Genomic DNA, 103,345 nt, shown 5'->3' on the forward strand with positions numbered 1-103,345 from the left:
AATGAATACAGCAGATATACAGTAAGTGCTGAGAAAAAAAATAAAAAAATATCCAATACGTTTACAGTGCACAGTTTATTGAGGGATGCTGAAGAGTGGTAAAAGTGGGAGGAACTCCACTTTAAGATAACCCCTGCCCATTGACTGACTCCTAATCTGTCCTTGCTTTGCCCTTGTCTTATCTAATGCCACCAAGTGCCCGGCCACCCAGCGGCAGAAGAAGAAGAGAGAAGTGCAGCAATTCTAGACTTAGGGTGTAATCAATTGATCCCTAACAATGAGCCAAGGTAACTACACCTGGCAAGTAAATTTAGGAGCAACCCTGCCTAAACATCAGGGTTCTACACATAAAAAGTTGCAATGACCACCATTTTATTCCCTAGGGTGTCTGCTAAAACAATATATATAATGTTTGGGGGTTCCAAGTAATTTTCGAGCAAAAAAATGATGATTTTTACATGTAGGATAGAAGTGTCAGAATTGGACTGGGTGGCAAGAAGTTAATTACCATAAGTAATATACAAATAATTATTATATATTATTTTTAAGGTTATTTACTATATTTTCTAAATCTGTACTCAAGCAGGTGGCTTAACGGACAAATTACTGAAGTTTAAAGTTATAACTTCAAACCAGTAATTTCACAGTAAATAGATAAATAATAATTTATTGTCTTATAACATATAGCATAATAATATATGATTTAGCTTGTACCTTTTCAAGTGATTGTAAAGGATCGTTTTTTTTAAAATAATAAACATGTCATACTTACCTCCACTGTGCAGCTCGTTTTGTACAGAATGGCCCCGAACCTCGTCTTCTGGGGTCCCCCGGCGGCTCTCGCGGCTCCTCCCCGCAACAGATAACCCCCTAGGAGAAGTGCTATCCCGAGGGGGTTACCTTGCTGCGCGCTCCCAAGTCGAGCATTTGCGTCCACAGACATGATTACCGGACTTGGCCCCGCCCCCCGGTGCCTGCATCATTGGATTTGATTGACAGCAGCGGGAGCCAATGGCTGCGCTGCTATCAATCTATCCAATCAGGACACAAGACACCAGCTAGAGCTGGTGTGCTCGTCCCCAGGGGGAAAAAGACCGGGTTCAGGTAAGTAAAACGGGCTCTGGGGGCTGCAGCATGAGAAGGTTTTTCACCTTAATGCATAGAATGCATTAAGGTGAAAAACCATGAGGGTTTACAATCCCTTTCAGCAGTAGCAGAGTCTCATTCTCCCTCTTAACTGTGTGAAAAAAACATGGGATTGTGGGTAAATCTTTTACACATAGACACATGTTTTTTCCTTCTAGTTAAGAGGGCTGGGCTAGAAGGGAGTATTTGTCTTTTAGACACACCCCCTTCTATGACACTGTAGTGAGAGGCGTGCCTCCACTGCAGCATTTTTATTGGACAGCTTGGGCCAATGGTACTTTATTGGTCGAAGACTCCAAGCTGTCCATTGAGCTCAGTGCCTCTGACAAGAAGTGAGGAGAGGCACTGTGAGCTCATCCTCTGTCTAGGATAGGAGGTCCACAAGGAATGAAAGACAAACTGTGAGTGGTGCTGGTGAAGGGAGTGTGTCAGGGGAAGGAGCCACCTGTTGTTAGGGCAAGTATTACAGAAGTGAGAAGAGGAAAAAAGGGTTTTAGTAATCAAGGGATCCACCCTTCAAAGCAGACCTCAGCAGTACTGATACACTGGCATCCCCTCTTCAGATGGGGTGATAGCAGTACTAATACACAGGCATTCACTCTTCTGATTGGGTGATAGTGGTACTGATACACTGGGATCCACTCTCCCAATAGGGCAATAGTGGTACCTATACACTTGGATCCACTGTTATAATAGAGAATAGTAGTACCTATACACTGGATCCACTGTTATAATAGAGCAATAGTGGTACCTATACACTGGATCCACTCTCCCGATAGGACGATAGTGGTACTAATACACTGGGATCCATTCTCCCGATTGGTCGGTACAAATACACAGGGATCCCTTCTCTGGATTTAGTGATAGCAGTACTCCATCAGATGGATGCTGTGAACACGTTGGCCTCATACTCTGAGCTGGTGGGAAGCCAGGGGTGGTTATTGGGAAGAGCAGCCAGGTGCAGGAGACGAGGAGTAAATCAGTACCAAATTCAGGGTGTTTATGATCCCGGCCCCACCCACTACAGATAACACACCAATTAGAGAAGGTTATATTTATTTCAAAAATAGAAACTCCAAATCTAACAAACACAGAGCTCCACCCTTACAAAGCTGTGGCTGCTACACTGCACTCACCGGAACTGGGGGAGTCTCCAGACTCTTTGCACTCCCCTCATAGGAACCCAAGGAGTCCCCAGACTCCATACTTTTTGCACCCCTCACAGGCGCGATACTGTGGAAAGGGGGCGGGAGGAGAGGCCTCCAGACAGAATCCTGGTCACCCAGTTTACTTTCTGCTGCTTTATTTCTAGGCTAACTCTCCATTATGAAGAGAGTGCTCCCTCTCTGTGATGTGTACAAATAGAGCTGTGCTGCATGTAGAGAAAGTGCCTCCTGTGTGATGTATGGAGAGAGCATGCCCTCTCAGCAATATTTGGAAAAGAACGCCCCCTTTGTGGTGTGTGGAGAGCGCGCGCCCTCTCTGCAATATTTGGAAAGCATGCCCCCCCTCTGCAGTGTTTGGAAAGATCCTCCTCTGTGTGGTGTGTGGAAAGAGCGCCCCCTCTCTCTGCAATACTTGGGAGTACCCCCTGTGTGGTGTGTGGAGAGAGTCCCCTTATGTGGTGTGTGGAGAGAGCCCCTTCTCTGCAATGATTTGAAACAGCAGCCCCCGTGCGGGGTCCTGGAGAGAGCGCCCCCTCTCTGTGATGTGAGAAGAGAGCGCCCTCTCTCTGCAGTGTGAAGACTTGCCTCTTTCCTTCCTCAGAGCAGCTGCAATATTTTGGTTGGCACTCTCCCCAGAGGAAAGGTAAGTCTGTGGTTTGGTCCAATAATCTGCACCTTTCTATATATTGATTGTGCCTCACATCGGCCCTGATGTTAATGTGGACCCCACAGGAGAATCTCCTACACAGAACAATGTATGAGAGCTCTAGTGGGACAGTATGGACTCTGTACATTGGTCCTAGTGCTATGATAGACACAGTGGAATGTTCCATAAATATAGACATCCACCTCTACCTGAATTTCTACATTACATTGTGGGTGGAGTCTGTAGTGAAATCTAGTTTTCAGGTCCCCCGTGAAGTTGTGATGATCCTCTGCAGATGAGATTGTGGTAATATTGCTCAGATGAAAGTTGAAGCCTCGAAGATTTATGGTGAGGCTCATGAGGCACTGCATCATTCATCTTCTACCTATTTCATTATTTCTTCCCATCCTCCTCCTCCTCCTCAGGGGCCGTCATTTCCACAGACAGTATCTGCTCATCCCCTCGTGAGGAGGGGCTAACCCTGATAAAGACTGTGTTGTCTGTAGACTCTGCCACGATTTCCGTCGGGTCATCATCTTCGGGTTTAATAGTGGGCACTGGAGATCTTCGGTGCACCGGGGACCCGGGGGGCAGGGGACTTGTTCTGGAGGGCTGGAAAGATAAATACACAAGGCAGCACGTCAGCAGATTATACAATTTCTCCATCATCCTGACTCAGGACACAAAGATCTAAAGTGCAGTCTACGAACAATCTTCCAGGACAGGGAATGAATTCTGGTGTCAGAAAAACTTCTTCCACCGATCCCAAGATATTCCCAATCTACTCATCTCTGCTCATACAACCTGTAACAGCCAATCAGCAGCAATCATGTGATTTTGTTCAGATGTTCAAGATTCGGCAATTATATAACAATTCAGAGATTTCCATATAAGAAGTTTGTAGACTTTGGAGGCTGCTCTTTATCCATCAACTTGTAAGCAGCACCAGAGGAGAGGGGCAGGGCATTGACACCAACTTTTCGGCAGGGAACCAGTAGTGATCAGGACTGATGGTTGGCTGAACCGAGGACCTCTCAGACAGGAGATCACCCCAAACATCAGCTGTCATTGCTGTAGCAAAAGGACTGTCCCTCTTACCTCCACAGTTGTCTTTACTTTAAGTCGACGCTTCAGTTTAGAAAATCCCTTGAAGCCCATTTTTTCGGTGGCAGCAACAGCCGCCTTCAGCAGTTTGGGAGTCTCAGGTCTGGGCGGAATTATGTGCTGGAATCCCTTCTGTGCTGGACCCTCATCTCCTTTTGGTTTGCCGGTGTTTTTCAGCATTTTCCTGCAATGGAGAAAAATCAGAGAGGACTGACTGGGGTTCTGATGGAGAATATAATTCTTGTATGGGGCACTGACAATGAATGTTTATCTGTATACAATGTACTGGACATACACACAAAGATTTGATGACATTCCAATCACTGACACGGCAGACCATCTTCCCATCACAGCAGATTACTCCCATATCTCCACAGTGTGGAGATATGGGAGTAATCTGCTCCACAGAGAAAGAAACAAAACAGCCCAAGAGTTCTTCCTTCACATATAACTCATACATGATGAATATCAGCTATACTGACCTTGGCCAAATCAGGAAGTTTCAGACCAGCTATCGAGGTCAAAAAGAAATACTTCACCTGAAATTCTATACCTCCTCCAAGTCCATTGAAGCACCTAAAAAAGGGCATGCTGGGATATGCACCTTCCCTTTACTATATATAGTGCAGAAAAGGGTGCAATCCATATTAGGGCTCTTATTATAAAATAGCCCCAATTCATACCACCGCAAAGCCTTACTGACTAAGAATGTCTGCCCACACTGCAACAACCCATCAACTACCCTGCCCAACCAAGAAACTATTAGCAACCCATCCATATAACACAGAAAAGAGAAACAGGCGCCTCTAGGTTAGAACTGTAACATTTTAATATAATACAGGTGCATTTCTCTTTTCTTTGCATTATCTGGAGTCTGCTCTCAACTTCCCCAACAAAGGCTTGCCCTGGTTTCTGGACTGTTACACTATATACTTACTTGATGGACTCATGTATTAATATACATATACTATCTGGCAGTGCCACTATCCCAACTTTTCTCATCCATATAACACTGCCAAGGACCCAACAGTAACCCTTTTATCCAACACTCACAACAACCCATCAGCACCTCATCCATCTAACAATCCAAGCAACCCATCAGAACCCCATCCATGTAACCCCATTCATCTGTGTTGATGGGGAATCAAGTGATTTTCTTTCCTGCAACCAAATTCGCATCATCTATGGACGGTCTAACACTACCAAGAACTTATCAGCACCTGCATCCATCCAACACTTCCAATAACCCATCAACACCCAGTCCACCAACTCTCACAAGAACTCATCAGCACCCCATTCATCTAACAATCCCAACAACCCAACAGCATCCTGTCTAGCCAACAACCCATCAATGTCCTGTCTCCCCAGCACTATCAACAACTCATCGGCACCTTGTTTACCCAACACTCCATCAGCACTACATCCATCTAATGCACTCAACAGCCCACCAGCAGCCTCACCCACTCAACAACACATCAAAACCTCATCCACCCAACACCCCTAACAACCCATCAGCACTCCATCCTCCCAACAACCCATCAGCACTCCATCCTCCCAGCAACCCATCAGTACCCTGTCAGCCCAACATTACCAAAACCCATCGGCACTCCATCCACCCAAGACTCCCAACAGCCTGTCAACCGTCTGTCTACCCAACAACTCACAACGCTCTGACTAAATCTTACGTTAGGGAAACAAGTTCAAAACGAAATGTGACTGAATGGAAGAATAAAATAAACACCCAGCAAAATGAGATATAAGCCCTCACTCAGCCATGACTTCTGACAACAGTCTTTCTCCTCTCACCATACCCATGAGTGAGAACATGGCTGACTCTACTGTAGAGTAAGGCCCCTTTCACACATGCGGATCCGTGTTAATTTGACCCGTGAACATCCGCTTGCTCAGTGGGGATCGCTCCGTTGATCCCCGCTGAGCTGGCGGATGACAGGGCGGTCCCCGCATACTGTGCAGGGACTGCCCTGTCAGATCTCCGCTCTCCCCCATGGGGGATCGGATGAACACGGACCGTCTGTCCTTGTTCATCCGATCCGCTCTACAGACGGATAGAAAAATAGGATTTTCCTCCGTCTGCAGAATCGGACAATAGCGGGGACGGATGATATCTGGTGTCAGCGGATGTTCATCCCATAGGGATGCATGAATGTCCGTATTTCATCCGAAAACAGATGGATGAAATACGGACATACGGTCCACACATGTGAAAGGGGCCTAATGCCTCTCCGCCTGGCCACCATCATAGTGAGAGTAGCAATAAATTGGGGTTAATTTACTAAAGGCATATAGACTGTGCACTGCAAGTGCAGTTCCTCCAGAGCTTAGTAAATGAGGTAAAGCTTCACTTTACAAAAAATTCCCATTTACATGCAGGGGAAAAAAAACAGCATGTTTTCTTGCATTGATTGCATGATTGGATGATGGAAGTCAGCAGAACTTCTGGTCATTTACTAAGTTCTGGAGCAACTGCTCTTGCAGATTGCAACTGCACTTTGCAACGTGCACAGTCTATTTGCCTTTAGTAACTCAGCCCCATTGTTTTTAGGAACACAATATCTGCAGTAAGAACTATCTTGGCTCCCCACAGCCACCATTCTGGAATATGGATATTGACTTGGTAGCTTATCTAGCAACACAGGCAGTAGAAATTTTTGGACATCTGCGATTACCCTTACTCACTTTGCTTTCCTGCGTAGAACCTTCTGTGATTCAGGGTAATGGGTCAGGATTTCACTTAGATCCTTCTTATCCAGGATAAAAAGGTTTGTGAAGCCGTGCGCCACCACATTGGCAGTACGTCGGTTTCCTCCGCCCACAGCCAGCAGACTATAAAGAGAGAAAATAATCAGCAAACCTTACTTCCTCACAGTGCTGGGACAAGGTTATCTAGAGCCCAGGGCGGCCATGCCAAATTGCACCCCCTCCTCTCATTCCCCATATGCCCTCATCATAAATCCCCTCCTTCGAAAAAAAATCCTCCTCCTAGTACAAATCCTCTACCCCTCAAATTTCCCCTCTAAGCACAAATCCTCTCCCCTCCATTCCAAATCCCCCCCTCCCAGCACAAATTCTCCCCAATCCCCCACCCTAGCCGGAATCCCCCCCCCCCCAAATTTTCCCTCCTAGCACAAATACCCCCTATTATCCCTGCTAGCACAAATACACCCCCCCCCCAAAAAAAATTCCCTCCTAGCACAAATCCCCTTATCCCCGCCGTATTACCCCCAAAATTCCCCTCCTAATACAAATCTTCTTCCCCCAGCCCCCCTCCCAACACAAATTCCCTTCACATCACCACTCCTAGCACACCTCCCCAAATTTCCTTTTCTCAAACAATTCATATCCCCTGCCACCCCCCAAATTCCCCCTCCCAACACAAATCAACCCCCCAACCGCCTTGTGGTGGCCCCCCCCCACCTTACATAATACCACAGTGCCAGGGGCAGCGGTCCCTTCTGCCCACCCCTTGTCCCAGCCCTGCTTCCTCATCCAATAGAGATCACAGAGCCTGATAAGGCAATGGACCAGCTCAGCAAGCTCAGGTGTTTCTAACCAGGACAGGAGATACGGGACCTGAGGTCAGTCCTCTATAGAAGACGAAAACAGATATGGGAGAGCAAGAAGAGGTCATTCCCCTATACAGAAGGAGAATGTATATGGGAGTTCAGGAAGAGGTCAGTCCTCTATAGAGGAGGGCATTACCTATAAGAGTATAGGAAAATGTCAGCTCTCTATACAGGAGGACAACAGATATGGAAGTATAGGAAGAGGTCAGTCCTCTATATAGAAGGACAATGGATAAAAGGAATATATTAGGTGGTTAGTCGCCTACATGAAGAACGCAGCTAATACTGGGAGCTGTCACATCACAGTAAAATATCTCTGGATTTTCAGTGAGAAAGATGAAGGTGTCTGTCTAGTTCACCTGATTTCTCCAAAGACAGATCCTGCTTTTAGACTGACTAGCACAGTCTGTCCCTCCGGCCCTCCAAGGACCTGGACCTGTCCAGCTTTGATGATGTACATTTCTCTCCCGATCTCCCCCTGAAAGAAATATTTCATGGCCAAACATGAGCAAGTGTATGCCGCCTCACCTGTATCACCTTCACCTGTATCACTTTCTCCTTTGTTACCACCACATGCATCACTATCACCTGTGCCACCTCCACCTGCATAACTGCCACCTCTGTCACCTCCACCTGTGTCACTGCCACCTCTACCTGCTTTGATGATGTACATTTCTCTCCGGAACTCCCTCTGCAAGAAATATTTAATAGCCAGACATGAGTGGATGTATAACATCTGTATCATTTTCACCTGCGTCACTGCCACCTGCGTCCCCTTCACTTGTGCCATCACCACCTGGGTCATTGCCACCTGTGTAGCCTTCACCTGTATCATTGTAGCCCCCACCTGAGTCATTTGCAGGTGTGTCATCACCACCTGAGTCACCACTGCTTGTGTCACTGCCACCTGTGTCACCGCCACCTGAGCCACTAGCACCTGTGTCCCCTCCACCTGTGTCAACTCCACTTGTGTCATTGCCACCTGAGTCACTGGCACCTAAGTCACCTCCACTTGTGTCACCGCCACCTATTGCCATTAGCACCTGTGTCACCGCCACTTGTGTCACCACCACTTGAGTCACCACCACTTGATTCACTGCCACCTTTGTCAACTCCACATGTGTCATTGCCACCTGAGTCACTTGCACATGTGTCACCTTCACTTGTGTCACCGCCACCTGAGCCACTAGCACCTGTGTCACCTCCACCTGTGTCAACTCCACTTGTGTCATTGCCACCTGAGTCACTGGCACCTGTGTCACCGCAACCTGAGCCACTTGCATGTGTCACCTCCACTTGTGTCACCGCCACCTGAGTTACTGCCACCTTTGTCAACTCCACTTCACTATCGCCACTTGAGTCACTGCCACCTGTGTCACCTCCACTTGTGTCACTGCAACCTGAGTCCCTTCCACTTGTGTCATCGCCACCGGAGTCACTGCCACCTGTGGTACCTCTACTTGTGCCACCACCACCTGAGTCACTACCACCTGTGTTACCTTCACAAGTGTCACTGCAACCTGAGTCACCTCCACCCATATCACTACCTCCTACATCACTTCCATTTGTGTCACATTCCCCTGTGTCACCTCCACTTGTGTCATTGGCACAGTTTATGACCGCATTCACACAGACCGCTGTTCTGACTCATTCCTATCACTGAAGTCAATATATATGTATACGTGACTTGGAATGAGAGATTCTGAGAAGCTTCATTCATCACCTTCTGCTCTCACCTGAACCCCATACAACCCCCCCCCCCCCCCTGTACATCACCTTCTTACAGACATAATCCCCAGGCAGGTAAACTACAGAGCGCAGCCTCTTCAGCATGTCATATATCAGCTGCCGGTCACAACCCTGCAGAGGGGGGTTGAAAGGGGAAAAATTAAAGGGGGGGAAAAGGGGTAGAATAACAAAGGGGTGAGAATTGACGAAAGAGGAAAGAAAGGAGGTGATGAAGAGGGGTTGAGAAGGACAGAGGTAAAGTGAGAAAAGAACTGAAATTAGTATGCACTGTACCAGTACCATTCATTATTCCTAATGGTATTGGGGTCCCCCAGGCTCTCCCATTACTACCGGGATCCACCCAGGCTCTCCCAGTATTACAAGGATCTCCCCAGTCTCTCCCAGCACTACAAGGACCCCCTAGGCTCTCACAGCAGTACAAGGATCCCCCCAGGCTATCCCAGTATAACAAGGATCCCCCCCCCAGTCTCTCCCAGTAACCCCCAGGATCTCTCAGTACAACCAGGAACCCTCTAGGCTCTCCCAGGCTCTCTCATGCAACCAGGAACCTCCCAGGCTTTCCCAATACAACCAGGAACCCACCAGACTCTCCCAGTACAACAGGAAATCCCCAATACCCATAGGTCCTCCTAGTATTACAAGGATTCCCCTAGGTTCTTCTGGCACTACAAGGATCTCCCCAGGTTCTTCTGCTCTATAAGGATCCCCTTTGACATTCCTGATACAAAGATTTCCCCAGGCTCTCCTGACACTAAAATAATCCCCCCAGGCTCTTCTGGTACAACAAGGATCCCCCAGACTCTCCCGCTCTGAAAGTATCTCTGTAGGCTCTCCCAGTACTACAAGGATCCCCTCAGACTCTCCTGGTACTACAAATAACCCTTTATGGAAATGAAATGTGACATTTACCTGGAAGAGCGCCACCTTGCTGACAATGTTGTAATTCACATCAATAGCCAAATCCAGCCGCATCTTGTCTGGAAGCTGCACCATCAGTTCTGATTCATCTGACAGACACAGAATGACAATGTCAGAGATGGGTGATAAATCTTCTATAATCACTTCCCTTTTTTTTTACTTTCTTTTACTTCTCCCAGATTTCCCATCTGTGGAAATCCTCATTGTCACCTGGGAATCTGTCTTTAGGCTTCCTTTCAATATTCGGACAGATTTTACTATAACTTTACTATAATAATATATGTAAGGCCTGAGACCCCCATTCTTATATTCACCACCAAGCAGAACACCTGTGTGATTAGGCTGTGACTGAAGCTGCCCCTCCCTGACATGTGTCCATTCTGGAGTGGAGGATCATGGGAAATGTAGTTAAAGATAATGAGAACAAAGCCAGGAATGGGGCTCTTACCCAGCATGCCTTGTGACTGCCAGGTGTACTCGTACCACATCTTGACACGGTTCTGTACATTGCGCGGGATCTTGTAGCAGTTCATGTATTTGATGGTGCTGTCCATACAACTGCGGTAATATGTCTGACCAGCTGTAGCAGCTCCTACCACGTCCCTCATCTGTGACAGGAAGAGACACAATTACAAAATGACCAACTACAGATAGCTCACCAATACTTTCATCAGTGTCACTCACCCCCCCCCCCCCACTCTTCTCATTCTCTCTCATTTTACATTTGGTCTTGATGGAGGAGTAGAGTACACACATGACCAATCATGCCAGAGAAGTAGAGCGCATACCTTACCAATCATGATGGAGGAGTCGAGTACACACATGGCTAATCATGCCAAAGGAGTACACACCTGACCAATCCTGACCGAAGAGTAGGGTACACACCTGACCAGTCACAACGGAAGAAGTAGAGTACACACCTGACCAATCATGATAGAGAAGTAGAGTACAGATCTGACCAAGCATGATGGAGAAGTAGAGAACACACCTGACCAACCATGACCAAGGATCAGAGAATACAACTGGCCAATCATGGCAGAGGAGTAACCTGACCAATCACGACGGAAGAGTAGAGTACACGCCTGACCAATTATGACCAAGGAGTAGAGTACACACCTAACCAATGATGATGGAGGAGTAGAAAACACCTGACCAATCATGATGGAGGAGTAGAGTACACACCTGATCAAATATGACAGAGAAGTAGAGTACAGACCTGACCAAACATGACGTAGAAGTAGAGTACACACCTGACCAACCATGATCAAGGAGCAGAGAATACACCTGGCCAATCATGGCGTAGGAGTAACCTGACCATCATGACATAGGAGTAGTGTACACACCTGACCAATCATCACGGAGAAGGCGAACACTCCCATGAAGTAGTTCAGTAGCTGGAACCAAAGCTCGAAGAGAGTTTGTGGGTCAGGGAGCCCCCCGATGGTGATGAGGGTCTTCACAGCCCAGTAATAGCAGCGGATGTAGCTGAAGGAGAAGACAGAAACATCACTGGAGTCATGAGGACAGTTTAATGGAAACACAAAGAAATGGAACCTCAGAGGCAGGGCCAGATGTGTCCCCTTTTAGCTGTGTCTTTAACAGACTCTGGGGGAACAATTGGCTTCAGCCACTGAATACACCCTACACCTGCTTGTATGTATGTAGGTGGAGCCCTGCATGCACAGTGTTACACTGTTCCTCTAGCATCCCCCAGTCTATGACGTCCCCTTGCCTCTCCCAAAGCTTGAGTATAGGAAATAAGCGTATAATGTATAATATTTCTCCATAGTGATTGGCTGAGAAGATATGGAATGTGTCCACATGACTAAAAGAAATGTACAGAGTTCCACCAGCAGTAATAAAAGAGCAACTCCACCCAAAAGTGGAATCAGGACACAGACATTCTGGTAATGATTGGAGGTATATGAAGAACCTACTTGGGTTAGTGATAATAGTAACTCATCCTGTCCTGACATAGTAGTGGCATCCCTTCCATTAGAACCAGCATAGTCTGAACTGCTACGCCACAAAACAGAGTACATTGTGGGTGAAGATGTTCTTTATGACATGAACTCATAACCTCAGGCTCTTTAGATTTGTGTGCCTGGTGACATCTGTGACCAGTATAAGGTAACAGTTATGGCGGGCCTCTGCTCTCACCTGTTCCCCTCGCCATCATACACCCACTTGGTGGAGCGGAGCCCCTCGTAGTCGGAGGCCCAGTAATAGAAGCAGGCATTCATATGCAGGCAGTACAGGAGGTAAGCTGTTGTACGGATCACTCTGCAACAAGAAGGACAATCACTGAGCTTGGCAAACACAACTAAAGGAACAACCAGAGAATTCACAACCTCCCAGCAACAGTGCATTGGGTACTGTGTATACTGGGTGTACTCCATGTATAGCATATATGCTATGTATACTGCGTGTACCCCATGTATTGTATATACTAGGTGTACCCTATGTATTGTGTATATTATGTATACTGGGTGTACCCCGTGTAGTGTATATACTTTCTACACCAGGTGTACTCCTCACACCCCCCCTCACATTTTTGTAAATATTTTATTATATCTTTTCATGTGACAAGAAATGACACTTTGCTACAATGTAAAGTAGTGAGTGTACAGCTTGTATAACAGTGTAAATTTGCTGTTCCCTCAAAATAACTCACCGCACTCACTAAACCGCAACAAAAGTGAGTACACCCCTAAGTGAAAATGTCAAAATTGGGCCCAAAGTGTCAATATTTTGTGTGGCCACCATTATTTTCCAGCACTGCCTTAACCCTCTTGGGCATGCAGTTCACCAGAGCTTCACAGGTTGCCACTGTAGTCCTCCTCCGCTCCTCCATGATGACATCACGGAGCTGGTGGATGTTAGAGACCTTGCGCTCCTCCACCTTCCGTTTGAGGATGCCCCATAGATGCTCAATAGGGTTTAGAACTAGAGACATGCTTGGCCAGTCCATCACCTTTACCCTCAGCTTCTTTAGCAAGACAGTGGTCATCTTGGAGGTGTGTTTGGGGTCGTTATCATGTTGGAATCAGGGGCGTAACTACCACCATAGTGACCCATGCGGGCGCTATGGGGCCCGCAGCCCAGTGGGGCCCAGTGAGGATAAGAGCACCGCCGGCACAGTCTCCCAGCCAGGGGAAGAGAGAGGAAAGGAAGAGGCGAGCTGTCCGTATCAGCAGAGAGCAGAATTGCCCGATGTAAGAGCTTTCATTAGAACTTCCAGTGTTCCCGGGGCTCACGTTACATAGCTCCACCTTTTGGCCCGGTGCCTTTGATAGACAGAACGCGGATCCAATGCGGGACATGTGATGTCATCAAAGGCGTCGGGCCAAGAGGTGGGGCTATGTGACGATGAGCCCCGGGAAGATGGGAAATTCAAATGAAAGCTATTGCAGCGGGCAAACCCGCTCTCTGCTGACCCGGGTGGCTTGCCTCTTCCTCTGCATAGGTGGGGCTGTATGGGGCACAGGCAGACCAGGCTGTATTGGGCACAGGTCACGCTGTATGGGGCACAGGTCACGCTGTATGGGGCACAGGTCACGCTGTATGTGGCACAGGTCACGCTGCATTGACACTAGGGCAGCTGTGGGGGGGGGGGCTGTTTGCAGGGGGGCCCCATACAACATTTTGCTATGGGGCCCTGCTATTTCTAGTTACGCCCCTGGTTGGAATACTAAAAAGAAAAAAACGCGCTAGATCTAAATTGATAATAATGTTTAAAAAAGGAAAAAATGAAAAGTCCAAAGAGCAGCAGCTTATTGTGAGAGACACAAAAACAGAATAGAAAAGAGAAGCTGCGCTGTGTGAAGGTTCAATCCAACAATGGCTTGTAGGTATCAATATATGGATGAGTGACAGTTCAAAAGGATCTAAACAAACACCCAAGTGAGCCCGATCCACAAATATGTGCCACCACCTTATAAAAAACTTGCTTACCAGATGGCAAGCAAAACCAAGCAGACGGCTATAGCTCAGCCAAGGCCTTTACTTGTTTGGAAAGATCGTCTGGACAGGTATGGATATGGATTGGTTGCCTATATACTCCAAACGCCCCGATGCCGTGGAACTCTGATGGATCTCGGTATCTCAGCGGGGTATAAGGGAAAAGACCAACCATAGCATAATATTGCTTCAACATGTTTAATAAAAAACAGTAATGCACTTACATATAAAACAAAAGTAAAATCGCGCTAGTACAAACAGAGCCGGCCGGCTGCAAATCAAATCCCGTCCTCCTAGTGAAAGTGTGGTGACGTCAGCACGCATCCTCCTCCAGACGCGTTTCATCATAAGTTGATGTTGTCAATGGGGAACGGGTGCGTGCTGAACCACCACCTTATATATATACACACCAGACCTTGTTCTGAGTCCCATAGGTAGAGTCAAAAACCGCAATCTTAGATGTGGGCAACCCATCCATTACAATAACTGATGTGTTGGAAAAAACGTGTATAGACAAACGAAACAATATATTAAACCGTGCATGACCCCAATGTGATATATTAGATGAATAGAAATTGTGAAATTAAATAGACATTCAAAATAAATGTGAAAATATAAATAAGAATGAGCCATGGGAATTAAATTTATGTGGCTTTATGATATCAACCAAACAAAATAATTTATAATAATGTAAAGAGGAATGACTGAAGATTCCCAATAGCAAATGTTGGAATACTCCCCTGCGGCCCAGCTTCTGAAGGGAGGGGATCTCATCAGACCACAGGACATGGTTCCAGTAATCTATGTCCTTAGTCTGCTTGTCTTCAGCAAACTATTTTCGGGCTTTCTTGTGCATCATCTTTAGAAGAGGCTTCCTTCTGGGACGACAGCCATGTAGACCAATTTGATGCAGTTTGCAGCGTATGGTCTGAGCACTGACAGGCTGACACACCACCCCTTCAACTTCTGCAGCTGGCAGCACTCATACACCTATTTCCCAAAGACAAGCTCTGGATATGACACTGAGGACATGCACTCAACTTCTTTGGTCGACCATGGCAAGGCCTGTTCTGAGTGGAACCTGTCCTGTTAAACCGCTGTATGGTCTTGGCCACAGTGCTGCAGCTCAATTTCAGGGTCTTGGCAATCTTCTTATAGCCTAGGCCATCTTTATGTAGAGCAACAATTCTTTTTTTTAGATCCTCAGAGAGTTCTTTGCCATGAAGTGCCATGTTTAACTTCCAGTAACCAGTATGAGAGAGTGAGAGCGATAACACCAAATTTTACACACCTGCTCCCTATTCACACCTGAGGCCTTGTAACACTAATGAGTCACATGACACTGGGGAGGGAAAATGGCTAATTGGGTCCTATTTGGAAATTTTCACTTAGGGGTGTACTCACTTTTTCTGCCAGTGGTTTAGAAATTAATGGCTGTGTGTTGAGTTATTTTGAGCGGACAGAAAATTTACACTGTTAGGCCCCTTTCACACATGCGGATCCGTTATACGGATTCCGCTTGCTCAGCAGTGATCAATCCATTGATCCCCGCTGAGCTGGTGGATGACAGGCCCGTCTCCACTCACTGTGCAGAGACGGACCTGTCAGATCTCCACTCTTCTCTATGGGGAGATTGGATTAAAACGGACCGCCTGTATGTTTCCATCCGATCCGCCAGACGAATGAAAAATAGGACCACCATCCGTCTGGATTTAGCGGAGCGGATCGGATGGGATGTCAGCGGACATGTCACCGCTGACATCTGTCGCTCCATAGAGATTCATGGAGCGTCCGATCAGGTCCGCCTGAAAAAACTGACAGGCGGACCTGAACGGTCCGCATGTGTGAAAGTGGCCTTACACAAGCTGTACACTCACTACTTTACATTGTAGCAAAGTGTCATTTCTTCAGTGTTGTCACATGAAAAGATATAATAAAATATTTACAAAAATGTGAGGTACTGTGTGTGTGTATATATATACACACACAGTAAATATATATATATATATATATATATATATATATATATATATATATATATATATATATATATATATATATTTATTATCTTCTGCATACTGTGTATATATTATATTGCATATACTGTGTAATATGTACTGTATGTATTGTATATATTGTGTATCAGGGGTGCTCAAACCATGGTTCGCAGAGCCCTCTAACGTGGCCAGCAACCTCAAACCAGGGAAGCGCATGCCCAGTGTTGACAACACATTGATCACAATCTGGGCTTGCCGACCCGCCATCTCAGAGCATCAGAGTGCAATGAGCCGGCTCTGGCAGCAGAGGGAGCAGGAGCAGCATAAGTCGATGCTTCTTCTGTAGCATCGGCTCCTGTCCCAGACGGAGTGATACCAAGTGCACTCCGCCTCTAAGGCTTCATGTACACGGGACGTTTTTACAACCTCTCCTGAATGATTTAACTTGACAGATAGTAACCCACGTTTAAAGCGTCCATTTTGCTGCATTTACATGCCGCGTTTAGTGGCGTTTTGCCGTGTTTTAAAGTGAAGCGTTTAAAAAAAAAAAAAAAACGCTTTTAGACGCAATTTTTTAAAAAATAGCCAAAAAGTACCGCGTTTAGCCGCGTTTGCTGCTTGAAATGCCTGTAAGCTCAGCTTCTGAACGCATTTTTTTGCGTTCCAAAAAATGCGTCTAAACTTAACAGCCTAAAAACGACTGTAAACGACCATGTGTACAGTACTGATAAGATAACATAGAGGAGAGTTCAGGGGCAGTTGAAAAAAAACTCCCAACTGCTCCTAAACGTCCGTTTACCAGCAGCAGTGTACATGAGGCCTAATTCTTTCTAGCAGCTTGGAGCAGTGGCTGCAAAAGGAAAAAAAGGTTGGTGTATTAAACAACACATACACTGGGTATACTAGCTTTTGGAATGGGCATATTAGTACCTACAAAAGGGTTACCAATTATTAGGCTTCTTTGACACTGATTCGCGGGTGCAGTGCCGTGCACCTATGACTTTCCATGGTTGTGGTTAGCTGCACTGAGCCATAGACTTCGGTTTCCCCCAAAAATAAGCCTGGGTCTTATATTAATTTTTTCAACAAAAGACCCAGTAGGGCTTATTTTCAGGGTAGGGCTTGTCATGGGCTGTCTTTTCTCCCCATCTTTCTCCCTGCCTGTCAGAAATGACCAGTGGCCAGTGGAACAGAGTTAAAAGTGCCTGTAAAATCATAAAATGCACTGCATTACAGCCCTATACAATGTAAAGTGTGCACCGTACCTTCCTACAGCGCCTTCTTCGGCGCTTCTGTGACCCGCCTGATCGGTCTTCCATGCTCCGAGCACTGCAGAGGGAGGGGGGCCCGAGATCCCCCGCTGAAAGCTGGCAGAAGAGGAGAAGAGCAGCGGGGGATCAGCTGAGCGGCGCCGCAATGAAGGTATTCATCCCCGGAAAAAAAACAGTCTAGACCACACAACACAACCCTTCCAAACTAGGGCTTATTTTCGGGGGCTTATATTGCAGCCCTCCCTGAAAATCACAGTAGGGCTTATTTTTGGGGTAGGTCTCATTTTCGGAGAAACACGGTATGTCCAGCGGGTTCCTCCTGAATGCAGGAGTTTTGGTGCGCTTTCAGAAAATGCATCACATCCGCAAAATGCAATAGAGGTCTACGGCAAAGCAAAACCCACAGGTGCAGGTAAACCACAGCACATATGTGTGAAAGCAGCCTTATAGGGTGCGTTTGGAGGGGGGGGAATCAGTAAAACCCCATACTTCATTGTGGCCCGTGACTGGTTACCAAATCACCAAAGTGTTTGTAAGGCTTGTTCTTTCCTATAAAAATAATACACATATTATACTTACCTGCTCTGTGTAGTGGATTTGCACAGAGCAGCCCGGATCTTCCTCTTCTCGGGTCTCTCTTCTGTGATCCTGGCCCTTCCCTCCTGTTCAGTGCCCCCACAACAAGCAGCTTGCTATGGGGGCACCCGAGCCGAGTCACAGCTCCCTGTGTCCATTCAGACACGGAGCCCCGACCCGCCCCTACCCCCTCTCTCCCCTGACTGGCTAGCTGACTTTGACAGCAGTGGGAGCCAATGGCGCAGCTGCTGTGTCTTAGCCAATCAGGAAGGAGAATCTCGGAAGGCTGAGACACTCGTGGACAGAGAGGGAGCTCAGGTAAGTGTTAGGAGGGCTGAGGGACGCTGCTTTACTGATGCATTAAGATAAAAATCCTTCTGCCTTTACAACCCCTTTAAGTGGCCCTCACTCTTCAAAATGTTGAGCACCCCTGGTGTATATATTGTGTATACTCCTGTGCATCTTTTGGGTTTTTCAGGTGATTCGGGTATATTTGCTGGAATATTGTTCTTCAGGTCAGAGAAGAAAGAGGAACATGAAGGAAATACTCATCTGGTTCTGCACTGAGTGCAAAGTAGAAGTACCTGTAGATATAGGCTTTGCTGAGGATAGCTTCCAGTCTGTTGTTGAATTCAAAGAAGGCCATATACTATAAGGAGACAAGGTGGGAGGAGATGGTGTCAGTGACAGATCATATATCGGGTGACAGCACAAGGGCCCCTTGTGTCCTCACCTTAAGTATACGGGGAAAGCGGAGAATGGACTTCACTCCAACCTTGAAGTAGAGAAGATCCAGAGGGAGGAGAGAGATGACGTCCATCTGCCGGGACCAAGAAATCAATGTCACCACACATTATCACTGGATCCATAATGAACCAACTGTCCTAATTGGGCCCCCAGAGGGCCCCAAAATGTACCATAAATCTGGGGGTCCATAGTGCATCAAATGTCCTGGGAGGGATTCAGGGTTTGCCAACATGTACCAGATATCTGGGTTGTCCATACCAAACCAACTGTCCGACAGGGACTCAGGGGGGCCCAACATGTATTAGATATCTGGGGGGGGGGGGGGGGCTGTTGCTTCCATACTGTCCCGGATGATTTTGGAGGGGCCCCAACCTGTACATACACCCCTCCGATTTTTGTAAATATTTTATTATATCTTTTCATGTGACAACACTGAAGAAATGACACTTTGCTACAATGTAAGGTAGTGAGTGTACAGCTTGTATAACAGTGTAAATTTGCTGTCCCCTCAAAATAACTCAACACACAGCCATTAATGTCTAAACCGCTGGCAACAAAAGTGAGTACACTCCTAAGTGAAAATGTCCAAATTGGGCCCAATTAGCCATTTTCCCTCCCCGGTGTCATATGACTTGTTAGTGTTACAAGGTCTCAGGTGTGAACGGGGAGCAGGTGTGTTAACTTTGGTGTTATCGCTCTCACTCTCTCATACTGGTCACTGGAAGTTCAACATGGCACCTCATGGCACAGAACTCTTTGAGGATCTGAAAAAAAAAATTGTTGCTCTACATAAAGATGGCCTAGGCTATAAGAAGATTGCCAAGACCCTGAAACTGAGTTTCAGCACGGTGGCATACAGCGGTTTGGCAGGACAGGTTCCACTCAGAACAGGCCTCGCCATGGTCGACCAAAGCAGTTGAGTGCACGTGCTCAGCGTCATATCCAGAGGTTGCTTTGGGGAAATAGACGTATGAGTGCTGCTCCTGCCTTCGGAGACTGGGCCGCAGGGCAGTATTCCAACATGATAATGACCCCAAACACACCTCCAAGATGACCGCTGCCTTGCTAAAGAAGCTGAGGGTAAAGGTGATGGACTGGCCAAGCATGTCTCCAGACCTAAGCCCTGTTGAGCATCTGTGGGGCATCCTTAAATGGAAGTCGGAGGAGCGTAAGGTCTCTAACATCCACCAGCTCCATGATGTTGTCATGGAGGAGTGGAAGGGGACTCCAGTGTGTCACAGATCAGCTGCGGAGCTGATCTGTGTCTCACCTTTACTGCTCTAGGCCAGCTGGCATCTGTTGTTTCACTAGCTTGTGTTGAGCTCTGCTGCACTCTGCAGCTATGGGTGTCGCCGGCTTCACCTGTTGCTTAATATATGATTCCTTCCTGCTACTTCCTGTCCAGCCCCTCGTGTGCTTCTCTATTTAAATCCCTCTCAGACCAGTTCTGGTTGCTTGAGCAACATTTGTTTCTGAGCTCCCTTCGTGTAACCTGCCTTAACCTGACCTCTCGTGAACTGATCTCTTGTGTACCGACTCGGCTTGTTCTGATTACTTTGTCTGCAGCCCGCCCTAACCTTGGCTCGCTAACTGGCTCTCCTTTGCTTCATCCATCCATCCTTGTCTGACAGTGTCTTCTGGTACCTCCCTAGCGAGCAGGCTGAACCCGGGGGTCGTGACCTGGGGTCAGCACGCAACTAAGCCCAAACCCTCATGATGGGGGTCCCTGGCAGAATACCGGCTGGCCCTTAGACTCCACACCCTGGGGGATCCCGTGTCACCTGCTCACCTGTGGGCTCACTGTAAGTAGTACTGTGACACAGTGGCAACCTGTGAAGCTCTGGTGAACTCCATGCCCTAGATAGTTAAGACAGTGCTGGAAAATAATGGTGGCCACACAAAATATTGACACTTTGGGCCTAATTTGGACATTTTCATCTAGGGGTTTACTCACTTTTTTTGCCAGCGGTTTAGACATTAATGGCTGTGTGTTGAGTTATTTTGAGGGGACAGCAAATTTACACTGTTATACAAGCTGTACACTCACTACTTTACATTGTAGCAAAATGTCATATCTTCAGTGTTGTCAGATGAAAAGATAGAAGAAAATATTTACAAAAATGTGAGGGGTATACTCACTTTTATGAGAGACTGTAGATATATACAAGTGTATTGGGAAAGGCTGCCGTAAACAGATGGGAAGCCAGCCGGTCACTCCAAAAAATGACACACCCCACTCAAAATTTAATCCAAAAGGTATGTAGGTGTATAAGTGAAGGATCCAGAAAACCTCCCTTCTGCACAGCAACCTGAACCATTTGCCCCCCCCAGGAGGAACCTTGACTCTCTCAATGACCTGTACCAAACCCAAGCTAATATCACCTTCATGCTGATTGTTGAAATGACGGGCTGTATTAGTAGATTTATTATTTTTAATATCGAAAATGCGTTCTCGAATGCGGTCCTGTAACCTCCTGGTTGTACACCCCACTTATTGCATTAGGCAGTCCTTACAAGAGATAACATAAATTACAAATGTATTGTTGCAGTTAAAAACACAGGGAGGAATTACCTTGAATCGTTCAGTCTTGATATAATATTCCCGCATTTCCTTCTTATCGGTCTGGAATTAGAAGAAAGTTTGATGAGGACATAAATTATTGATTTATAAAAAACTAAGAGCCCAAGAGTGTCCTTCATGGGAGGGGCCCTGAGGACTTCCACCTCCCCCCACCGGATGCTCCACCAGAGGGTCATCACAATCTTGTCTGGCTGAAAACCTAATAAGAGCCCTGATATACTCAATTCTGGAAGTCCATCTCAGACAGTGGCAGCCAACTGGGGCCTTCGCCTTACACAGAGCCCACCCTCAGGGAGCCAGGAACAGCCAGACTAGATGTTATAAAGGATTGTAAAGTTATCACACACATCAAAATGTCTATGGTGGATGATATCTGTGACTGAGTGTTGTCTGTACGATGTGAGGATTGTACAATGGGACTGTGAGATAAATTACGAACGCAGAACTTACAATGATGTCGCCGCCACGCACGAACTGCAGGCGGGCCTGGAACACAACAATGTCCAGCAGGTAGATGAGATCGCAAAGATAATCCATTAAGAGCCAGTAGTGGATGTTGGTCGGCGTCTGGTAGGGAAAGGCCCAACGTACTGGGATAAGCCAACAATTCCAATTCCATGCCATCACCACGAAGAAGAGCCACAGGACATACATAAGATCTGCAGGGGTGGTAGAGACAGGTGAGTGGAGCACAGCCAATCACACAAGACCTGAGAGCTGGGAGGTGTTCACTAATTGACCCACACAATTAGGTGGCCACATGGGGAAAAGAAAGGTCCCACAGAGTGGGAGGGGCCTGCTCTGTTTCATTTGATAATCAACGAGGCTTCCAGTACCACCCCTCTCTTGCTGATCAGCAATGCACCCAGTGCCTTGTGCTTGCCCCTTTATTTACCAGCAAGCAGGGTTTCCAGTGCCTCATGTCTCCATCTAGTTACTAGTCATTTGGGCTACCAGTGCCTCATCCCTCCTCCCTCCTCCCTCATTTGCTAATAAGCAAGGCTCCCAGTACCTTGCACCTCCTTCTACTTCTACTACTCATTGGGGCTGCCAATGCCTTATGCCTCCTCTTTACTTACTAGTCAATGGATCAATACTGGACGGGAATCTGTATTTGTGAAGTTGGGTCCACCATGGTCGGGTCTTAAGTTTGCAGCAGAGCATCTCACAATAGTGTTCTTCCACAGCGGGGGCTGCGCCTTCTGGTTTCTTCTCCTCATGTGGGGGAGGGGGTGGGGGAGGTGGTGGTGCAGCTTTTTTAGATGGAGCTGAAATTATCGACATAAAGCAAATCATTATACATTATCGTATTATATTATGATTGTGTACATCATCGTTGTATATCACAATTCTTTTACACTGAGCAGACTTTTCAATGTTCAGCATGCTGTGCTTCCTATACAGAGAGCTCAGCAATACCCATGCAATGGGATCACTGATATCACTAAGGCCAGCCATACACAGTTTGAATCTCGGCCGGTTCAGCAGGAACCGGCTGAGGTTCAAACCGTTAATGGGCAGGCTGATGTACCAAGTTGATCGATTGATCAACTTCAGTACAACCAGACTGCCGGATTCTCTGGCGATTATCACTGTCTTCTCCCAGCGAGGATGGCCGGGAGCAGACAATGGCACGGCAGGAGGGATTCCTGCAACATCACTGTCTGTGTTGATGGGGGAATCAAGCAAATTTCTTTTCTTTAACCCATTGTATGGCCAGCATAAGTACAGTCAGGTCCATAAATATTGGGACATCGGCAATTCTAATCTTTTTGGCTCTATACACCACCACAATGGATTTGAAATGAAACGAACAAGATGTGCTTTAACTGCAGACTTTCAGCTTTAATTTGAGGGTATTTACATCCAAATCAGGTGAACGGTGTAGGAATTACAATAGTTTGTATATGTGCCTCCCACTTTTTTAAGGGACCAAAAGTAATGGGACAGATTAACAATCATCCATCAAACTTTCACTTTTTAATACTTGGTTGCAAATCCTTTGCAGTCAATTACAGCCTGAAGTCTGGAAGGCATAGACATCACCAGACGCTGGGTTTCATCCCTGGTGATGCTCTGCCAGGCCTCTACTGTAACTGTCTTCAGTTCCTGCTTGTTCTTGGGGCATTTTTCCTTCAGTTTTGTCTTCAGCAAGTGAAATGCATGCTCAGTCGGATTCAGGTCAGCAGGTGATTGACTTGGCCATTGCATAACATTCCACTTCTTTCCCTTAAAAACTCTTTGGTTGCTTTCGCAGTATGCTTTGGGCCATTGTCCATCTGCACTGTTAAGCACCGTCCAATGAGTTCTGAAGCATTTTGCTGAATATGAGCAGATAATATTGCCCGGAACACTTCAGAATTCATCCTGCTGCTTTTGTCAGCAGTCACATCATCAATAAATACAAGAGAACCAGTTCCATTGGCAGCCATACATGTCCACGCCATGACACTACCACCACCATGCTTCACTGATGAGGTGGTATGCTTTGGATCATGAGCAGTTCCTTTCCTTCTCCATACTCTTCTCTTCCCATCACTCTGGTACAAGTTGATCTTGGTCTCATCTGTCCATAGGATGTTGTTCCAGAACTGTGAAGGCTTTATTAGATGTTGTTTGGCAAACTTTAACCTGGCCTTCCTGTTTTTGAGGCTCACCAATGGTTTACATCTTGTGGTGAACCCTCTGTATTCACTCTGGTGAAGTCTTCTCTTGATTGTTGACTTTGACACACATACACCTACCTCCTGGAGAGTGTTCTTGATCTGGCCAACTGTTGTGAAGGGTGTTTTATTCACCAGGGAAAGAATTCTTCGGTCATCCAACACAGTTGTTTTCCGTGGTCTTCCAGGTCTTTTGGTGTTGCTGAGCTCACCGGTGCATTCTTTCTTTTTAAGGATGTTCCAAACAGTTGATTTGGCCACACCTAATGTTTTTGCTATCTCTCTGATGGGTTTGTTTTGATTTTTCAGCCTAATGATGGCTTGCTTCACTGATAGTGACAGCTCTTTGGATCTCATATTGAGAGTTGACAGCAACAGATTCCAAATGCAAATAGCACACTTGAAATTAACTCTGGACCTTTAATCTGCTCCTTGTAAATTAGATAATGAGGGAATAATACACACCTGACCATGGAACAGCTGAGCAGCCAATTGTCCTATTACCTTTGGTCCCTTAAAAAGTGGGAGGCACATATACAAACTGTTGTAATTCCTACACCGTTCACCTGATTTGGATGTAAATACCCTCAAATTAAAGCTGAAAGTCTGCAGTTAAAGCAAATCTTTTTTGTTTCATTTCAAATCCATTGTGGTGGTGTATAGAGCCAAAAAGATTAGAATTGTGTCGATGTCCCAATATTTATGGACCTGACTGTAGGTGATCAGTACTGAACACAATAAATCTGAAGTTTAATCTGCTTATATTTTACCTTCCCTTTCTCCTCCCTCCCCCTCATCAACATAATGATTTTTTTCTAAAAAAATATTTTAATTTTCATTACATACCATTTTTTTTAACTCAGTGATGTCATCACTGGGTCTTTGTGCTTCTCTATGTAATGCAGGCAGATCATGACTGGTGGGAGGGGCCATCAGGGTGCTGTACATAGATTCCTGAAAATATTACAGCACCCTGCTCCAGTACTCCTCTCAAGAGCCCTCATTCCTGATGTCAGCAGTGGGCTGGCTTCTGGGAGAAGTTATGCAAATATCAAAATGCCTTGTGGGGTGGATGTTAATCTGGAGGTGTGGGTGTTCCTAGGGCAGTCTGTATTTGCATGCAGGCTACCCTAGATAACACCCGTATGTGATGCTGAGCCTTCATGATTGGAAGAACTGAACTACAATGAATGAAAGGGGTGGGCCAAGGACAGTCAGGCTGGGGAGGAAAGAAGCTAGATGATGCTGAATGTCCTCCTGCCTGGAAATGAGGTGCGCTCCATCTGACTTGCTGCAGCTTCTAATGCACATTGTGAGAAGCTTGCAGTGTGCAGTGAAATCAGAGTAAATAGTTTCAGTCCAAGAGAGGAGCCGGTACAACTGTGCAGGACTGAAGGGATGGCCGAAGGTCAGATTAAAGTCCCCTGTTTAAAAATTTGTAAGTGAGGACTGTGTGTGATGGGGGGGACAAGAGAAGGAGGTGTTATTGATGGGGGGGGGGGGGGGGGGGCAGGGGGAGTACATGTTATCAGGGACAGGAGGGATTCTTTACAGTACAGGATGGGTTATTGGCCCTTTAGAATGGACTCTGGCAGTCAGTCTACTCACATGCAGCAGGACTCTCCTCATCGGAGGATAGCTCGGGGTCTATCAGCTTTTCCTTCACTCGCTCTGTTCGGTCCTTAAACAGTCTGACCAGCTCCTGGAGGCGCTCTGTGATTATGGTGCTGCTTTGACTGATGGCGGATGCAGAACGCTCCATCACCCTGCAGGGACAAAAGAGCATAAGCAGAGGAGCCCCGGGAAAGCCAATACCAATAAGGAATGACACAATGTAGGACAACAAGAGGACTGGTATGGGAAGGTGTGTTGGGATGATGGAGGTATGGAATCTCTCCCCTTAAAATATACAATATGGCTGCCAGGAGAATGAGCTATGTGACACCACAATTGCCAGATTGATGATTCAATATGGCGGAGTTACTAATAATGGGTCCTTTTATGGTGCTGCTGCCCATGGACTATCAGCGTTTGGACTCTACACATAGCAGAAGAACAGCTGAGACCATTATTGGAACCATGTAATATTTCTCTATTTGGTCATAGACATCACTTGGGATCCTCCACCCCTTTGTTTACACTCAGCTGCTGACTGGAGAAGTGTCATTCACATCCAGGAGTCTATGCGGGGAGGACTGTGTTGGTTTTTTTTTTTATTGGCAGGTCTCATTCTCAATTATCAAGATTGATGGTGGATCTACATCGCTGGATGATGATTGACGAGGACTTCTTCTCGGGGGGGTTAATAAAAGACTTGGTCAAATGTGTAATGTGTTTATTTACTACTTAGTCATTTAGTTTTTTTATGTGAATGAGTGACCAAGGGTACTCATTTACATGGAGGGGGGGACCCCGAACCTCCAGGCCAGGGCTGTGGGGAAGAGGTCCTTGTTCTTATCAGCATGGGGACAAGGAGCAATGCCACCTTCAAACGTTTCGCCCCATTCCTGGTCTGGAATGGACCCGTGACGGGGTCTCAGGGTGACGTCACTGGATAGCCACGCCCCACAGCTATATAAGAACCGGCAGACAACGAAGCTGACACAATGGCGGGAGCCAGCTTTGGAGGAGGAGGATGTTTTTTTATTTTTAGCGGGTAGGCGGCAGCAGAAGACATCACCAGAGGGAGAAGACCGGAGGAAGAAGACATCAGAGGAGAAAGAGGACATCAGCAGAGGGAGAAGACTGGAGAAAGAAAACATCAGAGGAGGAAGAAGATATCAGCGGAGGGAGAAGACTGGAGGAATTAGACATCCGTGGCAGAAACAGTGCAAGGAGACACGTTGGAACTACGACGGGGGACATTCTTAATTTTTAATAAAAGACTTGTCAAAAACCATCTCTTGTTTTTGTAATACTATACTTCTTTTTTTTTTTTTGGTGAATGGGTAGGGGTACAATATACCCCATGCTTATTCACATAGAGGAGGGGGGCGGGATCTGGGGGCCTCCTTGTTGAAGGTGGCTTCCAGAATCCGATAAGCCACCTGCCCGCAGACCCCCACAACCACCGCCCAGGGTTGTCGGGAACAGGCCCTTGTCCCTATCAACATGGGGACAAGGTGCTTTGGGGTGGGGGATGCAGATCCCCCCCGCATCAAAGCACCCACCCTCTCATGTTGAGGGCATGTGGCCTGGTATGGTTCGGGGGGGGGGGGGGGGGCTCACGCTCACCCCGCCCCTTTCCTGACTTGCTGGGCTGCATGCTTGGATAAGGGTCTGGTATGGATTTTGGGGGGGGACCCCTTGCCTGGTTTTTTTTTGTATTGTTTTTTTTGGCGTGGGGTTTCCTCTCAAAATTAATACCAGACCTAAGGATCTGGTATGGTCTTGGGGGGGGGAACCCCACGCTGCTTTTTTTTTTAATTAATTTGGCGTGAGGTTTCCTCTGTACCAGAAGCAAAGGAATTGTTTTGATTGATCAAATGACAAGTTGCAATCATCTCAAAGTCCACTGAAGTCGCATCGAAGTCGGACATGAAGATGCAGAACAAAGTCAGATCGAAAGTTGTGCGACTACTAGGTCGGAGCAGTGTGAATCCAGCTTAAGACTAGGTTCACACTTGACCGCACTTAAGAAGGTGCGGGAATCGAAGCAGTTTCCGCACCTGAAACTACCCACAGCCAAATTGCGCTGCTCTATAGAGATGCTTGGGGCTGCCATTCATTTTTAATGGCAACTTCATGCATCTCAACCTGCGGAACATTTGCAGGTGCGGTAACCGCAGGGAAATCACATGTGGTAGCGTTTTTTAAAAAGGTGCAAGTACCTTTTTTTTTTTTTTTTGCAGGAAGCGCAGGCATGGCAAACACGGGCCACAAACCTGCACAGGTGTGAGCCAGTGGTAAATGTCAGTGTTGCTGTAGCAGGATGTATGCATCACACAGATGGGTTACTTCAAAGGCAGGGACAGGACACCTCACAGGCATGTTATTTACAGGGATTGAATATGTGTAATGTTGCCCTTTATGTGTTATTAAAAGACATTCTCCCCGCCATACAGTATTTTTTCCTCTTTTTTTTTTTCTGCATTGGTACATGTCCATCAGGGAAGTGCCCAGCTCTCCATACCTTTTGTTTGATTTTGCTGATTCCCATGCCATGGGTGTTTCACACCCATGCGATGCGATTCTGGAAATCACACTGCGTTTTGCAATCTGTTTTGGGGTGTCTTTAATCTAACATTGACACCCACAGCAGATCGCATGGACGCCGTGCGATTGCCAAGCAGTGCGATGTGGAGAAAAGCAGTGACTCTTGTAAAAGTCACTGCTAAATGTCACTTTTCATTGAGCACTACCGACAGATTTATTTATTTTTTACATTTTTTCCAAAAGTATATACACCCTTCATCTCTTTACCCAACCCGTTCCATACAAGCTCCAGAGGTAATATTGCCAGGATTATCTAACCTGTACCCACCAATGAGAGCAATGTGTGTGTGATAACCTATGTGGCTGACTTCTGGAGAGCTTGTGTCAGGAGAAAGGTTTCCTGTCATTTGTGGGTGGTGATGCCTCACATATCAGAATGCGGTGCCTTGTTCATCAGCAGCTACTTATGTTCAGATTAGGGGGAACTTTGGATTCCATGATCCCTGACAATGTGACTGCAGTAAGATGTAACATGATTGGTTAATGTGGATAGTGTAAGAAAGCTGTAACAGCTTACTCCTCCTCCTCTGGGCCGCCGTCCAATAGTTCGTCATCGTTTTCCCCAGACTGCGTCCTCTTTCGACTAGAGACAGGAAAATGTCACAATTAGCCATAAAACTTATAGAGAGCTATGTTGTATACAGAATAACATTGTATACAAAGTACCATTGTATGCAGAGTAAAATTGTATTAACATTGTATACAGACTAAAATTCCTTCTACATTGTATACAGTAAAACATTGTACACACACAAAGTATATTGAACATTGTATACATTCAGATACATGAGGTAGCAGCAGTCAATGAGTATGTATCTGATAAGTAGGAGATGACGGGGGTCAGTGGGTATGCATCTGATAAGTAGGAGATGACAGGGGTCAGTGGGTATGCATCTGATAAGTAGGAGATGACAGGGGTCAGTGGGTATGCATCTGATAAGTAGGAGATGATGGCAGAGGTCAGTGGGTATGTTCTATAATAAGTTGATAAAAAGTAGGTGATGATGGTAGGGGTCAGTGTGTATGTATCTGATAAGTAGGAGATGAGGGGGTCAGTGTGTATGTATCTGATAAGTAGGAGATGATGGCAGAGGTCAGTGGGTATGTCTCGAATAAGTTGATAAAAAGTAGGAGATGATGGTAGGGGTCAGTGGGTATGTATCTGATAAGTAGGAGATGACGGGGGTCAGTGGGTATGTATCTGATAAGTAGGAGATGATGGCGGGGGTCAGTGGGTATGTATCTGATAAGTAGGAGATGATGACGGGAGTCAGTGGGTATGTCTCTGATAAGTAGGAGATGATGACGGGGGTCAGTGGGTATGTCTCTGATAATTTGATAAGTAGGAGATGATGGTAGGGGTCAGTGGGTATGTATCTGATAAGTAGGAGATGATGGTAGGGGTCAGTGGGTATGTATCTGATAAGTAGGAGATGATGGTAGGGGTCAGTGGGTATGTATCTAATAAGTAGGAGATGATGACGGGGGTCAGTGGGTATGTATCTAATAAGTAGGAGATGATGACGGGGGTCAGTGGGTATGTATCTAATAAGTTGATAAGTAGGAGATGATGGCAGGGGTCAGTGGTTATCTGTCTGATAAGTAGGAGACCATGGCAGGGTTGGTGGGTATCTCATGGGTGTGATATCATCAGAGAAGTATTTGCAGTTCTGTCTGGGATGATGCAATTCGGGTAGGAGGCGATAGTGGGAGTCAGTGGGTATCTATCTGATGGGTGTGGTGTCATCAGGGGAGTATTTGCAGCTCTGCCTCGGGTGATAAAATTTGGGTAAGAGATGATAGTGGGAGTCAGTGGGTATCTATCTGGTGATGTCGTCTGGGCGGTATTGGCGGCTCTGCCCAGGATGATGCAGTTTGGACAGGGGATAATGGTAAGAGTTGATGGATATCTATCTGGCAGGTATAATGGGCAGGCACAGTTACCTCTTTGGGGCAGTGGAGGTCATCGGCACAGTGAGGGTTCGCTGTTTGTAGGGGGAGGCTGGAGGCTTAATACTTTCTTCATGTCCTATTGCGTCAGTGATACTACCGGAATCCACATCCTCAATGCTGACCGCCGGGCGAGTGAATGCCATTCCAGCTAGAGAGAAGAGACATTATACAGCCAGACAGGTGACAAGCACGGAGTGAGAAAGAATCTGAGGAGGCCATCGCTCATCTCTGCTGCTACAAATATCAATATCCTGGCTGCCATGCTGATCCTCTGGCTTCAGTGCTCACAGACTCACTGACCAGAACAAGTATGGGAACCAGCATTTTCAGAAGGAGGTCAGTCAAGATGGATTATGTTTAATGCTGCAAATAGCAGGGGGGGACAGTAGAGGCTCAGTGTTACCTCTGGGGGTTCAGAATACCATGTCCGGATGGGGAGGTCCACCCTAAATTCTTCCATTAAAAATCGGAAAAAGAAGGGAATGTGGAGATTTTGCCATACTACTCTTTACCCTGAACCCCTGAACTGTGCTCTCCGGGTTCAGGAAATACGGAGGAGGAAATATATTCAGCCATCATTATGGAATCCCATTAAATACTGTAGAAGGGAAGGGGAAGGGAGAGAAGGAAAGATAAGGGAAAAAGAAGAGAAGATAAACAAAGAGGATGGAAGGAAAGATAAAAAGAGGGGAAGTGTTGCCAACCTCCTGCAGCATTTTTTACTGACAAGTGAAGAAACATGGAAAATATACTGACGGAGACCATTTTTGCTGGCAACCTGAAAAATGACAGAACTTTTAAAAACTAAGACAACCAATATTTTCACAGTATAAACACATTATGGAAACAATGACAATACCCATAACATGTCATTTGCCTGGCTCTACACTTAAGACGTCATAGCATGATAAATTATCAGTCTGATATTTACAGACAGTTGCAAAAATCACAGATTTTTACGAACTGTCCCTAAATTTACTGATGGTTGGCAACTCTGGGGAGGGGAGAGAAAAGAAGGGAAATGGAAAACATGATGAGGGTAGGGAAGAGAAGGGAATAAAATGAAAGAGAAGGGGAGGGAAGGGGGAAGGTGGGGGGAAGGGAATGGGAGAGTAGGGGAGGTTAAGGAAAAGGACGGAATAGAAAGTAAAGGAACGGAAAAGAAGGTAAAGAGAGGGAAGTTCAGAGCGGATTGCTCACCACCCTCTCTTGATCTCATTTAATGTGATGTGACTCTGAATGATATGATTTAAAGCTGTAGCATGCTGCGATATCAATATAAAATAAAGAAGGAATTTTCATGTTCCTGCAGATGAAGCAGTAGGACAGGAGATGGAAGCTGAGGACTAGAATGTGATATGATGATCTGCCCTACAGGATGGGAAAAATGCTTGATCCCTCAGGCTAGGGCAGGAAGGAAGCAGACTGACACATGGTGGTGGGGACTATGATACATGTGGTGGGGACTGTGACACATGGAGGTGGGGACTGTGACACATGGTGGTGGGGAACGTGACAAATAGGGGTGGGGAACGTGACACACGGGGGTTGGGAACGTGACACACGGGGGTTGGGAACGTGACACACGGGGGTGGGGAACGTGACACACGTGGTGGTGCGATTTGTGCAGTGCTGTAACAGGAAAGGGAGGTCACTAAACATGCACAGCTGTATATTTATCTAATGACTACCAGGAGGCCAGGGTGACAACACAGTGGAGGGTACACAAGCATTCTACCTAATGCACGGTGAGTGGGAGAGCCGCCATCACCCTGGAAGGATAGGTTCAGCATGCCACCTCTGCAGCGCAGTGGGAGGGAAGCAGCCTGGTAGTGGGGGACATTGGGTAGGCCATCTACAGCTTCTGGAAAGGCGGCTTGTGAGCAGCACCCATCTGGAGATGCGTCAGGCACCAGCCTGGAAAGCTCTACATCTGCACTGTGACGGGACATGGCAGCGGCATCTACAGAGCATGGAGCAGGACAAGGACCGGACCTGAAATTGAGAGAGAAGAGCCAGCAGGAGCACTTTATAATTATACACCTTAAATGGAGCCTCAGTACATGGCACCAATGGAGTGTGCCAGCATTCCATGTGAATGAGCCATAATATGGTATCACCATTGGCTATGCACCAGGACATGTCCCTTCTCCACACAGTACATACATGACGTGTCCTTCCCCCACACCATACATACAGAACATGTCCCTTCCCCACACCGTACATACAGGACGTGTCCCTCCCCCACACCGTCCCTCCCCACAAAATATACATCCTGCCATTTCTTACCCGTCTCTTCCACAGCAAAGATACCAACCGCCTCTCCCAGTGCCTGAAAAACAAAAAGATCAAATTTTGCAATATTTGACCAGCAACCAGACAGAAATCCTACAAATTGTCATAGTATCACCAATAGAGATCCACCATACACACAGAGATTCCGCTGAACAAGAGAAATCCCCAATAGGGGGGGTCGCCGGAGAGACTCGAAAATACTCGGAGACCGCTCAGATGGACTCAGAAACCCTCGGAGAGGTTCGGAAACACTCGGGAACGAAGTATTTCCTAGTGTTTCCAAGTATTTCCGAGTGCATCCGAACGGCTCCGAGTGTCACCAGCTCCCCCACCTCTGGCCAAATGCGGTACTGCACACCGCAGAGGCTTGAATCCTGCTCGTTTTGCGAGACAAGACTCGCAAACCGAGTTAGGATTTTTTTAAAGTAATAGCTCTTATTGCAAAACGCTCGTTAACCGCGTTACTTGTAATCTGACGTATTACTGTATTTGGAATTTAATTTTGACAATGTTCCTTCCAAGCACAAGAGAGTGCTCAGATTGAAGCTTTCATCAGTATAGGAAAGTCAGGACAATAAATGGTGGATAATTATTGGTTGCTCTAGATCTCAGGGTGGTTCATGTCCCGCCCCCCCGGTAGGAGTACCTGTATATAATTGGAGACGGCGTCTCTTGTAATAGTAGGGACGAGGACCGCAGTGTCCAGGTGTTCAGGGGGACATTCCAGGGTTACCTGACTGTGAAGTAGAGGATAACAATGTGACATATAGGAAAAGGAAGACATATTATGGGATGGCAGATATACAATGTATACATGTACACACATACATACGTACACACACACACACTCAATGGAGTTGATTTACTAAATCTGGAGAGTGCAAAATCTGGTGCAGTTCTGCACAGGAACCAGCTTCCAGGCTTGTTTGTCAAAGCTTAATTGAACAAGCTGAAGTTAGAAGCTGATTGGCTTCCATGCACAGCTACACTGGATTTTTGCACTCTCCAGTTTTAGTAAATCAGCCCCAACGCATACAATCATATATAACCAAAAATTGTTATAAAATACGCAAATTTTCCTTTTTCTCATTAACTCTAGGACAGTATATGAATAGGTAGACTCGGCCCTCGTTCCTATCTCATAGGGCCCTCTCCCATATATTTTGAGTCTGATCCAGTCCACATGTTCCATAACTAGCCTACTCAACAGCTGGAAGGGATCCAATAAATTACAGTAAGTATTAGATAACAATTTTCTGTTTTCCTGACTAATTCCATGGCAGCATACGATGGGAAATAACTACACACACACAAACAAGAGTGGGTGCAGAACAACTAAGATTTAAATCACAGCTCTAGCTAAAACAAAAATAACAGGAAACTGAGGATAGTTTTACTCCACAGTGAGCCATAAAGGTATTAGTGGAGGACCACGCCATCACCATACAATTACCGGTACTTCCACCGCCTGTGACAGGGAGCCTGCAAAGTCTGCACATTCTCCTGTTTGCGTGCGTGGTCACTGCTTCGGTAGGAGCCAAACCTTTAGCCTTATAACAAGTTGTCTAGCCACCATAATGTATCCAGTGATATGGGGGTTCCTTCCCTCGAATTCTGCCAGAAACTGACAAATAAACAGTCTAAATCTCTAACTAAGCCAAAGATTGTGAGTAAATTCGAAGTATCTTGACATCTAGCGAATAGAACTGGTCATCTTAGTGGTCCTGCTTGTGGAGAGAACAATTTGTGTTTGTCCTCATGGGATGTTGAAGCCACTTTGGATCACATTCCAGCATGGATATAAGCAATAGCTGAACTGGGCACTGCAACAAAAGGGTCCCTCAGTCCTAGCCTAAGACCCTGGTCTCTGCAAACTTACTGGAGGTGCCAACCACTGGGGAGGCTATCTTCAAGGACCAGTCTTACTCGAACTGGACTGAAAGTGATCCCATCTGTAGCTGCCAAGGAAGTAGTGGGTAAGTGGTAAATCCCACTTTGGGAGTCTTGGATGTCCTGCCCTCCTGAGACACCAGCCTTCTTCCTGGCTCTCTCCAGCAAGGGTCCTCCCCTGGATCTCCTCAGCTTGGCTAATTCCACACAGGCAAGACAACCTAAGGACCATCATAGGGTTAGCAGGCCCCAGACAGGCTTCTGGGCCTACTTGCAGAACTCGCAGCAGCACATCCTCAGGCCAGGAGGGCCCGAGGTAAGAGAGAGCGAGAGCACATGGCTCTGCCCAATAAATACCCCCTTCCCAGCATGCACATCGTCCAGGAACCTCCGACTGGGTTGTTCTAGAAAAAGAATAATTATCACATAGCTCAACCTTGCTGTAATTCTCATACTGGCCTGTGGCACCAATGACACCTACTGGCAACAGTGAGCAATGCACAGCCCAATTGAGTTTAGAGCCGAAACCAAATAAACTATACAATCAGTCTGGGCTGTTTACAGCTCAGCCAAAAATTAAATTTACACTATAGCCCCAATTTTAGGAACACAGGGCCACCCATGTAAGTTTTGTCATAGGTTAGAAAAACTAGTCTCTTGTTACAGGAGCAAGGAATTATTTGTGGCACAATCTGAGGCGTGAAGAATGAATGATCTCCCAAACATGGCATGAAGTGCTTGTCCAGAGGGTCTAAAGCAGGTCATAGATGAATCTTTTTTTTTTTTTTTTTTTCATTCAACCAGGGGGTTGAAATGAAGAAAATAACTTGATTCCAAGCCACACACTCGATGTGGATTGGAGACTCCTCTCTGTTGTCAGAATACAAAGGCACAGCGGGGAGGATTCCCCCATCCACATCGAGTGTGTGGCTTGGAATCAAGTTATTTTCTTTCGTTCAAACCACTGGTTGAATAAAAAAAAAAGATTCATCTATGACCTGATTCCAAGCCACACACTCGATGTGGATGGGGGAATCCTCCCAGTTAGCCTTTCCCACCATCAAAATACATTGATCAGTCCTGCAGGCTAAGGCTGGCAGTGCTGATCGAACGGGAAAAATCCAACAGGTTGGTTGTACAGACGTTGATCGGTAGTATTTCATTGCATGCTGCAAACATTTTGGCACATGCCACTATTGGCAAGAGATACAGAACATGTTTTAAGAAGAACTTAAAATTGTTGACAATTAATATATTGTACAAGTGCTACTCAAGCCATCCAGTAATTTAAAGATACTAAAAGTTACCAATCTACTTCAAACTGCAGCCAATGACGTTTAATAAAGCAGTCCAAAAATTCAGTACAATAGGAATTTTGTCAGAAAGGGGTTATGCTAAGAAACCTCTAAAGGGTTAACCACTGCTAAAGGGATGCCGATCCCAAATCAGAGGCCTGAGGTTTCACCAGATGGTTAATGAACGGACCTGGCCATACATAGAACAGGACATGATGAAACAGTGATCAGATCAGAAACAAAGGTAGGAATCTGCAACAAGTTCAATAATATTCAATGTACATAGATCACCCAGAGGGGATTGTCATTATTGTTTACCATAAGTGAAGTTACACTTCAAATAGCCTGTAAGTTGTCCAGGTAGGTGCCTTTATTCTGCCCCAAGCCACTGTGGCACGCAAAGCATTCCATCCACCATAGAGGGATCCATTAGATACTGGGAAGTATCAGCCAGGAAAATCAGATACAGAGCAAGCACACTGTTCGATTTTCTGCAGATTTTTGTCTTCAGATTTACCAAAAACCATATAATATGAGGTCAAAACTTAAGAGTTTCAATTTGTATGCAATCAGGCAGGCCCTTGCACTACATGGTTTTGATAAATCTGAAGACAAAAATCTGCAGAAAATCTAATAGTGTGTATGGGGTCTAATGCCCATAGCTCATGTTCACATTGGGCCCTTTTGACATGCGATGTGACATGTCACATCGCCAGCAACTGCACCGTCCGAATCGGAGCGACACTGACTTTGCGGCGTCGCACCAATTCCCAAAAGTAGTTCCTCTACTACTTTTGGCGACTTCGGGGGCGATTTGAATAGACATCTGTACATGAACCCGCACAGATATCTGTCAAATCGCCTCCGACGTCGGACTGCATTGCTGGTTTGAAATCACTCGCACAATTTTAAACTCACCCTCAATGTGAACCTGGGCGCACACACGATCCGAAAATCGTACAACAGATCGTCTGACTTTTTCGCTTGCTAGTCGCAAATAGGGATTGAATAGGTTACTAAAGTTACAAAAATTCTCGAAAGACAGAATAAAAATTCGGAAGTGATGTAACATGTTTTAGTGTGCTAACGATCAGATTATCATACGATTGCTTCAAAAGCTGTATTTTTCGTCCGATTTTTGGATTGCATGTACGGGCCATTAGAAGCAATAAACCTTTTAAAGAGCGAACGCTCTCAACTTTGGAAATCACACAACTAATGACACAGTTTCGATACACGGACTGGTACCACAAAAGCAACCCTCTCAAACTCTTTGGGCAGATTGAAACTTTACTAATTCACCCCCCCCCTTAAGTACCAGTTCACACAGGGACGACCTGTCAGCCGCCTGACAAGACGCACTCAATGGATTGAAATGGAACCGTTCTAATAGGAGCCACTCAAGTCGCTCCGACTTAGAAAAAGGTTCCTGTACTACTTTGGGACGACTTCGGAGAAGCTTGCATTGACTTCTTTACAGAAGTCGTTTTGCAAGCCGCGCTGAAGTCGCACTGTACGGTGCGGCTTCAGAGTCGGTTGACTTTTGAAGCCGTCCCTGTGTGAACCGGTGTTCTGCCGAGAAAGTTCCTCTCGGCGGATAAGGACCCCCCTCTACTGCGCAGGCGCAGCGCTTGCGCAGTAGGAGCCAGCGGAAATAGCCGAAGGCGAATAGAAGAGAAATCAGCTGTACACGGCGCCTGTAAGAGGGCCCCTCGCGGGCTCGCTTCGGGCATGGCCTCGCTTCACTCGGCACTTTTTTATTCTCTCTCTAGGTCCACTTGGATGGTGGGGCTTCAACCTGGACCCAGGGCGCAGGCGCCGTGTACAGCTGATTGAAGTTTTTCATCTTCGGCTATTTTCGGCGGCTCCTAGTCGTTCGTACTGCGCAGTACAAGGGGGACCTTATCCGCCGGGGGAACTTTCTCGGCAAGACACCGGCACTAATTCAGGAACCATTACATTTAATAAGTGATAGTTACAGTTTGAAATTAAAGAGACTCTATTTTCTATTTCTTTTCTCCTGGGCAAACTAAACCATACTTTAATTTGATGTAATTTTTCATGTGGATCTTATAAGCATCCTGCTATAAATGTCTTACTAAAGCAATCTTAATACTATGGTACATTATTCTTCCATACTTCGAGACTAAACATAGTAATATCTCCAAAATCAGATGTTATTTTGGTACCCAAAACTTTTGGAAACGTTAAAAGGAACATACACTGGTGCTTGTACCGTATATAACACACACACACTATGTGTCTGTACATGACATGTTCAGGATATCAGCCACCAGACCTGTGTGCTCAGCAGCAAATGAAAACAATAATGCCACGTGTCAGAGCTCCTCAAAGGGGGACCCCATAATATTTCTACAAAGGGGACGCCCCATAATTGGTCTACAGATTGGAACTCAATAATAGGTCTATAGCTGGGTGAAGGAGACCCCATCCATAGTATTATTATTATACAGCGCCAACAGTTTGCGCACAACATAGTAGGTCTATAATTGGGGAGGAGGGACAGAGAGAACCTCATAATAGAGCTATAACTGGAATGAGAGGACAGAGGGTACCCTATATTACGTCTATAGCTGGGGGAAGACAGAGGGGACCCTATATTATGTCTATAGATGGGGGAAGACAGAGGGGACCCTATATTATGTCTATAGATGGAGGGAGGGACAATGGGGAACCCATATTAGGTCAATAAATGGGGGGGGGACAGAGGGGATCCCATAATAAATCAATATCTGGGGGGAGGACAGAGGGGATCCCATAGTATGTCTATAGCTGGGGGGGGGAGAACAGAGGGGAACCCAAGAATAAGTCTATAGCTGGAGGGGGGGGGGGGGCAGAGGAGGACCTACTTGGTGATGGACCTTCGATCTCATATTGGCAGGCGCTGAGTCTCATCAGATTATTCACTGCTAATCCGCTTGTGTGTAACCTGATCCTCTCTGCCTGAGAGATGTGCCAGCCTGGGGAGCGTTACTAAGAGAAGCCAACAGGTAACTATGGAGGAGCGATGGTTGCTAAGAGACTATCCGTGGGGAGCAGTACGTCACTGCATCATTATCATAACTTACTGCGTCATCTTCGTCTCTTCCTCGCTCTCACTGTGATAACATGACATCTGCAACCTGCAATAAGAAAGATCGTTCTTTCAAATCTGTATAGCGATCGCTGATACCTCTATGTACTCCATATATTCCAATAATCTCTGTATTCCCCCAATATTCTCTATATACCCCCCATAATATATTCCCAATCTATAGATACTCTCACTATTCCAATATTGTCTATATAACACCGATCATCTTTGCATACCCCCAATATTCTCCATATACTCCCAATATTCTCTACCCCCAAAATTATCTACATACCCACCACAATATACCTCAATACTCTATATGCAACTCAATATTCTCTATATACCCCAAATATTATTTTTATACCTACTATAATCTATATATAACCCAAATATTCTCTCTATACCCCCATAATTTACACCCAATTATCTATATATACCCCAAATGCCAATACCGAGTATTTGCACAAGTATCGGTACTCCTGCAAATGCACCGATACCTGAAACCAATACTTTCAGGCTCGGTTCCTGGAGCTGTCAGTGGGTCCCCCCTGTTGACAGCTGAAGTGTTAAAGAAGTCCGGTAATTGGAGCTGTCAAAAAAAAAAAAAGCAGCCAGCAATGTTTATTAACAACATTGCTCAGCCGCTGAAACACTAAAATAAAAAAACTGTGTTTCTTTTTGAATCTTTGTTTCTTCATCTGCAGATCAAAGGGATGAACAAATGTTCCTCTGTTTAACCCCTTCTTAACCCTTAATTTACTCTAATCGGCCTTAATTAACTCCCTATTCTCCTCCATTTAATTATTTTCCTGCTTTTTTTTTTTTTTTTTTTTTTTTTCACGTCTATTTTATAAACGATAAACATTTGAAACTTTTTTTGTTTGCTTTGTTAGTGAATATTTTTACACATATATATATTAACATATATTTACACATTTCACATTGAAAAAGCGCAAAATTAAGAAAAAAATCTATTTTTTTTTCATTTGTAAATAACTTTTCAATGCTTTGTACCATTGCTGACAGCTGAAGTGAAAACAAAACAGTGGTAGCTATCGGTAATTGGTATCAGGGAGTACTAAAAAAAAAGTATCGGTACTCGTACTCATTGTAAAAAAAAAATGGTATCCCTACTTTATATATTACCAATATTATACCCCAAATATTTTCTATCTACCCCCAATAATATACTCCAAATAATATCTATAAATCCCCAAAAATGTATATATACACCCAAACATTTTCTATATACCCCCAATATTCTCTATATAGCCCGATATTCCAATATTCTCTATATACCCTAATAATATACCCCAAAGATATTCTATATAAATCCATAATATCCAAATATTCTCTATATACCCCCAATAATATATCAGAAATAGTCTCTATATACCCCAATGTATACCCCAAATATGTACCCCCAATAGTATATCTCATATAATCCCCCAAATATTCTCTATATAACCCCATTATTCTCTGTATACCTCCAATCATCTCTGTGTAACACCAAATATTCTCTACATACCTACAAACATTCCAATGCTCTTTATATACTCCCAATATTATAATACCAAAAACATACCCCCTTGTCATCTCTTTATAGCCCCAAATATTCCAATATTCTCTGTATAACATCTTCCACTCATCTCTGTATAAGGCGGATCATACATTATACAATCTCCTTTAAATTTACCATCAACTATGTATATGAGGATAAACCTGAGCAATGCATTCAGTTTGTGTCCAAGCAAGTATGTCCTTGTACTACATAGTTGATGGTAGATCTGAAGGCGTTTGTACAATCAGATTGCACAGTGTATGGTCAGCCTAACCCCACATAGCACACATCCTCTGTATTTTATCTTACTCTGATTCATCTTCATCTTCATCTTCCTCCAGAATCCATGACAGACGGCTGAGGAGACAGATAATTCTATTACTGCCCAATATAATAATGGTATGTGACTGTAGGGAGGGGGGAATTGGTGTGTAAGCTGCTCTGACGCAGAGACTGATGTGAGGGGTTCAGTGTTCTCTGTACAGCACTACGGTGTATGTTAGAGCTTTATAAATGTTTTATAACAATAATAGTGTGTGACTGTGAAGGGACATTAGAATGTAAGCTCCTCTGGTGCAGAGACTGATGTGACTGGCTCAGTGTTCTTTGTACAGCACTGTGGTATATGTCAGAGCTATATTCACTTACTCATTCTCGGACTCGATGACTTCTCTGTCCATCCTGTAAGTAAATGACATTTTGTAAGGGGCAGTAGAAGTTGTCACAGTTGCAAATGTGATGACTTTTGGGATCCTTTGTCATGCATGGATTTATGGGACGTTATTGTGTCTAGTGTTATGGATACACCTGTGTGGGTCTCTGCCCTTACTAAGCATGGCAGCTTTGGTACTGCCTGACGTGTGTAGGGGTAGGTGCAGATACATAGTCTGTGTGGGTGTCAGGTATGGCTGTCTCTTAGGTGTCCTCAGATGTTCGTCTACGTTTTTTGTCTTTTTTTTTTCTGCCTTCTGATGATTAGATGAATGGCTAATTTGGTGAAATTGATTTTGCTGAAAAATTACAGATTTTCCTTCAAATGGTCATTGAATTTACCCTCAAACCCTTCCCATAATGCTTTGCAGTGTGTTTGTGTTTTTTCCTTATTTTTGTGTATTTTGTGGTTATTTCATCATTTTCTAATAGGATAAAAAATACAAAAAAGGAAAGCAGCAAACAGAAAGGAGAGCCCTCAGGATCCATGTAAAGACCAACCCCCTAAACACCCCGAGGAACCAGGATTGCTTTCTCTACAGCCTTAGCTGCACAGATGAATGAATAGGAAGCACTCTGAGGCTTCCTGCTCATTCACAAATGGAAGCATGCTTTTACTATGCTTCAGTGATGAATGGACACAGAAGTGATTGGTACTGATTGCTCACTGTGTTCATTTAGGAAAGGAAGGGGCCAGTAAATGACATTCCCCTGTGAGCCTGTAGCAGCGGCGGGAGAAGGGGGAAGCCGGCAATTCTGCAGGGGAAAGGGGCACACAGGGGGCCTGGAGAGCAGATGGAAGGGGCGCATGCGCTAGAAGCAATCCCCTTGCAGTGCATCCGGAGGGAGGGAGAGGAGGAGAATCTGGCAGCGCTGCAGTGGGAGACAAAAGAGGATTGGTGTTTGCAATAAGACAGTACAGCTGGCCCTCCTACTCAGCAGGTGCCTTGGCCCCCCTTTTGAACTGATGGGGCCCAGGCCCGATACAGGAGGGCAGGCTGTACTGTCTTTTCAGCTGCCCTGCAAAGAACCATTATTCCACCAGCATTGACTCCAATGAATTTAGCTGAAAACCCTACATTGTGGGAATTGTGAGTTGAGAACGGTGAGTTTGACTGATCCCTGTCATTGTCTTCAGAAATGTGTGTTGTACAGGAGATGTCTCCAGTGGGGTGGAATTATATGCTCCATCCTCACCCTCGGCCCTCCTCCACCTCCTTCGCTTTCGGCATGGCAACTGGAATAGTCAGGCTCATCCCATCCTCCTCCATGGTCACTTCTTTTGTGGCCTCTGCCTCCAGGTGAGATTCAATTTCTTCTGTCACCACACTCTGGTCCACCAACTCTTCTATGGCTGTAAGATCAGAGAGTAGGGTTAGAGCCCCATGACTAGACACTGCACACAATGCACTCACTGTAAAGACATAGTGAGTGGGGGAGGGTAGGTAGAAGTGTGCAGTTACCAATAGTAACCAACTAAATTTCTCTTTCCCCACTTCACTGAAATATGACTGCTGATTGCTTGCTATGCGTTACCCTCATTGTAGTACACAACACCATGTACATGTGTGGGCAGGGCCTACTGTCCCTGCATGTGGAGTGCTCACCAATGCCCAAGACCAGATGGGGCTGCGTTCATGTGAAAGTCAACATTAAAGTGGAGTTCCACCCAAAAATGAAACTTCCGCTTTTCGTGTTCCTCCCCCCATCCGGTGTCACATTTGGTACCTTTCGGGGGGGGCAGTATAATACAGGTATTTGCTCCCATGTCCGGCCCCTCCTCTGCCCCCCCTCGCTGTCTTCTGGGAGAAACACAGGTTCCAGAAGACAGCAGGGACCAGTGAGGTTGCACAGCGTGACTCATGCATGCGCAGTAGGGAACCAGGCTGTGAAGCCTTAAGGCTTCACTTCCTGATTCCCTTACCAAAGATGCCGGTGCCTGCACCCGGGAGCCGAGGGACAGGTCGGCTTCGGGTGAGGACATCGCAGCCCTGGACAGGTAAGTGTCCTAATATTAAAAGCCAGCAGCTGCAGTATTTGTAGCTGCTGACTTTTAATTTTTTTTTTTTCAGCGGAACTCCGTTTTTAGGAGTTTACACTGATCCAAAATGGAAGTTGCACGACTTCCGTTCTGACTTTGCCGTGCGACTTCATGTCCGACTTCCATGCAACTTCAATGAACGGGATCTGACTTTGAGATGATTGCAACTTGTCCTTTGTCCGATCAAAACAATTCCTTTGCCTCTGGTATGGATGAAACCTCACGCCAAATTCATTAAAAAAAAGTACCACGCCAAAATAGGTGGTTGTGGGGGTCTGCGGGCAGGGGGCTTATCGGGATCTGAAAAGCCCCCTTTAAGAAAGAGGGCCGCCGGATCCCGCCACCCCCCTATGTGAATGAGTATGGGGTACATTCTATCCTTACCCATTCACCCAAAAAAAGCAGTGTAGTGTTACAAAAAACAAGAGACGGTTTTTCACCATCCTTTAATAAAAATGAAGAATGTCCCCTGTCGTAGCTCCAACGTATCTTCTTCCTCTGGTCTTCGCCCTTCACTGATGTCTTCTCCCTCCAATGTCTTCTTCCTTTGCTTTTACCGACCTGCTAAAAATTAAAAAAAATGGTCCTTCTCCAATGCTGGCTCCTGCCATTGCATCTGCCAGTTCTTATATAGCCATGGGCCGTGGCCATCTGATGATGTCACCCGGAGACCCCGCCCCATGGCTATACAAGAACTGGCAGACACCGGAGCGGACACAACAGCGTGAGCCAGTTTGAGCCAGAGGAGGACCGTTTTTTAAATTTTTTTTATTTTTAGCGGGTCAGTGGCGGCGTAGGAAGAAGACATCGACGGAGAGAGAAGACCGTAGGAAAAAGACATCGGTGGAGGGAGAAGACTGCAGGAAGAAGACAGGGTTATTGGGAAGAGGCCCTTGTCCTCATCAAGGTTCTTTGGGGTGGGGGGACAGAGATTGCTAGTCTCCCCCTCCCCCCCACCTCTGTCCTGACCTGCCAGGCTGCATGCTGGGATAAGGGTCTGATATGGATTTTGGGGGGATCCCACTTTTTTTTTTTTTTTTGGCGCGGGTCTGGTATGGTCTTGTGGGGGGGGGGCGGCATGCCATTTTTTGGAAAAAAAATCGGCGTGGGGTTCCCCTTCAAGATCCTCTAGAGCACACGTCACATACCACAAGTCAGATCAGTTAAGATTATGATCTGACTTACATTCAAATCAATGGCCTGAAATTGTGTCCAAGGACCAAAGTAGTGCAGGAACCTTTTTCAAAGTCAGACCGACACAGGTTGGACCAGTTATGATGGCTCTCAAAGGAAACCATTGATTTTGACATGTCATGCGACCTGTGCTCTCGAAGTCGGAGTGCATGTCAGACCAGTGTGAACTGGTCCTAAGGCAGACTTTTAGAAATGAGCCATACACTGTGTGCAGCTGTGTAGCAACATATAGATCCCATTTGTGAAACACTCTGTCCCATTTCTCTGCACAACTTGTCCTCCAGAATGTAGCATTTAGAGGGAGACACCGCTGAGCCTATATCCCGCTCCACCAGTCCAACTTTCCTCTGCCACCCCACTCCCAGTGACAGAATGGGGTCCCGCCGTGCACTAAGCGCCGCTCCTTTAACTCTCCCATACCGTGCGCAGGGCCGCTGTTAGAAATCATGGGGCGATACAGGCTTCCTGATGGGGCCCCTCCCAACCACGCCTACACCCCCACCTACCCCCGGGGTGCAGCAGAAAAGCAGCACTGACTTTATCAACCTACACCTCGAAAATGTACAAAAAAGTCCCTCCTTTGCTCCCACCTCCTGGGCCCCTCTGTTAACTTGATGGGACCTAGGGAAATGTAATTTAAGCCCGGGTAAGCAAGTAGGAGTGAGGGTGTGACCTAGTAAAATCCATTTATTAATTTAGGCAGAAATGAAATAAGCTACCCTGGGCCCCCCTGTTTAGCTGATGGGCCCAGTATAAGAGGACTGGTTGTACTGCCATATCAGCGGTCCTGACTATGAGGCTAGGTTCATAGGGTCTCTGTACCACAGGTTTGGCCTGATTGCTTTTGGGAAACTGACCGCTAGGGAGAGAGTCAGAATTCTGACCCTCCCTCGCTACTGGAGGACCTGTCACCCATGCCTGTACCACCCTCTGCTGTCTGCCTGCTATTACATTCCCATCAGTTCATGGTTACCCATAGCAACTGCATTCCTTCCACCAACTCCTTTGCTGAGTTAATCCTTCATGATGGCTTTCCATGCTATCCTCTTCAACCCAGTGTGTGGTTTACAGGTTCTTTTAATATGCCATGTACTACCATGCAACCCGTTACAAATAACTTCAGACCAGGCTTTTGAATATTTAACAACTTGTGATCCTTCAGCAATACACCTCAAAGTGCACATAGTCCTTCTCTAACTATCTAGTCCCAGGCATACCTTTTTCAGGTAGTAGTCCATAACTGGAAGAGTACTTGTGAGGTAGCTTCCCGTGCAGGGAGCTGGCAGGTTGCTTGTGGTTACATCTTCACTGGTGAACTTCTTGCTTCTTTCCCATGCACTCCTGACTCTCTGAGCCCAGCCTTCCCCCTATTTATATGCATCACAGGGTGGAGGGCAGAACCCAGAAAAACATGGGAAAAATGTAGTACCTGCATTAACCCTTCCCCACCTGGGCAGCACGGAATCTACACCTAATAACTGCACCATAACTATGTACCTGCCTACACACAGAACTGACAATGATCATGTGATGTGTACATCCATGTTCTCCTACATGCCACTGTGGCATATGTCACTGCTTTACAACATTATCATTTTATAAATGCACAATAATGCTAGATGAACACAGAACATAGACTATATGTATAAAATGAATGGTTCACCCTGAGGTCCACCTTTGTGTACCCTCCGATACCAGTTCCTCTTTATTAGTTTGGGGTTACGCCCTACCAACCCACGATTAGACTATCCAATAAGAGAGCCTCACTGGTCAATAAGAGTGCTCTCATTGGACAGAGGATGGCGGGTGGGTATGGGTTATCTTCAGGGGTGGCACAGAGAAGGTCAGCAGAGGTAATGGCAGGCTGGAAGTTCTGCCATCACAAACTCCATGACTAGCCTGCCCAAAACCAGATATTTCCTTCATCCTCCCAGTCACCGCTCAGCACAGTCATATGCAATCTTTCCTGCAGGGGATACCTCATGTACTCATTTGACACTGTATTTCCATACCTGTTTATGTTAGGCAGCAACATAACAATTTTTAACATATTTGTTTAATAAAATCATTTACTATTTTATAAGCGATCTGCACTCTCAGTCATTTATGGCCTGTCTTTTTGCTGTCCCCTCTTCTTGAGTAGAGAGCACATTTTCTTTCTTATTTGGCACTCTGCCTGCCCCTAACCTGAGAAGTCCCAGGAGTATGGCAGCCTCCTTCACTTAAATATGAGCGTGAAAGCCTTGTCCACCTAAATATGAGTATGGAAGCCTCCCCACCTATATATGAGTATGAAAGCCATGGATGCCTCAGCAACCTGTGTGAGTATGACAGCCTCCTCACCTATGTATGAGTATGGAAGCCTCCTCCAGCTATGATTAGATTAGAAAAGACAATGGTTTTGGAATTATGGTCAGAGTGATTCCCTCCATGCTCATATGTTGGGTATTGCCCCAGAGGTTTTCAGTTACGTCACATATAATCTATACAGAGACCGGAGGTTTCATCTTGTTTTCAGTATACCTTCAGTTTGTTGTATCTCCTCTGTAGAGTTACATGGAGTAGACTCCGGTAGGATCTCCAGCTGCTCCCTACATGGTGGCTTGTCTTCTCCAATTTCTTCTACATAACACAAATCTGATACAATGATCTCCTCTGCTTGGGGTATGCCTTTAGTTGGCATGTCCTGGCCCTGGTCACAGGCTTTGTCCGTTTGACCCACATCCAAATTTTGCTCCTCGGTGTCGTCAGTATTTTCTTCCTGGACAAGCTCCTCATTGGGTATGTGGAATGACTCTTGCAGACCCTCAGTGTGCCCTTCTGTCTCCTCTGGATGGACATCTTTCTCCATGGGTGGTGTGGTTTGGGTTTGTCTGTCCTCTGTCTGCACTGGTAGGTCTTCTTCATATGACATCTCTCTTTCTTCATCTGTCTGACACATGGTGTCCTCAGTTTGAGTGTGCTGCTCCTCAGTCTGGATCATTCTGTCCTCATGATGGGGCTCCATTTCTAAGCTGTCTGCACATCTCATTTCTATATCTTCATCTCTATCAGTCTGGATTTCCAGAAATAAATGTGAACTCTTTATATGTGACAGTTTATCTTGCTGGAGATCATCACTGACTTCCTCATCTCTGGGTCTTCCAATGCCATTTGTGGGTAATATTTCAGCTGCATCTATTTGTGTGTCATCCGAGATTGCCTGGAAGGCATCATCCAGTTCCCAGCCCTGCTCTTCTTCTGCAGAAAGGTGCATAGCAATAACTCTGGGCTGTATAGTGACCTTGGACATCACAGTATGTCCAATATCATCTTCTAGGTCTCCTAAATGTGCCCCATCACCTTCGTGAACTTGACCTGTAATGATGTTAAGGTCTGGTGGCCTGTATATGTCTTTAACAATGTCCTCTTCAGAGCCTTTTATTATATTCTCATCTACAACTTGCTGGTCTTCCTTTGGTGGATCTTCCAGAAGTTCCTTAGCATCTTCTGTTTTGGATATTTGCCCTCTTTGTTTACTCTCTGTTCCATTGGGTGTCTGGTCTTCTACATTACTAAATTCTGCAGCTTCTTCCTCAGATCTCATCTTCTCCATGTTGAGGATCTTTGGTGAATCTTGGTGTTCAGATTCCAGTAGTTGTGTGCCCTGGACCTTCTCATTATGTTCTACATCTTGAGGTTTAGATTCCAGTAGTTGTGTGCCCTGGACCTCCTCAGTATGTTCTTCACCTTGGGGTTCATATTCCAGTAGTTGTGTGCCCTGGACCTCCTCAGTATGTTCTTCACCTTGGGGTTCATATTCCAGTAGTTGTGTGCCCTGGACCTCCTCAGTATGTTCTTCACCTTGGGGTTCATATTCCAGTAGTTGTGTGCCCTGGACCTCCTCATTATATTCTTCATCTTGGGGTTTAGGTTCCAGTAGTGGTGTGCCCTGAACCTCCTCATTATGTTCTTCATCTTGGGGTGTAGATTCCAGTAGTGGTGTGCCCTGAACCCCCTCAGTATGTTCTTCATCAGTTCCAGGAATGTAAGTGGTGGTCTCAACTCTGTTGCTCAGTTGCAGTTCAGTTTTGGATCCATTTGGTACATTCCTATAAATCTGCATTTCTTCTTCAGGATCGTTATGTGTCATTCTGCTATCGTTATACTGTGTAGATTGTTGAGTGTCCACTCTCTGCATCTCCTCCTCACAATCCTCAGACCTCTCTTCCCTCTTGGGGGTATGTATAGGTTGTATTTCACCATCTCTCCTGGGTCCATCTTGTGTTATCTGGTTGCTGGACAGACTGAGCTGACATTCCCCAACTTCCACAGAGCTGATTGGAGGCTCTTGGACTGTCCGGTCCATCTGTCCATCATCTGGTTGCTGATCATCTTCTGCACTCTGCGCAGTGTTGGGCTCAGGGAGGACCTGTCTCTCTTCTGCTGAGTGTGGGCTCCATCGTGCTTCTTCTGCACTCTCTGCTTTGGTCATGCCTCTGCTCTGCTCTTCAGGTGCCTCGAAGGAGCCTCTCCCTGGAAGGGAGGAGCAGGGCACGGGGTTACCATCATATTCATCATCCTGTCAGTACAGCATTATATTCAGTCCACACTGTCTCCAGATGAGGGCAGAGCTCCTGGCAGTGCACATACACTGGGTCCCCCAACAGCTCTGAACAGAACCCTCTTGTACCACACCTGCTATCTAGTCCTCATTTCCAGGGACAACTGGAGAAGAATTATCCCAAAATACAACTGTCCCGGGAAATGTCTCTCTGACCCCTCATCTATAATTTAATAAATATGTCACAATGTCATGCATATTTTACTCAGTAGTTCCTTCTTCAGTTATAACATATATGACAAAGCTCAGATCCAGAGGACTGGATTGTGGTGGAGAGGACAGACTGTGCAATCGGTGGAGTTATTTCGTCTTTTAAATTTATGGTGACAATAAGGCAAATTGCAGATCAATTTGCTGGACTAGAGACAATGTTCCCGGTTCTATACAGTAATATATGTGTATATATTGTACATATGTATACAGCCCTATACAGTAAGTGTTGCTTGTTCTATACATGTAAACTATGGTTCCAGGTATGGCTCCACCCACTCCACCCTTATGACCACTTATACCGTATTGTTCTAGAAATAATTTGATACACAATATCCAATATAATTTGATACCCTCTCCTGTCAAACAGAGACTTTACTTTCCTGAGCAATGTGGGAGGGGCAGAGACACAAACTACTAGCTGAAATGGAAATCTCACCATTGTGGGAGGGGCAGAGACACAAGCTACTGTGGGGAAACCTTACCATTTTGGAAGGAGCATAGGCACAAACTCCTGCAGGGAAATCTCACTACTGTGGGAGGAGCATAGGCACAAACTATGGGGGGGGGGATATCACCATTATGGGAGGGGCAGAGACACAAACTTTTCAATGGCAATCTCACTATTGTGGGAGGGCAGAGACAAACTACTGGGGGAAAATCTCACCATTTTGGGAGGGGTAGAGACACAAATACCTGCTGGGGAAACCTCAGCATTGTGGGAGGAGCATAAACACAAACTACTGTGGGGAAAGCTTACTATTGCGGGAGGGGCAGAGACACAAACTTCTGCAGGAAAATCACACTATTGTGGGAAGGATGGTGGCGCAAACTACGCCTTGGAAATCTCATTACTGTGGAAGAGGCAGGTTTAAAAAAACTACTGCAGGGAAATCTTAAATCTCACCATTTGTGGGAGGGGCAGAGACACAAACTACCGTGGGGAAATCTCACTGTTGTGGGAGGGGCAGAGCAAAAACTGTTGAAAAATCTCACCATTGTGGGGTAGAGACACAAGCTCCTGCTGGGAAACCTCATCATTGTGAGAAGAGCATAAGTGCAAACTACTGTGGGGACAGCTCCCATTATGGGAGGGGTAAAGGCACAAACTATTTTAGCGAAATCTCACCATTGTTGTGGGAGGGGCAAAGACACAAACTTCTGCAGGAAAATCCGCCAACTGATGGAGGGACAGAGGCGTAAACCACTCCATGGAAATCTCACCATTGTTGGAGGGGCACAGACAAAAACTACTGTAGGGAAATTTCACCGTCATAGCTCCCAACTGTCCCTGATTTGGAGCAATGTCCCTCATTCCTTCTCATTTGTCCCTCATTTTGGTCTGATCTATATAGTTGTATATAAAATGCACTTTTTATCTATCAAAAGGTGTTTCCCAGTGCTAAACCTTTCATCTGATTTCTAAATTGCTGCATCTGTAAATTCCAAAAGCCAATATAAAGGAATAGTAGTGGTAAAAAAGCACTTGTGGGTTTAACCAATTTAGTTTTTTGCACAATTCTCCTATAAAGGGGCGTGGCAAGGGGTGCGTTATGCTTGCATACTTTTGCTGATAGGTGTCCCTCATTCCCATCTCAAAAAGTTGGGAGGTATGCATCATTGTGGGAGGGGCAGGAACACAAACTACTGGGGGGGGGGGGGGGGGGGGGTGATGACTCCCCATTGTGGGAGTAGCAGGACACAAACTATTGCTAAAGAATGTCATCATTGTGGGAGGGGCAGAGACTCCAACTACTGGGGGGGATTTCATTATGGTGGGAGGGGCAGGGATACAAACTACTGTGGGGAACCATTCTGGAAATCATCCTGCACCCTATTTAATGTCTCACTAGTAGTGCACAGTACACTAGTACACAGAATACCACCATTTCTTCCTTTCACAACAAAGTGTCCTCCAGGTTTTTCTGGGAATGTTAATAGATACCCCCAGATGCTCTCAACTGATAGTCCTAAGGGAGGATGTTGATTTACTGGGTTGGCCCATTCTCTGAGATAACGGCAGTGCTAGTTGATTCTGCTCATTAAAGCAGAGTTCCACCCAAAAATGGAACTTCTGCTTTTTGGAATCCTCCCCCCTTCCAGTGTCACATTTGGCACCTTTCAGGGGGGAGGGGGGAGCAGATACCTGTCTAATACAGATATTTTGCTCCCACTTCCGAGCATAGATACCCGAGCCACCTGTAGTATTTGTAGCTGCTGAATAATAAAAAAAAAAACAGCGGAACTCCACTTTAATAAGGTGCAGAGGATTAGTGTGCATGCTCTGTATCTAACAGGCACTAGGTGCTCTCCATGTGTTTCTGGTTGGTGGTGGGCACATTTTAAGGAATTTCCCAATTACCTTTCTTATGAAGGACACTTTCAGCCTTGTTGAATAAAGAGTTCTGATTCATCAGTGTAGTAACTGATGGCAGCCAATCAGGACTCACTCTGCCTAATGCCCCATACACACGATCGGATTTTCCGACAACAAATGTTGGATGTGAGCTTGTTGGCGGAATGTCTGACTGCGTGTATGCTCCATCGAACATTTGTCGGACTTTCCGCCAACAAATGTTGGCTAGCGGGTTCTCAAATTTTCCGCCAACAAATGTTTGTTGTCGGACTTTCCGATCATGTGTACACAAGTCCGTCGGACAAAAGTCCACGCATGCTCGGAATCAAGTACGAGCCGGAAGCGCTCGGTCTTGTAAAACTAGCATTCGTAATGGAGATATCACGTACGTCTTGTACGCCACTACGTTCGTAATTGTTCCCCAACATTTGTGTGACTGTGTGTATGCAAGACAAGTTGGAGCCAACATCCTTCAAACAAAAATCCACGGTTTTGTTGTCGGAAAATGTCCGATTGTACGGGGCATTAGTCTGACCAGTACAGGACCAATTCTCATTGGTTGCAGGTGGAAGCTCTTTATTGGATTTGATAAGTATGATAAGTTAATTGTTGATTGTTTTCTGGTACCTACCAGCCTTTTCCTCTTCCACAAATGGAATGGTTATTGGCTCCTCTGGGGTGGTCTCTAAATCCTCCACACACAGATTGTCCTCTGCCGTTTCTGATGGTAAGATGCAGACTGCAGGGAGAGAAGGATCTCGGCATTATCGTGCATACAACAAACCGCACATCTCTAGACACTCTGCTCTCCCAGTTTCACCATATTTCAAGAGGTCATTCCTATTTTAAGCTCCACCCCTTCTATATTTGGCGATGCATATTTGGGCCGTATCACATCTTCACAAAATGCCTCGATACAATCAGTCTGAATTTATTTAAAGTGCAGCATGCTGAGTAATGTGTGCGTGTAACCCTTGCGGGTGTGTTTATTACCTCTCACACAGATCACAGTACTCCCCCTGACAATGCATTCATCTGCTTTCATCAGAAGGAGGACAGCACCACCATCTTTGTTCACTCATCAGCCAAGGTCACCACCTATTTCCTGGACTGAGATGGCACAGTCGTATAAATCCTGGTGCCTGTGCACTTCTTGGCTGTGCTCACAAATTACACAGATTAGACCCTGCTGCAGCCTCTCACCTTATGACTTGCTACAAAGTTACAATGTACAGTCTGATCACTGGGGGGAGAGGAGACTGGTGAAATGCTTCCTTCTGCCTGCAGCCGACTGATGACATCATGTCAGGAGCTCAAGGACAGCTTTTTCATAGTAAAAGGTGGAACTTTTGTAAGAAATTATACTGTTAATGTATATTGTGCCATGTCAGGAATATAAAAATGTGGACATGTGAGACTATTGACAGGTCCACGTTAATGGAACAAATAATGTATAGGAAACCGATTTCAAAGGATTGGAAGATGTGATTGGCTGCAATGGTTTCTCATATATTCTTTGGGGTCAGCCTTCATGCAGTGTCTGGTCCCTGAGACCAGGAAATAAAAGCCCATGCATTGATACACATTTTATAATGTTATGTCATCTGAATGACCAAACACAGCATCAGGACTTCATGACATCACACAATGTATTGGTGCAACATTGTTTTGCTGGAAACAATAGAAAGCTTAGTACACTGAGTTAAAACACATGTTGTTTGACATATTGATCTTTATTTTCTGTGCAGATTGGCTATCTATGCCAAGAAAAAGATCATCGCATCTGAGTAAATGGAGCCCAAAGTCCACAAATGTGAGAACAGTGACACTGCAGGGGAAGGGGGAGAACTGTCTGTGACCCTGCATGTGAGTGGGGAGAAGTATGAGACTGCAGGGGAGGGAGGAACAGATTTGTGACACTGCAGGGGCGGGAAGAGAACTGTGACCCTGCAGGCAGGGGAGGGTAGAGAACTGTAACACTTTGGTGGTGGTGGGGCAGTGACCCCGCAGGGGAGGGAGGAAGATATTTGTGACATATTCAGGGGATGGGAGAGAACTGTGATCCTGCAGGAGAGGAAAGACAACTTTAACACTGCATGGGGAGGGGAGAGAAATATGACGCTGCAGGGAAGGGGAGAGAACCATGACTCTGCAGGGGAGAGAAGGAAACTATGCTACTGCATGGGAGGGGAGAGAATTGTTATATTACAGGGGAGTGGAGAGAATTATGACACTGCAGGGGAGTGGAGAAAAGTATTACACCACAGGGGAGGGGAGGAAAGTATTACACTGCAGGGGAGTGGAGAAATGTATTTCACCACAGGGGAGGGGAGAAAAGTATTTCACCGCAGGAGAGGGGAGAAAAGTATTTCACTGCAGGGGAGGGGAGGAAAGTTTTACACTGCAGGGGAGGGGAGAAATCTGTGACACTACAGGGGAGGGGAGAGAACCATGACACTGCAGGGGAGGGAAGGAAACTAGGAAATTGCATGGGAGGGGAGAGAAATGTGACAATGCGGGGGCAGGGTAAGAATTGTGGCACTGCGGGGAGGAGTGAGAATGGTGATACTGCAGGGGAGAGGCACTGTGACAGGGGAGGGGAGAGAACTGTAACATTGTGGGAGAAGGGAGGGAACTGTGAAGGGGAGGAAGAGAACTTTTACTCTGCAGGGTCACAATTCTCTCCTCCCCCTGCAGAGTAAGGGGAGAGAGCTGCGACCCTGCGGGGGAGGAGAGAGAGCCGCAACCCTGCGGAGTGAGAGAACTGTGACATTGGAGGGAAGGGTAGAGAACTGTGACATTGGAGAGAAGGGTAGAAAACTGTGACACTGCAGGGGAGGGAGATAAACTACAATATTGCTGGAGAGGTGAGATAAATGTGACACTGCAGGGGAGGGGAGAGAACTGTGGCACTGCAAGGGATGGGAGAAAACTGTGACGCTGCAGGGAAGGGTAGAGAACCATGATACTGCAGGGGAGGGCAGAGAACCATGACACTGCAGGGAAGGGAAGGAAACTACGAGACTGAATGGGAGGGGAGAGAACTGTAACATTGCAGGGGAGTGGAGAGAATAATGACACTGTGGGGAAGTGGAGGGAACCGTGACACTGCAGGGGAGGGGAGAGAACCATGACACTGGAGGGGAGGAAACTAGGAGATTGCATGGGAGGGGAGAGAACTGTAACAATGCAGGGGCGGCGTAAGAACAGTGGCATTGTGGGGAGGAGTGAGAATGGTGATACTGCAGGGGAGGGGCAGTCTGGCAGGGGAGAGGAGAGAACTGTGATCCTGCAGGGGAGGGGAGAGCACTGTAACATTGTGGGAGAAGGGAGAGAACTGTGCAGGGGAGGAAGAAAACTGTTACTCTGCAGGGGAGAGGAGAGAATTGTGACCCTGCAGGTGAGGGAGGAGCGCGGAGACATTGGCAGCTGTGGGGGCATAGCTGACGCTGCAGTGGAGGGGAGACTGCTGTGATATTGCAGGGGAGGTGAGAAAATTGGGACACTCCAGGGCGAGGGGGTGGGACCCTGGGGGTTGTGTCACTTTCATTCACAAAACACATACACTGCTTACTTCACATGGGTGGAGCCTCCAGAATAAAAAAGGGGGGCTTTCATGGGTGGACATGGTTTTTTCATGTCCTATTAGTACGCTTATTGTTCCAGCACATACTGGAATACAATTTGGTTACATCAGGTGTGCTCTGATGGTGACAAGGTGCAGAGGGATGCACAGATGGTGCCAAGCCAATACACGCAGGACAGACACTACACCACTAGGGATTCAGAGCTCTTTGGGGGCAGCCCCACAGACACAGCCTGTTTATTCATATAAGATGTAGCCTAAAACCAATCAGAACTCTGCTTTCACAGCTGTCAGTGATTGGTTGCTCACTGCATTGATCCTCATCCACCAATCAGAACAGAAATCACGACGAGTACTGGTATTTCTCATTTTATTCAAGTCTCTCCCCTCAGTCCTGACAGTGAACACATCACATTTTGGGTCTGGATCCTGCCAGTCATGTAATAGATGGAAAGTTCTGGCGGTATGTCGGTCACTGTACACATATTAATAGATTGCTGCTGTTGTTTGTCCAGCTAAGATTGCTAAGACTTTGGTTACAGGGGATGTCCGCAGCTAAACCCGAAACTAGGCGCTACAAGCCTCCGAAATCCACTGGATGGCCGTCATCAGTCTGAGAATGAAGTGCATTCTCTATCCTGGTCATGGTCATTAGACTGGATGGTGAGGTGGACGAAGCGGATGGAGAGGGTGCCGGTCTTCTGTTTTCCATTGTTTCAGGGGTCAGTTACACCCCACTTCCCTCTGAAACAAAGGAGAAGAGAAAACAATTAATATCGTCCAGACTGAACCACACCAAGCGCCATCCATCATCGTACCCCATATAGGCCATAGGTGGAAGATCTGACCACCAAAAGATCGTTCTAGAAACAATTGTTTCTGCACACTAAATTACATAGGTGGGGGAAGGTTTGATCATCCGGGATATATATTCTGGAATGTGTGCTACCAGTTCACGATCATATGATGCAACCAGAGGGGTCTGTCCTAGGAATAGACTTTCCCGTATCTGTGCACCATCTATGGAGAGATCCTTCACTGATCAGATCTTCCAACCAACATCCAATCTCTATGAAAAGGATTCTACCATGCTGAGGCATCAGGCCTGGCATGTGGAGGTATGAATATGAATAGTCACAGGCACATATTTTCTTGTGCTTGGGAGTGAGCCTGCCCAAAGTGAGTGTGTTATATCTCCATCTTGGTTTATTAAGGATAAGCCACGTCTTGCTGCCCTCTAAAGGCTGGGGATATCAGACTCATAGTGTGTGGCGGCTACGAACCTGTCTGATGCTCGGTATGCATTTTACATGAGCAAAGCTCACAATTTGCATAATGGTTTCTTATATTTGTCAATGACCGGTTTCCACCACCACGTGGATTCAATAAAAGTCTTGTGAGGACCTGTGTAGTGCAGGAATAAAATTCCATCATGGGGTGAAGTCACATGACAGGTGGTGACCCCATAGTGAGACGTTTGGTCAGAATACCCCAATCTCTCCCTGACACTGACAGGCCGTACAGAGCTTGTCTGACCCACATTCACAGCACCTGAGCCTCACTAATCTAATTATAACAAACACCCATAATGCAACGGGAGGAAAGAGGATTAATGAGCACACACTTACTTTGCTCCACTTGGCAGAGCATAAGGTTCTGTGAGTCCTGTTGGGAAGGAGAAAATGATGTGTGTTGTCACAATATGAAGACAGAACAGGAAGCCTACACTGTCATTCGGGTATTACCATGGACCCACAAACGTCATACAGTGGGGTCTCCATGGGCCTAGAAACACCATACAGGGGGTCTCTGTGGGCCCACAAACACAATACGGGAAGGTTCTACATGGGCTTATGAACACCACACAGGGGGCCTCCATGGGCCCACAAACACCATCTGAGGGTTGAACATAAACAGACATGTACTAAACAGGGGAGCCACAATGGGAACACATAACTATCCATAGGATCAGCATAGGCCCACATGCAACATCCAGGATGTTCGCCATGGGCACCCATACACTATTCAGAGAGTTCATTATAGGCACACATACACCATAAAGGGGCGGTTCGCCACAGGCACACATACACCAAATAGGGTTACTCTATGGCCCCACATACCCTATGCAGGGAGTATCATCACGGGCCCATATGCCCATAGGGGGGTTACCATAAACACCATCTGAGGGTTGAACATAAACAGACATGTACTAAACAGGGGAGCCACAATGGGAACACATAACTATCCAGAGGATCAGCATAGGCCCACATGCAACATCCAGATTGTTCACCATGGGCACCCATACACTATTCAGAGAGTTCATTATAGGCACACATACACCATAAAGGGGCGGTTCGCCACAGGCACACATACACCATATAGGGGTACTCTATGGCCCCACATACCCTATCCAGGGAGTATCATCACGGGCCCATATGCCCATAGGGGGGTTACCATAAACGCGCACACACACCATCCGGTTGACCCTACAATCTGGATATGTTGGTACTCTCTATGTACATAAAGATCTTCATACAACAAAATGGCGGTGTTTCATCACATTAGCGTACCTGTTTTGTCACGGGCTGTGGGATGACCTTCTCCAGTCCCTGAGTGATCCAGCTCAGAACTCTGCCAACAAAACATTTGTATATTATTGATCTAGCGCAGTGTGCTGCTCCTTTAGGGATAGTTGGCAATCTTGGGTTGTATATAAGTATCATTATTAACGGGGCGTACTTAGTGTTTTCTATATATCTGTGTGAACAATGTTCTTAGTACCGAACCATGGGGAGAGGGGATGGGGGTCATTAAAACATTATGGCTAATCCAGAGTCGCTCAACTCTAAACTATGATTATTATATTATACAAGTTTTATATAGCGCCAACAGTCTGCGCAGTGCTTTACAACATGAGGGCAGACATTACGTTACATTACAATTTGGTACAAGAGGAATCAGAGGGCCCTGCTCATTAGAGCTTACAATCTAAAAAGGAAGGGTCAATTGATACAAAAGGTAATAGCTGAGGGGGGATGAGCGGATGGAGGGAGTAATACAGTGTTAGTTAGAAGCAGGATAGGCTTCTTTGAAGAGAAGGATTTTCAGGGATCGTCTAAAGATGGATAGATTAGGGGACAGTCGGACAGATTGGGGTAGGGAGTTCCAAAGGATGGGAGAAGCTCTGGAGAAATCCTGGAGGCCAGCATGGGAGGAGGTGACAAGGGAGCTAGAGAGAAGGAGGTCTTGGGATGACCGAAGAGAGCGGCTTGGTTGGTATTTTGGGACTAGGTTAGTGATATAGCTGGGGGCAGAGTTATGGATGGCTTTGTAAGTTATTGTTAGTACATTGAATTTTATTCGTTGGGTGAGTGGAAGCCAATGAAGGGATTGGCAGAGAGGGGTGGAAGACACTGAATGGTTGGTAAGGTGGATGATTCTTGCATTGGCATTCATTATGGACTGAAGGGGAGATAGTCTATGTAAAGGTAATCCAATGAGGAGGGAGTTGCAGTAGTCGAGGCGAGAGATAAGCAGGGAGTGAATTAGAAGCTTGGTGGTGTCATTGGTTAAAAAGGGGCGTATTCTGGAAATGTTGTGGAAGCTATGGCAGCATGATTTGGATGATGGACAGACTTCACAAACATGGAACGTCTTTACTCGTATAGAAAAAGTGATATAACATGGATGGTGACAAATATCCACCAGTAATATCATGTTATCACAGCAACAAATACCTGTGTGCGGTCTGCCTGTATGTACGCTGCCTGTGGGGCAGTTCACACCATGAAGCGCACTGGAATGCACTGTGCATTCCTGTGTGATTCACATGTTATATGGGTGAAGTGCAATTTCAGTCCATTCATTTAAACAGGCTGAAATCATGTGAAACCAAAAGTAGTGCATACACTAAAAACGCACAGCAACCAGGTTGCATGGTACTACTGTAGAATGCGATCTGGTGCAAGCAAATGCACTGCATTTGCGACCTGCATTTGGGGTGTCGGTAACACTGACACACGCTGCAGATCATGTGTTTATTCTGCCTGTGCTCAATCTGCCTGTGTGTACTCTACCTATGTGTATTGCGCCTGTGTGTGCTCTGCCTGTGGCTATACAGTATAAAGGGTCTGATTATATATATATATATATATATATATATATATATATATATATATATATATATATACATATACGTTTTAGAATCAGATAAAGAGGATATAATTTACAATATATAGGAAAGGATATAAAGGATGGGATATATAGGTATATATATATATATATATATATATATATATATATATATATATATATATATATATATATATATATATATATATATATATATATATATATATATATATATATATGGTATATAGGATCAGATATAAAGGATATATAGAATCAGATATACTGTATGTGGTAGAATGCATCGGATAGGATAGAATAGGATGGATATTGTATACATAGGGTGGGATTTATAGGATATTATATACTGTATAGAATAAAGGAGGATCTTCTATATAGGATCAAATATATAAGACAGGATATGATATATATGTACCGCCCTGGGGTTTATTAAGGGAGCTCCTCATAAATTTACTTGCCAGGAGTAGTTACCCTGGTCAATTGCTAGAGATCCATTGATTTCTCCCTAAGTTTGGCCTTGTTGCAGTTTTCTCTTCTATCACTAGGTGGTCAGGTACTTGGTGGTGATACGAGAAGGGCAACCCAAGGTCAGGTTATGAGTATATGGGGTATCTATCAGATGATCTATGTTGTGTGCCACCTGGACGGCTGTCTGGGTGGACATGTGTCATACGCCCTGGGCTGCTAGGCTGAAGATTGGGCCTATCCTGGGAGTATCTGGCTGCCAGGCTGTGTGAGGGCCTATCCAGAAGTAAGAGGGCAGCACAGGGTTGGGATTGCGGCTTGCAGTCCAACCATAAGTGACTGTTCTGCTGGCCGGAAAACCTGTCGTGGTCGGAGGTAGAGGGGAAGCTGATGCCACTAAGAGACCAACCACCTTTACCAGGGACCACAGTGAGTACTGGAGCAGCATTCTCACAGAATGGGCACAGTGGAGAATCAGGAAACTTCAGGCGATTATCAAGTCAGGGACCCAGCCAGGGGAGGTGAGGCTTGCAGAGCAGCCTTGTGAGTCCCGCCAGGGACCAAGCCGGTTAGCAGAGGTGAAGCTTGAGAAGTAACTGGAGTGCCAAGCTAGGGACCCAGCAGGAACGCGGGGGTGACGCTTGAGAGAGATACCACCGCAAAACTTTGAGAAGCTTCAGGGATTCAGAGTTAGTGAATCAGAGGGTCCAGTGAGAGACCAGAAGCTCAAGGGGCTGAAGAGCTACAAGTAGAAGTTGTAGTGAAGCAAAGAGGACTGTAACGAGTTGTGTTAGGAATTGTTAGACTGTTGCCATACAAGACAGCAATCCTACACGTGCAGATGTGGCACCTTGCTGGGGGCTGTTCTCCTATTGAAGTCTCAGAGTATGCCAATTGAAATTGCAACTGATTAAGGGTGGCCTGGCCCTAACCCTCTTTCCCCCTTTAAAATATAAAAAAGGAATGTTAAGAGAAATAAAACCTCTTTTACATCCAAGAAGTGTCTGGCGGCCAATAACTTTATCCACCTTGCACCCACTATGCCTCACAACCCACCACATACAGAAGGATGTCAGATATCTTTGGCCCTGAATGTTCTCATTAGACTGGAGGAGGCTAGAGACTTTGCTACATATAAAATAGGATATAACATCTGATAAATAGGATGTGTAGGATTTGATATATAGGATAGAATTTATAGCCTATACAGTGCCTTGAAAAAGTATTCACACCCTTTTGAAATTTTCCACATTTTGTCATGTTACACCAAAAAACTTAACTGTATTTTCTTGGGATTTTATGTGATAGACTAACACACAGTGGCACATAATTGTGAAGTGGAAGGAAAATGATAAATGGTTTTCAATTTTTTTTACAATAAATAGCTGAAAAGTGTGGCGTGCATTTGTATTCAGCCCCCTTTACTTTGATACCCCTAACTAAAATCTAGAGGAACCAATTGCCTTCAGAAGTCACCTAATTAGTAGTTAGAGTCCACCTGTGTGTAATTTAATCTCAGTATAAATACAGCTGTTCTGTGAAGCCCTCAGAGGTTTGTTAGAGAACCTTAATGATCAAACAGTATTATGAAGGCCAAGGAACACACCAGACAGGTCAGGGATAAAAAAGGGGAGAAGTTTAAAGCAGGGTTAGGTTATAAAAAAAGATTCCAAGCTTTGAACATCTCACAGAGCACTGTTCTATCCATCATCTGAAAATAGAAAGAGCATGGCACAACTGAAAACCTACCAAGACATGGCAGAAGAAGGTTATTTATGGGAGTTAAATGTGTAGGACTGCCAACATCTTTAAAACATGAGAAAAAAGGAGCATGCAACAGGGGCAGCCCCCTTGGACTTTTAAGGCAGAAATAAAGGTAATGGAGTAAATAAAAGGCAACCATGTGCCACTTTGATTGAGTACGCAGTATCTGATAAATTTTGTAGTCATAAACAATCTCATTAAAATATACAAAAAGTACACCAATGAACCAATTAATACATAGACATATATATCAAACCCAAAGCTAATAATCTAGGCACTACCAGAATCAAGCTGAGGTCAGTCCATGAAGATTTGTAGCATACATCCCGACATATTTCGGAAATTTTATTGGTACATATTTTCCTTCATCGGGAGATTTTTACTTGGGTGACTTTATCTTTATCTGCAACATAGATATAGTTACATAGTATTTGTACAATAGTACATAAAAAAAACAAGTGTTTTTACATAATGAATTATATAGTATTTGGGCTTAAAGGTACTTACATAAAGGGGTTCATTAAAAAGACATGGGGTAATGGTAAAAACAATTGTGGGGAATCCACGTTGGCTGAAACAGTTTGCATGGACACAAAGATGGAAAAGCATGCAACCCAGGGCCGACCACTGATTCACATCCACAAGAGACGCCCCGATGTTAAACCAGCAAAGGAGTATTGCTGTCTGAAAGGCCATATATAAACAAAGGAAATTCAATCAATGTTTTTAGAATAAATATACAAGCAGAACTAGTGTGCTGTAACAACAGGACAAGGGCGTGTGTTACCCAGAATTGCCTATATAAACTAGTATGTTACCTTTCACTGTGCTGATAGAGGTGCAGACATCAGAGCGGCAGGCCTCAGACTGAGACATGCCAGCTGTGTGAGCACTATAATGGCCCGTACACACGATCCGAATATTGTACGACAGATCGTAGGAGCTTTTTCGCTTAATAGTCGCAAGTAGAAATTGAATAGGTAAATAGAGTCACGAAAATTCTCGTACGACAGAAAAAAAAAATCAGAAGTGATGTCATGTGTAGTAATGTATTTGTATTGTATTTTCGGACAACAACTATACTGACTAAATTAAAATCGTACAATCTGGAATCGTACAAGGAAAATTTTCGCGCATGTCCGATCGAATAATATCGGATGAACTGTCGTGATCGGCTGTCAAAAGTAGTGTACACACGATCCGAAAATCGTGCGATTCTTCCTCGGACGACAGTTTTTGTACGATATTCGGATCGCGTGTACGGGCCATTAATAGTGAGTCAGCTGATGAGAGAGACAATCCTCACAGGTTGTTTGGGTAATGCTGGTTGTTCTGCCACATTGGCTGTATGAAAAACAGCTGAGGCCAGAATTCAGAGTGTCTCTCTGACGCGGAGGCGCGGGGCGTGATGACGTCACGCACCGGCGAAAGTAAAGTCCCCATCTGTGTTAGAGAAACACAGTGGGTACAGGTAGGAGCTCCTCCCTGCACATATGGCCCCCATGGAGACAAGGAGAACCCCATCATCCATTTAGCCATGCAGGGGTGGAGCCTACCCGCCGGGTGTTTTGCGAAGAAACAGCGCAGCCCAGGGAGCACACAATTCGCCACCCAGTGGACAAAGAGGACAGTAACAGCCAACATGTGTACAATGAAAAATACATGAAAATAACCAAAAACAAACAATAAAAATGCAGAGGAAAAAGAGAGAAAGATACATGGCAAATAAATATCAAATGGACATGGTTAACAATAAAGTGAATCATCCACATTGCACGCATGCAATTATAGAAATGATGATATAGTCACAGAGCTGTACTGTGAGAGATAAATCGCAATATGGAGGTGCTAAAGTGTCACTAATTGTAATGTCCCCATACTGTCAAAAAGAGCGCCTTCATAGCTTATAAATTTGAAGCCATGGTATTATGGATCTAGTATAGAAATGCCATATCTTTAACTGATCGTATCCACTTCAACTCCAGAGGCGGTGACTTTAACAAGCGTCTCCTCCAATGTGAGTCGAGATGGATATTTAATTTACAGGCCACCTCACCACCTGGCCTAAATGAAGCTTTCAACTTTAAATCTTTTCTTCCCGGCTTTGTTTCAGGGGGCTGTGAATTGAATTTATAGCTTCTTTTTTCAAGTTCCGGATATGGCATTTCTACGCTACATCCCTCACAACATGGCTTCACAAATTTATTAGCTATGAAGGCGCCCTTTTTGACAGTATGGGGACATTACAATTAGTAACACTTTAGTACCTCTAAACTAAATTTTCCTCTTGCAGTACAGCTCTGTGACTATATCATCCTTTCTATAAGTGCATGCGTGCAATGTGGATGATTCACTTTATTGTTAACCATGTCCATTTGATATTTAATTGTCATGTTTCTTTCTTTCTTTTTCCTCTGCATTTTTATCGTTTGTTTTTGGTTATTTTCATGTATTTTTCATTGTTCACATTTTGGCTGTTATTGTCATCTTTGTCCACTGGGTGGCGTATGGCGTGCTCCCTGGGCTGCGCTGTTTCTTCACAAACACCCGGTGGGCAGGCTCCACCCGTGCATGGCTAAATGGATGACGGGGTTCTCCTTGTCTCCATGTGGGCCACATGTGCGAGGAGGAGCTCCTACCCCACTTTGTTTCTCTAACACAGGTGGGGACTTTCCTTTCGCCGGTGACGTGTTGGCGCGTGACGTCATTACGCCCTGAGGGGCAGGGCTACGCCATGCGCCTCCACATCAGAGAGACACTCTGAATTCTGGCCTCAGCTGTTTTTCATACAGCTAATGGGGCAGAACAACCAGCATTACCCAAACAACCTGTGAGGATTGGCTCTCTCATCAGCTGACTCACTATTTAGAGTGCTCAGACACAGCTGGCATGTCTCAGTCTGAGGACTGCCGCTGTGATGTCTGCACCTCTATCAGCACAGTGAAAAGTAACATACTAGTTTTATATAGGCAATTCTGGATAACACGTGCCAATGTCCTGTTGTTACAGCACACTAGTTGTGCTTGTAAATTTATTCTAAAAACATTGATTGAATTTCCTTTGTGTATTTATGGCCTTTCAGACAGCAATACTCCTTTGCTGGTTTAACATCGGGGCGTCTCTTGTGGATGTGAATCAGTGGTCGGCCCTGGGTTGCACGCTTGTCCATCTTTGTGTCCATGAGGACTCTTTCAGTCAACGTGGATTCCCCACAATTGTTTTTACCATTTCCCCATGTCTTTTCAATGAACCCTATAGTACCTTTTAAGCCTAAATACTATATAGCTCATTTATGTAAAATCACTTGTTTTTTTTATGTACTATTGTACAAATGCTATGTTGCAGATAACGTCACCCAAGTATAAACCTCCCCTGATTAAGGAAAATATGTACCAATAAAATTTCCGAAACATGTCGGGATGTATGCTACAAATCTTCATGGATTGACTTCAGCTTGACTCTGGCAGTGCCTGGATTATTAGCTTTGGGTTTGATATATGTGTCTATGTATTAATTGGTGTACTTTTTGTATATTTTAAAGTGGAGGGCCACCCTGAAAAAAAAAATTCACCAAAAATCCTAAAAAAAAAATGAAAAAAAAAATTTGAAAAAATTTTTTTTTTAAACTTACCTAAACACTTGTTGCTAGGCAGTCTTCCTAATCTGCCTCGTCCTTTTCCGCGGCGTGTTCTTCTCCTCAGTGAGCGGCCCCATTGTCTTCTGGGAACTGTGTGTGTTCCCAGAACACCACGGGGCCATTCAGAGTGCCGCGCCGCTCGTGCGTGCGCAGTAGGAAACAGGCAGTGAAGCCGCAAGGCTCCACTGCCTGTTTCCCTTACCTAGGATGGCGGTGCCGGGACCCAAGAGCCGAGGGACAGGTAAGTACTTATTTAAAGTCAGCAGCTACAGTGTTTGTAGCTGCTGACTTTTATTTTTTTTTTAAGGCCGGAATCCCGCTTTTAATGTGATTGTTTATGACTACAAAATGTATCAGATACTGTGTACTCAATAGAAGTGGCACATGGTTGCCTTTTATTTACTCCATTACCTTTATTTCTGCCTTACAAGATCAAGGGGGCGGCCCCTGTTGCACTTGTTGCATGCTCCTTTTTTTTTTTTTTTTTTTTTTTTTTTTACCAAGACATGGTCATCCACCTAAACTGACAGGCCGGGCAAGGAGAGCATTAATCAGAGAAGCAGCCAAGAGACCCATGGTAACTCCGGAGGAGCTGCAGAGATCCACAGCTCAGGTGGGAGAATCTGTCCACAGGACAACTATTAGTCGTGCTCTCCACATATCTGGCCTTTTATGGAAGAATGCAAAGAAGAAAGTCATTGTTGAAAGCCATAAAAAGTCCAGTTTGCAGTTTGCAAGAAGCCATGTGGGGGACACAGCAAACATGTAGAAGAAGGTGCTCTGATCAGATGACGCCAAAATTTAACTTTTTGGCCTAAAAGCAAAACGCTATGTGTGGCTGAAAACTAACACTGCACATCACCCTGAACACACCATCCCCACCATGAAACATGGTGGTGGCAACATCATGTTTTGGGGATGCTTTTCTATAGGCGAGACAGGGAAGCTGGTCAGAGCTGATGGGAAGATGGATGGAGCCAAATACAGGGAAATCTTAGAAAACCTGTTCGAGTCTGCAAAAGACTTGAGACTGGGGCAGAAGTTTACCTTCCAGCAACAACAACGACTCTAACAGCCAGAGCTACAATGGAATGGTTTAGATCAAAGCATATCCATGTGTTAGAATGGCCCATTCAAAGGCCAGACCTAAATCCAATTGAGAATCTGTGACAAGACGTGAAAATTGCTGTACACAGATGCTCTCCATCCAATCTGACAGAGCTTGAGTTATTTTGCAAAGAATGATTGGCAAAAATTTCACTCTCCTCTCCTAGATGTGCAAAGCTGGTAGAGACATCCCCAAAAAGACTTGCAGATGCAATTGCACAAAAAGGTAATTCTGCAAAGTATTGACTCAGGGGGGCTGAATACAAATGCACCCCACACTTTTTACATTTATTTGTAAAAAATGTTGAAAACCATTTATTATTTTCCTTCCACTTCATAATTATGTGCCACTTTGTGTTGATCTATAACATAAAATCCCAATAAAATACATTTATGTTTTTGGTTGTAACATGACAAAATGTGGAACATTTCAAAGGGGTATGAATACTTTTTCAAGGCACTGTATATCAGATATGATATACAGATATATCAGATATGTAGGATCGCATATATATAGGATCTATAATAGATATATAGGATAGGATTTATAAGAAAGCATATATAGGGTCAGATATGTAGGATAGGATATGATATATAGGATCGAATATATAGGATCTGATATATAGAATCGGATTTATAAGAAAGCATAAAACATAAAAGAAAACAAGAGGAGTAAAGAGACATGGCAAGAAAAAGATGACTATTGTCATCCAGACATTATTACTCACCCCGTACTCTCCGCGCTGGGGGTGGGAACAAATAAATATAAGTTATATATGTGATGATGGCACAGATTTTATTATAGAAGCTTCCATTGTGGTTCCTGCACTCACCTGGCTTTAGAATCTTTTCTGGTTGCTGTGAAAACAAACAATTTTCAAATTAGTATCCTTAAAATGTTTAATCCCCTTCATTGCCAGCTGACAGATGGGAGGAGGGGCTTACCTGGGGTTTGGGCAGACGCTTCCTCCTCCTTTGGTTTTTCTTCCTGTCAATCAGACACAACAGGTAGAAAGTCAGTAAAGTGGGCAGATCCAACCTGAACTTTGTGCGTTATCCTCTCTGACGTGTCTCCAGCTGCCTTGTCTTCTCTGGGGTAACTGGGGGCGGGTGGTGAGTTCTTGCTGTATGTTACATTGTCAATTTTCTCACAGAATAGACCAGAATCCTCAGCGATGAAAGTTAGTGGTATGGCGACTGTGTCCATTATATCTGCAAGTATATTTGGCTTTCCTGGACAATCGCTGCACTAGCCAATCATGAACAGGACTGTGCCCTCCCCTGATAAGGTGACTTTTCACCAAAAAATTCCCACCCACTCAAATTTAAGATCCATCAAAAAACATCCCAACCATAGGTCACCCCCAGAAACTCACTTCCACCTTCTTAGCGACCACCACAGTGGTTTCCGGCTGTGGCACCACCTTTCCCAGGCCCTGCATCAGCCAGGTCAGCACACCGCTACCAGACCTGGTGGTGGAGAGAAGATGAACATGGGACTTCATGCCAGGCGGGTGTTACCTGATGGGATCTTGCAAGGTGTCATACGTACCCCTTATCTGGCACTGCTGCCTCAACCTCTGAAGAGGGAGCTGGTGGCGCTTCAGCTGGAGCAGGTGTAGGTGCGGCTGCAGGAACGGGTGCAGGAGTGTGCACTGGGGACACTGGAGGGATGTTCATTTCTGCACAAACCAAATAAAGACTTGTCAATGGGCAAATCACCTTTTCTTTCCTCTATCTGCATGTATTAAATGTTACCTTCTAGCCCTATAAACTGCCCGCCCTCACCATCTACCCTAATAAACTGCCCCTCCATCACTTTCTACCTTTCCAACCTCCCCATCATTACCTTCTACCTATCCAATCTGCCCCACCATCACCATCTACCCCTATAAATTGCCCCACCATCACCATCTACCCTTATAAATTGCCCCACCATCCCCTTCAACCCCTGTAAGCTGCCACTCCACCTCCTTCTACCCATATAAACTGCCCCAACATACCTTCAACCCCTATAAACTACCCCATCCTCGCCTTCTACCCTTATAAACTGCCTCACCATCACTTTCTACCCATCTAATCTGCCCTACCATTACCTTCAAGCCCCTATAAACTGCCCAAGTCCGACCCTCACCTTCTACCCCTATAAACTGCCTCACCATCACTTTCTACCCTTCCAACCTCCTCACCATCACCTTCTACCAATCCAATCTGCCCTACCATCACCTTTGACCCCTATTAACTGGCCCACAATCACCTCCTACCCCTATAAACTGCCCTACCATCACCTTCAACTCCTATAAGGTGCCCCACCATCACCTTCTACCCTTATAAACTGCCCCATCCTCGCCTTCTACCCTTATAAACTGCCTCACCATCATTTTCTACCCATCTAATCTGCCCTACCATTACCTTCAAGCCCCTATAAACTGCCCGAGTCCGACCCTCACCTTCTACCCCTATAAACTGCCCCACCATCACTTTCTACCCTTCCAACCTCCCCACCATCACCTTCTACTCATCCAATCTGCCCTACCATCACCTTTTGACCAATATAAACTGCCCCACAATCACCTTCAACCCCTATAAAACTGCCCCACTGTCACCTTCTATCCCAATAAACTACCCCATCATCACCTTCAACCGTTATAAACTGCCTCACCATCACTTTCTACACTTCCAACCTCCTCACCATCACCTTCTACCCATCCAATCTCCACTACCATCACCTTTGACCCCTATAAATTGGCCCGCACTCCCCTCCTACCCCTATAAACTGCCCTACCATCACCTTCTACCCTTACAAACTGCCCCACCATCACCTTCTACCACTATAAACTGCCCACCATCACCCTCTACCCTTCCAATCTGCCTCATCATCACTGTCTACCCATCCAAGCTGCATGGCCATCATCTTTTACCATTCCACTCTACCCTACCATGCCCTTCTTTTCCTATAATCTGCCTAATCATCACTTTTTGCGCCTTCAACCTGCCCTACTATCACTTTCTACCTGTCCGATCTGTCCGGCCATGATTTTCTACCCCTCTATTCTGCCCTACCATCTCTTTCTACCCATTGAATCTGTCCAGCCATCACCTTCTACCCCTCCAATCTGCCCCACCATCATCTTCTACCATGTAGAATAAGTAAAATAGAATTGAGTTCAGTCTCTGCTCGGGTTGGCATTTGTCCTCGTTTCTGCCACATTGGGCTTTTTACAAATCTTTTAGTTTTGAATGTACATCATTCTTTCCTGTCTTTACCAATTACCCTCTTCTGACCAGCACCTAATTCTTGGACCTGACTTATCAGCACAGGAACGCCACTCGCAAATTCTTCAATAGTTGGCAGGCATGGTTAGACACTCCAGGGATTGCTCCCCCTTAACTGGTCATGTACACGTGCGATGTCTCTAGGCATCTTATATTTGTATGGCTAAATAAGGTTATTTTTGTCTTCCCTTCACTGGACAGCGAACCAATATACTATCTACGGCCTCTTGGTCATCGGTATAGTCTTGTTTTTTTCTTTTAGTATGATGTTTAGTTCATTTTACCTCCTTTTTACAGTGTTGATGTGCCATTATGCCCATGTGTATGCCTACACAGGGCAATCCCCTTAAGACACGATACTATAACAAAGTTTAACTGTCTGAATATCGTGTATTGACTTTTTATTTGACACTTGTACAATGTCTCTTGCACCGTATCTTCTATATTATCTGAACTGTATGTTTTTTCTTTTGTTGATTTTATGGCACAATAAATATTTTTCTGAGGGGGAAAAAAAAAGAAATCAGGCCTTCGCTGTTATAAGTGCCCCAGGTCCATGTGACACCAATGAAGGAACGCCACTGTATATGACACCTTGTGCTCCACACTTCCCAAATACAAAACCAAACAATTTATAGTGATATACATACTACTGCTCACTTGTCTCACCCCACCAACCCCAGTTTGATGACAAGCCTCCCAAACCTCCATAGACAACAATGGGCACTTACCTTCCACCTTCTCTGCCTTTTCTTCAACTTGCAGTTTCTGGAAAAGTGCAGATGACAGTTAGTGGCAGTGACAAGCTCATTTCTTATAATAGAGCTGCATGAAGCCAGACCAGCTAATCAATGTTCTACCATCTAACCTTGTAGGGGGACACCTGGAGATCTCTAACCAAGTGAGCTAGCAATGACCCGAACATTGACCCTGACCCCTAACAATGGCCCAAACCGAAAAATGACCCTGACCTCTAACAATGACCTTAATTCCTAACATGACCCAAACCTCTAATAATTACCCAAACTCCTAGCAATGACCCCAACATTGACCCTAATCCTTAACAATTATCCTAATGATGACCCAAACCTCCAACAATGGTCGTAGCTGCTATGCCAAATAGTGACTATAACACTAACCTTTCACCCCTAACAAAGGCCCTAACCTCTTGCCCCCTAACCATAATCTCTAATCCAAACAGACCTTAACCTCTAACACCAGGCAATGACCCTGACATTAATCCTAATCATTAACCTAACCTCTAAAACTGCCCTAGAAATTACCCTAATCTCTAACAATTACCCCAACCTTTAATCCTAAAATTTACGCTATTCTAACCCCTAAACTCATAGTGAACTGTCTCCAAAGCCAGCCATAGACATTTTAAATCTAGGCCAGTTTAGCAGGGATTCAAACCATGTATGGGCAGGCTGTCTTACCAAAGTTGTTTGATTAACTTGGGAATGACCAGCCTGTCTGTTTTTTGTATGCGATTATTGCCAGCAACTATAGCCGCTAGCAATAATCACTGTGTGTTCCCCTGGCAGAAATGGCATAGCCCTGCCCATTCTTGCAGGAAAGAAACTCACACCATCTATGACCAACCTTTACCTTCACCTCCAACAATACCAGTGACCATAAAATTAACTTTAACCATTATGGATGACCCTAAACTCTAACCCGAACAATAACTTTAACTTCTGGCTTATAACCTAAGACTAAACTTTAACGCTTGACCCTAATATCTAAAGATAATGGTAACCTCTAATCCCCAGCAATGTTCCTATCCCCTAACAATGACCCTAACCTCTATCGCCTAACCAAGACCCTAACCTCATTGTTCCCTAACCATGACCCTAACCACAACATTGACCCCAATATTTTCTTAGCCTTAACATCTAGCAATAACCACACTAAAAGCACACAATGCCAGGAGAAGGTGCTTGTCCAATTTAACAATCTCAATAGTGTGCATTTTTGGCATCAAAATATCAGTTTTATCAAAATGCAGCACGTGTTGTGAGAAGGCCATCTACCTGCTCCTCTGGAGCACTTTGTTGTGAGCTGCTGATGCTGGTCCTGTGTGCCCAGGTGGGCTGAGGGACAACCTTCTCCAGGCCATGAGAAAGCCAGGACAGGACACCTACAGAGGAGCTGTTGAAGAGGAGACAGTGTTTGAGGAGATCAACTCACATAAAAGACACCCTGCAGAAGCAATAAACTCTTTCAGCCTCGCATGGGATCCCGGGGACATTGAACCCTTCCAACCTGGCATAGGATCCCAGGGACATTAGACCCCCTCAGTCTGGTATGGAATCACGGGACATTGGACCCCTTCAGTCTGGTATGAGATCCCAGGAATATTGGACCCCTCCAACCTCGGATAGGATCCCAGGCAAATTGGACCCCTTCAGTCTGGTATGAGATCCCAGGGACATTAGATCCCTTCAGTCTGGTATGGGATCTGAGGGACATTGGAATCCTCCAGCCTGGCATGGGATCTCAGGGACTTTGGACTCCTCCAGCCTGGTATGAGATCCAAGGAACAATGGTCCCCACCAGCCTGGTATGGAATGCCAGGGACGTTGAACTGATTCAGACCAATATGGAAGCCCAGAGAGTACTATGAGTAGATTTGCTATTTTAAGTAAAGTTGTACAGCAGCAATGATGTATAAAGTGCAGAGATGAATTCTGATTGGTTGCTTTGGTTACATAGGAAGATACTAACTAAGAAAGAAATGCCAGTTACCTTTCTGTCTGGCCAGTGGGACCATTCTCTGTCTTCTTTTCTACTACAGGGAAGAAAAGATTAGTGAAAGAACACAAAGACAATTACATTACTCTGCATACACTCTGCCAGTCCTGATCCCTGTTCCAGAACACCAAGCCCTCATGTACTTGATTTAGTTGACCTGGGCCTCACCTGTCTTTTATACCAGCAGTGGAAATTAAAATGAATGGAAGAGATGGACAGAATTGAATGATTGTATGCATTATATAGGGCAGGTTACTAAAATTGGGTAAATAAATCTACATGTTTGGAATGAGGCCTCTCTACCCCCATAAACCAGGTTTTAATGGTCTGACCAGCATGTGGAAGGACACCATGCTGCTGTGTCTTCAGCACAGACTACGCACAATTCTTTCTCCTTCACTTACCTGAACAATAACTTGTATCCCTTCACTTACCTGAACAATGAATTGTAACACGTGAGGCCCCTTTCACACGGGCGTCTCCATGTAGCGGATTCTGCTTGCTCAGCTTCCTCTATGGGGAAATCGGATGGAAACGGACCGCCTGTCCGTTTCCATCTGATCCTCCGGACAGATGGAAAATAGGACCACCATCCGTCTGTTTTTTGAGGGCAGGATCAGATTGGATGGCGGCGGGTGTCAGCAGACATGTGTCCGCTGATCTCCGCTGCTCCAAAGAGGAGACTGGAGGGCCAGATCAGTTCCACCTGAAAAACTGACAGGCGGACCTGATCGGACAGCCCGTGTGAAAGGGCCCTTGAGCACTTTTTCAAATCGGAGACATCGGAGGGGGTTTACGAAACCTGTAGCACACAGAAACTGGTGCAGCTGTGCATAGTAACTCATCAGCTTCTAACTTCAGCTTGTTCAATTAAACTTTGCCAATAAAACCCCGTTCACACCGGTGTGATTTGTCATGTGGTTTGACCGTTCCAAATCGCATGACAAATTGCACCCCATTGTCGGCAATGGAACCGTTCAAATAGCTGCGACTCTGAAAAAAGGTTCTTACACTACTTTTGCTGGTTACATTGCCACTTGCATAGACTTCTGTTGCATGAAGTCACAGGCCGCAATTAAATCGGCAGTGCAAATCGCATTGATGTGCGCTGAAGTGGCGCAATTTCAAAGCCGCACCAGTGTGAACGGGGGGCTAAAGCCTAAAGCTGACTGGTTATTATGCACCATTGAAATCTCCAACATAAATCAGTGTGATTTAACCAGTTGACTTACGCAAGATTTACCTCCCTTCATGACCAGGCCATTTTTTTACGATATGGCATTGCGTTACTTTAACTGACAATTGTGCGGTCATGCGACGCTGTACATAAATTAAATTTATGTATTTTCTCCCACAAATAGAGCTTTCTTTTGGTGGTATTTGATCACCACTGCGGTTTTGTATTTTTTGCGCTATAAACAAAAAGAAAAACGACAATATATAAAAATTTGAAAAAAATTTTTTTTTTTTTTTTTGGTATAAAACCTATCCAATAAATTTATTTAAAAAATTCAATTTCTTCATAAATTTAGGCCAATATGTATTCTGCTACATATTTTTGGCAAAAAAAAATCCCAATACATGTATATTGATTGGTTTCCGCAAAAGTTATAGCATCTACAAACTATGTTTTTTATATATATATATATATATATATATATATATATATATATATATATATATATATTCGATTTATTTATTTTTTAACTCGTAAATTTCAGTGACACATAGCGGGACTGCGATATTGTGGCAAGCGTTCTGACATTAACTGACACTTTTTAGGAACCAGTGACACCAATACAGTTATCAGAGCTAAAAATATACTCTGTCACTGTACTAATGACACTGGCTGGGAAGGGGTTAAAACGCTAGGGCAATCAAAGGGTTAAATGTGTGCCTAAGTGGTGTTCATGTTTTACTATCTGTGCGGCTTTTACTACTGTATGTCTCTGATTTAAAAAAGCTGTGTTACAATTTATTGTTCTGTTATGCACTAGGTTTGTTTTTTTTTTTTTTAATGCAGCAGCTGGGTGTAAGGAAAGGTGTGATTTAATTTTACAGTGCAGAACAAGGAATACAATTTTACTTCCCTTACCTGTTTCAATCGCTGGCTTTTGTTTCTAAAACAGAAAATAACAAATATCGTTAAACCTGCAGTTCATTATAAATTTTATCGAACACTTATAGATTGATTGCCAATACCTCTTTCACTACAGCCTCAGAGATGTCCTTGTTAGTTCGGGACAAGGAGGGACTGTCAACTGGCTGAGGAACCACTTTACCCAGTCCCTGGGCCAGCCAGCCGAGGACATTTCCAGAACTGCAAAAAAAGGAATTGTTGTTAGTTAAAAGACCTTCATTGTACAATAAACTGTTCTGCCCTGTTGGTTGCAGGACTGCAGCAAGCTCACCTTTTATCAGATGCTGCATTCACATCTTGCACATTGGTGTCACCTGTAGGAACAGAAATAACACATAACCAACCAACTGACAAACCCGTTGCAGCTCTCACCCACCAAAAATCTTAAAAATCTCCTTGTTTTACCTCCCAAGTCCCAACCTGGAGAAACCAAACCCCTACCCTCCTTGGTAGGCTGCATTGGTGGGTGCTGATGGGGCTGCCTTGATGGGCACTGGTAGGCTGCATTAATGGGCACTGGTGGGCTGCATTGATGGGTGCTGGTGAGGCTGCATTTGATAGGGGCTCCATTAAAAAGGTTAGGTATACATGGTCAGGGCAAAGGGGGTGGAGCCAGGGGGTGGAAAAATGAGGTTTCATCTAGGGTGTCAAAATCCGGGCACCAGCCCTTTTTCTGGAATTACTAACACCTCCACCAAATGACCTCTAAACTACCGGCTAAACTAACAGCTATATTGTGAGGTTACCCAGCATAGTCCCTGACCAACTACCCACAATGCCCCCCTTTCCCCCTTCACCACAACCTTCCTTCACCCCTTTCCGTAGTCCTCTTGCCCATTCAAAATCCCAAAGTCTGTACCCCTGTCCTCAGAACCCTACCCACAAAGGGGTGCCCCATTACCCGACGTCTGGGCTCACCTGGAGGGTTGCTGGCCTCATTGCTGACACAAGTCGCTTTCTGAAATAAAAGATAATTGTAAATGAAAGAAAATGTTCCAGAAGATGTTATTTGAACCTTCACAAATAACAACTACTTCAGTGTGTGTGAGACTTGTGAAATATCAGTTAGATGTCATGTGTAATGTTGATTGCTTATACATAGTCTATATCATTCACTAAATATGAGCAGACAGATATTCACCCACTCATATCTTTACTTGCTGGGTGTAATTCTCAGTATCTGTTCTTGTTCTGTATGTATGGACTCTGCACAGTACCACTTTTCTTGTCCTGTATGCTGGATGTAATTCGTAATTCTCAGTATCTATTCTTAATCTGTATGTTTGGACTCTGCACAGTACCACTTCTCTTGTTCTGTATGCCAGGTGTAATTCTCAGTATCCGTTCTTATTCTGAATGTTTAAACACTGCACAATACCACTACATACCTTGGTCACCACTTGGGGTGCAGGACACTCCTGGTTATCAGTTGCTGATTTGCTGGGGGTTTCCGGGGGTTGTGGAATCACCTTTTCAATCCAGCTGAACATTTTAAGTCCTGTAGGCAGAGCAGAGAATATCTGTGACTTTCCAAACTCTTCCATTTTTCCTAGGGATCTGAGACCCAGAACTCTGATGTCATCAGAACCAGAACATGGAACCTCCAAAACAAAGTACTCCGATTACAAAATTTACAGAGCTCCAGGGTGAGATCCCAGGAACCCTAAACCCATTATTGTTGTGTCACATATTTTTGGCTATGATGGCTATACAAACGAGCAGCTCTCAAATTTAATGTATATTAGTTTGATTTGTGATTGCGGAAAATGGTTAAAAATAAACGATTTGTTTTATTATCCCTGTGCGGCAAAAAAGTTTATTAATCTTTGTTGTGGTAACAAACCCATTATTGTAAGATCCCAGATCTCCTGTGACTATCATATCCAAATCCTAGAACCTCAAACCAATCAGAGATCTCAGATTTCTGAGCCCCTCAAATCCACATCCTGACACCCCCAACTCATCGGATTAAGATCCCGAATCCCTGAGCCCATCATATCTGGATTTGGGATCCCCTTACCAATTAGATTAAGATCAAGTCTGATCCTTTAACCCCCACAATCTCCAATCCTTCATATCTAGGTCTTGGAATGTTTAACCCATCAGGGTAAGAGCCCAGATCCCTGAGACCATCGTATCTGTATTCTAGATCCCCTAACTCATCAGACTAAGAGTCAAGATCTCTGAGCCTCTCAAATCCAGATCTTAGAACCTCAAACCAACCAGACTGAAATCCCAGATCTCTGCTTGTATCATTCAAATCCAGATCCTGAAACCTCCAACTCACCAGACTAAGATCCATGATCCTATCATGTCTATATTTTTAATCCCCTAACCCATCAGACTAGGATCAGTGAGCCCCTCAAATTCTGATCCTAAACCCCTCAACCCATCAGTCTAAGAGCATATATCCCTGAGACTATCATATCTGGATTCTGGATTCTCTAAACCTGGCCATACATGGATCAAAATTCACCCCTGCTGAACCAGCTAAATTTTGATCCATGTTTGGCCAGTGTGAATAAAGAAGTCAATCTACCAATTGACTATTGTTCAATTGCCCTGTCAATATTTTCTCGCTAGATCAGAGCCACAGGCAATAGTCTATCTGTTGTCCAAATACAATGACACAGCAAAAAGGATTACCCCGTCTACATTGAATGTATAGATGGGGGAATCGGGTCAGTTTTTCTTCCAAGCCCATCGTATCCAGATCCTGGAAACCCTAACCCATCAAACTGTGGTTCCAGGTCTCTGAGCACATTATATCCAGATCCTGGAACCTCAACCCACCACGGAGTGATCCCTGAGTATGAAAGATCTGGATTCTGGAACCTCAGATACATCAAACTAAGATCACAGACCCTGAGCCTCTCAAATCTAGATCCCGCAGCCCCAAACCCATCAAACTGAGATTATAGAACCCAGAGTCCATCATATCCAGATCCTGGAACCCCAAACACATCAAACTAGAAAACCAGAACCCTGAACCCATCATATCCAGATCCTGGAATCCCAAACCCATAAAACAGTGGTTTCAGATCTTCACCCACAACCCTGAGTCCATCATGTCTAGATCTTGGATCCAAAAAAAACTGTCAAACTAGAAAAGCAGAACACTAAACCAGATATCCTAAGAAACTCTAAGCCTAATATCCAGATCCTGAAACCCCAACCTAATTGATCTAGGAAACTAGAGCCTTGAGCCCATCATATTCAGACTTGGAACCCCAAACCCATCAATCTAGGGAACCAGAACCATGAGTCCATCCTATCCCGATCTTAGAAACCTATCAAACTAGAAAACCAGAAACCTCAGCCCCTGATATCCAGATCCTGGATACCCCAACCCAATTAATGTAGAAAAACAGAACCCTGAGCCCATCATATATAGATGCTGGAAAGTGGTAATCCAAACCCATTGATCTAGGAAACCAGAACCCTGAGTCCATCATATCCAATCTTGGAATTCTCAAACCTTTCAAACTATAGAATTAGAACCCTAAGCCCCTGTTATCCAGATCCAGGAACCCCAATCCAATAGATCTATGGAACCAGAATTCTGAGCCGTCATATACAAAACTTGGAGCTTCAAACCTTCAGAATGGAATCCTAAAACCCTGAGCCCATCATATCAAGATCCCGGAACCCCTAACCCTTCAGACTGAGATTCTAGAACTGTTAGCCTAATATATATAGCTTCTGGAAACCCAAACTTTCCAAAGGGCCAAGTTTATTGTCCTCCAGACTTTATGGGGGCTGGACTGTGACCATTGGGAGTAGAAGTTATCCTGGTGTCAGTGGGATTAAACAATCCATCTTTGTTATTAGGGGGAGGAATAGTGCCCTATTTCTGGTGTCAGTGGGAGAAATAGTGCCCTGTCATTGCGATCAGTGGGAGGAATAGTGCCCCATCATTGGTGTCAGTGGGAGAAATAGTGCCCCATTGTTGGTATCAGTGGGAGAATGGTGCCCCATCATTGGTGTCAGTTTGAGGAATAGTGCCCCATCATTGGTGTCAGTGGGAGGAATAGTGCCCTGTCATTGCGATCCGTGGGAGGAATAGTGCCCCATCATTGGTGCCAGTGGGAGGAATAGTGTCCCATTGTTGGTATCAGTGGGAGAATTAGTGCTCCTTCGTTGGTGCCTGTGGGATTAATACTGCCCCATTGCTGATGTCAGTTTGAGGAATAGTGCCCCAAATAGTGTCCCATTGTTGATGTCAGTAGCAGGAATCTTGACCCATTTTTGGTGTCAGTGGAAGGAAAAGTGCCCCAAGGGCCGCAGTTTGGAGACCCCTGCATTAGGGTATGGGGGGGGGGGGCAGGCTGCCATGATCTGATAGGAATGTCTGCTGTGTCTTTACTTCAGAGGACTGATAGGGATGCTATGTTCTAATAGGATCATAAGCTGAAGGGCTGGCAGGCTGCTATGATCTGATAGAAACTTTTACTGTGTGTTCACATTAGAAGACCGGCAGACTGCTATGATCTGTTCTCATAGAAAAACACAACTGTTGTGAACTTAAAATTCATTTCTCCACAATGCTTGTAGATAAAGAGATGAAGGAGGGCTTGTTTTAGGGCTCTTGCACTTGGCCATATATTGGAGTGTATGGCTGTACAAAGTACAATACACCTGGTTTTGTGGTGCCCAGGAACTACAGCTGCAGTATAATTTTGACATGCATTACAGAATATACTGTGGACGGCTTTATTATGTGTAAATGCTCACGTTTGCACATGTATGGGTGTATTTCTCAAAATGTATTTTGTGTTTTTTGCATGTTCAGAATCTGTAAATGTGCATGATCTGAGCACAGATTCAATTTATAATGTACTGTATGCTGTATATACAACACAAGTAGTTTACATATAATATATTATCTACCTGGACTAATTGGTACTTTAAGTCACATATAGTAACATGTCTGTATACTCCACAAATCTGTCTCTAACCTGTACGCATATCACTGGTATAATCTATCCCTACATTGTGTATATGGTAACATTACAAGTACGTTCCATTCATGTATACTGCACATACATCACTCAGATACATGCCATCCATACATTTCACACTGAAAGCATACACTTACCCTGTAGATCTACCCTCTATGTAGTAAGGTATAGATTGAGGCTCCTCCCCCAGATGGGCACCGGTCCCCCTCACCTGTGCGGAGTGCAGGGCGAGTGACCCAGTTGGCAGTGCCAGGGCTGTACAGGCAGGAGGAGCGCCCTTGACTAAATCCTGCCTCTGCTGACACCGCTGATTACAGTCTGATCCCATCACTGACACCTCAGGAAAAAGGATTTCTCTCTGGCCCTAATATGTGACTAATGTCCTGATCCGGGTGTATCCTTCCTAGATTGTAAGCTCTAATGAGCAGGGTTCTCTGATTCCTCCTGTATTGAATTGTATTGTAACTGTACTGTCTGCCCTCATGTTGTAAAGCGTTGCGCAAGCTGTTGGCGCTATATAAATCCTGTATTATAATAATAATAATAATAATATACCATGGAACATGCCTACAAACTATACATACTATATTTCATATATAAACATTTATAGGATTTATATGTAATACACAATATATAATCATCCATATACATTTATAGGATCTGTATCTACAATAACACTGTATATTATACCCAGATGGCCCATGTGTATAATACACATTCATTATATTTCACAAAAATATAATTATCAACATACTGAATGGAACAGAAAACATAGAAGAGTGAGGGCAAAAGAAGAGTGATGTAAAAGTGGGGAACTCTAATGTCAAGGGGATACTCTGATGTAAAAGGGGGGGCTCTGATGTGGAGGAGTGGCACTGAAGTCAAGGGGATACTCTGATGTTAACGAGGGGACTCTGATGTGAAAGGGGGGACGTTGCTGTCAAGGGGATACTCTTATGTGAAAGTGGGGGAAGTCTGATATGAAGGGGGGGTTCCTGATGTGGATGTAGGGACACTGATGTGAAGGGGGCTCCTGATAGAAAGGAGGGGGGCAGTGATGTGAAGGGTGTTCCTGATGGAAAGGGGGGGGGCACTGATGTGAAGGGGGCTCCTGATGGAAAGGAGGGGGGCAGTGATGTGAAGGGTGTTCCTGATGGAAAGGGGGGGGGGCACTGATGTGAAGGGGGCTCCTGATAGAAAGGAGGGGGCAGTGATGTGAAGGGGGCTCCTGATAGAAAGGAGGGGGGCAGTGATGTGAAGGGTGTTCCTGATGGAAAGGGGGGGGGGGCACTGATGTGAAGGGGGCTCCTGATGGAAAGGAGGGGGGCACTCATGAGAAGGGGGTTCCTGATGGAAAGGAGGGGGGCGCTGATGTAAACAAGGCTCCTAATGTGAAAATGGGATGTTACATGTGAAGAATGTGAAGGGGATTCATACGTGAAAGAGGGACTCTGATGTAAATGAGGGACTTTGATTTCAATAGGGGTGAAATCTAATGTCAAGGAAATACTGTGATGTGAAAGGAAGGAGACTCAGATGTAAAGGGGGGTTCCTGATGTAAATGTGGTACTCTGATGTCAAGTAGGGGAATTGTAAGACCAAAAGGATACTCTGATGTCAAAAAGGGGGGCCCTGTTGAAAATGGGAGACTGTGATTTGAAAGGGTGGGGGGGGGGTTTCTGATGTGAAGGGTAGCTCTAATGTGAGGGTCTGGTATGAGGGGAGGGGAATCTGATTTGATGGTGAGATTCTTATACGATGGGGGGACTCTGATGTAATAGGGGCTCCTCATATGAAACGAGGGAGGGTACTGATGTGAAGGGGGCTCTTGGTGTGAAAGCAGGAGGGTACTTATGTGCAAGTGGCTCCAGACGTGAAAGTGGAGAGACTCTAATGTGAATGGGGGATTCTTATGTGAAAGGAGGGAAACTGATATCAATGGGATATACTCTGATGTTAAGGGAGGGGACTCTAATGTGAACGGGGATTCCTGATGTAAATGGTGTACTCTGATGTGAAAAGGGGGGACACTGATGTTAAGTGGGGACACTGATGTTAAGTGGGGACACTGGTGTGGACGGGGCTCTTGATGTGAAAGGAGGGATCCTGATGTAAATAGTGGACTCTGATGTGAAAAGGAAGACTCTGTTGTCAAGGGGTTTTCCTGATGTGAATGAGGGACTCTGATGTGAAAGGGGGGAGGGTGCGGCTGATGTAAAGGGGGACTTTGATGTGAAATGAGGCAATGTTGATGTAACAGTGGGGACTCTGATGTCAAAGGGAATACTCTGATGTGAAGGGGAGTTCCTGTTGTAAACGAGGCACTCTGATGTGAAAGGGGGAGAATCTGATGTGAAATGGAGGACTCCCATGCGAATGGGGCTCTTTGGTGAAAAGTGGGAACTTTGATGTGAAAGTGGGATTTCTGTGAAGAGAACTGGTGATGTGAAAAGGGGGATAATTATGTGAAGGGGGGGGGGGGGGGCAGTGCTAAGGGGGGCTCTAATGTGAAGTGGGACTCTCTGAAGAGAGACTGCTGATGTGAAAGGGTTACTAGTATGTTAAAGGGGACCCCTGTTTTAAAGGGGGGACCCTGATATGAAGGAGGGCTCTTGTTGTAAGGTGGGACTTAGGACTCTGATGTGAAGGGGGCTCTAAAGTGAAGGAGGGACTCCTGCAGTGCCAGGAACAGGGTGACATCATCATTCGGTGCAGATGATGTCAGAGTCCTTTACCCCATTCACACTTGAACAACACTACTGTGTCACATTTGTGGGCTTTTTTTTTGAGCAGCGCCATTAATTTGAATGGGCCTCCTGCTCCACAAACGCGCTAAAGAAGCTCATGCACCAAGTTTTGGACCTGAGCCAAGTGTGTTTTTCGTGTTTTGTCGTGTGGAAAACACTTGGCAAAACACGTGTCTATTACCTTTTTTGTTTGGGGTATCATTAAAAAATAATGGCACTGCAAGTGTGTTGCGTTTTTTAGTTAGTTTCTGCGCTTGTTTGCAGAAACGCATGTTTCTTCTACACCCAAGTGTGAATGGGGCCTAAAATACAATGTCAGATGTTTGGACAGGGGCACCATTTCAGTGCCTGCTATAGACACTATTTTGCATTGATAAGCCTCTGGCTGTCTGGCAGGATGTCCGAGTCACAAAACTGGATGAACAGAACTTGGCTGATGAATTCGTACATCTGGAACTGACCTGTGTGGATGTGTATATATATACTGATCTATACCTAAAATATAAAAGATTTTTGTAAAAAAAAAAAAACTATTCAAATGATGTAAATGTGTCAAACCAAAAATGATTCAGAATATAACTTCCTTTCCCAACCTTCTCCGGACTCTCACCATTATCTGCAGAACAATGACCCCATCGCCAGGCAACCGGCGCCAGGAGACACTGCAAACATAGACAGGGGAACAGAGCTGCACTGACCGGCCACAACACAGAAGGTGAGAAGGAGAAAAATCACCAATGTGTGACCCCCCCGTCCATCTATAAAGAGAGCACATCCCCTACGTGTGCCCCCCCCCCTATCTATAGAAAGACCACATCCCCTACGTGTGGCCCCCCCATCTATAGAAAAACCACATCCCCTACGTGTGCCCCCTCCCCCCCATCTATAGAAAGACCACATCCCCTACGTGTGGCCCCCCCATCTATAGAAAGACCACATCCCCTACGTGTGCCCCCTCCCCCCCATCTATAGAAAGACCACATCCCCTACGTGTGCCCCCTCCCCCCCATCTATAGAAAGACCACATCCCCTACGTGTGCCCCCCCCATCTATAGAAAGACCACATCCCCTATGTGTGCCCCCTCCCCCCCCATCTATAGAAAGACCACATACCCTATGTGTGCCCCCTCCCCCCATCTATAGAAAGACCACATCCCCTATGTGTGCCCCCTCCCCCCATCTATAGAAAGACCACATCCCCTACGTGTGGCCCCCCCATCTATAGAAAGACCACATCCCCTATGTGTGCCCCCTCCCCCCATCTATAGAAAGACCACATCCCCTACGTGTGCCCCCTCCCCCCCCATCTATAGAAAGACCACATCCCCTATGTGTGCCCCCTCCCCCCATCTATAGAAAGACCACATCCCCTACGTGTGCCCCCCCCATCTATAGAAAGACCACATCCCCTATGTGTGCCCCCTCCCCCCATCTATAGAAAGACCACATCCCCTATGTGTGCCCCCTCCCCCCATCTATAGAAAGACCACATCCCCTACGTGTGCCCCCCCCATCTATAGAAAGACCACATCCCCTATGTGTGCCCCCTCCCCCCATCTATAGAAAGACCACATCCCCTATGTGTGCCCCCTCCCCCCCATCTATAGAAAGACCACATCCCCTACGTGTGCCCCCCCCAATCTATACAGAGACCACATTCCCCATGTGCCCCCCATCTATACAGAGACCACATTCCCCATGTGCCACCCCCCATCTATACAGAGACCACATTCCCCATGTGCCACCCCCCATCTATACAGAGACCACATTCCCCATGTGCCCCCCCCCATCTATACAGAGACCACATTCCCCCCCCCATCTATACAGAGACCACATCCCCCCCCCCATCTATACAGATACCACATTCCCCATGGGGCCCCCCTGCCAAATCTATACAGAGATCACATCTTATAGGTGTGACCCCCCCCCATCATCTATAAAGAGACCACATCCCCTACGTGTGCCCCCCCATCTATACAGAGATTACATCTTCTATGTGTGATGACACCCCCCATCCCCCTGAATCTTTACAGAGTTCTCCTCTCCTACATGAGATCCCTCCATATATAATGCATCCGGAAAACATTCACAGTGCTTAACTTTTTATGTCACAGCCTTGTTCCAAAATTGATTCAATTCGTTATTTTCCTCAAATTTCTACAAACAATATCCCATAATGACAACGTAAAAGGAAGTTTGTTTAACCACTTCAGCCCCGGACCATTTGGCTGGCCAAAGACCAGAGCACTTTTTGCGATTCGTTACTGCATCGCTTTAACTTACAATTGCGCGATCGTGCGACGTGGCTCCCAAACAAAATTGACGTCCTTTTTTTCCCCACAAATAGAGCTTTCTTTTGATTGTATTTGATCACCTCTGCGTTTTTTGAAAAAAAAAAACGCATTATTTTTTACTTTTTGCTATAATAAATATCCCCAAAAAATATATAGAAAAAAATGTATTTTCCCCAGTTTAGGCCGATACGTATTCTACATATTTTTGGTAAAAAAAAAAAATCGCAATAAGCATTCATTGATTGGTTTGCGCAAAAGTTATAGCGTCTACAAAATAGGGGATAGTTTTATGGCATTTTTATTAATAATTTTTTTTTCACTAGTAATGGCGGCGATCAGTGATTTTTATCGTGACTGCGACATGGCGGACAGATCAGACACTTTTGGCGCTATTTTGCGACCATTCACATTTATACAGTGATCAGTGCGATTAAAAATGCATTGATGAGGGGGCGCTGCGGGGGCTAAGTGTGTCCTAGGGAGTGATTCTAACTGTAGGGGGGATGGGCTACGTGTGACACAACACTGATCACTGCTCATGATCACAGGGAGCTGTGATCAGTGTCATTAGGCAGAATGGGGAAATGCTTGTTTACATCAGCATTTCCCCGTTCTTCCTCTCCGTGAGACGATCGTGGGTATCCCCGCGGACATCAAGTCCGCGGGACCCGCGATCACACTCACGGAGCTTGTGGCAGGGTCGCGCACGTGCTGCTGGCGGCATGCACGCGACCACACGGCGGCAAATTTAAAGGGACGTACCATTTGCCTGTCCATGCCATTCTGTCAACGTAAATGTTCGTGCAGCGGTCGGCAAGCGGTTAAAATTTTTGCAAATTTGTGAAATTTACGAAAAAAATCCCATGTACATAAGTATTCACAGCTTTTGCTCAATACTTTGTTGAAGCACCTTTTGGCACCAATTGCAGCCTCAAGTCTTTTTGAGTATGGTGCTACAAGCTTGGCACACCTATTTTTGGGCAGTTTCTCCCGTTCTTCTTTGCAGGACCTCTCAAGCTCCTTCAGGATGGATGGGGAGCGTCGGTGCACAGCCATTTTCAGATCTCTCCAGAGATGTTCAATCGGGTTCAAGGCTGGGCCACTCAAGGACATTCACAGAGTTGTCCTGTAGCCACTCCTTTGTTATGTTGGCTGTGTGCTTAGGGTCCTTGTCCTGTTGGAAGATGAACCTTCGCCCCAGTCTGAGGTCCAGAGCGCTCTGAAACAGGTTTTCATCAATGATGTCTCTGTACATTGTTGCACTCATCTTTCCCTCGATCCTGACTAGTCTCCCAGTTCCTGCTGTTGAAAAACATCCCCAGAGCATGATGCTGCCACCACCATGCTTCACTGTAGGGATGGTATTGGCCAGGTGATGAGCAATGCATGGTTTCCTCCAGACATGACGCTTGCCATTCAGGCCAAAGAGTTTAATCTTTGTTTCATTAGACCAGAGAATTTGTTTCTCATGGTCTGAGAGTCCTTCAGGTGCCTTTTGGCAAACTCTAGGTGGGCTGTCATGTGCCTTTTACTGAGGCTTCCGTCTGGCCACTCTACCATACAGACCTGATTGGTGGAGTGCTGCAGAGATGGTTGTTCTTCTTCTGTAAGGTTCTCCTCTCTCGACAGAGAAATGCTGGAGCTCTGTCAGAGTGACCATTGGGTTCTTGGTCACCTCCCTAAGGCCCTTTCCCCCTGATCATTCAGTTTGGCCGGGTAGCCCCCTCTAGGAAGAGTCCTGGTGGTTCCAAACTTCTTCTTACGGATGATGAAGGCCACTGTGCTCATTGGGACCTTCAATGCTGCAGAAATTTTTCTGTACACTTCCCAAGATCTGTGTCTTGATACAATCCTGTCTCGGAGGTCTACAGACAATTCCTTGGACTTCATGGCTTGGTTTGTGCTCTGACATGCACTGTTAACTGTATGACCTTTTATAGAAAGGTGTGTGCCTTTCCAAATCATGTCCAATAAACTGAATTTACCACAGGTGGACTCCAATCAAGTTTTAGAGTTATCTCAAGGATGATCAGTGGAAACAGGATGTACCTGAGCTCAATTTTGAGTGTCGTGGCAAAGGCTGTGAATACCCATGTACATGGGATTTTTGCATTTTAAAAAAATTTGCAAATATTTCAAACAAACTTCTTTCATGTTGTCATTATGGGGTATTTGTAGAATTTTGAGGAAAATAAAGAATTTTATCTATTTTGGAATAAGGCTGTAACATAACAAAATGTGGAAAAAGTAAAGCAACGTGAATACTTTCCGGATATGCTCTATACAGACATCACCTCCCCTACATGTGACCCCCCTCCCCCCATCTATACAGAGTTCTCATCTCATCCCCTACATGTGACTGCTGTCTATATATAGCAGCAGTTGTTGGGCAGGAGACAGGACAGCCTTTTAGCTCTATAACAGGGAGAGAATACTTGGGAATAACAGTACACGTAGTGATTCCTAATTGTTAGAAGTGGCCCCTCCTGACTTTTTACGCCCCCGATTTGTATCCTGAAAGGTTTTCTGCTGCTGATCATCATTGTACATCATCTTCTACTTTATGGAGGGGTACTGATATGGTGCCTGGGCATCTGAGCTGGCATAATGTGAATGGTTTCCTTTCCAGGTGTTCTTCATCACACCATGGCACTTGTGGAGAATCAGTACAGGCGCTGCTCGGCCACACGCCCAGAGTCACCGACGTACAAGCTGGCAGGAGTGAAGCACTCACTGTACCACCCGATGCTGCCCACTCTTCGCAGGATGGAAATGGACAGCGTGGGACACAAGCTGAGCGAGGAGCACAGCCGGAGCAGCACACCCTGTATGCCAGGTGAGACACCCACATGACCCCCTGTCCTCACTGCATAAGTTTGAGAAGCTTCTGAGATCATAGACAATTCATTGACAGGTGCATGTGACCTGCAGTCGACCTCCTTCTGATCTGCGGCTGACAAACTTCTGACCTGCAGTTGACCTCCTGACCTGTGGTTGGCTTCTTTCTGATCTGAGTTTCTTTTGACCTGCAGTTGACTTATGACTCCTGGAGTGGACCTCCTTCTGACTTGCAGATGACCTCCAGTTGACTTCCTTCTGACCTGCGATTGACCTCCTGACCTTCTTCAAAGGGTGTTGTGCAACCCTATAGACGTGTACGAAATGCAAAAACCATTTGAAACCAACATGAAGCTTGCCCACCCAGGACCTGAATAATTTCCACTGTTATATTTGCATTTTACATCACCATGACTGAAAACACTGCACAAATCTTTTGTATTCCCAATAATCCAGCAGTGGTGACGGAGCCTCTAGTAATGGCAGTGGTAGGTGTGCCATTATCTCCCCACCAGAGCTCCTGAGAGCCATTTTTATCTTAGTGGGCTTTCAGGTTTATTGGTTGCTATGAGTAATAGACCCATTGTCCAGCCTTGTTTTGACTATAACTTTCTCTTTTAGAAAACTTCCGTAATGCCAGATTCGTAACATTTGAGCAACCTGAGCCACGCCTGCCGTCTCTGGTAAGTGCATATTTTATTTATTACAGGTACTTGTATAGCACCATAAATTTATACAGCGCTTCACATACTGTTGTGCTCATAAGTTTACATACCCTGACAGAATTTATGATTTCTTGGCCATTTTTCAGAGAATATGAATGCTAACACAAAACATTTTTCACTCATGGTTAGTGTTTGCCTGAAGCCATTTATTATCAATCAACTGTGTTTACTCTTTTTAATCATAATGAGAACAGAAATTACCCAAATGACTCTGCTCAAAAGTTTACATACCCTGGTGATTTTGGCCTGATAACACAATTAAGGGTAACCATCCTCACCTGTGATCTGTTTGCTTGTAATTAGTGTGTCTGTATAAAAGGTCAATGAGTTTCTGGACACCTGACAGACCCTTGCATCTTTCATCCAGTGCTGTACTGACATTTCTGGATTCTGAGTCATGGGAAAAGCAAAAGAATTGTCAAAGGATCTGCGGGAAAAGGTAGTTGAACTATATAAAATAGGAAAGGGATATAAAAAGATATCCAAGGAATTGAGAATGCCAATCAGCAGTGTTCAAACTCTAATCAAGAAGTGTAAAATGATGGGTTCTGTTGAAACCAAACCACGGTCAGGTAGACCAACTAAAATTTCAGCCACAACTGCCAGAAAAATTGTTCGGGATGCAAAGAAAAACCCACAAATAACTTCAGGTGAAATACAGGACTCTCTGAAAATATGTGGTGTGGCTGTTTCAAGATGCACAATAAGGAGGCATTTGAAGAAAGATGGGCTGCATGGTCGAGTCGCCAGAAGAAAGCCATTACTACGCAAATGCCATAAAATATCCCGCTTACAATACGCCAAACAGCACAGAGACAAGCCTCAAACCTTCTGGCACAAAGTAATTTGAAGTGATGAGACCAAAATTGAGCTTTTTGGCCACAACCATAAACGCTACATTTTGAGAGGCGTCAACAAGACCTATGATGAAAGGTACACCATTCCTACTGTGAAACACGGAGGTGGATCGCTGATGTTTTTGAGATGTGTGAGCTACAAAGGCACAGGAAATTCTGTCAAAATTGATGGAAGATGAATGCAGTATGTTATCAAAAAATACTGGAGGAACATTTGCATTCATCAGCCAGGAAGCTGCGCATGAGATGTACTTGGACATTCCAACATGACAATGATCCAAAATACAAGGCCAAGTCGACCTGCTGTCTGCTACAGCAGAATAAAGTGAAGATTCTGGAGTGGCCATCTCAGTCTCCTGACCTCAATATCATTGAGCCACTCTGGGGAGATCTCAAACGTGCAGTTCATGCAAGACAGCCCAATAATTTACAGGAACTGGAGGCTTTTTGCCAAGAGGAATGGACAGCTTTACCATCTGAGAAGATAAAGAGCCTCATCCACAAATACCACAAAAGACTTCAAGCTGTCATTGATAGTAAAGGGGGCAATACATGGTATTAAGAACTGGGTTTTGTAAACTTTTGATCAGGGTCATTTGGGTAGTTTGTGTTGTCATTATGATTTAAAAAGAGTAAACACAGTTGATTGATAATAAATGGCTTCAACCAAGCACCAACCGTGAGTGAAAGAAAAGTTTTTGTGTTATCATTCATATTCTCTGAAAAATGGCCGAGAAATCATAAATTCTGCTGGGGTATGTAAACTTATGAGCACAACTGTATATATTGTACATTCATATCAGTCCCTGCCCTCAAGGAGCTTACAATCTAAGGTCCATAACTCACATTCTAGGGCCAATATAGACAGGAGCCTACTATCCTACCAGCATGTCTTTGGAGTGTGGGAGGAAACTGGAGTAGCTGGAGGAAACCCACACAGGCACAGGGAGAAAATGCAAACTCCAGGCAGGTAGTGTCGTGGTTGGGATTTGAACTGGCGATCCTGGAGCTGCTAGGTGGAAGTGCTGACCACATTGATTGCATTTCATTTAAAAAAACATGCACCTGGGAATTGGAGGGTGGATGATGCCGGGTGTGTGCTATTGAGGTCAGCTGGTCAACTCCTTCCTGTGTCATGACCTAAAGTCTGATCAGGAAGAAGACATTACTATTGAAAACGTCTGGAAATGTGGATTTAGACAAGAAAAGTAAGCGACTGTAGCTTTAATGGAAAGCTTTGATATTTTTGCAAAAAAAGTACTTGAATGCTATATTGGTGCATAGGGGAGCTGGAATTTAGAAAGAAAAAAAAATGTGTACAAAGGTGAACTTACCCTTTAACCACTAAGCCACCGCCCACCGTCATATGACGGCGGGACGAGGCTTCTGTTGTTCTGGGAGGACGTCATATGACGTCCTCGCCCTCCCGAGCCACTAGGGGGCGCGCGCGCACCGGCTGCGTCGCTCGGGACCCGGTGCGCGTGCCCGGCGGCCGCGATGTCCGCCGGGCACCTGCGGTTGCCGGGTAACAGAGCAGGAGCGTGGATCTGTGCATGTAAACACAGATCCACGTCCTGTCAGAGAGGAGAGGAGACCGATGGCGTGTCCCTTGTACATAGGGACACTGATCGGTCACCTCCCCCAGTCAGTCCCCTCCCCCCACAGTTAGAATCACCTCCTTAGGTCATACATTAACCCCTCGAGCGCCCCCTAGTGTTAACCCCTTCCCTGCCAGTCACATTTACACAGTAATCAATGCAATTTTATAGCATTGATCGCTGTATAAATGTGAATGGTCCCAAAAATGTGTCAAAAGTGTCCGATGTGTCCGCCGTATTATCGCAGTCACAATAAAAATCGCAGATCGCCGCCATTACTAGTAAAAAATAAATAAATAATAAAAATGCTATAAATCTATCCCCTATTTTGTAGACGCTATAACATTTGCGCAAACCAATCAATATACGCTTATCGCAATTTTTTTTTACCAAAAATATGTAGAAGAATACATAATGGCCTAAACTGAGGAAAACATTTGTTAAAAAAAAATTAAAAATTGGATATTTATTATAGCAAAAAGTAAAAAATATTGTGTTTTTTCAAAATTGTCCCTCTTCTTTTGTTTATAGCGCAAAAAGTAAAAACCGCAGAGGTGATCAAATACCACCAAAAGAAAGCTCTATTTGTGGGGAAAAAATGATAAAAATTTCATTAGGCTGCAGTGTAACATGACCGCGCAATTGTCATTCAAAGTGCGACAGCGCTGAAAACTGAAAAATGAAAAATGGCTTGGGCAGGAAGGGGGTGAAAGTGCCCTGTATTGAGGTGGTTAAGTGATAGAGACAGAATATCAACCAAAAATCCAGAAAAAACACAACTATATAAATATATATTTATAAATTGAGTTACACAGTTACATAGTAGGTGAGGTTGAAAAAAGACACAAGTCCAACCTATGTGTGTGATTATATGTCAGTATTACATTGTATATCTCTGTTGTGGGGTCACCAGTATGGTCTTTGTAAATTGACATCATATCCCCTCTCAAGCGTCTCTTCTCCAGAGAATAAGTTCAGTGCTCGCAACCTTTCTTCATAACTAATGTCCTCCAGACCCTTTATTAGCTTTGTTGCCCTTCTTTGTACTCGCTCCATTTCCAGTACATCCTTCCTGAGGACTGGTGCCCAGAACTGGACAGCATACTCCAGGTGCAGCCGGACCAGAGTCTTGTATAGTGGGAGAATTAATGCTTTATCCCTGGAGTTGATCCCTTTTTTAATGCATGCCAATATTCTGTTTGCTTTGTTAGCAGCAGCTTGGCATTGCATGCCATTGCTGAGCCTATCATCTACTAGGACCCCCAGGTCCTTTTCCATCCTAGATTCCCCCAGAGGTTCTCCCCCAGTGTATAGATTGCACTCATATTTTTGCTACCCAAATGCATTATTTTACATTTTTCTACATTAACCCGGTTCCCGCCGACCGTACGCAGATATGCGTACTCGGCTTTCCGGGGTTATACCAGGATGATGCCCGCAGCTGCAGGCATCATCCCGGTACCGTTGTTTCCAGCGGGCGATCGGCTACCCGTGTATAACAACCGATTCGGCTAAAAGCCGCTCGGTTGTTATACCGGAGGAGCGGGAGGGGACATCCCCCCCCTCCCGCCACTGTTACCGGGCCTCCCGTGCGATCGGGAGGCCCGGTGTCCAATCGGGAATCTTCGGCGGCTGGGGGCGGGCTGGAACGAAGCTGTGAGCGGCTTCGTTCCAGCCTTCTTGTTGTAAACGCGGAAGCGACGTCATGACGTCACTTCCCGTTTACTCGGCTGCCAATGGCGCCGAATTTAAAAAAGTACACAGTATTCAGAATCGCCGTTTTCGGCGATCTGAATACTTTGAAGTGTAAAGGAGGGATGGGGGGTCTTTTAGACCCCCCATCCCTCCATAAAGAGTACCTGTCACCACCTATTACTGTCATAAGGGATGTTTACATTCCTTGTGACAGCAATAAAAGTAAAAAAAAAAAAAAAAATTTTTTTAAACACAATTTTAAAGTAAAAAAATAAATAAATAAATAAAAAAATTTTTTTAAAGTGCCCCTGTCCCCGCGAGCTCGTGCAGCGAAGAAAACGCATACGGAAGTCGCGCCCGCATATGTAAACAGTGTTCAAACCACACATGTGAGGTATCGCCGCGATCGTCAGAGCGAGAGCAATAATTCTAGTCCTAGACCTCCTCTGTAGCTCAAACCTGGTAACCGTAAAAAAATTTTAAAGCGTCGCCTATGGAAATTCATAGGTACCGTAGTTTGTCGCCATTCCACGAGTGCGTGCAATTATAAAGGGTGACATGTTTGGTATCTATTTACTCGGCGTAACATCATCTTTCACATTATACTAAAAAATTTGGGTAACTTTACTGTTTGGATTTTTTAAAATTCATGAAAGTGTCACTTTTCCAAAAATTTGCGTTTAAAACACCGCTGCACAAATACCGTGTGATAAAAAATATTGCAACAATCGCCATTTTATTCTCTGCTAAAAAATATATATATAATGTTTGGGAACTCCAAGTAATTTTCTAGCAAAAAATACGGATTTTAACTTGTAAACACCAAATTTCAAAAATAGGCTTAGTCATGAAAGGGTTAAACCTCATTTGTCATGTAGTTGCCCACCCCATTAATTTGTTCAGATCTTCTTGCAAGGTTTCCACATCCTGCGGAGAAGTTATTGCCCTGTTTAGCTTAGTATCGTCCGCAAATACAGAGATTGAGCTGTTTACCCCATCCTCCAGGTCGTTTACGAACAAATTAAATAGGATTGGTCCCAGTACAGAACCCTGTGGGACCCCACTACCCGCCCCTGACCATTCCAAGTATTGCCCATTTATCACCACCCTCTGAACTTGCCCTTGTTGCCAGTTTTAAATTCATGTACTCTCCTTATCGTCCATGCCAATGGACCTTACTTTGTACAGTAAATGTTTATGGGGAACTGTGTCAAATGCTTTTGCAAGATAAAGATACACCACGTCTACAGGCCTTTCTTTATCTAGATGGCAACTCACCTCCTCATTAAAGGTTAATAGATTGGTTTGGCAAGAACGATTCTTCATGAATCCATGCTGATTACTGCTAATGATACCGTTCTCATTACTAAAATCCAAGAGCTTGCATACTATTGATGTTAGGCTAACTAGTCTATAATTCCCAGAGATGTATTGGTGCTACATTGGCTTTTCTCCAATATGCTGGTACCATTCCAGTCAGTAGACTGTCAGTAAAAATTAGGAACAATAGTCTGGGAATTACTTGACTGAGTTATCCAAGTACCCTCGATTGCAAGCCATCCGGTCCCGGTGATTTATTAATGTTAAGTTTCCCAAGTCTAATTCTGTCCTCTGTTAGCCATGAGGGTGATCCTGTGTTGTGTCACGAGGATGAACACTACAGTTTTGGTTACTGAAGCCCCCCCGATTCCCTTGTGAAGACTGAGGAGAAGAATAAATTCAAGACCTTCGCCATCTCCCCATCCTCTGTAACCAGATGTCCTTCCTCATTCTTTATGGGGCCAATATGGTCTGTTCTCCCTTTTATACTGTTTACATACTCAAAGAATTTCTTGGGATTTTTTTGCTCTCCTCCGCTATTTGTCTTTCATGTTCTATCTCAGCCGCCCTAATGGCACTCTTACATTTCTTGTTGCATTCTTTATAAAGTTTGAATGCTGATGATGATCCCTCAGCCTTGTATTTTTTGAAGGCCTTCTCTTTTTTGTTTTTATATGCATTTTTACATTGGCGTTAAGCCATCCAAGACTTTTGTTCGCTCTTTTAAATTAATTACCCAATAGGATGCACTGGCTAATGCCCTTATTTAATATGCTCTTAAAGTGAACCCATCTCTCCTCCATGTTCTTTATTCCTAAGATTTTATCCCAATTTCTTCTAGCAAGGTTCGTAGTTTAGGGTGTTGGCTCTTTTGAAATTCCCTTGTCTTTGTATTTCCCTTATGTTTCCTGTTTGTATGATTTATACTGAAGCCAGTTGACCTGTGATCGCTGTTTGCTAAATTTCCCCGTATTTCCACATTCATGATCAGGTCTGTATTGTTGGTAATCAGTAGATCTAGTAACGCTTTATTTCTAGTTGGTGCGACTACCATGTGACCCATGAAATTGTCCTTCAAGATATTTAGGAACTGGCGAGCCTTAGACGAATACGTGGTTCCCTCCGCCCAGTCTATGTCTGGATAATTAAAATCCCCCATTATGATAACACTTCCCATCGTTGCTGCTAATCCAAATTGTGATAGGAGGTCCGCCTCCCCCTCCTCCCTCAGGTTAGGGGGCCTATAGCATACTCCCAGTATTATTTTCCCCTCAGCTTTATCCCTTTGGAGCTCTACCCATAAGGATTCCACATCTTCCCTAGCTCCCTTAGTGATGTAATCTCTCACATTCACTTGTACATTATTATTGATATACAGGCATACCCCTCCCCCTTTTTTTACCTTCTCTATCCCTGTGATAAAGGGTATACCCTTGAATGGTTGCCAGCCAAACATGAGAGCCGTTGAACCAAGTCTCTGAAATTCCCACAAAATCCAAATTCTCCTCGTACAACAGTATCTCTAGTTCACCCATCCTGTCCGGCCAGGCTCCTGGCATTGGTGAACATGTCACATAGTTTAGACTGGTTGCATATTATCCTTATTAGGTGTTCTGAGATTGCTAGGACTTGTTACTATACTTACCTTGGGTTTATGTGCTTTAGTCAACCTACCACTTATGCCCCCAATACTACCCTCTGGACTATGTTCAGCACTGAGTAGCTCTACCTCTAGACCCCCCTCCAGTTTAAAAACCCCTCTAACGTTTTGTCCATCTTTACTCCCAGCAGATCTGCACCCTCCTCGTTTAGGTGCAGTCCGTCCCTTCTATAGTACCAGTGACCGACTGAGAAGTCTGCCCAGTCCTCCAGGAACCCAAACAGCTCCTTACTACACCAGCTCCTCAGCCACTTGTTTACTTCCTGAATACTTCCCTAATCTCCCTCTGCCTTTCTGATGTGGCTCGATGTACCGGTAGTATTCCTGAGAATACTAAATTGGAGGTGCTTTTGCTCAATTTAGCAACCAAGTTGCAGTTCAGTGAGTAGAATGAGTATTTGATCCCCAAGCAAAACATGACTTGGTACTTGGTGGAGAAACCCTTGTTGGCAAGCACAGAGGTAAGATGTTTTTGTAGTTGGTTACCACGTTTGCACACATCTCAGGAGGGATTTTGGTTGACTCTTCTTGTCGCTTGGCAACTCCAAGTTTCAGCTCCCTCCATAAATTTTCGTCTGGAGACTAGCTAGGCCACTCCATGACCTTAATGTGCTTCTTCTTGTGCTACTCCTTTTGTTGTCTTTGCGGTATATTTTGGGTCATTGTCATGCTGGAAGACCCATCTTCAGTGTTCTGGCTGAAGGTAGAAGGTTCTCATCCAAGATTTTACAATACGTGGCCCCATAATGAATTGAGTTAATGCCAAAGAGCTCAATTTTGATCTCATCTGGCTACAGCACTTTCTCCCAATCCTTCCGTGAATCATTTAGATCATAGGTTCATTGGCAAACTTCAGAGGGGCCTGTACATGTGCCTCATTTGAGGAGTGGGACCTTGCGGGCGCCGCAGGATTTTAATCCATGGTGGTGTATTGTTACCAATGCGTGACTGTGGTGCCTTGACATCATATACAGTACAAGCTCCTCCCATGTAGTTCTGGGCTGATCCTTCACTCTTCTCATGATCATCCTTACACTGAAATCTTCTATGGCGCTCTAGACCAAGGATGATTGATGGTTATTTTGTATTTATTCCATTTGCAAATAATCGCTCCAACTGTTGTCTCCTTCTCACCAAGCTTCTTGCTGATTGTCTTGTAGCCCATTCCAGCCTTGTGCAGGTCTACAATCTTGTCCATGACGTCCTTTGACAACTCTTAGGTCTTGTCCTTGATGGTAAGGTTCAGGCTCTGTTCATACCTAGGCGTTTTCCTGCCCTAAAAACACCAAACAAGACAAAACCCATTCATTTCAATGGCCCCTGTTCACATCTGAGTGTTCTGTCGCCTAAAGCAAAACGCCCAAAAAAGTATTTGAGCTTCTTTTTTGACAGATTACAGGCGTTTTAATTCTTTTACATTGGTGACCTTTTGAACTTCAAAACGCCTGTACAAAAACGCTTGAAAAACGCCTGTAACGCCTAGATGTGAACAGAGCTTTAAACGGAAGAAAGAGATTCTGTGGACAGGTGTCTTTTATTCACATAACGAGTTGTCATTAGGAGCACCTTCTTAAATTATCTGTGGGAGCCAGAATTATTGTTGGTTGGTAGGAGATCAAATACTTATTTTACTCACTGAACTGCAACTCCGTTTATATCGTGTTTTTTTCAGAATTTTTGGTTGATATTCTGTCTCTATCGTTTAAAATGCAACTATACTAACAATTATAGACCCTTCATTTCTTTGTAAGTGGAAAAACTTACAAAATTTGCAGGGGATCAAATAATTATTTTCCCAACTGTATATTTGTGTCAGAACTATTATCTCCTGGATGGCCATCCTGTAATAGTATTCTTCTATTTCAGCAAGTCACAGACACAGGAAGGGAGGTTTCCAGACGATACAGATCGGGATCCATGGGGCACATCGAGATTCCTGGGGTGACCCCAGAGGACAGGCTGAGCCTGACCCAGGCTGCCGCAGATTGGTCCCGATGCGTTTCGTCATGTGGCGAGTTTCAGCTGAGAGACCTAAGGAGACACGGTGAGTGACCAGCACATGGAATGACCCTCTATACACACAGTGAGGGGAGGGGAGTGGGGACAGCAGAAAAAAGAGAACGGAGAGGAGAACAGAGAAGAGGAAGGGAAAGAGAGAGAAGATGGGGAACAGGAGGGAGAAAAGAAAGGGGGAAGGGAAATGGATGGGGAGAGGAAGACAAGCAGGGGGAAAGGAGAGAACAGAACAGGGGAAGGATAAGTGAGAAGAAAGGGCAGAGGACAGGCGAAAGAGAGGAAAATGGGGGGGTGGCAAGTGGGGGAAGGGGTTGAGGCAGGGAGAGGGAAAAGGGAAGAGGAGGAACAGGAGGAGGAAGGAAGAGGGAAGGAGCGAGTATGAAAAGGAAAGGGATGAGACGCAAGGAACAGGAGGGGAAAGAGAGAGGAGAGAAGGAATGGAAGAAGGGAGAGCAAGAACAGGAGGGGGAGGGGGAAAGGATAGGGATGAGAGGGTTGAGGAGAAAAAGGAAAGCGGTATGAGGAACAGGAAGAGCTGAAAGAGAAGGGACGGCACAAGAAAAGGGAGGGGGAAGGGAAGAAAAAGGAGGAATGGGAGGGGGAAAGAGTGGAGAAGGCACAGAAGGTCTGAGGCAGAGGGAAGGTAGGGGGTAGGACAGGAGGAATGGGGAAGGAGAGGGAGTGAGTAAAGGAGGATGGGAATGGGAGAAGAATGGGGGAAAGTAGAATGTGTGGAGGAACGTGGGGGGGGGGTAGAAATAGAGAAGGAAAGGGCAAGAGAGAATGGAGAAGGGGAGGTAGGCAGGGGAGGAGGAATAGGAGAGGGAAAGTAAGGGAGAAATGGAAATGGATGAGGCGAGGAAAAATTTGGGTAGGAGGGGCAGAAGGGAGAGGTAAAGAGAAATAGGTGGTGGATGACAAGTTGAAAAGGAAGAGGGGAGGAGGAATGAAGGAAGGGCATGGAAAAGTAATGCGGGGGGGGCTTTTTAATGTAATTTGTGTATAGCCCTGATGAAAAGAATATAATAAAACCCTTAAACATGTTGGCTTTGATTACATAATCTAATAAATCATATTTTATTTGAGTATTTGTTCATCTATTTCTATAGAAGGCTCCTGTGCACAGACCCCATTCCTGCACACAGGCCCCACCACAGCACCCTGACATAACCCCTGCACACTGACATCCCTCCTCTGCACAGACAATACCCCTGCACTTAGGCTTCACCTCTGGGCACAAACCTTACAACTGCGCACTGACCTCATTCCTGGGCACAGATGCCACCCTTGCACATTGACCTCATTCATGGACACCAAGCTCACTCCTGCACACTGACCTCACCATTGCACATGGACTCCACCCCTAAACACTAACCTCATTTCTGCACACAGACTCCAACTCGGCACACTTGAGACCACCCCTGCCCACAGGCCTCACCTCTGAGCATAGACCATACAACTGTTAACAGACCTCACTCCTATGCACTGACCCCCCCCCCGTGCACACATACTCCTCTCCCACACCAATACTTCTATTCACATCCAGGTTTCACTGCCTAGTATTTCTTGTCTGTCTCCACCATCACACTGTCTGCACTGGGCAGCAGAGATTATACTCCATCACTAACCTTCTTTATCATATGTAGTCCTCGGGTACAGTGGATACGCCGTGCGACACCTGAATCCCACCGTGACCCGTTCCTGGAAGGTAAGACGATTAAGTAGCTTGACATGTGTCATTCAGTCTATTGAATTCTTTCTACAGCTAGAGAATGTGGACCTGTCTTCTAGCCAACACAACTCATTTTATTTACAACTCTAATGCCGCGTACACTCGACCGGACTTTCCGGCAGAAAAGGTCCGACGGAATCATTCCATCTAACAGTCCAATCGTGTGTGGGCTTCATCTGACTTTTTCTTTCTAAAATTCTGACAGACCTAGAAATAGAACATGTTTCAAATCTTTCCGATGAAATTGGTTCCTATCGGGAAAACCGCTCGTCTGTATGCTATTCTGACGGACCAAAAACGACGCAAGGGCAGCTATTGGCTACTGAACTTCCTTTTTTTAGTCCCGTTGTACGTCATCGCGTTCTAAACGATCGGACTTTGGTGTGATTGTGTGTAGGAAAGTCTGTTTCAGGTTAACTCCGTCGCAAAGACCGTCAGAGTCTATTCTGATGGAAAGTTTGGTCATGTGTACGCGGCATAAGCTACACCTGCAGTACTGATCACTGCTCAACCTACCAGTCACCTCTCCTGGACAGTTTCTTCCTCCTTTTGGGGATTCTATTGGTAAAATCTCTGCGCTCCCAGGTCTTCACACCTGTTGCACCCAGCACAGTGATCTCCCATTTGTGATGGGTATTGTAATCTTCCTGTTTGTGCTAGATATGGTTGTCTCTCTGCATGTGATGTGTGCAGTGATCTCCTTGTTGGTGTTCTCTCCTATGTACAATGGTCTACCCACCTTAGATGTATATAGTGTTCTCCCATCTGTGCCGTGTATGGTGATCTCTCCATTTGTGATGAGTATGCTGATCTACCCACCTTAGATATATACAGTGATTTCCTCATTTTTCCCTGCAGTACTGCCTTCACCAAACACCATCCCTGGACTCGACAGGACAGATGCCTCTGCCCGCTGACACGCTGTAAGTCCCCATTTTTTGGGCTTCATTTACATATTCTACTCCATGTGTGTCCCCACTTTTTTCAGTACTGTGGACAATGTCACTGCTATATTGTGCAATAAACCCTCTAAAGGTTAAGTACAGCAAAAAGCATTTTTAGTTTTTGATGGTATGGGGAAAAATTGGAATTACTTTCAGGTTTTATTGCTATCTTATCTGGGGATCTTTTAGATCTTTTAGAGAGATTTACTCTCACTTCCTGCTCAGTTGTCATTGAACAGGAAGTGTGAGAAAAATCTGAAACAGGAACACAGATAACAATACAAATCTGACTGATTGTCTAGTCTTCTGTCACTACCTATCCAGTGATACCAATGTCACTATGACAGGAAGTGAGGGAAATCCCTCGCATGGAGCCCCAAATAGCAATAAAACCTGATGAGGTCTAGTGCTTCCATGCTCCATTTAAAAGTAAAACAAAAGAACTTTAATATTCTTATTTCCCCGTGTACTAAAATAACATCTAGGATTGTGTTCACACAGCCCGTCCCTCCTGAGCCCCGAATATCAGCAGTAACATTAGGATGATATTCAGTCACCCTGCTTGTCCTGTGTACAGTACTACAGAAAATGTCAGCACCATATGAATCTTTAACAAGACACAGGAGATTCCACAGCTGCTAACAATCATTAATGTGCATGCTTTTCTTCCAGAAACACTTTTCGTACATTTGGATCTTCATACAGGTAAGTTCAACTTACAACATCCTCCCCTGAGATCCCTGACCATTACCTCAGACTCAGAGTCCCTGAGAGTCCTTAGTTACCACAACCTGAGAGTCCAAACTAGGCCTCAAAGCCCCAATTATGGCCTGAGAGATCCAACCATGATCTAAGAGTCTGGACCATGGCCCGAGAGCCCCAGCTAGGGCCTGAGAGTCTCAACTATGACTCAAGAGCCACAATCGTGGCCTGAGCGATCCAACCATAATTAAAGAGTCATGACCATGGCCTGAGAGTCTCTGCCATGACCCAAGATCCCTGATCATGGCCTGAGACTCCAGGCTATGAAACAAGAGCCCTGACCGTGACCCAAAAGCTTTGTTCATGACTTCAGAACCCTAACTATAACCAAAACCCAAGAAATTAGCCAAAGGACCATCAAGTATGACCTGAGAGCCACAGAGCAGCAACTCTGACCTAAGAGTCTGACCATGACCCAAGATCCCCAACTATGCTCTTGAAAGCCCCAACCATGGCCTGAGAGATTCGAACCGAGAGTCTTGTACATAACTCAGGAATCCTGAGCATGGCCTGAAAGTCCCAACCACGACTCGAGAGACCCTATATATTACCCGATCGCCCTGACCATAGCCCGAGAGCCCCTATTATGACAAAGAGCTCTACCTATGACCAGGGAGCTCCTCAGTATGACCAGAGAGCCCTAACTATGATCTGAGAGCCCTAACTATGATCCAAGAGTCCTAACTATGACCCAAGAGCTCAGACCATATTTCAAGAGTCTATAGCCCGAGAACCTTGACTATGACTCAAAAGCTTAGATCATGACCCCAGAGCCCCTACTTATGACTCAAGAACCCTATCTATAACCCATGAACCGTGTACCAGGAGGTCATCAATTTTGACCCAGAAGCCCATACTATGACTGGAGAGCCTCAACCTCCACCTGAAAGCCCTGACCCTCACCTGAGAGCACCAACTACGACTCAATAGACCCGACCATGGCCTAAGAGGTTTGACCCGAGAGTCCCCAAAAGAGTCATGGCCTAAGGGTCCCAACCGGGACCTGAGAGCTGGAATATTGGCCCGAGATCCCCAACCATGGTCGTAGAGCCCTGACCATGCCCCTAATTTTACACAAGAACTCTATGACCAGAGAGCCACTTATTATGACTAGAGCCTCAACAATGATCCAAGAAGCCTTACCTTCGACCCAAGAGCTTGGACCATGACTTTAGGCGTCTCAAGTATAACCCAAGAACCCCGACTATGACCCAAAAGCTCTGAGAATTACCCTAAAACTCCCATCCATGAACGGAGAACCTTATTTATAATCCAAGAACCCTATTACCTGATAGTCCAACCATGACCCGACAGCCCCTACCAGAACCTGAGTGCAACAACTTTGACTTAAGAGCCTGACCATGCCTAAGGTCCCCAACTACCACCTGAAAGCTCTTACTATGACCTGAGACCTTATTCGCAGTGACCACACAGACATCAGTGATTGATCAGAAAAAAACATAGTGTCACTGGTAATCCCCGAATATACATAGAATCAGCAGCAAGACAAACATTGAGACACATTTTACTGGACCAATCACAGCAGACACTTTGCTAACATATCGGATGTTAGATCTGCAAAACAGGACAATGTTGCTCATATAACTTCCCTTCCCTGAAAATACAATAGTGCCAATCTGATATGGTAATTCATTTCTTGAAACCGTAGTGACATATAAGGCTCTGTAGACATTACATCTGGCAAATATTTCATATCCTGTTGTGCTCTGCTTCCTACCAGCTGGAACACTTACCTGCGACCCTGGCACTAAGTGAAGAGACGAGATGATGCCATTTCAGCGAACAGAGGAAGGGTTGGGGGGACATTGCACTATGAATAAAATACATTAAGAAAACTTTCATGATGTTCAATCATTCTGCACAATATTCCTACCTTTACACAGTGATAGTAGTACTACTTGGTCCGAGGACAGTATGCATAGACCCAGCGCTCTATTCTTCGATAACCAGTGGTACTACCTGGACCCAGGGCTGTATTCTTTGATAACTAGAGTGGTGCAAGCTGGACCCAGGGCTGTATTCATCAATAACCAATGTTGTACCACCTAGACTCTGGGCTGTATTCATTAATAACCAAAGTGGTACCACCCAAATCTAGGCCTATATTCACCAATAACCAATCTGGTACCACCTGGACCCAGGGCTGTATTTACCAATAACCAGTATTGTGCCACCTGGTTCCCAGGCTTTATTAAAACCAGCACTAGCTTGGTACCACTTGCTTCCAGGGCTGTATTCACCAATAACCAATGTACTACCACCTAGACCCAGGGCTGTATTCATCCATAACCAGAGTGGTACCAACTGCTTCCGGGGCTCTACTCATGGATAACCAGCATGGTACCACCTCGTTCCAGGGCTGTATTCCCTAATAGCGAGAGTGGTACCACCTGGACACAGGGCTGTATTCACTGATAACCAGAATGGTACCACCTAGAGTCCTAGACCTAGAGTTGCATTGACCAATAACCAAAGTGGTACTGCCTGGACCCAGAGTTGTATGCATTGGTAACCAGAGTGATACCACCTGGACTCTGGCCTGTACTCACCCCTAACCAGAGTTGTGCCATCTGCTTCCAGGGCTTCGCTCACTGGTCCCAGGGATGTACTGACAAATAACCAGAGTGGTACCACCTAAACCCAGGGCTGTATTTGCTGATAATCAGAATGGTACCACCTTGACCCAGGGCTGTATTCACCAATAACCAGAGTAGTACCACTGGGACCCAGAGCTGTGTTCACTAATAACCAGGGTGGTATCACCTTGA

The 103,345-nt window shown here is 45.2% G+C and overlaps 2 protein-coding genes across 7 annotated transcripts; one reads left to right on the forward strand and one right to left on the reverse strand.

Moving 5' to 3' along the window:
• Positions 1-2,200: 2,200 nt before the first annotated feature.
• On the reverse strand, positions 2,201-79,673 carry CNGB1 (cyclic nucleotide gated channel subunit beta 1). Of its 6 annotated transcripts, XM_073605611.1 has the most exons (42): positions 79,506-79,669; positions 75,796-75,905; positions 75,326-75,365; positions 74,679-74,721; positions 74,470-74,587; positions 74,363-74,387; positions 72,262-72,304; positions 71,547-71,664; positions 70,242-70,278; positions 67,787-67,916; positions 67,611-67,704; positions 67,180-67,222; positions 67,068-67,092; positions 66,963-66,977; positions 57,683-57,743; positions 56,741-56,777; positions 52,158-52,265; positions 48,295-48,872; positions 46,881-48,180; positions 42,320-42,476; positions 41,060-41,092; positions 40,721-40,768; positions 38,846-38,899; positions 33,218-33,308; positions 32,566-32,608; positions 30,268-30,424; positions 28,841-28,906; positions 25,717-25,874; positions 22,525-22,713; positions 21,896-22,104; positions 21,437-21,487; positions 18,851-18,937; positions 18,702-18,766; positions 12,474-12,596; positions 11,657-11,798; positions 10,762-10,921; positions 10,305-10,402; positions 9,423-9,506; positions 8,006-8,124; positions 6,760-6,906; positions 4,057-4,246; positions 2,201-3,570 (listed from the first exon to the last, which is right to left on the reverse strand). In XM_073605611.1, exons 2-42 carry the CDS (start codon positions 75,895-75,897, stop codon positions 3,352-3,354), a joined length of 5,607 nt encoding a protein of 1,868 aa, XP_073461712.1. In that variant the 5' UTR covers positions 75,898-75,905; positions 79,506-79,669; the 3' UTR covers positions 2,201-3,351. The 6 variants fall into 6 exon arrangements, 5 of the variants coding, with proteins under 5 accessions (XP_073461712.1, XP_073461710.1, XP_073461709.1 ...); XM_073605609.1 differs by having other exon boundaries at positions 46,881-48,872; positions 72,262-72,301; positions 79,506-79,670; XM_073605608.1 differs by having other exon boundaries at positions 46,881-48,872; positions 79,506-79,670.
• A 3,007-nt stretch (positions 79,674-82,680) lies between these two features.
• On the forward strand, positions 82,681-102,412 carry SPMIP8 (sperm microtubule inner protein 8). Its single transcript, XM_073605614.1, has 8 exons — positions 82,681-82,830; positions 87,039-87,245; positions 87,869-87,930; positions 96,969-97,146; positions 98,765-98,826; positions 99,709-99,773; positions 100,467-100,499; positions 102,298-102,412. Exons 2-8 carry the CDS (start codon positions 87,056-87,058, stop codon positions 102,326-102,328), a joined length of 621 nt encoding a protein of 206 aa, XP_073461715.1. The 5' UTR covers positions 82,681-82,830; positions 87,039-87,055; the 3' UTR covers positions 102,329-102,412.
• Positions 102,413-103,345: the final 933 nt, after the last annotated feature.

This window comes from Aquarana catesbeiana, linkage group LG11 (genome assembly GCF_042186555.1).
Source record: "Aquarana catesbeiana isolate 2022-GZ linkage group LG11, ASM4218655v1, whole genome shotgun sequence".
NCBI classification, from domain to species: Eukaryota; Metazoa; Chordata; class Amphibia; order Anura; family Ranidae; genus Aquarana; species Aquarana catesbeiana.

What these genes read in the sequence shown, in the direction of transcription:
- SPMIP8 (XM_073605614.1), top strand. Translation starts at nt 87,056, where the DNA reads ATGGCACTTGTGGAGAATCAGTACAGGCGCTGCTCGGCCACACGCCCA. An exon ending in CAGCACACCCTGTATGCCAG is followed by an intron (nt 87,246 to 87,868) that starts GTGAGACACCCA and finishes TTTCTCTTTTAG; the next exon opens with AAAACTTCCGTAATGCCAGA. An exon ending in CCGTGACCCGTTCCTGGAAG is followed by an intron (nt 98,827 to 99,708) that starts GTAAGACGATTA and finishes TTTTCCCTGCAG; the next exon opens with TACTGCCTTCACCAAACACC.
- CNGB1 (XM_073605608.1), bottom strand. Translation starts at nt 75,897, where the DNA reads ATGTTCAGCTGGATTGAAAAGGTGATTCCACAACCCCCGGAAACCCCC. An exon ending in CTGAGGCTGTAGTGAAAGAG is followed by an intron (nt 74,388 to 74,469) that starts GTATTGGCAATC and finishes TTTCTGTTTTAG; the next exon opens with AAACAAAAGCCAGCGATTGA. An exon ending in GTCATCGAGTCCGAGAATGA is followed by an intron (nt 40,769 to 41,059) that starts GTAAGTGAATAT and finishes CTGTCTCCTCAG; the next exon opens with CCGTCTGTCATGGATTCTGG.